This window comes from Oncorhynchus nerka, linkage group LG12 (genome assembly GCF_034236695.1).
Source record: "Oncorhynchus nerka isolate Pitt River linkage group LG12, Oner_Uvic_2.0, whole genome shotgun sequence".
In the NCBI taxonomy this organism is placed as follows: Eukaryota; Metazoa; Chordata; class Actinopteri; order Salmoniformes; family Salmonidae; genus Oncorhynchus; species Oncorhynchus nerka.
In genome coordinates, this window is record NC_088407.1 from 5,057,295 (window position 1) to 5,201,473 (window position 144,179).

Genomic DNA, 144,179 nt, shown 5'->3' on the forward strand with positions numbered 1-144,179 from the left:
TCAGTAGGTTGGACTGTTGAACTGTGTTGACTGATCAGTCTGTTAGCTCTAGGTTGGACAGTGTGTTGACTGACACAACAGTCTGTTAGCTCTAGGACAGTGGACAGTGATGTTTCTCTGAAGGTTGGACAGTCTACTGATCAGTCTGTTAGCTCTAGGTTGGGTGTTACATTGTGTGGTTGACATGTCTCTGCATGTCTGTTAGCTCTAGGTTGGACAGTGTGTTGACTGATCAGTCTGTTACTCTAGGTTGGACAGTTTTACAGGCTTGTTTACAGGTGTGTTGACTGTTAGCTCTAGGTTGGACAGTGTTGACTGATCAGTCTGTTAGCTCTAGGTTGGACAGTGTGTTGACTGATCAGTCTGTTAGCTCTAGGTTGGACAGTGTGTTGACTGACCAGTCTGTTAGCTCTAGGTTGGACAGTGTTGACTGATCAGTCTGTTAGCTCTAAGGTTGGACAGTGTGTTGACGGATCAGTCTGTTAGCTCTAGGTTGGACAGTGTGTAGACTGATCAGTCTGTTAGCTCTAGGTTGGACAGTGTGTTGACTGATCAGTCTGTTAGCTCTAGGCTGGACAGTGTGTTGACGGATCAGTCTGTTAGCTCTAGGTTGGACAGTGTGTTGACTGATCAGTCTGTTAGCTCTAGGTTGGACAGTGTATTGACTGATCAGTCTGTTAGCTCTAGGTTGGACAGTGTGTAGACTGATCAGTCTGTTAGCTCTAGGTTGGACAGTGTGTAGACTGATCAGTCTGTTAGCTCTAGGTTGGACAGTGTGTTGACTGATCAGTCTGTTAGCTCTAGGTTGGACAGTGTGTTGACTGACCAGTCTGTTAGCTCTAGGTTGGACAGTGTGTTGACTGACCAGTCTGTTAGCTCTAAGGTTGGACAGTGTTGACTGATCAGTCTGTTAGCTCTAGGTTGGACAGTGTTGACTGATCAGTCTGTTAGCTCTAGGTTGGACAGTGGTGTGTTGACTGATCAGTCTGTTAGCTCTAGGTTGGACAGTGTATTGACTGATCAGTCTGTTAGCTCTAGGTTGGACAGTGTGTTGACTGATCAGTCTGTTAGCTCTAGGCTGGACAGTGTGTAGACTGATCAGTCTGTTAGCTCTAGGTTGGACAGTGGTGTGTTGACTGATCAGTCTGTTAGCTCTAGGTTGGACAGTGTTGACTGATCAGTCTGTTAGTTCCAGGTTGGACAGTGTGTTGACTGATCAGTATGTTAGCTCTAGGTTGGACAGTGTGTAGACTGATCAGTCTGTTAGCTCTAGGTTGGACAGTGTGTTGACGAATCAGTCTGTTAGCTCTAGGTTGGACAGTGTGTTGACTGATCAGTCTGTTAGCTCTAGGTTGGACAGTGTGTTGACTGATCAGTCTGTTAGCTCTAGGCTGGACAGTGTGTTGACGGATCAGTCTGTTAGCTCTAGGTTGGACAGTGTGTTGACTGATCAGTCTGTTAGCTCTAGGTTGGACAGTGTGTTGACTGATCAGTCTGTTCTGTAGGCTGGACAAAGGGAAATAAACTGGCTGGACAGACTCAGTTTAAAGGTTTGTTGACTGTCTGTTAGTTCCATGGACAGGAAACCTCAGTCTGTTAGCTCTGGGTGTTCTGTAATGGAAGGACAACCTGCTCTGGGTGTTCTGTTGGAATGGAAGGAACCCTGCTCTGGGTGTTTTGTAATGGAAGGAACCTGCTCTGGGTGTTCTGTAATGGAAGGAAACCTGCTCTGGGTGTTTTGTAATGGAAGGAACCTGCTCTGGGTGTTCTGTAATGGAAGGAAACCTGCTCTGGGTGTTCTGTAATGGAAGGAAACCTGCTCTGGGTGTTCTGTAATGGAAGGAAATCTGCTCTGGGTGTTCTGTAATGGAAGGAAACCTGCTCTGGGTGTTCTGTAATGGAAGGAAACCTGCTCTGGGTGTTATGTAATGGAAGGAAACCTGCTCTGGGTGTTCTGTAATGGAAGGAAACCTGCTCTGTTGTTCTGTAATGGAAGGAACCTGCTCTGGGTGTTCTGTAATGGAAGGAAACCTGCTCTGGGTGTTCTGTAATGGAAGGAAACCTGCTCTGGGTGTTCTGTAATGGAAGGAAACTGCTCTGGGTGTTCTGTAATGGAAGAAACCTGCTCTGGGTGTTCTGTAATGGAAGGAAACCTGCTCTGGGTGTTCTGTAATGGAAGGAAACCTGCTCTGGGTGTTCTGTAATGGAAGGAAACCTGCTCTGGGTGTTCTGTAATGGAAGGAAACCTGCTCTGGGTGTTCTGTAATGGAAGGAAACCCGCTCTGGTTGTTCTGTAATGGAAGGAAACCTGCTCTGGGTGTTCTGTAATGGAAGGAAACCTGCTCTGGGTGTTCTGTAATGGAAGGAAACCTGCTCTGGGTGTTCTGTAATGGAAGGAAACCTGCTCTGGGTGTTCTGTAATGGAAGGAAACCCGCTCTGGGTGTTCTGTAATGGAAGGAAACCTGCTCTGGGTGTTCTGTAATGGAAGGAACCTGCTCTGGGTGTTCTGTAATGGAAGGAAACCTGCTCTGGGTGTTCTGTAATGGAAGGAAACCTGCTCTGGGTGTTCTGTAATGGAAGGAAACCTGCTCTGGGTGTTCTGTAATGGAAGGAAACCTGCTCTGGGTGTTCTGTAATGGAAGGAAACCTGCTCTGGGTGTTCTGTAATGGAAGGAAACCTGCTCTGGGTGTTCTGTAATGGAAGGAAACCCGCTCTGGGTGTTCTGTAATGGAAGGAACCTGCTCTGGGTGTTCTGTAATGGAAAGAAACCTGCTCTGGGTGTTCTGTAATGGAAGGAAACCCGCTCTGGGTGTTCTGTAATGGAAGGAAACCCGCTCTGGGTGTTCTGTAATGGAAGGAAACCCGCTCTGGGTGTTCTGTAATGGAAGGAAACCTGCTCTGGGTGTTCTGTAATGGAAGGAAAGAGAAGGTGAATGAACCAATATAATGACTGACTTGTTTCTTTTCTTTTCTTCCAGCCAAGGACCTCTCTCCTCTATCAGGGCCGCCATTAAGAGGAGTGAGTCTGCAAAAAACCTCATTCTTTATTTACAGAACAAGTGATGACTGGGCAGTTCTCTGATGTTTCTCTCTGTGCTATAAATAGTATATAGCGATGTCATCTCCCCTGTTGTTAGTAACAGTCTGTTGTTACCTGTATATAGGACCTGTTGTTACCTGTATATAGGACCTGTTGTTACCTGTATATAGGACCTGTTGTTACCTGTATATAGGACCTGTTGTTACCTGTATATAGGACCTGTTGTTACCTGTATATAGGACCTGTATATAGGACCTGTTGTTCCTGTATATAGGACCTGTTGGGTTACCTGTATATAGGACCTGTTGTTACCTGTATATAGGACCTGTCTGTTGTTACCTGTATATAGGACCTGTTGTTACCTGTATATAGGACCTGTTGTTACCTGTATATAGGAACCTGTTGTTACCTGTATATAAACCTGTTGTTACCTGTATATAGGACCTGTTGTTACCCTGTTGTTACCTGTATATAGGACCTGTATATAGGACCTGTTGTTACCTGTATATAGGACCTGTTGTTACCTGTATATAGGACCTGTTGTACCTACCTGTTGTTATATATAGGACCTGTTGTTACCTGTATATAGGACCTGTTGTTACCTGTATATAGGTGACCTGTTGTTACCTGTATATAACCTGTTAGTGTGTTATAGAACCTTTGTTACCTGTATATAGGACCTGTTGTTACCTGTATATAGAACCTGTTGTTACCTGTATATAGGACCTGTTGTTACCTGTATATAGGACCTGTTGTTACCTGTATATAGGACCTGTTGTTACCTGTATATAGGACCTGTTGTTACCTGTATATAGGACCTGTTGTTACCTGTATATAGGACCTGTTGTTACCTGTATATAGACCTGTTGTTACCTGTATATAGGACCTGTTGTTACCTGTATATAGAACCTGTTGTTACCTGTATATAGAACCTGTTGTTACCTGTATATGTTGTTACCTGGACCTGTTGTTACCTGTATATAGGACCTGTTGTTACCTGTATATAGGACCTGTTGTTACCTGTATATAGGACCTGTTGTTACCTGTATATAGGACCTGTTGTTACCTGTATATAGAACCTGTTATTAACAGTCTGTTGTTACCTGTATATAGGACCTGTTGTTACCTGTATATAGGACCTGTTGTTACCTGTATATAGGACCTGTTGTTACCTGTATATAGGACCTGTTGTTACCTGTATATAGGACCTGTTGTTACCTGTATATAGGACCTGTTGTTACCTGTATATAGGACCTGTTAGTAACAGTCTGTTGTTACCTGTATATAGGACCTGTTGTTACCTGTATATAGGACCTGTTGTTACCTGTGTATATAGAACCTGTTGTTACCTGTATATAGGACCTGTTGTTACAGTATGTAGAACCTGTTGTTACCTGTATGAACCTGTGTTACCTGTATATAGGACCTGTTGTTCCTGTTGTTACCTGTATATAGGACCTGTCAGTTACCTGTATATAGAACCTGTTGTTACCTGTATATAGGACCTGTTGTTACCTGTGTCAGTGTGTTGTTACATGTGTATAGAGTCTGTGTTACCTTGTCAGTGGTTTGTTGTTACCTGTTTAAATAGTGTATAGGACCTGTTGTTACCTGTATATAGTGTCTGTTGTTACCTGTATGTAGGACCTGTTGTGTACCTGTGTGTAGGTCCTGTTGTTACCTGTGTGTGTGTGTTGTTAGTGTGTGTCAGTGTGTTACCTGTGTGTACCTGTATGTGTGTGTGTTGTGTGTGTGTATGTGTGACCTGTGTGTGTGTATCTGGACCTGTTGTCACCTGTGTGTGGACCTGTTGTGTGTGTGTCTGTGTGTGTGTGTCCTGTTGTTACCTGTGTGTAGTGACCTGTGTGTGTGTGTGTGTATAGGACCTGTTGTTACCTGTATATGTGGACCTGTTGTTACCTGTGTGTGTGTGTGTTGTTGTGTGTATATGAACCTGTTGTTACCTGTGTGTCTGTGTGTGTGTGTCTCTGTGTGTGTGTGTGTGTGTTACCTGTGTGTGTGTCTCTGTGTGTTGTGTGTGTGTGTGTCCTGTGTGTACTGTGTGTGTGGACCTGTGTGTGTGTGTGGACCTGTGTGTTACCTGTGTGTGTGTTAGTAACAGTCTGTGTGTGTCTGTGTGTGTGTCTGACCTGTGTTGTTACCTGTGTGTGTAGTGTCTGTTGTGTACCTGTATGTGGACCTGTGTGTGTATGTAGGTCCTGTTGTTACCTGTGTGTGTCCTGTGTGTGTACCTGTGTGTGTGTGTGTTGTTGTGTGTGTGTATAGGACCTGTGTGTGTACCTGTATATGTGTCCTGTGTGTGTGTGTGTATATAGAACCTGTTATTAACAGTCTGTGTGTCTGTGTGTATATGTCTCTGTGTGTCTGTGTGTTGTTACCTGTGTGTGTCTGTGTGTATAGGACCTGTGTGTGTACCTGTATATGGACCTGTTGTTACCTGTGTATGAACCTGTTGTTACCTGTATATGTCTGTTGTTACCTGTGTATGGACCTGTGTGTTACTGTGTATAGTGTCTGTTATGTAACTGTCTGTTGTGTACCTGTATATGTGTTGTTACTGTATATAGGACCTGTTGTTACTGTGTGTGGACCTGTTGTTACCTGTATATGGACCTGTTGTTGTGTATATAGAACCTGTGTGTGTCTGTCTGTGTGTTACCTGTGTATAGGACCTGTTGTTACCTGTGTATGTCTGACCTGTTGTTACCTGTGTATGGACCTGTGTGTTACCTGTGTATGGTCCTGTTGTGTACTGTGTGTAGAACCTGTTGTTGTGTCTGTGTGTGTAACATGTGTGTGTCCTCTGTGTGCTGTGTGTGTCTGTTTGTCTGTGTGTGTGTGTGTCTGTGTGCGTGTGTACTCCCAGTGTGTGTGTGTGTCTGTCTGTGTGTGTCCTGTGTGTCTCTATGTGTGTTGTGTGTTGTGTCTGTCTGTTGTGTGTGTCTGTCTGTTAGTGTCTGTGTCTGTGTGTCTGTGTGTGTCTGTGTGTGTGTGTGTGCTGTCTGTTTGTTTGTCTGTGTGTGTGTTCTGTGTTGTGTGTGTCTGTGACATCCCATCATGTCTGTAGTGTGTGTGTGTGTGTGTCCAGTGTTTTGTGTGTGTGAAGAGATCTCTGTGACTTTGTGTGTGGTGTCTGTGGTGTCATGTGTGTTTAAAGTGTGTGTGTGTGTCTGTGTGTGTGTGTGTGTCTGTGTGTGTCTGTGTGTGTCTGTGTGTGTGTGTCTGTCTGTGTCTGTGTGTGTCTGTGTGTGTGTCTGTGTGTGTCTGTGTGTCTGTCTGTGTGTGTCTGTCTGTGTGTGTCTGTGTCTGTGTGTGTGTGTGTGTGTGTCTGTGTGTGTCTGTCTGTGTCTGTCTGTGTGTGTCTGTCTGTGTGTGTCTGTGTGTGTGTCTGTGTGTGTCTGTGTGTCTGTGTGTGTGTCTGTCTGTGTGTGTGTGTCTGTGTGTGTGTGTCTGTGTGTGTGTGTCTGTGTGTGTGTCTGTGTGTGTGTGTGTCTGTGTGTGTGTGTCTGTGTGTGTGTGTCTGTGTGTGTGTGTCTGTGTGTGTGTGTCTGTGTGTGTCTGTGTGTGTGTGTCTGTGTGTGTGTGTCTGTGTGTGTGTGTGTGTATGTGTCTGTGTGTGTGTGTCTGTGTGTGTCTGTGTGTGTCTGTGTGTGTGTCTGTGTGTGTCTGTGTGTGTGTCTGTGTGTCTGTCTGTCTGTCTGTCTGTCTGTCCGTCCGTGTGTGTCAGTCACCAAATCTCAACCCAGTTGAACACCTATGGAACGTTGCCGGCGTTTTCCACCACCATAAATAAAGGAATGTATCTTGGAAGAACAGTTTCATCCCTCCACTTGAGTTCCAGACTCTTGGAGAACCGATGCCAAGGCACATTGAAGCTGTCCTGGTCGGCTCACGGTGGCCCAATTAAAGGGTAGGTTTAAAGGGAGGCCCTATTAAAGGGTAGGTTTAAAGGGTGGCCCAATTAAAGGGAATGTTTAAAGGGTGGCCCTATTAAAGGGAAGGTTTAAAGGGGTTTACCACATGTAAATACGGGAAAATGTCCCAAAGTTAACCACATGTATTATTCTTCTTGGTTTCGCCATCAAATGTCCCAAAAATTAGGACCCACCTCACTATTCTATTATTCTTCTTGAGAAATAAACGAAACCATGTCGAAGTCATGTCCGGTAAAAATGGAGGACCCAGCAAGGCCAGCCTATTCCCTATCTAACTGTAAACACCAACAGAAGGTAAAAATGGAGGACCCAGCGAGGCCAGCCTATTCCCTATCTAACTGTAAACACCAACAGAAGGTAAAAATGGAGGACCCAGCGAGGCCAGCCTATTCCCTATAACTGTAAACACCAACAGAAGTTTGACTTCAAATGTAACACTTGAAAATTAAAACCGAAAGTGTTTGCACTCGTGACTACTGGTTTCCATTTCCTGCCAAACCTACAGTTCGGTGGATAGATTCCAGATGTCAGCGAAGTACTAAGCCAAGGTGGAAAAAGTTGCAAAACTCCCGTAGCCTACTTCAGAGAAAATGCTGAGAAGGCCCCCCCCCCCCCAAATAAACATAGAACACAGATGAGGAACTACACAATTAGAACAAGCAGGTATCCTTTTCAAAAGTGCATTGTGGGTCGTTTAAAAAAATATATATATATCCGGAAATAAATATGTTAATAACCCCAATACATAACTATGTTTGTAGTTACAGGTAATCAGACGGTGACCTGAGTCTTTAACCACACTGTGTTGTTATATAGGTGAGTAAAAACTCATGTTTCCTACTCGCAGTTGGAACTGGTTCAGGGAACAAAAAAAACGGGAAATGACTAAATTATTCGAGGAACCGAATCAGAACCAGAAACTAAAGGGATCTATATCTGTTCCGTGAAAGAACCGTTATTGTTTTAAATCACGGGAACCCGTAAATAACTCTCTTACTTTCCAGGCATTTTATTTTCAGTCCCACTGAAATCGTAACAGCGTGCCTCTCTGCTCTCACTCTGTCAGGCAGAAACGTATTCCAGCTTCTGTCTGCCAGCTGGAAATCCTTGCTTGTACGTGTGTAGGCGACCTGCCCCTCCCCCTCTGAAGCCTAGTGTACTGTAGCCCCTCCCCCTCTGAAGCCTAGTGTACTGAAGCTCCTCCACCTCTGAAGCCTAGTGTACTGTAGCCCCTCCCCCTCTGAAGCCTAGTGTACTGTAGCCCCTCCCCCTCTGAAGCCTAGTGTACTGTAGCCCCTCCCCTGAAGCTCTGAAGCCTAGTGTACTGTAGCCCCTCCCCTCTGAAGCCTAGTGTACTGTAGCCCCTCCCCTCTGAAGCCTAGTGTACTGTAGCCCCCCCCCTCTGAAGCCTAGTCTACTGTAGCCTCTTCCCTCTGAAGCCTAGTGTACTGTAGCCCCTCCCCTCTGAAGCCTACTGTAGTCTACTGTAGCCCCTCCCCTCTGAAGCCTAGTCTAAGCCTAGCCCCCCCTCTGAAGCCTAGTCGACTGTAGCCCCTCCCCTCTGAAGCCTAGTGTACTGTAAGCCCCTCCCCCTCTGAAGCCCCTCCCCCTCTGAAGCCTAGTCTACTGTAGCCCCTCCTCCTCTGAAGCCTAGTCTACTGTAGCCCCTCCCCTCTGAAGCCTATTCGACTGTAGCCCCTCCCCTCGGAAGCCTAGTGTACTGTAGCCCCTCCCCTCTGAAGCCTAGTGTACTCGTAGCCCCTCCTCCTCTGAAGCCCCTCCTCCCCTTCTGAAGCCAAGTCTACTGTAGCCCCTCCTCTGAGCCTAGTCTACTGTAGCCCCTCCTTCTCTGAAGCCTAGTCTACTGTAGCCCCTCCTTCTCTGAAGCCTAGTCTACTGTAGCCCTCCTTCTCTGAAGCCTAGTCTACTGTAGCCCCTCCCCTCTGAAGCCTAGTCTACTGTAGCCCCTCCCCTCTGAAGCCTAGTCTACTGTAAGCCCCCCCCTCTGAAGCCTAGTCTACTGTAGCCCCTCCCCCTCTGAAGCCTAGTCTACTGTAAGCCCCTCCCCTCTGAAGCCTAGTCGACTGTAGCCCCTCCCCTCTGAAGCCTAGTCTACTGTAGCCTCTTCCCCTCTGAAGCCTAGTGTACTGTAGCCCCTCCCCTCTGAAGCCTAGTCTACTGTAGCCCCTCCCCTGAAGCCTAGTCGACTGTAGCCCCTCCCCTCTGAAGCCTAGTGTACTGTAAGCCCCTCCCCTCTGAAGCCCCTCCCCCTCTGAAGCCCCTCCCCTCTGAAGCCTAGTCTACTGTAGCCCCTCTGAAGCCTAGTCTACTGTAGCCCCTCCCCTCTGAAGCCTATTCGACTGTAGCCCCTCCCCTCTGAAGCCTAGTGTACTGTAGCCCCTCCCCCTCTGTAGCCCCTCCTCCTCTGAAGCCCCTCCTCCCCTTCTGAAGCCAAGTCTACTGTAGCCCCTCTGAAGCCTAGTCTACTGTAGCCCCTCCTTCTCTGAAGCCTAGTCTACTGTAGCCCCTCCTTCTCTGAAGCCTAGTCTACTGTAGCCCCTCCTTCTCTGAAGCCTAGTCTACTGTAGCCTCTTCCCCTCTGAAGCCTAGTCTACTGTAGCCCCTCCCCCTCTGAAGCCTAGTCTACTGTAGCCCCTCCCCCTCTGAAGCCTAGTCTACTGTAGCCCCTCCCCCTCTGAAGCCTAGTCTACTGTAGCCCCTCCCCCTCTGAAGCCTAGTCTACTGTAGCCCCTCCCCTCTGAAGCCTAGTCTACTGTAAGCCCCTCCCCTCTGAAGCCTAGTCTACTGTAGCCCCTCCTCCTCTGAAGCCTAGTGTACTGTAGCCCCTCCCCTCTGTAGCCCCTCCTCCTCTGAAGCCTAGTGTACTGTAGCCCCTCCCCTCTGAAGCCTCTGAAGCCTCCCCCTCTGAAGCCTAGTCTGTAGCCCCTCCTCCTCTGAGCCTAGTCGACTGTAGCCCCTCCCCTCTGAAGCCTAGTGTACTGTAGCCCCTCCCCTCTGAAGCCCCTCCCCTCTGAAGCCTAGTCTACTGTAGCCCCTCCCCTCTGAAGCCTAGTGTACTGTAAGCCCCTCCCCTCTGAAGCCCCTCCCCCTCTGAAGCCTCGTCTACTGTAGCCCCTCCTCTGAAGCCTAGTCTACTGTAGCCCCTCCTTCTCTGAAGCCTAGTCTACTGTAGCCCCACCCCCTCTGAAGCCCCTCCTCCTCTGAAGCCCCTCCTACACTGGTCTGTCCATAGTGACTGGCTGTACAGTGAGTATGTTTGATATCCTCTCTAGGTTGTCCCAGCTCTATGATGATATCCTCTCTATGTTGTCCCAGCTCTATGATGACATCCTCTCTATGTTGTCCTAGCTCTATGATGATATCCTCTCTATGTTGTCCTAGCTCTATGATGATACCCTCTCTATGTTTTCCTAGCTCTATGCTGATATCCTCTCTATGTTGTCCTAGTTCTATGATGATATCCTCTCTATGTTGTCCTAGCTCTATGCTGATATCCTCTCTGTTGTCCTAGCTCTATGCTGATATCCTCTCTGTTGTCCTAGCTCTATGATGATATCCTCTCTGTTGTCCTAGTTCTATGATGATATCCTCTCTGTTTTCCCAGCTCTATGATGATATCCTCTCTATGTTGTCCTTGCTCTATGATGTTATCCTCTCTATGTTGTCCTAGCTCTATGATGATATCCTCTCTATGGTGTCCTAGCTCTATGATGATATCCTCTCTATGTTGTCCTAGCTCTATGATGATATCCTCTCTATGTTGTCTTAGTTCTATGATTATATCCTCTCTATGTTGTCCTAGCTCTATGATGATATCCTCTCTATGTTGTCCTAGCTCTGTTGTCCTAGTTCTATGATGATATCCTTTCTATGTTGTCCTAGCTCTATGATGATATCCTCTCTATGTTGTCCTAGTTCTATGATGATATCCTCTCTATGTTGTCCTAGTTCTATGATGATATCCTCTCTATGTTGTCTTAGTTCTATGATGATATCCTCTCTATGTTGTCCTAGCTCTATGATGATATCCTCTCTATGTTGTCCTAGCTCTGTTGTCCTAGTTCTATGATGATATCCTTTCTATGTTGTCCTAGCTCTATGATGATATCCTCTCTATGTTGTCCTAGCTCTATGATGATATCCTCTCTATGTTGTCCTAGTTCTATGATGATATCCTCTCAAGGTTGTCACAGCTCTATGATGATATCCTCTCTATGTTGTCCTTGCTCTATGATGATATCCTCTCTGTTTTCCCAGCTCTATGATGATATCCTCTCTGTTTTCCTAGCTCTATGATGATATCCTCTCTGTTGTCCTAGCTCTATGATGATATCCTCTCTATGTTGTCCTAGCTCTATGATGATATCCTCTCTATGTTGTCCTAGCTCTATGATGATATCCTCTCAAGGTTGTCCCAGCTCTATGATGATATCCTCTCTATGTTGTCCTAGCTCTATGATGACATCCTCTCTATGTTGTCCTAGCTCTATGATGATATCCTCTCTATGTTGTCCTAGCTCTATGATGATATCCTCTCTATGTTGTCCCAGCTCTATGTTGTCCTACCTCTATGATGATATCCTTTCTATGTTGTCCTTGCTCTACGATGATATCCTCTCTATGTTGTCCTAGCTCTATGCTCATGTCCTCTCTATGTGTTGTATCTCTACGCCAGGCGTCCAGAGATCACCATCCTTTCAGCAGAGCCACTGGTGTCTAATACTTGGTTCCCCGGGGCTTCTGGGGGATTCCCTCCTCCTCCTCCTCCTGCCGCTCAGATCTGGGGCAGTACTATACCTCCTACTATACAGGTAACTAACCCTCCTCTTCCTCCTCCTCCCACCACTGATCTGGGGCAGTACTATACCTCCTACTATACAGGTAACTAACCCTCCTCTTCCTCCTCCTCCTCTTCCTCCCACCACTGATCTGGGGCAGTACTATACCTCCTACTATACAGGTAACTAACCCTCCTCCTCCTCTTCCTCCCACCACTGATCTGGGGCAGTACTATACAGGTAACTAACCCTCCTCTTCCTCCTCCTCCCACCACTGATCTGGGGCAGTACTATACCTCCTACTATACAGGTAACTAACCCTCCTCTTCCTCCCACCACTGATCTGGGGCAGTACTATACCTTCTACTATACAGGTAACTAACCCTCCTCTTCCCCTTCCTCCTCTTCCTCCCACCACTATGATCTGGGGCAGTACTATACAGGTAACTAACCCTCCTCTTCCTCCTCCTCCTCCCACCACTGATCTGGGGCAGTACTATACAGGTAACTAACCCTCCTCTTCCTACTCTTCCTCCCACCACTACGATCTGGGGCAGTACTATACCTCCTACTATACAGGTAACTAACCCTCCTCTTCCTCCTCCTCTTCCTCCCACCACTGATCTGGGGCAGTACTATACATCCTACTATACAGGTAACTAACCCTCCTCTTCCTCTTCCTCCCACCACTGATCTGGGGCAGTACTATACAGGTAACTAACCCTCCTCTTCCTCCTCCTCCCACCACTGATCTGGGGCAGTACTATACCTCCTACTATACAGGTAACTAACCCTCCTCTTCCTCCCACCACTGATATGGGGCAGTACTATACAGGTAACTAACCCTCCTCTTCCTACTCTTCCTCCCACCACTACGATCTGGGGCAGTACTATACCTCCTACTATACAGGTAACTAACCCTCCTCTTCCTCCTCCTCTTCCTCCCACCACTGATCTGGGGCAGTACTATACCTCCTACTATACAGGTAACTAACCCTCCTCTTCCTCCTCCTCCTCCCACCACTATGATATGGGGCAGTACTATTTAAAAAAATATATATATATTTTACCTTTATTTAACCAGGCAAGTCAGTTAAGAACACATTCTTATTTTCAATGACGGCCTAGGAACAGTGGGTTAACTGCCTGTTCAGGGGCAGAACGACAGATTTGTACCTTGTCAGCTCGGGGGTTTGAACTCGCAACCTTCCGCTTACTAGTCCAACGCTCTAACTACTAGGCTACCCTGCCTCCTCTACACTCTAACCACTAGGCTACCATACCACCTCTACACTCTAACTACTAGGCTACCCTGCCGCCCCAACAGGTAACTAACCCTGAATGTTGGTTTCTTATATTATAATGTGAGTAGCGACAGGGACTATTATAATCACATCACATTGTGATGTCATGATGTGGGACAAAAGTATCTTTATCCGAGGGAGGAAAAACCCATGGTATATCAGTGTTTTATGGTAATCACGATAGACAAAGGTTGACATCGCCCCAACCCTAGTAAAAACCTGTCATGGTTTTCAACCCCTCTTTAAATTTATCCCTGACACACTTTGGGGTCGATCGGATGACTTGCAGTAATCTTGTGTTCTTTCGGATGTGAGTCATGAATAGTTTTGTTGACAATTTTGTTTTGCTCCCGGGCTCTTCCTCCCTGGCTCTTCCAGCCTCCCCCCTCCTATGATGAGGTGATTAGAGAGAAGAGACAGGAACAGGATCAAGTGTTGCCTTCCTCCTCCTCACCCCTACACTCCGTCTCCACGACTACCATCGCCACGCAGACTGACACCGGACCAGAATCCTCAGTTCCAACCCACAGTCACGCCCCAGTCCAGAGAGGCTCAGTGGGTAAGAGAGGGGGAGGAGTGGGCGGAGAGGTTGACAGCACATAGCCTATTAATCAGTTCTTAGAATTCTGTTTTGGTCTGTGGAGTTCTAGATTAGTTCAATGTTGAGAGGCTGTTTTTGGAGTCCAAAATCTGACATTAGGTCAAATTGATCCTACTTGTACTGGTGCTTGTTGCTTCAATGTGTGAATTGGTGTTTGTTTGTAGCCACCAGAGCTCCAAAACCTTCCAGACCTTCTTTCCCCTTTATATCCAAACCTGATGACACGCCGTCGCACGTTGATGACACGCCGGGAGCTGCTACTGCTACTGTCGACCCTCCCCTCTTCCTAGAAAACAGTCCGGCACTACACACGCACACTCCGACCAGCAGACACACCGAGGACACCAGACCAGCAGCGTTTCACAGTGACCTCTTGACCTCTGATCCTTTCTCACCTCTGACCTTTGCCTCTGGCAGCCAAACCGACCAATGGGTGCAGTCCTCCTCGGTCCCACCCCCTCATTCTACTGTTGCCTTGACAACTCCCTCCTCCCCTCCTCTGCTTCATAACCGGCCCAGGCCACACCCTCGCACGAAGAATAGCCTTCGACCAATCAGGCGAGAGGTCAAGGTTCAGACCCTGGTGAGGCTGGGACAGACAGAAAGTGAGGTCACAGAGAACCAGGAAGTGAGGAATCAGGAGGGGAAGTACCTTCAGGAGCTCCTGGACGCCTTCAGCTCAGACGATTGGGGCTTCCCTGATCACTATAGCAACGACAACAGAGAGAGCGACTCGGAAGAAGAAGAAGAAGAAGAAGAAGAAGAGGAGGAAGATATGAGTACTCTGAGAGCCAGGATACAAGCCTTCGAGCAGCAGCAACAGGCAGAGGACCACGGTAGCCATGGAGACAACGGCGCGTCGCTAGGGCGGGGGAGACCTGAACCCCGTCACCGAGTCCAGCCCCCGTCCAAACCGGCCCCTCCCATCGCCCCTAAACCCTCCCTCGCAACCAAGACCTCCTGCAAAGGAGTCTGGCAAGGAGGAAGCTCGGTGGCAATCGACGTTAACTTCACTGTTGATACAACCACCACACAGCCCAAACCCAGTGACCCCTCTCCCAAACCCAGTGACCCCTCTCCCAAACCTATTAAGACCACCTCAAGTACCCCTGTCCCTGCCCTTAACCCTATTGTCCCAATACCTGCACCCCGACCCCTGCTCCCTAGAAAGCCCCCCTCTGAACCCCAAAGACCAGACCGCCAGGCGAGGCAGACAGAAGGGACCCCCCCAATTCCCTGTCCTCCTCCCAGACCTCCAGTAGCACCCAGGACTAAACCCTCCGTAGACCTCCACAGCACCAACACTAAACCCTCCGTAGACCTCCACAGCACCAACACTAAACCCTCCGTAGACCTCCACAGCACCAACACTAAACCCTCCATAGACCTCCACAGCACCAACACTAAACCCTCCGTAGACCTCCACAGCACCAACACTAAACCCTCCGTAGACCTCCACAGCACCAACACTAAACCAAGTGTTGCTCAGAAGCCCACTGCCATGACATCATCCGGTCGAGCGAGTGGTAAGTGTGTGTAAAGCAGCACTAAGCTACCTATGACGTGTTTTGATAAGTGCGATAGCCCGCTAGCCGAGAGGTGCGATAGCCCGCTAGCCGAGAGGTGCGATAGCCCGCTAGCCGAGAGGTGCGATAGCCCGCTAGCCGAGAGGTGCGATAGCCCGCTAGCCGAGAGGTGCGATAGCCCGCTAGCCGAGAGGTGCGATAGCCCGCTAGCCGAGAGGTGCGATAGCCCGCTAGCCGAGAGGTGCGATAGCCCGCTAGCCGAGAGGTGCGATAGCCCGCTAGCCGCGATAGCCCGCTAGCCGCGATAGCCCGCTAGCCGCGATAGCCCGCTAGCCGAGAGGTGCGATAGCCCGCTAGCCGAGAGGTGCGATAGCCCGCTAGCCGCGATAGCCCGCTAGCCGAGAGGTGCGATAGCCCGCTAGCCGCGATAGCCCGCTAGCCGAGAGGTGCGATAGCCCGCTAGCCGAGCGGTGCGATAGCCCGCTAGCCGAGCGGTTTTCATCAAACATGGTGGGTGGGGGGGGGGGGGGGGGGGGGGGCGGGGTTTATAGGATGTGTGTCAGAGAAGGTGCGAGAGTCATAATTTGTTACGCAACCCACCATGTGAAACCAACATAATTGCCATGATTGTGTGTGAACAGCCCCCGGTGTGGGTGTGTGTCATTCAGCTTCAGTTTGAAAACCTCAGTTATGCCACAGGCGGTTGGTGGCACCCTAATTGGGGAGGATAGGCTAAAGGTAATGACTGGAATGGAATGAGAGGAAATGGTATCATATACAGAGCAGAAATATTCACACCTTCTTCCACATGTTGTTCTTGTCACTGGCCTACACACACACACACACACACACACACACACACACACACATGTCGAAGTGGAATTGTTGTTTAGAAAATATTTACAAATCAATAAAAAATGAAAAGCTGAACTGTTTTTGAGTCAATAAGTATTCAACCCTTTTATGGCTTATTTTTTATATTTATATATTTATTTTATTATATTTTTTTATTTATTTATTTAACCTTTATTTAACGAGGCATGTCAGTTAAGAACAAATTATTATTTACAATGACGGCCTACCGTCCGGATGTTAAATAAGTTCTAAAAATGTGCATAGTACTGCCCCAAATGTACTTTATGATATACTAAAAGCTTCATGGTTAGATTGTTTAGAAATGGTAGTCTGTCAGGTAGTCAGCAGGAAGGTCTGATTTCTCTATTATTAAAACAAGACCCAGATGGCAAATATAAAGACCCAGTCTATCTAAAGAAACTGGAGGCCCCTTACACTTCAATGTTGTGATGCAAAAATACTAGCAGAATGCATAGCGCTCAGAATTAAAAGGGTTTTACCAGGTATTGTTCATCCTGATCAGACAGGTTTTTTTACAGGGACGATTGGAGATAATATACGACAACTACTAGAAATAATAGAACACCATGAAACATGTAAGAAGCCAGGCCTGGTATTTATAGCGGGTTTTGAAAAGGTATTTTTATTTATAAATTATTTTATTTCTAAATGCCTGGATTTTTTTCTATTTCGGTGATTATCTTTATATAATGGGTAAAAATAATGTATAGCAACCCCATGTGTAAAATAGTAAATAAGAGCTACTTCTCAGAGTTTTGAATTGTCAAGAGGAGTTTAACAAGGGTGTCCGCTGTCACCATATTTATTCGTTATGGCTATTCATTATGACCATCGAAATGCTAGCTATTAAAATCAGATCCAAAAACAACATTAGAGGATTTGAAATCCAAGGCTTAAAAACAATGGTGTCCATGTATGCCGATGACTCAAGTTTTATATTAAGTCTGCGAGCTAGATCCCTGCAATGTCTCATTAAAGATCCCTGCAATGTCTCATTAAAGATCCCTGCAATGTCTCATTAAAGATCCCTGCAATGTCTCATTAAAGATCCCTGCAATGTCTCATTAAAGATCCCTGCAATGTCTCATTAAAGATCCCTGCAATGTCTCATTGAAGATCCCTGCAATGTCTCATTAAAGATCCCTGCAATGTCTCATTAAAGATCCCTGCAATGTCTCATTAAAGATCCCTGCAATGTCTCATTAAAGATCCCTGCAATGTCTCATTAAAGATCCCTGCAATGTCTCATTAAAGATCCCTGCAATGTCTCATTAAAGATCCCTGCAATGTCTCATTAAAGATCCCTGCAATGTCTCATTGAAGATCCCTGCAATGTCTCATTGAAGATCCCTGCAATGTCTCATTAAAGATCCCTGCAATGTCTCATTAAAGATCCCTGCAATGTCTCATTGAAGATCCCTGCAATGTCTCATTAAAGATCCCTGCAATGTCTCATTAAAGATCCCTGCAATGTCTCATTAAAGATCCCTGCAATGTCTCATTAAAGATCCCTGCAATGTCTCATTGAAGATCCCTGCAATGTCTCATTAAAGATCCCTGCAATGTCTCATTAAAGATCCCTGCAATGTCTCATTAAAGATCCCTGCAATGTCTCATTAAAGATTCCCTGCAATGTCTCATTAAAGATCCCTGCAATGTCTCATTAAGATCCCTGCAATGTCTCATTAAAGATCCCTGCAATGTCTCATTGAAGATCCCTGCAATGTCTCATTGAAGATCCCTGCAATGTCTCATTGAAGATCCCTGCAATGTCTCATTAAAGATCCCTGCAATGTCTCATTAAAGATCCCTGCAATGTCTCATTGAAGATCCCTGCAATGTCTCATTGAAGATCCCTGCAATGTCTCATTAAAGATCCCTGCAATGTCTCATTAAAGATCCCTGCAATGTCTCATTAAAGATCCCTGCAATGTCTCATTGAAGATCCCTGCAATGTCTCATTAAAGATCCCTGCAATGTCTCATTAAAGATCCCTGCAATGTCTCATTAAAGATCCCTGCAATGTCTCATTAAAGATCCCTGCAATGTCTCATTAAAGATCCCTGCAATGTCTCATTAAAGATCCCTGCAATGTCTCATTAAAGATCCCTGCAATGTCTCATTAAAGATCCCTGCAATGTCTCATTGAAGATCCCTGCAATGTCTCATTGAAGATCCCTGCAATGTCTCATTAAAGATCCCTGCAATGTCTCATTAAAGATCCCTGCAATGTCTCATTAAAGATCCTGCAATGTCTCATTGAAGATCCCTGCAATGTCTCATTAAAGATCCCTGCAATGTCTCATTAAAGATCCCTGCAATGTCTCATTAAAGATCCCTGCAATGTCTCATTAAAGATCCCTGCAATGTCTCATTAAAGATCCCTGCAATGTCTCATTAAAGATCCCTGCAATGTCTCATTGAAGATCCCTGCAATGTCTCATTAAAGATCCCTGCAATGTCTCATTAAAGATCCCTGCAATGTCTCATTAAAGATCCCTGCAATGTCTCATTGAAGATCCCTGCAATGTCTCATTAAAGATCCCTGCAATGTCTCATTGAAGATCCCTGCAATGTCTCATTGAAGATCCCTGCAATGTCTCATTAAAGATCCCTGCAATGTCTCATTGAAGATCCCTGCAATGTCTCATTGAAGATCCCTGCAATGTCTCATTGAAGATCCCTGCAATGTCTCATTGAAGATCCCTGCAATGTCTCATTGAAGATCCCTGCAATGTCTCATTGAAGATCCCTGCAATGTCTCATTGAAGATCCCTGCAATGTCTCATTAAAGATCCCTGCAATGTCTCATTAAAGATCCCTGCAATGACTCATTGAAGATCCCTGCAATGTCTCATTGAAGATCTAGATAACTTTTCTGGACTCTCTGGACTAAAACCTAATTATGATAAGTGTACAATATTACATATTGGATCTTTAAAAAATACAACTTGTACATTACCCTGTAGTTTACAGTGGGGTAAAAAAAGTATTTAGTCAGCCACCAATTGTGCAGGTTCTCCCACTTATTTATCCCAGCCCCTATCCCCGCAGGTGGTCTTTAACCTTTTGGTAGGCCGTCATTGTAAATAAGAAATGTGTTCTTAAACTGACTTGCCTGGTTAAATAAAATAATTTAAATAATTTTGAATTCAGGCTGTAACAAAACGTCGTGGAATAAGTCAAGGGTTGTGAATATTTTCGGACGACACTGGATATAATTTCTGTATGTTTGATACCATTCCATTTGCTTTGTTCTTTTATGTGTCGTCCTCCCCTCAACAGCCTCCTGTGTTTATGCACATAACTTTACCTCTCTCCTTCTCTTCCCCTCTCCCTTTGCTGTGTCTGGGACAGCCGTACCAGAGAACAGGAGACCTTCTCTGCCATCCAAACCCTCCATTCAGACCTTAATCCCAGCTCCAGTCCAGGCTACTCCCCCAACCTTAGCCCCAGCTCCAGTCCAGGCTACTCCCCCAACCTTAGCCCCATCTCCAAACCCAGCGGGTTCTACCCCCCCAGTCTTAACCCCAGCCCCAGTGGGTTCTACTCCCCAGTCTTAACCCCAGCCCCAGTGGGATCTACCCCCAGTCTTACCCCCAGCCCCAGTGGGTTCTACCCCCTGGTTCCCCCCCAGTCTTAACCCCAGTGGGATCTACCCCCAGTCTTAACCCCAGCCCCATTGGGATCTACCCCCCAGTCTTAACCCCATTGGGATCTACCCCCAGTCTTAACCCCAGTGGGATCTACCCCCCAGTCTTAACCCCATTGGGATCTACCCCCCCAGTCTTAACCCCAGCCCCAGTCTTACCCCCAGCCCCAGTGGGATCTACCCCCAGTCTTACCCCCAGCCCCAGTGCGGTCTACTCCCCCAGCCTTACCCCCAGCCCCAGTCCAAAGGAAAACACCACCAGTCTCCACAGAGTCTGAACCTCCTCTTCCTCCTCGGTAAGTGTGTGTATCTATGTCCTGGACTCCTGATAGACTGTATAGTGACTCCTTGGTTAGTGACTCCTGACAGACTGGTTAGTGACTCCTGATAGACTGTACAGTCCTCCTGGTTAGTGACTCCTAATAGACTGGTTAGTGACTCCTGATAGACTGGTTAGTGACTCCTGATAGACTGTACAGTCCTCCTTGGTTAGTGACTCCTTGGTTAGTGACTCCTAATAGACTGGTTAGTGACTCCTTGGTTAGTGACTCCTTGGTTAGTGACTCCTGATAGACTGGTTAGTGACTCCTGACAGACTGGTTAGTGACTCCTGATAGACTGGTTAGTGACTCCTGACAGACTGGTTAGTGACTCCTTGGTTAGTGACTCCTGATAGACTGGTTAGTGACTCCTGACAGACTGGTTAGTGACTCCTTGGTTAGTGACTCCTGATTGACTGGTTAGTGACTCCTGATAGACTGGTTAGTGACTCCTTGGTTAGTGACTCCTGATAGACTGGTTAGTGACTCCTGATAGACTGGTTAGTGACTACTGATAGACTGGTTAGTGACTCCTTGGTTAGTGACTCCTGATAGACTGGTTAGTGACTCCTGATAGACTGGTTAGTGACTACTGATAGACTGGTTAGTGACTCCTGATAGACTGTACAGTCCTCCTTGGTTAGTGACTCCTAATAGACTGGTTAGTGACTCCTGATAGACTGGTTAGTGACTCCTGATAGACTGTACAGTCCTCCTTGGTTAGTGACTCCTTGGTTAGTGACTCCTAATAGACTGGTTAGTGACTCCTTGGTTAGTGACTCCTGATAGACTGGTTAGTGACTCCTTGGTTAGTGACTCCTGATAGACTGGTTAGTGACTCCTGACAGACTGGTTAGTGACTCCTGATAGACTGGTTAGTGACTCCTGACAGACTGGTTAGTGACTCCTTGGTTAGTGACTCCTGATAGACTGGTTAGTGACTCCTGACAGACTGGTTAGTGACTCCTTGGTTAGTGACTCCTGATTGACTGGTTAGTGACTCCTGATAGACTGGTTAGTGACTCCTGATAGACTGGTTAGTGACTCCTTGGTTAGTGACTCCTGATAGACTGGTTAGTGACTCCTGATAGACTGGTTAGTGACTCCTGATAGACTGGTTAGTGACTGGTTAGTGACTGATAGACTGGTTAGACTGGTTAGTGACTCCTGATAGACTGGTTAGTGACTCCTGATAGACTGGTTAGTGACTCCTTGGTTAGTGACTCCTGATAGACTGGTTAGTGACTACTGATAGACTGGTTAGTGACTCCTTGGTTAGTGACTCCTGATAGACTGGTTAGTGACTCCTGATAGACTGGTTAGTGACTCCTTGGTTAGTGACTCCTGACAGACTGGTTAGTGACTCCTTGGTTAGTGACTCCTGACAGACTGGTTAGTGACTCCTTGGTTAGAGACTCCTGACAGACTGGTTAGTGACTCCTTGGTTAGTGACTCCTGATAGACTGGTTAGTGACTCCTTGGTTAGTGACTCCTGACAGACTGGTTAGTGACTCCTTGGTTAGTGACTCCTTGGTTAGTGATTCCTGATAGACTGGTTAGTGATTCCTGAAAGACTGGTTAGTGACTCCTTGTTGTCATGTTGCTGCTCTTAAAGTAGTAGAAATGTACAATACTAATATAATAGTATAACTCTGAATGTCTCTCTTTGTATATTCCAGAACACACACACTCTTAACTTGTCTCTGTCTGTGTGTCTCAGACCCCAGGGAGGGGTTAAGATGCTCCCCCTCCGCCCCCCTCCCATAAAGACTGTTCCTGGTCGACCCCCACCTCCCCAGACTATCTCTGCCCCTTCTACTATATCATCCAATCAGCCATCCCCTCCCCAGGATGTCTCTGCCCCCTCTACCACATCAGCCGATCAACAGGCTGTCCCCGCCCCCTCCAATCAGCTGCAGGGTCAGAGGGCACCAAAGAGAGGCCCCCCTCTACCCCCTCGACCCAAGCCTGGACATCCCCTCTACAAGAACTACATGGTAAACAAACATCTACTGGCTGTACCCCGCACTATACTGTATTTACAAAAGTATGTGGACACCCCTTCAAATTAGTGGATTCGGCTATTTCAGCCACATCCGTTGCTGACAGGTGTATAAAATCCAACACACGGCAATGCAATCTCCATAGACAAACGTTGGCTGTAGAATGGCTCGTACTGAAGAGCTCACTTTTAACATAGAGCTGACCCGGTCAACTGTAAGTGCTGTTATTGTGAAGTGGAAACGTCTAGGAGCAACAACGGCTCAGCCGTGAAGTGGTAGGCCACACAAGCTCACAGAACAGGACCGCAGAGTGCCTGGAGCGTATAAATATCCTCTGTCCCCGGTTGCAACACTCACTACTGAGTTCCAAACTGCCTCTGGAAGCAACGTCAGCACAAGAACTGTTCGTCGGGAGCTTCATGAAATGGGTTTCCGTGGCCGAGCAGCCGCACACAAGCCTAAGATCACCATGTGCAATGCCAAGCGTCGGCTGGAGTGGTGTAAAGCTGGCCGCCATTGGACTCTGGAGCAGTTCTCTGGAGTGATCGATCACACTTCACAACCCGAAAGTCCGGCGGACTAATCTACGCTACCTGCCCCAAATGCATAGTGGCAACTGTAAAGTTTGGTGGAGGAGGAAACTTTATAGTTGGCACTTTTCATTGGGGCAGGTAGCGTTCTCCTGGCATCCGCTGGTGTAAAGCTGGCCGCCATTGGGCTCTGGAGCAGTGGAAACTCCATATTAATGCCCATGATTTTGGAATTACATGTTCGATGAGCAGGTGTCCACATACTTTGTGTGTGTGTGTGTTAGCATGCTAACATGCTAACACTGATTATACCTACCAGACCCTTCAGACATGCTAACACTGATTATACCTACCAGACCCTTCAGACATGCTAAACATTGCTCATTTACCTTTATTCCATTTAATGAACTCCTTATATGGGTGTGTCTCAGAAACAGGACGTCCTGGTTCTGTTGGAGAAGATAGACTCCGCCCACGATGACTGTCTCCTCGGGGAGGAGTCAAGTCGGGTTCAAGGGTCACACTTGACTGTCATCAACCCTCTGTCTGACCAATCACGGCCTCCCAACGACCAACACAACCAATCGGATCCCGCCTCGGATGACAAGAGCCAATTGAAGCCTCCCTCTGAATACAAGAGCCAATCAGAACCTCCGGTAAAATACGCCACATATAACCTTGCAAAATATTTGTTTTATTTCATCTTTCTAGTTTGCATTGTCTCTCCATTTCCTCCTTTAGTCCATCCTCCCATCTCAGACCAGTGTAGAGAAGACCCAGGTTACAGCACCTGTCAGGTGAGACACAGACACACACACACACAGACACACACACAGACACACACAGACACAGACACAGACACACACATACACACACAGACACAGACACACACAGACACACACAGACACACACAGACACATACACAGACACACACAGACACACACAGACACAGACAGACACATTCACAGACAGACAGACAGACAGACAGACAGACAGACACATTCACAGACAGACAGACAGACACACACACACACACACACACACACAGACACACACATACACAGACAGACAGACAGACACAGTGGTGAATTGTTTTCCCGTGTGTGTGTGTGTGTAGCGGTCCGAGGTGTGTGGCGCGGTTCGACTACGAGGGTGAGGAGGAAGACGAGCTGACCTTCTCCGAGGGTGACGTCATCGCTCTGACGGAGGTGATTGATCAGGAGTGGGGGCGGGGTCAGATCCACGGGCGAATAGGAATCTTCCCCCTGGCCTTCACCGAGATCCTGGAGGAACCACCCCCGTCGCCAGGGTTACAGACCATTGTCGAGACAACTGAATCCTCAGGTGAGCGAAACCCACAGTCCTTCAATTACTTAACCATAAGACCTTGATTAGACATTTCCTTTCGATTTTAGTTGTTTCCTTCTTGACCAAAGCCAAACATATAGACCCAGATAGATTTAGCCAACTGGATTCTAGTGGAGAGCTGTATGTGGTGATCCTATAGCCTTGGCTTTCTGTCCTCTGAGGCTGGTTATCCTATAACCTCGTCTTTCTGTCCTGTGAGGCTGGTTATCCTATAGCCTTGTCTTTCTGTCCTGTGAGGCTGGTTATCCTATAACCTCGTCTTTCTGTCCTGTGAGGCTGGTTATCCTATAGCCTTGTCTTTATGTCCTGTGAGGCTGGTTATCCTATAACCTTGTCTTTCTGTCCTGTGAGGCTGGTTATCCTATAACCTTGTCTTTCTGTCCTGTGAGGCTGGTTATCCTACAACCTTGTCTTTCTGTCCTGTGAGGCTGGTTATCCTACAACATCGTCTTTCTGTCCTGTGGGTCTTTGAGAGTAGATAGTTGACCACATAGACGGGTTCATTAGGAGCAGAGTTGATGGTTAAATGTGAAATGGATCCTCTCTCCCTGGCAACGGAACCTCTCTCCCTGGCAACGGATCCTCTCTCCCTGGCAACGGATCCTCTCTCCCTGGCAACGGATCCTCTCTCCCTGGCAACGGATCCTCTCTCCCTGGCAACGGATCCTCTCTCCCTGGCAACGGATCCTCTCTCCCTGGCAACGGATCCTCTCTCCCTGACAACGGATGCTCTCTCCCTGGAAACGGATCCTCTCTCCCTGGCAACGGTGTGTGTTAATATTTATAAATGTGTGTGTGTGCGTACGCTCTGTGTGTTCTCTCTCAGACGTTCCAGACCAGTGGGTTGTGGCTCTCCACGACTTCCCAGGTCAGACTGCAGAGGATCTGTGTTTCCAGCAGGGGGCGCTGATCAGAGTAACGCAGCGTGTCGACGCAGACTGGACCAGAGGAACACTGGACGGACGGGAGGGACTGTTCCCCACTACCTTCACACACACCTGTAACACAGGTAACACACAGAGTAGGGTGGAGTTGCCCTAGACACTGATCTGGGGTCAGTTTCGCTTTCCCCCACCCACACTAATGGTTAAGGTTTGGTAAGCTGATCCTAGATCAGTCCCTAAGGGAGGCTTCATCTCGGGGTAACATGCACAGGACGCACACATTTTGGCCTAACCATATTTTCTGCTCCTCTCTGCAGCTCAGCCAATGACGGGCCAGCCTGTGGCCAGGGGCGTGGCCAAGGTCCTGTTTGATTTCAGTGGAGAGAGAGAAGATGAGCTCTCACTGAAGGTATGTTGGAGGTAGATGAAGGTATGGTGGAGGTAGAGGAAGGTATGGTGAAGGTATGGCGAAGGTAGATGAAGGTATGGTGGAGGTAGAGGAAGGTATGGTGAAGGTAGATGAAGGTATGGTGGAGGTAGATGAAGGTATGGTGAAGGTAGATGAAGGTATGGTGAAAGTAGATGAAGGTATGGTGGAGGTAGATGAAGGTATGGTGGAGGTAGATGAAGGTATGGTGAAGTTAGATGGAGGTATGGTGGGGGTAGAGGAAGGTATGGTGAAGGTAGATGGAGGTATGGTGAAGGTATGGTGGGGGTAGAGGAAGGTAGATGAAGGTATGGTGGAGGTAGATGAAGGTATGGTGAAGGTAGATGGAGGTATGGCGAAGGTAGATGAAGATATGGTGGAGGTAGAGGAAGGTATGGTGAAGGTAGATGAAGGTATGGTGAAGGTAGAGGAAGGTATGGTGGAGGTAGATGAAGGTATGGTGGAGGTAGATGAAGGTATGGTGGAGGTAGATGAAGGTATGGTGAAGGTATGGTGAAGGTAGATGAAGGTATGGTGAAGGTAGATGGAGGTATGGTGAAGGTAGATGGAGGTATGGTGAAGGTAGATGGAGGTATGGTGAAGGTAGATGGAGGTATGGTGAAGGTATGGTGAAGATAGATGGAGGTATGGTGGGGGTAGAGGAAGGTAGATGAAGGTATGGTGGAGGTAGATGAAGGTATGGTGGAGGTAGATGACGGAGGTAGATGAAGGTATGGTGGAGGTAGAGGAAGGTATGGTGAAGGTAGAGGAAGGTATGGTGGAGGTAGATGAAGGTATGGTGGAGGTAGATGAAGGTATGGTGAAGGTAGAGGAAGGTATGGTGAAGGTAGATGAGGGTATGGTGAAGGTAGATGAAGGTATGGTGGAGGTAGATGGAGGTATGGTGGAGGTAGATGAAGGTATGGTGAAGATAGATGGAGGTATGGCGAAGGTAGATGGAGGTATGGTGAAGGTAGATGGAGGTATGGTGAAGGTAGATGGAGGTATGGCGGAGGTAGAGGAAGGTATGGCGGAGGTAGATGAAGGTATGGCGGAGGTAGATGAAGGTATGGCGGAGGTAGAGGAAGGTATGGTGAAGGTAGAGGAAGGTATGGTGGAGGTAGAGGAAGGTATGGTGGAGGTAGATGAAGGTATGGTGGAGGTAGATGAAGGTATGGTGAAGGTAGAGGAAGGTATGGTGAAGGTATGGTGGAGGTAGATGAAGGTATGGTGGAGGTAGATGAAGGTATGGTGGAGGTATGGTGGAGGTAGGTGAAGGTATGGTGAAGGTAGAGGAAGGTATGGTGAAGGTAGATGAGGGTATGGTGAAGGTAGATGAAGGTATGGTGGAGGTAGATGGAGGTATGGTGGAGGTAGATGAAGGTATGGTGAAGGTAGATGGAGGTATGGCGAAGGTAGATGGAGGTATGGCGAAGGTAGATGGAGGTATGGCGAAGGTAGATGGAGGTATGGCGGAGGTAGAGGAAGGTATGGCGGAGGTAGATGAAGGTATGGCGGAGGTAGATGAAGGTATGGTGGAGGTAGAGGAATGTATGGTGAAGGTAGAGGAAGGTATGGTGGAGGTAGAGGAAGGTATGGTGGAGGTAGATGAAGGTATGGTGGAGGTAGATGAAGGTATGGTGAAGGTAGAGGAAGGTATGGTGAAGGTAGAGGAAGGTATGGTGAAGGTATGGTGGAGGTAGATGAAGGTATGGTGGAGGTATGGTGGAGGTAGGTGAAGGTATGGTGAAGGTAGATGGAGGTATGGTGAAGGTAGATGGAGGTATGGTGAAGGTAGATGAAGATTGGTGAAGGTAGTATGGTGAAGGTAGATGAAGGTAGATGGAGGTATGGTGAAGGTAGATGAAGGTATGGTGAAGGTATGGTGAAGGTAGAAGAAGGCATGGTGGAGGTAAGATGAAGGTATGGTGGAGGTAAGATGAAGGTATGGTGAAGGTAGATGAAGGTATGGTGAAGGTAGATGAAGGTATGGTGAAGATAGATGAAGGTATGGTGGAGGTAAGATGAAGGTATGGTGAAGGTAGGCTTGCTCAGCACTTTGTGAGTGTGTGTTATTTTGTCACAGATGAAGTAGAAAGTCTAATGATCTCTCCCTGTCTCTCTCTTTCCCTGTCTCTCTTTCCCTGTCTCTCCCGCTGTCCCCTCCCCCCCTGTCTCTCCCCCTCTCTCTCTTTTCCTGTCTCTCCCGCTGTCCCCCCCCCTCTCTCTCTTTCCCCTGTCTCTCCCGCTGTCCCCTCCCCCCGCTCTCTCTCTTTCCCTGTCTCTCCCCTGTCCCCTCCCCCTGTCTCTCCCCCTCTCTCTTTCCCTGTCTCTCCCGCTGTCCCCTCCCCCTGTCTCTCCCCCTCTCTCTCTTTCCCTGTCTCTCCCGCTGTCCCCTCCCCCTGTCTCTCCCCTTTCTCTCTTTCCCTGTCTCTCCCGCTGTCCCTCTCCCCCTCTCTCCCCTCTTTCCCTGTCTCTCCCGCTGTCCCCTCCCCCCGTCTCTCCCCCTCTCTCTCTTTCCCTGTCTCTCCCGCTGTCCCCTCCCCCCCTGTCTCTCCCCCTGTATCTCTCCCAGGCAGGGGAGGTAGTAACAGAGGTGGTGACAGTAGATGAGGAGTGGTATCTGGCGGATGCAGGAAGGAGACGAGGCCTGGTCCCCAAAAACTACCTGACACTGCTTCCTGACAGCTGCAAATAGGACTATGTGATATATATCAACTACATTGCCATAAGTATGTGGACACCCCTTCAAATGAGTGGATTCAGCTATTTCAGCCACACCCGTCGAGCGCGTCGCTTTGCGATCTCCATAGACAAACATTGGCAGTAGAATGGCCCGTACTGAAGAGCTCGGTGACTTTCAACGTGGGCACCGTCATAGGATGCCACCTGTTTGACAAGTCAGTTGGTCAAGTTTCGTCCGGTCACCTGTAAGTGTTGATATTGTGAAGCTCACCTCTTATTGGACTCTGAAGCTCACCTCTTATTGGACTCTGGAGCTCACCTCTTATTGGACTCTGGAGCTCACCTCTTATTGGACTCTGGAGCTCACCTCTTATTGGACTCTGAAGCTCACCTCTTATTGGACTCTGGAGCTCACCTCTTATTGGACTCTGGAGCTCACCTCTTATTGGACTCTGGAGCTCACCTCTTATTGGACTCTGGAGCTCACCTCTTATTGGACTCTGGAGCAGAGGAAAACGCGTTCTCCGGAGTGATGAATCGCGCTTCACCATCTGGCATTCCGACGGACGAATCTGGGTTTGGTGGATGCCAGGAAAACGCTACCTGCCCCAATGCATAGTGCCAACTGTAAAGTTTGGTGGAGGAGGAATAATGGTTTGGGCCCCTTAGTTCCAGTGAAGGGAAATCTTAATGCTACAGCACAATGACATTCTAGATGATTCTGTGCTTCCAACTTTATGGCAACAGTTTGGGAAAGGACCTTTTCCTGTTTCAGCATGAATATGCCCCCGTGCACAAAGCGAGGTCCATACAGAAATGGTTTGTTGAAATCAGTGTGGAAGAACTTGACTGGCCTTCACAGAGCCCTGACTTCAACCCATCGAACACCTTTGGTATGAATTTTAAGTCCCTGCAGCAATGTTCCAACATCTAGTGGAAAGCCTTCCCAGAAGAGTGGAGGCTGTTATAACAGCAAATTGGGGACCAACTCCATATTAATTCCCATGATTTTGGAATGAGATGTTCGACGAGCAGGTGTCCACATACTTTTGGTAATGTAGTGTATCTTTGAATATGTGCCTTCAGAAAATATTCATACCTCTTGACTTATTCCATATTTTGTTTTACAGCCTGAATTCAAAATTGATTAAATAGTTTTTTTTTCTCACAGATCTACACACAATACCCCATAATGACAAAGTGAAAACATGTTCTTAGAAATGTTTGCAAATTTATTGAAAAAATATGCAGAAATATCATTTACAATAAGTATTTACATCCCTGAGTCAATACTTTGTAGAAGCACCTTTTACAGTAAGTCTTTCTGGGTAAATCTCTAAGAGCTGTGAGTCTTTCTGGGTAAGTCTCTAAGAGCTGTGAGTCTTTCAGAGCTGTGAGTCTTTCTGGGTAAGTCTCTAAGAGCAGTGAGTCTTTCTGGGTCTCTAAGAGCAGTGAGTCTTTCTGGGTAAATCTCTAAGAGCTGTGAGTCTTTCTGGGTAAGTCTCTAAGAGCAGTGAGTCTTTCTGGGAAAGTCTCTAAGAGCTGTGGGTCTTTCTGGGAAAGTCTCTAAGAGCTGTGAGTCTTTCTGGGTAAATCTCTAAGAGCTTTCCACACGTGGATTGTGTAACATTTGCCCATTTATAATTTTCAAAATTCTTCAAGCTCTGTCACATTGATTGTTGATCATTGCTAGACAAATTTATTTGAAAATCTATATCAAGAACAGGATTCAAACTGTAACAATCCAAACTGTAACTCGGCCACTCAGGAACATTCCATGTCGTCTTGGTAAGCAACTCCAGTGTAGATGTGGCTTTGTGTTTTAGGTTATTGTCCTGCTGAAAGGTGAATTAATCTCCCAGTGTAGATGTGGCCTTGTGTTTTAGATTATTGTCCTGCTGAAAGGTGAATTAATCTCCCAGTGTAGATGTGGCCTTGTGTTTTAGATTATTGACCTGCTGAAAGGTAAATTCATCTCCCAGTGTCTGTTGGGAAGCAGACTGAACCAGGTTTTCCTCTAGGATTTTGCCTGTGCTTAGCTCAATTCCATTTATTTTTTATCCTGAAAAACTAGTCCTAAAGGATTTCAAGCATACCCATAACATGATGCAGCCACCACCATGCTTCAAAATATGAAGCGTGTTACTCAGTGATGTGTTGTGTTGGATTTCCCCAAACATAATGCTTTGTATTCAGAACAAAAAGTTAATTTCTTTGACACATTTTTTGCCGTTTTTAACTAAGTCCCTTGGTTTGGAATATTTGTATTCTGTACAGGCGTCCTTTTCCCTCTGTCCTGGTCATTGAGGTTGAATCTGTGTTTGAAATTCCCTGCTCGACTGAGGGACCTTACAGATAATTGTATGTGTGGGGTACAGAGATGAGGGACCTTACAGATAATTGTATGTGTGGGGTACAGAGATGAGGGACCTTACAGATAATTGTATGTGTGGGGTACAGAGATGAGGGACCTGACAGTATGTGTGGGGTACAGAGATGAGGGACCTTACAGATAATTGTATGTGTTGGGGTACAGAGATGAGGGACCTGACAGATAATTGTATGTGTGGGGTACAGAGATGAGGGACCTTACAGATAATTGTATGTGTAGGGTACAGAGATGAGGGACCTTACAGTATGTGTGGGGTACAGAGATGAGGGACCTTACAGATAATTGTATGTGTGGGGTACAGAGATGAGGGACCTTACAGATAATTGTATGTGTGGGGTACAGAGATGAGGATGTCAAACACTATTATTGAACACAGAGTGAGTCCATGCAACTTATTATGTGACTTGTTAAGCACATTTTTACTCCAGAACTTATTTTAGGTTTGCCATAACAAAAGGGGTTGAGTACTTATTGACTCAAGACATTTCATATTTTCATATTTTATTCATTTGTAAACATTTCTAAAAAACAAACATATTTCCACTTTGACATTATGGGGTATTGTGTGTAGTCCAGTGACGAAATCTCAATTGAATCAATTTTAAATTCCGTCTGTAACAGAACAGCATGTGGAAGAAGTCAAGGGGTGTGAATATACACTGAGTATAAAAAGCATAGCTGAATCCAGGTAAAAACCTATGATGCTTTTTATCGATTTAAAATCCACTTTAATCAAGTGTAGATGAAGAGAAGGATTCAGATTAAAGAAGGAGCCTCGGCCTATTGGTGCCATTCAGAAGGTGAACGGGCAAGACAACGAAATATTTGAATTGCCTTTGAACCGGGGTACGGTGTTAGGTGCCAGGCGCACCGGTTTGTGTCAAGAACTTCCAACGCTGCTGGATTTTTCACACTCAACCGTTTCCTGTTTGTATCTAGAATGGTCCACCATCCAAAGGAGGTCCAACCAACTTGACACAACTGTGGGAAGCATTGGAGTCAACATGGGCCAGCATCACTGGTGGAACGCTTTCCACACTTTTTGTAGAGTCCATGTCCTGACGAATTGAGGCCGTTCTGAGGGCAAGAGGGGGGTGCAATTGAATGTTAGGAAGGTGTTCCTAATGTTTTGTCTACTGTGTATATAGCAGGTCTGTGTGGGTGTGTGAGGTACAGGGACTGAGAGAGAGTGTTTGTTAAGCGAATTAATGAGTGTGTGTTGTAGTACTGATGTGGTTGATGAGCATTCTGTTTACATCTCAGTATGATAAGGAATAGATCGAAAACAGTTTGACATCAAACCACCCTCCACATTGACACCAAACTATCCTCCATAGACACCAAACCACCCTCCATATTGACACCAAACCACCCAACTATCCTCCATAGACACCAAACCACCCTCCATAAGGACACCAAACCACCCTCCACATTGACACCAAACTATCCTCCATAGACACCCAACTATCCTCCATAGACACCAAACCACCCTCCACATTGACACCAAACCACCCTCCACATTGACACCAAACTATCCTCCATAAGGACACCAAACCACCCTCCACATTGACACCAAACTATCCTCCATAGACACCAAACTACCCTCCACATTGACACCAAACCACCCTCCACATTGACACCAAACTATCCTCCATAGACACCAAACCACCCTCCATATTGACACCAAACTATCCTCCATAGACACCAAACCACCCTCCACAAGGACACCAAACCACCCTCCACATTGACACCAAACCACCCTCCACATTGACACCAAACTATCCTCCATAGACACCAAACTACCCTCCACATTGACACCAAACCACCCTCCACATTGACACCAAACTATCCTCCATAGACACCAAACCACCCTCCATATTGACACCAAACCACCCTCCATATTGACACCAAACCACCCTCCACATTGACACCAAACCACCCTCCATATTGACACCAAACCACCCTCCATATTGACACCAAACTACCCTCCATAGACACCAAACTACCCTCCATAGACACCAAACCACCCTCCAGACACCAAACTACCCTCCATAGACACCAAACTACCCTCCATAGACACCAAACTACCCTCCATAGACACCAAACTACCCTCCAGACACCAAACTACCATCCATAGACACCAAACTACCCTCCAGACACCAAACTACCCTCCATAGACACCAAACTACCCAAACTACCCTCCATAGACACCAAACTACCCTCCATAGACACCAAACTACCCTCCATAGACACCAAACTACCCTCCAGACACCAAACTACCCTCCATAGACACCAAACTACCCTCCAGATACCAAACTACCCTCCATAGACACCAAACTACCCTCCATAGACACCAAACTACCCTCCATAGACACCAAACTACCCTCCATAGACACCAAACTACCCTCCATATTACATCTCAGTACTTTACTTTGGTGCCAAAATGGCAGCCGTCGTAATTCCACATGTGAAACCGTTTGCTGAATCCTGTTGAATCTATCCCAGTATCAGAATGTCACCAGCAAGCCAGCCTTACAGCACAGTGCTTTTCAACCGTAGAAATAGAATTACTAGAATGGTCATCCACATTCGAGTCTATGGGTATGTGACGGGTGGTGCCGTGCCTTGAGTGTACCTAATGGGGCTGCAGTTCAATTGCCATTTTCTGAAGGTCTGTTAAACCATTCCAGTGATGTTGTATTTCTTTTGTTTTTAACCTGGTACTTTACCTGATCCTGTATTTCATAAGGTAACCTAGTGGTCACTTTCTAAATGGGGGGGGGGGGAATCCTAACTTCAGTCTAATTTTCATTCAGTCTGTGAAAATGTGACTTAAGTGGAGGTTGGTTAGGATTTTCTTTCTGTGTTAAACTGCTTTGTGTCGTTACATACTGTATAACTGGATGTTCCATACAGGCTTTTTTATCCAAATAAACATTTTTTAATACTAGCGGTTCTACGACTCATTGTGGAAGCTTCTCTGGTGGTTGGCAAAGGCAGGAAGTCGTCTACAAGTAACCAATCAACGACCGGTAGGCAGGAAGTCGTCTACAAGTAACCAATCAACGACCGGTAGTCAAGATGGCGTCTACATGTAACCAATCAACGACCGGTAGTCAAGATGGAGTCTACATGTAACCAATCAACGACCGGTAGTCAAGATGGAGTCTACAAGTAACCAATCAACGACCGGTAGTCAAGATGTCATCTTTTATTCTCACTGTTTGATGTAATTGTTGCAGATACAAAACCATAACACTCCCAGATGTCTTCATCATCATCAAACCTGGTTGTTTTAACATATACCCCTCCCAGACACTCAATACATCTCATCATCATCAAACCTGGTCGTTTTAACATATACCCCTCCCAGACACACAATACATCTCTTCATCATGCTTTCTAAATACACTAACAATCAAATTAAACTACTTACGATAATATTTCACCTTTTATTTATAACTGTAAAAGAAATATAATCCTACTTAGTGACGGTACATAATTGGCCCCATTTCATATAACTGATGACAGATGACATTTTCTGGCCAGCGTCTCAGCGACACCATTCACAACGTCTACTGACTCATTACAACTTCAGCTTTACGCAGCAAGGTGAATTCGTCCCTCTGTGACCAAGAAGAAAGTGATCTTATTTAAATTCTACGAGATAATTTAGTATTGTTTCATATCGAGAGCTCTACATTCGGCATGATAATATTAGTGAGATGAGCCTGTCTGCTAGAGTCGCATTTTCATATGGCGTAATGTCAGCAGAGCTGGAAGGTTCACAACCAGGGTGGCCGTGGTCTGGACAGGCCAGAAAATGTGATGTGTTGCTCCCCTATGCAAATGGAAGTGTCAGATTTGACATACTGCATTTCAGACGCGAGCGGAGAATGGTGTGCGAAGCGGGACAACCGGAGCTGTCACCGAGTGTACAGCAATTGATGTTGCGCCGTTCACAGAGCGCTCTGTACACGACAGAGTATGGAGCGTAGTCCTTCCGGTAGCGCTCACATCAAGTCATCTATTTGTGTGCCCTTTGCTTTAGCTCCTGTTCACTAAATAGTTTCACACAGAAACTGATCAAACACACAGGTGCCAAATCAAAAGGTGACTTACAAAGATGAGGACCAAGAGAGGGAGTGTGGTGATGTGACGTCCACAACTAAAGAATCTGAAAAGACACGTAAATCCTGGAAGCATGACGGAGTACTTACCACGTCCACGTGCTAACAGAAGGGAACGAGGTGGGTAGAAAACGATAGCAACGAAGTGTGTCATTGTAGCAAAGTATTTATAAACTAAAAAGCTGATCTATTCAAAGTTACCTTCATTAATAATGTTCTATTATCTATACAAAAATGTTGGCCCAATAGGCCTGACATATTCCCACGTTCAAGGAGCTTTCTGTTTTGATTGGGTTATTTTAAAACAACTCTGCATCTCTGGCCAGTCTGCCAAGAGTGGCCAAACGGGTGTTGAGCGTCCCCAGTGGCTCTGCCAGCACAGAGAGGACATTTTCCGGTGTTGTACGGTTCTCCAGGCACCGTCCCATGAACCCGAAGCCCAGACTGGCCAGACTCGTGTTTCTTAAAAATGAATTCAAAAGGCACTGTAGACTGAGCCTAACGAGGCATTTTTTCCGTTTAATTTATCTTTCATTCTAAATATGCGTTGTTGACTATAATGAGTTAATACAACGAAATGTTTCAATGCCGCACGCTTTTATGTCCCTACCAGCATATTGTGTCACACTCGCAAATTCTTCACAATGTATTTCTATAGCCTTCAAACAACACAGCCGAAATAATTCACTTTTGCTCCTTCTTAGACTTCCTGTTTGGCACCTGACCTATTTATAGTGTTAATACGCTGTTTAATATGACATGTAGCCGATGACCAGGATTTCCGACCGACTGCTCAATCGATCTCAAGGACACAAATCATCTTGATTGAACCAGTCCAGAACCGTTTAAAGTAAAACCTTAAAATAAACATCTAATAACTACTCATTCCTATATAATTCCTATGTTAAATAACACTGTGAGAACAATATTTATTTGTGAACAAATGTTACATTTTGTCACTATAATAAGGTTGGTTTGCAACTTGAAAATCGTTGTGGATGTCTGTTGCCGACCAAGTCGACTACAAAACCCACAATGCAATGCGCTCGATGGGCTGGCAAGCAAGCGTAGCTTCACCCAATAATACCAAAGTCAATATCAGCGTGTCAAGTAGCTAGCTAGCTGTAAAAATCACCTTATTAACAAACTGCACGATCAATTTAGGAGTCTACAATCAAACTGCAGATTGATGTTCCTCAGAGTGGAGTCTGACATTCAACAACGGCACCTGCAACTCACCCCTAGACTGAAGAGGCAAACAGGAGAGATGTGTTGGACCCTCCTGTTAAATTACACATTTGTAGAAGTAGGAATATCGCTAAAATATGATCAATGAATAAATAACACTAGTATGTGAGAACAATATTTTTTGTGAATAATTATTCTTTCGTTATAATAACGTTGTGGAAACTGGTTGCAGCTCAAGTCGACTACAAAACCCACAATGCAACGCTCTATCTATGGGTTTGCTGGCTAGATAGCTACAGCAAACATTTGTAGAAGTAGGAATATCGCTAAAATGTGATCAATGAGAAGACAACATCCCGCGTTGACGTCGACCAGTATTGAAATCAGACATACACGATAGAAGTTTTTCGCGATTTAAAACTCGTGTTCCCATTAACTTCCAGTCTAGTGACAGGTGCTTTTATAGCAATGCTACGTCAAACCGGATGGATTTCTGCCTGCTTTTATGGCAATAGTTTAAGAGATTAAACATGAAATGACCCCCCCCCCCAGGGAACGAACATCGCTCAAAGATGCACAAAAACAATATAACATTAAAAATGGGTGAATCTTTAATTTAACATTTAAGAGGGAAGGGATCACATAATTCCATCCATGTCATCGGAAGGATCAGCCAATTAATTATACTCGTGAGTAAACATTCCATCACTGCGCAGGGGGCAGGAAATCATCAACCTTAGCGTTATACCTGTTCAGACAACACCCTCTAGGGGGCAGGAAATCATCAACCTTGGCGTTATACCTGTTCCCGACAACACCCTCCAGGGGGCAGTAAGCACCCATTCAGTTTGTTTACCAACTCATAGAAGTAGTAGAAGAAGAAAAATGGGACTACTTCAAAATTGAGATGGCCTCAATGCCACTGCCCATGCGCTCACTGATGCCACAATGGGACCGATACAATGAGGCGACGTCTACGGTGGACCTTACTGAATCCTTTCTCGTCTATGGTGGACCTCACTGAATCCTTTATCGTCTACGGTGGACCTCACTGAATCCTTTATCGTCTACGGTGGACCTCACTGAATCCTTTCTCGTTAATGGTGGACCTTACTGAATCCTTTATCGTCTACGGTGGACCTTACTGAATCCTTTCTCGTTAATGGTGGACCTTACTGAATCCTTTCTCGTCTACGGTGGACCTCACTGAATCCTTTCTCGTCTATGGTGGACCTTACTGAATCCTTTCTCGTTAATGGTGGACCTTACTGAATCCTTTATCGTCTACGGTGGACCTTACTGAATCCTTTATCGTCTACGGTGGACCTCACTGAATCCTTTATCGTCTATGGTGGACCTCACTGAATCCTTTCTCGTCTATGGTGGACCTCACTGAATCCTTTCTCGTCTATGGTGGACCTTACTGAATCCTTTCTCGTCTACGGTGGACCTTACTGAATCCTTTATCGTCTAAGGTGGACCTCACTGAATCCTTTATCGTTAATGGATGTGAAGGAAGGAGGCAAGGAAATTAGTCTGTCCAAGACTATTAGGATGTGGCCAAGTTTCAAAATGGCACCCGCCCCTCCCCCAAACTACCCCCCTTACCCTTCCCCCAAACTATCCCCCACCCCAAAAATCCCCCACCACTCCCCCAAACTATCCCTCACCCCTCCCCCAAACCACTCCCCACCCCTCCCCAAACTATCCCTCACCACTCCCCCACACTGCTACATTCTCTAAAGCACAACTCACACATATATACACAATATACGGTAGAAACTCCATTCTCCACAGTATACTCTATTCTCCATAGTATACTCTATTCTCCACAGTATACTCCATTCTCCACAGTATACTCTATTCTCCATAGTATACTATATTATCCACAGTATACTCCATTCTCCACAGTATACTCTATTCTCCACAGTATACTCTATTCTCCATAGTATACTATATTCTCCATAGTATACTCTATTCTCCACAGTATACTCTATTCTCCACAGTATACTCCATTCTCCACAGTATACTCTATTCTCCACAGTATACTATATTCTCCATAGTATACTCTATTCTCCACAGTATACTCCATTCTCCACAGTATACTCCATTCTCCACAGTATACTCTATTCTCCACAGTATACTCTATTCTCCACAGTATACTCCATTCTCCACAGTATACTATATTCTCCACAGTATACTATATTCTCCACAGTATACTATATTCTCCATAGTATACTCTATTCTCCACAGTATACTCCATTCTCCACAGTATACTCCATTCTCCACAGTATACTCCATTCTCCACAGTATACTCCATTCTCCACAGTATACTCCATTCTCCACAGTATACTCTATTCTCCACAGTATACTCTATTCTCCACAGTATACTCTATTCTCCACAGTATACTATATTCTCCATAGTATACTATATTCTATATACTCTCCATAGTATACTCTATTCTCCACAGTATACTCTATTCTCCACAGTATACTATATTCTCCACAGTATACTATATTCTCCACAGTATACTATATTCTCCATAGTATACTCTATTATCCACAGTATACTCTATTCTCCACAGTATACTCTATTCTCCACAGTATACTCCATTCTCCACATCTCCAAAGGGGAGGGAAAGATGAGCTACATATGAGTTAGAGAGGACTGAGACCAGAAAGAGAAAGAAAGTTAGGAGAGAGAGCGGGAGAGAGAAAGAAAGAGAGATAGATATATGTTTTGGAGGGGTACTGTGCAGTATTTTATCTGAGGTTGTTGGTATAATACAGTCCACACTTCTGTCCTATCAACCCCTTCTCCAGCTCTCGTCTCCTCAGCTAGGAGAAGGAGCTAGGGACTGAAATGGAAAATGGCCCACATCCTAAATGGACTCACAACGCACTTGTGGAGATCTGGATTTGATAGGCGTTAGCAATATGCTAATAGCTTACACCTTGCCCTCTGATAGGCGAGGTGGAAGTTTCACCATATTGCTAACGCCAATCAAATCCTCTCAGATCTCCACACCCAATAGGGCAGGGCGCAGGGTCGAGGGCTCTGTTTGGTCCTCTCTCTTCTCGCCTATAAGAGAAGAGCCCAGGGAAGGGAACTCTTTTCTAAGCCCGCGTATCCATTTAATTTTTTGGAACTCAGTCGGGCTCACAACTTACTGTTGCTAGGTAGAATAGTAGAATACACAAGGTGAAGTCAGGTTGTGCATCAGCAGTTTTTTCTCTTGTTATGTCAGTCACTGACAGTCACCCGATTGGCCCATGTCAGCTACATGTTTTTAGATTGGTTACTTGGTCTAATTATGTTAATTAGTTTAGCCAGCTATCTGAACTGGTAGGGATCATGGTGTAATTATGTTAATTAGTCTAGCCAGCTATCTAAACTGGTAGGAATCATGGTCTAATTATGTTAATTAGTCTAGCCAGCTATCTGAACTGGCAGGAATCATGGTCTAATTATGTTAATTAGTCTAGCCAGCTATCTGAACTGGTAGGAATCATGGTCTAATTATGTTAATTAGTCTAGCCAGCTATCTGAACTGGTAGGAATCATGGTCTAATTATGTTAATTAGTCTAGCCAGCTATCTGAACTGGTAGGAATCATGGTCTAATTATGTTCATTAGTCTAGCCAGCTATCTGAACTGGTAGGAATCATGGTGTAATCATGGGCTCCCATTGATTTTGTTTGTCACTCTCATTCAGATATCATATTAAAAACGGCAAACATTTCTCTCCACCCACATGGCAAAATGTGTAGAATTGCAGGAAATGAGTTATAAAATTACTAAATCTTCACTCCGCCCACGAGCCACCGCTGCCCCTCATGATGAGTTCAGATTGTTGGTGGCTCCCACCCCCATCAAAGTTGCCCATCCCAGGGCCTAGGTGCTGAAATGGGATGTGTCCTCAGCAGAGGTAACAGATTTAGTGTTGGGATTAGTAGTGTTGTTGTGGACGGGGCTACTCTGTGCTGCCGGGGTCATAGGGGCAAAGGTCGGGGTTGTAGGGGTCACTGGAAGGTCAGGGGTCACCGTAGCTGACGATAACGTCTCTGTGTTCACGTTTCTGCCCTCCAGAGTGGCCTCGTCCTGCAAAACACACACACACACACGTTTATTCAGATGAGGGTAGAGGACGTTGTGGAGTTTGTCGGTCAGTGTATAGGTGACGTGTGTGTGTGTGTGTGTGTGTGTGTATGTGTGGTGGGAGGCCTACCGTAACCCAGGGGTGTGAGAGAACCTCCTCTGCTGAATAACGAATGTCCGCGTTCACCTGCAGCATCTGACCAATCAGCATCTAGGAAAGACGTCATGTGACAGTCAGTATGCAACGCAGAAGCTATGTTTAAGGGCAATTACTGAACTGCGAATATTTGTATTCCAATACACTACGTGGTGCAGTGTACCATCTACTGTTATACCATCTATCTACTGTTATACCATCTATCTACTGTTATACCATCTATCTACTGTTATACCATCTACTGTTATACCATCTATCTACTGTTATACCATCTATCTACTGTTATACCATCTATCTACTGTTATACCATCTACTGTTATACCATCTATCTAATGTTATACCATCTATCTACTGTTATACCATCTATCTACTGTTATACCATCTACTGTTATACCATCTATCTACTGTTATACCATCTATCTACTGTTATACCATCTAATGTTATACCATCTATCTACTGTTATACCATCTATCTAATGTTATACCATCTATCTACTGTTATACCATCTATCTACTGTTATACCATCTACTGTTATACCATCTACTGTTATACCATCTACTGTTATACCATCTACTGTTATACCATCTACTGTTATACCATCTATCTACTGTTATACCATCTATCTAATGTTATACCATCTATCTACTGTTATACCATCTACTGTTATACCATCTATCTACTGTTATACCATCTATCTAATGTTATACCATCTACTGTTATACCATCTATCTAATGTTATACCATCTACTGTTATACCATCTATCTAATGTTATACCATCTACTGTTATACCATCTATCTAATGTTATACCATCTACTGTTATACCATCTATCTACTGTTATACCATCTACTGTTATACCATCTATCTAATGTTCTACCATCTATCTACTGTTATACCATCTACTGTTATACCATCTATCTACTGTTATACCATCTACTGTTATACCATCTATCTACTGTTATACCATCTACTGTTATACCATCTATCTAATGTTATACCATCTATCTACTGTTATACCATCTACTGTTATACCATCTATCTACTGTTATACCATCTACTGTTATACCATCTACTGTTATACCATCTACTGTTATACCATCTATCTAATGTTATACCATCTATCTACTGTTATACTATCTACTGTTATACCATCTACTGTTATACCATCTATCTACTGTTATACCATCTATCTACTGTTATACCATCTACTGTTATACCATCTACTGTTATACCATCTATCTAATGTTATACCATCTATCTAATGTTATACCATCTATCTACTGTTATACCATCTATCTACTGTTATACCATCTATCTACTGTTATACCATCTATCTACTGTTATACCATCTATCTACTGTTATACCATCTATCTAATGTTATACCATCTACTGTTATACCATCTATCTAATGTTATACCATCTACTGTTATACCATCTATCTAATGTTATACCATCTACTGTTATACCATCTATCTAATGTTATACCATCTACTGTTATACCATCTACTGTTATACCATCTATCTAATGTTATACCATCTACTGTTATACCATCTATCTACTGTTATACCATCTACTGTTATACCATCTATCTAATGTTATACCATCTATCTACTGTTATACCATCTACTGTTATACCATCTATCTACTGTTATACCATCTACTGTTATACCATCTATCTACTGTTATACCATCTACTGTTATACCATCTATCTACTGTTATACCATCTACTGTTATACCATCTATCTAATGTTATACCATCTATCTACTGTTATACCATCTACTGTTATACCATCTATCTACTGTTATACCATCTACTGTTATACCATCTACTGTTATACCATCTATCTAATGTTATACCATCTATCTACTGTTATACCATCTATCTACTGTTATACCATCTACTGTTATACCATCTATCTACTGTTATACCATCTACTGTTATACCATCTATCTACTGTTATACCATCTACTGTTATACCATCTATCTACTGTTATACCATCTATCTAATGTTATACCATCTACTGTTATACCATCTATCTAATGTTATACCATCTACTGTTATACCATCTATCTACTGTTATACCATCTATCTACTGTTATACCATCTATCTACTGTTATACCATCTATCTACTGTTATACCATCTATCTACTGTTATACCATCTATCTACTGTTATACCATCTATCTAATGTTATACCATCTACTGTTATACCATCTACTGTTATACCATCTATCTACTGTTATACCATCTATCTACTGTTATACCATCTATCTAATGTTATACCATCTACTGTTATACCATCTATCTACTGTTATACCATCTATCTACTGTTATACCATCTATCTACTGTTATACCATCTATCTACTGTTATACCATCTACTGTTATACCATCTATCTAATGTTATACCATCTATCTACTGTTATACCATCTATCTACTGTTATACCATCTATCTACTGTTATACCATCTATCTAATGTTATACCATCTACTGTTATACCATCTATCTACTGTTATACCATCTACTGTTATACCATCTATCTAATGTTATACCATCTATCTACTGTTATACCATCTATCTACTGTTATACCATCTATCTACTGTTATACCATCTACTGTTATACCATCTACTGTTATACCATCTATCTAATGTTATACCATCTATCTACTGTTATACCATCTATCTACTGTTATACCATCTATCTACTGTTATACCATCTATCTACTGTTATACCATCTACTGTTATACCATCTATCTACTGTTATACCATCTACTGTTATACCATCTATCTACTGTTATACCATCTATCTAATGTTATACCATCTAATGTTATACCATCTATCTAATGTTATACCATCTATCTACTGTTATACCATCTATCTAATGTTATACCATCTATCTACTGTTATACCATCTATCTACTGTTATACCATCTATCTACTGTTATACCATCTAATGTTATACCATCTATCTACTGTTATACCATCTACTGTTATACCATCTATCTACTGTTATACCATCTATCTACTGTTATACCATCTATCTACTGTTATACCATCTATCTACTGTTATACCATCTATCTACTGTTATACCATCTACTGTTATACCATCTATCTACTGTTATACCATCTATCTACTGTTATACCATCTAATGTTATACCATCTATCTACTGTTATACCATCTATCTACTGTTATACCATCTATCTACTGTTATACCATCTAATGTTATACCATCTATCTAATGTTATACCATCTATCTACTGTTATACCATCTATCTAATGTTATACCATCTATCTACTGTTATACCATCTAATGTTATACCATCTAATGTTATACCATCTATCTAATGTTATACCATCTACTGTTATACCATCTATCTACTGTTATACCATCTATCTACTGTTATACCATCTACTGTTATACCATCTATCTACTGTTATACCATCTACTGTTATACCATCTATCTACTGTTATACCATCTACTGTTATACCATCTATCTACTGTTATACCATCCATCTACTGTTATACCATCTATCTACTGTTATACCATCTATCTACTGTTATACCATCTTCTGTTATACCATCTATCTACTGTTATACCATCTATCTAATGTTATACCATCTATCTACTGTTATACCATCTATCTACTGTTATACCATCTATCTAATCTACTGTTATACCATCTATCTACTGTTACCATCTACCTGTTATCTAATGTTATACCATCTAATGTTATACCATCTATCTAATGTTATACCATCTACTGTTATACCATCTATCTGCTGTTATACCATCTATCTACTGTTATACCATCTACTGTTATACCATCTATCTACTGTTATACCATCTATCTGCTGTTATACCATCTATCTACTGTTATACCATCTGGATGTCTATACCATCTATCTGCTGTTATACCCATCTACTGTTATCGGGCTACTGTGGTTATATCTATCTGCTGTTATACCATCTATCTACTGTTATACCATCTATCTACTGCTGATCTATCTACTGTTATACCCCCATCTATCTCTGGGGAAGGAATTCTGTTATACCATCTATCTACTGTTAAACCAGTATACCATCTACTGTGATACCATCTATCTACTGTTATACAGGTCGTATCTACTGTTATACCATCTACTGTTATACCATCTATCTGCTGTTATACCATCTATCTACTGTTATACCATCTACTGTTATACCAGAACGATCTACTGTTATCACCATCAACTGAGGGAACCCACACAATATAGGTGATAACACCTGCAAGATATCCACCTTCAGACCGTTAACACCATCTGCTGGTAAGTACATCATCTACTGTTCTACCATTTTGGTGCATAGAAGATGGTTTTATCTGAATCAGTACCTGTTAAACAATTGCAGATCTATCCCAGTTAAACCATTTTTCTGAAAATAAAACTCACCCCCACAATATGGAGCTCAGACAACTATCTTCAGTGGTGGAAAAGTTGCACACACACAAACACACACCTGTGGGTCTCCAGACACACACACAAACACACACATTCCTCTTATCAGGTCTCTGACACACAACAACTCCTTATCAGGTCTGGATGGTCTCTACATTCACACTGTTATCAGGTCTCCGAGATGGTCTACTGGGTCTACTGTTTATCAGGTCCCGAGATGGTCTCTTCCTCTTATCAGGTCTCCGAGACACACACTCTCTTATCAGGTCTCCGAGACACACACACAAACACACACACTCCTCTTATCAGGTCTCCGAGATGGTCTCTACACACACACACCTCTTATCAGGTCTCCGAGATGGTCTCTACACACACACTCCTCTTATCAGGTCTCCGAGATGGTCTCTACACACACACTCCTCTTATCAGGTCTCCGAGACACACACACACAAACACTCCTCTTATCAGGTCTCCGAGACACACACACAAACACACACACTCCTCTTATCAGGTCTCCGAGATGGTCTCTACACACACACACACCTCTTATCAGGTCTCCGAGATGGTCTCTACACACACACTCCTCTTATCAGGTCTCCGAGATGGTCTCTACACACACACACACCTCTTATCAGGTCTCCGAGACACACACACAAACACACACACTCCTCTTATCAGGTCTCCGAGATGGTCTCTACACACACACACACCTCTTATCAGGTCTCCGAGACACACACACAAACACACACACACCTGTTATCAGGTCTCCGAGATGGTCTCTACACACACACACTCTTATCAGGTCTCCGAGATGGTCTCTACACACACACACCTCTTATCAGGTCTCCACACACAGAATGTCTCTACACACACACACTCCTCTTATCAGGTCTCCGACACACACACACACTCTTATCAGGTCTCCGAGACACACAAGATGGTCTTATCAGGTCTCCGAGAATCACACACAGCTCTTACCCAGTCTCAGCGATGGTCTCTGACACACACACTCCTCTTAAGGTCTGAGACACACATCTTACCCAGTCTCAGCGATGGTCTCTACAATTCAAACTCCTCTTATCAGGTCTCCGAACACACACACACACGTTATCTCAATGGTCTCTACACACACACACACCTCTTACCCAGTCTCGAGACACACACACACACACCTCTTACCCAGTCTCAGCGATGGTCTCTACACACACACCTCTTACCCAGTCTCCGAGACACACACACACACACACACCTCTTACCCAGTCTCAGCGATGGTCTCTACACACACACCTCTTACCCAGTCTCAGCGATGATCTCTGGAGCTACATATGTGGGGGTTCCAGACTGTATACAGGGGTCCCTCTACGATGGTCTCTACACACACACACTCCTCTTACCCAGTCTCAGCGATGGTCTCTACACACACACACACCTCTTACCCAGTCTCAGCGATGGTCTCTACACACACACACCTCTTACCCAGTCTCAGCGATGGTCTCTACACACACACACCTCTTATCAGGTCTCCGAGATGGTCTCTACACACACACTCCTCTTATCAGGTCTCCGAGATGGTCTCTACACACACACTCCTCTTATCAGGTCTCCGAGACACACACACACAAACACTCCTCTTATCAGGTCTCCGAGACACACACACAAACACACACACTCCTCTTATCAGGTCTCCGAGATGGTCTCTACACACACACTCCTCTTATCAGGTCTCCGAGACACACACACACAAACACTCCTCTTATCAGGTCTCCGAGACACACACACAAACACACACACTCCTCTTATCAGGTCTCCGAGATGGATCAGGTCTCTACACACACACACACACACCACTCTTATCAGGTCTCCGAGATGGTCTCTACACACACACACACTCTCTTATCAGGTCTCAGGTCTTATCAGGTCTCCGAGATGGTCTCTACACACACACACTCCTCTTATCAGGTCTCCGAGATGGTCTCTACACACACACACTCCTCTTATCAGGTCTCCGAGATGGTCTCTACACACACACACTCCTCTTATCAGGTCTCCGAGACACACACACACACCTCTTATCAGGTCTCCGAGACACACACACACTCCTCTTATCAGGTCTCCGAGACACACACACACAGCTCTTACCCAGTCTCAGCGATGGTCTCTACACACACACACTCCTCTTATCAGGTCTCCGAGACACACACACACACACCTCTTACCCAGTCTCAGCGATGGTCTCTATACACACACACTCTCTTATCAGGTCTCCGACACACACACACCTCTTACCCAGTCTCAGCGATGGTCTCTACACACACACACACCTCTTATCAGGTCTCCGAGATGGTCTCTACACACACACTCCTCTTATCAGGTCTCCGAGATGGTCTCTACACACACACACACCTCTTATCAGGTCTCCGAGACACAAACACACACACTCCTCTTATCAGGTCTCCGAGATGGTCTCTACACACACACACACACCTCTTATCAGGTCTCCGAGACACACACACAAACACACACACACCTCTTATCAGGTCTCCGAGATGGTCTCTACACACACACACTCCTCTTATCAGGTCTCCGAGATGGTCTCTACACACACACACTCCTCTTATCAGGTCTCCGAGATGGTCTCTACACACACACACTCCTCTTATCAGGTCTCCGAGACACACACACACACCTCTTATCAGGTCTCCGAGACACACACACACTCCTCTTATCAGGTCTCCGAGACACACACACACAGCTCTTACCCAGTCTCAGCGATGGTCTCTACACACACACACTCCTCTTATCAGGTCTCCGAGACACACACACACACACCTCTTACCCAGTCTCAGCGATGGTCTCTACACACACACACTCCTCTTATCAGGTCTCCGAGACACACACACACACCTCTTACCCAGTCTCAGCGATGGTCTCTACACACACACACACCTCTTACCCAGTCTCCGAGACACACACACACACACACACCTCTTACCCAGTCTCAGCGATGGTCTCTACACACACACCTCTTACCCAGTCTCCGAGACACACACACACACACACACCTCTTACCCAGTCTCAGCGATGGTCTCTACACACACACCTCTTACCCAGTCTCAGCGATGGTCTCTACACACACACACACCTCTTACCCAGTCTCAGCGATGGTCTCTACACACACACACACACCTCTTACCCAGTCTCAGCGATGATCTCTACACACACACACACACCTCTTACCCAGTCTCAGCGATGATCTCTACACACACACACACACCTCTTACCCAGTCTCAGCGATGATCTCTACACACACATACACCTCTTACCCAGTCTCAGCGATGATCTCTACACACACATACACCTCTTACCCAGTCTCAGCGATGGTCTCTACACACACATACACCTCTTACCCAGTCTCAGCGATGGTCTCTACACACACACACACACCTCTTACCCAGTCTCAGCGATGATCTCTACACACACACACAGCTCTTACCCAGTCTCAGCGATGGTCTCTACACACACACACTCCTCTTATCAGGTCTCCGAGACACACACACACACACCTCTTACCCAGTCTCAGCGATGGTCTCTACACACACACACTCCTCTTATCAGGTCTCCGAGACACACACACACACCTCTTACCCAGTCTCAGCGATGGTCTCTACACACACACACACCTCTTATCAGGTCTCCGAGATGGTCTCTACACACACACTCCTCTTATCAGGTCTCCGAGATGGTCTCTACACACACACACACCTCTTATCAGGTCTCCGAGACACACACACAAACACACACACTCCTCTTATCAGGTCTCCGAGATGGTCTCTACACACACACACACACCTCTTATCAGGTCTCCGAGACACACACACAAACACACACACACCTCTTATCAGGTCTCCGAGATGGTCTCTACACACACACACTCCTCTTATCAGGTCTCCGAGATGGTCTCTACACACACACACTCCTCTTATCAGGTCTCCGAGATGGTCTCTACACACACACACTCCTCTTATCAGGTCTCCGAGACACACACACACACCTCTTATCAGGTCTCCGAACACACAACCCCTCTTATCAGGTCTCGAGACACACACACACAGCTCTTACCCAGTCTCAGGATGGTCTCTACACACACACTCCTCTTATCAGGTCTCCGAGACACACACACACACACCTCTTACCCAGTCTCAGCGATGGTCTCTACACACACACACTCCTCTTATCAGGTCTCCGAGACACACACACACACCTCTTACCCAGTCTCAGCGATGGTCTCTACACACACACACACCTCTTACCCAGTCTCCGAGACACACACACACACACACACCTCTTACCCAGTCTCAGCGATGGTCTCTACACACACACCTCTTACCCAGTCTCCGAGACACACACACACACACACACCTCTTACCCAGTCTCAGCGATGGTCTCTACACACACACACCTCTTACCCAGTCTCAGCGATGGTCTCTACACACACACACACCTCTTACCCAGTCTCCGAGACACACACACACACACACACCTCTTACCCAGTCTCAGCGATGGTCTCTACACACACACCTCTTACCCAGTCTCCGAGACACACACACACACACACCTCTTACCCAGTCTCAGCGATGGTCTCTACACACACACACCTCTTACCCAGTCTCAGCGATGGTCTCTACACACACACACACCTCTTACCCAGTCTCAGCGATGGTCTCTACACACACACACACACCTCTTACCCAGTCTCAGCGATGATCTCTACACACACACACACACCTCTTACCCAGTCTCAGCGATGATCTCTACACACACACACACACCTCTTACCCAGTCTCAGCGATGATCTCTACACACACATACACCTCTTACCCAGTCTCAGCGATGATCTCTACACACACATACACCTCTTACCCAGTCTCAGCGATGGTCTCTACACACACATACACCTCTTACCCAGTCTCAGCGATGGTCTCTACACACACACACACACCTCTTACCCAGTCTCAGCGATGATCTCTACACACACATACACCTCTTACCCAGTCTCAGCGATGGTCTCTACACACACATACACCTCTTACCCAGTCTCAGCGATGATCTCTGGAGCCACATATGTGGGTGTCCCGCAGACTGTATACAGGGGTCCCTCTACGATGGTCTCTACACACACACACTCCTCTTACCCAGTCTCAGCGATGGTCTCTACACACACACACACCTCTTACCCAGTCTCAGCGATGATCTCTACACACACACACACCTCTTACCCAGTCTCAGCGATGGTCTCTACACACACATACACCTCTTACCCAGTCTCAGCGATGATCTCTGGAGCCACATATGTGGGTGTCCCGCAGACTGTATACAGGGGTCCCTCTACGATGGTCTCTACACACACACTCCTCTTACCCAGTCTCAGCGATGGTCTCTACACACACACACCCTCTTGGGTCTCAGCGATGATCTCTGGAGCCACATATGTGGGTGTCCCGCAGACTGTATACAGAGGTCCCTCTACGACTGTAGCCAGGCCAAAATCCCCCAGCTTCAACGACTTGGTCCCATCCAGGTACTCACACACCTGGAGGTCACGGGGCAAGAAAGGAGACCGGTGATGGGTTGATATACATGACTAAAGTGTAATGTAAAAGAAACCCTCCTGTAGGATTTAACTCCAACTATGTTCCTAGAGAGAGACCCTCCTGTAGGTTTTTAACTATAACCCTGTTCCTGGAGAGATACCCTCCTGTAGGTTTTAACTCCAACCCTGTTCCTAGAGAGATACCCTCCTGTAGGTTTTTAACTATAACCCTGTTCCTGGAGAGATACCCTCCTGTAGGTTTTAACTCCAACCCTGTTCCTGGAGAGCGACCCTCCTGGAGGTTTTAACTATAACCCTGTTCCTGGAGAGAAACCCTCCTGTAGGTTTTAACTCCAACCCTCCTGGAGGGTTTTAACTCCAACCCTCCTGGAGGGTTTTAACTCCAACCCTCCTGGAGGGTTTTAACTCCAACCCTCCTGGAGGGTTTTAACTCCAACCCTCCTGGAGGGTTTTAACTCCAACCCTCCTGGAGGGGTTTAACTCCAACCCTCCTGGAGGGGTTTAACTCCAACCCTCCTGGAGGGGTTTAACTCCAACCCTCCTGGAGGGGTTTAACTCCAACCCTCCTGGAGGGGGTTTAACTCCAACCCTCCTGGAGGGTTTTAACTCCAACCCTCCTGGGGGGGTTTAACTCCAACCCTCCTAACTCCAACCCTCCCGGGGGGGTTTAACTCCAACCCTCCTGGAGGGGTTTAACTCCAACCCTCCTGGAGGGGTTTAACTCCAACCCTCCTGGAGGGGTTTAACTCCAACCCTCCTGGAGGGGTTTAACTCCAACCCTCCTGGAGGGGTTTAACTCCAACTCTCCTGGAGGGGTTTTAACTCCAACCCTCCTGGAGGGGTTTTAACTCCAACCCTCCTGGAGGGGTTTTAACTCCAACCCTCCTGGAGGGGTTTTAACTCCAACCCTCCTGGAGGGGTTTTAACTCCAACCCTCCTGGAGGGGTTTTAACTCCAACCCTCCTGGAGGGGTTTTAACTCCAACCCTCCTGGAGGGTTTTAACTCCAACCCTCCTGTAGGTTTTAACTCCAACCCTCCTGTAGGGTTTAACTCCAACCCTCCTGTAGGGTTTAACTCCAACCCTCCTGTAGGTTTTAACTCCAACCCTCCTGTAGGTTTTAACTCCAACCCTCCTGTAGGTTTTAACTCCAACCCTCCTGGATGTTTTTAACTCCAACCCTCCTGGATGTTTTTAACTCCAACCCTCCTGGATGTTTTTAACTCCAACCCTCCTGGATGTTTTTAACTCCAACCCTCCTGTAGGGGTTTAACTTCAACCCTCCTGTAGGGGTTTAACTTCAACCCTCCTGGAGGGTTTTAACTCCAACCCTCCTGTAGGGGTTTAACTTCAACCCTCCTGGAGGGTTTTAACTCCAACCCTCCTGGAGGGGTTTTAACTCCAACCCTCCTGGAGGGTTTTAACTCCAACCCTGTTCCTGTTCTAGGTGTGTATGTAAGAGTTTTATACCAGCAGGTTTTCAGGCTTGATGTCTCTGTGGACTATGTCCATACGGTGTAGGTATTGAATAGCCCCGGCCAGGTTGAAGACCATGGCGCTGGCATCTCTCTCTGTGTACTTAGTAGAACATGTGATGGCGTCAAACAGATCTCCACCCTGCAGAGAGAGAACGTCCACAGACACAGGTCAGCATACTGTACACACACATACATACGAACACACACAGGTCAGTATACTGTACACACACATACATACGAACACACACACATACATACGAACAGACAGACACACATACATACGAACACACACAGGTCAGTATACTGTACACACACATACATACGAACACACACACATACATACAAACAGACAGACACACATACATACGAACACACACAGGTCAGTATACTGTACACACACATACATACGAACACACACAGGTCAGTATACTGTACACACACATACATACGAACACACACAGGTCAGTATACTGTACACACACATACATACGAACACACACAGGTCAGTATACTGTACACACACATACATACGAACACACACAGGTCAGTATACTGTACACACACATACATACGAACACACACAGGTCAGTATACTGTACACACACATACATACGAACACACCCACATACATACGAACACACACACATGCATACGAACAGACACACACACATACGAACAGAAACACACATACATACGAACAGACACACACACATACGAACACACACATACGAACAGACACACATGAACAGACACACACACATACGAACACACACACACACATACGAACAGACACATACGAACAGACACACATGAACAGACACACACACATACGAACAGACACACACACATACGAACAGACACACACATACATACGAACAGACACACACACATACGAACACACACACACACATACGAACAGACACACACATACATACGAACAGACACACACACATACGAACACACACACATACATACGAACACACACACACACATACGAACACACACACACACATACGAACAGACACATACGAACAGACACACATGAACAGACAGACACACATACGAACAGAAACACACACATACGAACAGAAACACACACACACATACGAACAGACACACACATACATACGAACACACACACACACATACGAACACACACACACACACACATACGAACACACACACACACATACGAACACACACACACACACACATACGAACAGACACACACACATACGAACACATACGAACAGACACACACACATACGAACAGACACACACACATACGAACAGACACACACATACATACGAACACACACACACACATACGAACAGACACACACACATACGAACACACACACACACATACGAACAGACAGACACACATACAGAGACACACATACGAACAGACACACACACACACATACGAACAGACACACACACACACATACGAACAGACACACACACACACATAAGAACAGACACACATACGAACACACACACATACGAACACACACACATACGAACACACACACACACATACGAACACACATACGAACACACACACGAACACACACACACACATACGAACACACACACACACATACGAACACACACACATACGAACACACACACATACGAACACACACACAGACACGTCAAATTACTAAAATATTTGGTACAATTCATGACTTGACAGTACCTTGATTTTTGTGGGTTAAACAACAGTTTTGACGATTTGAAAAACAACAAATGGAGTCCGGGCTCCAGACGCTGAAGGACGAGGCGCTCTCAGATTCATACACCAGTGTTTTAGATGCAACAAATGGAGTCCGGGCTCCAGACGCTGAAGGACGAGGCGCTCTCAGATTCATACACCAGTGTTTTAGATGCAACAAATGGAGTCCGGGCTCCAGACGCTGAAGGACGAGGCGCTCTCAGATTCATACACCAGTGTTTTAGATGCAACAAATGGAGTCCGGGCTCCAGACGCTGAAGGACGAGGCGCTCTCAGATTCATACACCAGTGTTTTAGATGCAACAAATGGAGTCCGGGCTCCAGACGCTGAAGGACGAGGCGCTCTCAGATTCATACACCAGTGTTTTAGATGCAACAAATGGAGTCCGGGCTCCAGACGCTGAAGGACGAGGCGCTCTCAGATTCATACACCAGTGTTTTAGATGCAACAAATGGAGTCCGGGCTCCAGACGCTGAAGGGCGAGGCGCTCTCAGATTCATACACCAGTGTTTTAGATGCAACAAATGGAGTCCGGGCTCCAGACGCTTGCTGAAGGACGAGGCGCTCTCAGATTCATACACCAGTGTTTTAGATGCAACAAATGGAGTCCGGGCTCCAGACGCTTGCTGAAGGACGAGGCGCTCTCAGATTCATACACCAGTGTTTTAGATGCAACAAATGGAGTCCGGGCTCCAGACGCTTGCTGAAGGACGAGGCGCTCTCAGATTCATACACCAGTGTTTTAGATGCAACAAATGGAGTCCGGGCTCCAGACGCTTGCTGAAGGACGAGGCGCTCTCAGATTCATACACCAGTGTTTTAGATGCAACAAATGGAGTCCGGGCTCCAGACGCTGAAGGACGAGGCGCTCTCAGATTCATACACCAGTGTTTTAGATGCAACAAATGGAGTCCGGGCTCCAGACGCTTGCTGAAGGACGAGGCGCTCTCAGATTCATACACCAGTGTTTTAGATGCAACAAATGACCAGCCATGACACCATGTACTGTAGCTTTAAAAGGGCCAGTCAGCAGTTGTTAAAACCCTTTCTGGATGTATAAATTAATGATATGTTACTGACTTGATTCTATGAATGATATGTTACTGACTTGATTCTATGAATGATATGTACTGACTTGATTCTATGAATGATATGTACTGACTTGATTAGATTCTATGAATGATATGTACTGACTTGATTCTATGAATGATATGTTACCGATTAGATTCTATGAATGATATGTACTGACTTGATTCTATGAATGATATGTACTGACTTGATTAGATTCTATGAATGATATGTACTGACTTGATTCTATGAATGATATGTACTGACTTGATTCTATGAATGATATGTACTGACTTGATTCTATGAATGATATGTACTGACTTGATTCTATGAATGATATGTTACTGACTTGATTCTATGAATGATATGTACTGACTTGATTCTATGAATGATATGTACTGACTTGATTCTATGAATGATATGTTACTGACTTGATTAGATTCTATGAATGATATGTACCGACTTGATTCTTGAAGAATATAATATATTATTATACCATGGCATTTTTGAATATTTGATCTTGATTGGCTAGATGGGTGTTCTAGAGCGCGCCTTAATTACCCTATAATAGAATTATGTGGTATATGGCGAATAGACCAAGGCTAAGGGCCGTGTCCAGGCACTCCGCATTGTGTCGTGCTTTTGGCCGTGGTGTATTGGCCATATACACCACACCTTCTCAAGCCTTATTGCTTAATTATAGCCTTGGTATAAGCAGGTTAATGAACTTGGGGCTTTTGGTATAAGCAGGTTAATCAACTTGGGGCTCTTTGCGTTCTCTGGAAAACAATGCAACTGTGTGGAAAGGTCAGTGCCAATCCGCCAGCGTGTTGGAAACACACCTTCCGCGCCGTTCATTATTTTACATAGAACACATAGCCTCTCATCGATTATCCCTTAATGCCTCACGAGAATGGTCCAACGGTCACACCCCAATCAGAACCTGGTTTTACTCTGACGTTTGTTCACAAAATAAATGTAAACCAACACTGTACAGCCCCAAAACAGGATTAACAACATACTGTTGATGTCATGGATGGGCTCCTTGCATCCATTACTCTGTTAAACTTGAAAGGGTTACATTTTCTCCACAGCCCCGCCCCTTTTTAACCCCAAACAAGGGGGCGGAGAGACGCTTCGTACCTTGACCAATTCCATGACCAGGTAGAGTTCTGTGGGCGTGTCGTCGACCTCAATCAGCTGTATAATGCTGGGGTGCCTGACCCTCTTCAAGACCGCAACCTCGTTCTCTATCAGGTGCTCCTGATCAATACACACAGGACCAGGCAAAAGTTGGAGACAGATACTCATTCAAGGGTTTTTCTTTATTTTTTACTATTTTTCTACATCGTAGAATAATAGTGAAGACATCAAAAACTATGAAATAGCACATATGGAATCATGTAGTAACCAACAAAAGTGTTAAACAAATTGTTCAAAGTAGCCACACTGAAGGAAAGAAATTCCACAAATGTACTTTTAACAAGGCACATTGAAATGTATTCCAGGTGACTACCTCATGAAGCTGGTTGAGAGAATGCCAAGAGTGTGCAAAGCTGTCATCAAGGCAAAGGGTGGCTACTTTGAAGAATCTAAAATATATTTCGATTTGTTTAACACTTTTTTGGTTACTACATGACTCCATATGTGTTATTTCATAGTGTTGATGTCTTCACTACTAATCTACAGAGTAGAAAATAGTAAAAATAAAGAAAAACCCTTGAATGAGTTGATGTCCACACCTTTAACTGGTACTGTATACCTATACATAAATCAGTCAGTCAGTCAGTCAGTCTGAACAATACATAAATCAGTCAGTCTGAACAATACATAAATCAGTCAGTCAGTCAGTCTGAACAATACATAAATCAGTCAGTCTGAACAATACATAAATCAGTCAGTCAGTCAGTCTGAACAATACATAAATCAGTCAGTCAGTCAGTCTGAACAATACATAAATCAGTCAGTCAGTCTGAACAGTACATAAATCAGTCAGTCAGTCAATCAGTCTGAACAGTACATACATCAGTCTGAACAGTACATAAATCAGTCAGTCAATCAATCTGAACAGTACATAAATCAGTCAGTCAATCAATCAGTCTGAACAGTACATAAATCAGTCAGTCAATCAATCAGTCTGAACAGTACATCAGTCAGTCAGTCTGAACAGTACATAAATCAGTCAGTCAGTCAGTCAACCAGTCTGAACAGTACATAAATCAGTCAGTCAATCAATCTGAACAGTACATAAATCAGTCAGTCAGTCAACCAGTCTGAACAGTACATAAATCAGTCAGTCTGAACAGTACATAAATCAGTCAGTCAGTCTGAACAGTACAGAAATCAGTCAGTCAATCAATCAATCAGTCTGAACAGTACATAAATCAGTCAGTCAATCAGTCTGAACAGTACATAAATCAGTCAGTCAGTCAGTCTGAACAATACATAAATCAGTCAGTCAGTCAGTCTGAACAATACATAAATCAGTCAGTCAGTCAGTCAGTCTGAACAGTACATCAATCAATCAGTCTGAACAGTACATAAATCAGTCAGTCAATCAATCTGAACAGTACATAAATCAGTCAGTCAGTCAGTCAATCAGTCTGAACAGTACATCAATCAATCAGTCAATCAGTCTGAACAGTACATAAATCAGTCAGTCAATCAGTCTGAACAGTACATAAATCAGTCAGTCAATCAATCAATCTGAACAGTACATAAATCAGTCAGTCAATCAATCTGAACAGTACATAAATCAGTCAGTCAATCAGTCTGAACAGTACATAAATCAGTCAGTCAATCAATCAATCTGAACAGTACATAAATCAGTCAGTCAGTCAACCAGTCTGAACAGTACATAAATCAGTCAGTCAATCAGTCTGAACAGTACATAAATCAGTCAGTCAATCAATGTCTGAACAGTACATAAATCAGTCAGTCAATCAATCAGTCTGAACAGTACATAAATCAGTCAGTCAGTCAATCAGTCTGAACAGTACAGAAATCAGTCAGTCAATCAATCAATCAGTCTGAACAGTACATAAATCAGTCAGTCAATCAGTCTGAACAGTACATAAATCAGTCAATCAATCAGTCAGTCAGTCAATCAATCAGTCTGAACAGTACATAAATCAGTCAGTCAATCAGTCTGAACAGTACATAAATCAGTCAGTCAATCAGTCTGAACAGTACATAAATCAGTCAGTCAGTCAATCAGTCTGAACAGTACATAAATCAGTCAGTCAGTCAGTCAATCAATCTGAACAGTACATAAATCAGTCAGTCAGTCAATCAGTCTGAACAGTACATAAATCAGTCAGTCAGTCAGTCAATCAGTCTGAACAGTACATAAATCAGTCAGTCAGTCAGTCAATCAGTCTGAACAGTACATAAATCAGTCAGTCAGTCAATCAGTCTGAACAGTACATAAATCAGTCAATCAATCAATCTGAACAGTACATAAATTGAGTCAGTACCTTCCCACAGCAACGAGCTTTGTCGATAATCTTCAGAGCAAACTCCTGTCCAGTCGACCTGTCGATGAATCAATCAATCAATCAATCAAGTACAGTGGATGTTTCTCAATGATCCATAACACTGTGCTCCACACACTCTGAGGACGTTCTCTCGTGAGGACAACACAGAACATGTTTCATTTGAGAAGCACTCTCTGTTGTTACCGCATTAATGACCAATACAGACAAAACAAGACAAAAGAAATAAAGCAAATACGCATTACTTCATAATTATCAACAGGTGAAGTCAGAAGTTTACATACACCTTTAGCCAAATACATTTAAACTCAGTTTTTACACAATCCCTGACATTTAATCCTAGTAAAAAAAATCCCTGTTTTAGGTCAGTTAGGATCACCCCTTTATTTTAAGAATGTGAAATATCAGAATAATAGTAGAGAGAATGATTTATTTCAGCTTTTATTTCTTTCATCACATTCCCAGTGGGTCAGAAGTTTACATACACTCAATTAGTATTTGGTAGCATTGCCTTTAAATTGTTTAACTTGGGTCAAACGTTTTGGGTAGCCTTCCAAAAATGTCCCACAATAAATTGTGTGAATTTTGGCCCATTCCTCCTGACAGAGCTGGTGTAACTGAGTCAGGTTTGTAGGCCTCCTTGCTCGCACACGCTTTTTCAGTTCTGCCCACAAATGTTTTATAGGATTAAGGTCAGGGCTTTGTGATGGTCACTCCAATACCTTGACTTTGTTGTCCTTAAGCCATTATGCCACAACTTTGGAAGTATGCTTGGGGTCATTGTCCATTTGGAAGACCCATTTGCGACCAAGCTTTAACTTCCTGACTGATGTCTTGAGATGATGCTTCAATATATCCACATAATTTTCCTCCTCATGATGGCATCTATTTTGTGAAGGGCACCAGTCCCTCCTGCAGCAAAGCACCCCCACAACATGATGCTGCCACCCCCATGCTTCACGGTTGGGATGGTGTTCTTCGGTTTGTTAGCCTCCCCCTTTTTTCTCCAAACATAACGATGGTCATTATGGCCAAACAGTTCTATTTTTGTTTAATTTTGTTTCATTCCCACTGGAATTGTGATACAGTGAATTATAAGTGAAATAATCTGTCTGTAAACAATTGTTGGAAAAATGACTTGTGTCGTGCACAAAGTAGATGTCCTAACCGACTTGCCTAAACTATAGTTTGTTTTAACAAGATATTTGTGGAGTGGTTGAAAAATGAGTTTTAATGAATCCAACCTAAGTTTATGTAAACTTCAGACTTCAACTGTATACGTGTTAATCGGGGAGGCAGGGTAGCCTAGTGGTTAGACCGTTGGACTAGTAACCGAAAGGTTGCAAGATCGAACCCCCGAGCTGACAAGGTTAAACTCTGTGGTTCTGTCCCTGAACAAGGCAGTTAACCCACTGTTCCCCGTCATTGAAAATAAGAATTTGTTCTTAACTGACTTGTCTAGTTAAATAAATGTACAAAATTTAAAAAAAAAAGATGAATCTAGCTAGCCAGTTAGTTTTACATGTAAAAAAGGCTGTTGTTATGTAAGGGAGATGGCCAACATTAGCTACACATTCTTTGTGTGTAGCTAGCTATCTACCAGTTATTTTCATCAGTTAGCCTGTGATATTTTTTTATTTTACCTTTATTTAACTAGGCAAGTCAGTTAAGAACAAATTCTTATTTTCAATGACGGCCTAGGAACGGTGGGTTAACTGCCTGTTCAGGGGCAGAACGACAGATTTGTACCTTGTCAGCTCGGGGATATGAACTTGCAACCTTTCGGTTACTAGTCCAACTCTCTAACCACTAGGCTACCATACCACCTCTACACTCTAACCACTAGGCTACCATGCAGCCCCTACACTCTAACCACTAGGCTACCCTGCAGCCCCTACACTCTAACCACTAGGCTACCCTGCCTCCTCTACACTCTAACCACTAGGCTACCTGCCACCTCTACACTCTAACCACTAGGCTACCCTGCCCCCTCTACACTCTAACCACTAGGCTACCCTGCCGCCTCTACACTCTAACCACTAGGCTACCTGCCACCTCTACACTCTAACCACTAGGCCACCCTGCAGCCTCTACACTCTAACCACTAGGCTACCTGCCTCCTCTACACTCTAACCACTAGGCTACCATACCACCTCTACACTCTAACCACTAGGCTACCCTGCAGCCCCTACACTCTAACCACTAGGCTACCCTGCAGCCCCTACACTCTAACCACTAGGTTACCATACCGCCTCTACACTCTAACCACTAGGCTACCCTGCAGCCCCTACACTCTAACCACTAGGCTACCCTGCAGCCCCTACACTCTAACCACTAGGCTACCCTGCCGCCCCTACACTCTAACCACTAGGCTACCCTGCCGCCCCAAATCTACGACACGACAGTGGGTATTCCAGGCAGTTAAACATTGTAACATTAGCAAGGTATGTATATATTAACATTTTAAAGATACAATATTGTATTCAGGCAACATGTGAGATGTGACTGGGCAACTTTTAATTTCGAAGTCGGAGTTAATTTTCTCTCTCTTCAGCTCAAAACCAGCTGCCGTTGTTTGCATGGGTGCGTCACACTACGTCAACAAGTCTGGGAGTATTTCCGTAGAAGCATCGATATATGCTTCGAAATGCGTACAAACAAAGTATGCATCTGAGAACTGCCCTCAGTGTTCCATTTCATCTGAGAACTGCCCTCGGTGTTCCATTTCATCTGAGAACTGCCCTCGGTGTTCCATTTCATCTGAGAACTGCCCTCTGTGTTCCATTTCATCTGAGAACTGCCCTCGGTGTTCCATTTCATCTGAGAACTGCCCTCGGTGTTCCATTTAATCTGAGAACTGCCCTCGGTGTTCCATTTCATCTGAGAACTGCCCTCGGTGTTCCATTTCATCTGAGAACTGCCCTCGGTGTTCCATTTCATCTGAGAACTGCCCTCGGTGTTCCATTTCATCTGAGAACTGCCCTCAGTGTTCCATTTCATCTGAGAAACGCATATTGAGAAACACCCAGTGTGTGTGTGTGCGTGCGCACTGGGGACGTATGGGGATGTGTGTGATCTAATACCTACCTCTCCACACAATCCTTAACAACTGCAAAGTTCCCGTCTCCTATGATCTTCCCCACCTTGTACTTGTCACTGATGATGGAGGAGGAGACTGACCTGTTCCCATTCACTATACAGGAGAGAGACAGGGGGTAACAGAGGACACACAACCACGCTGTGAAACGTCCTGGGGATTGTGGGAGTAGCGTGATATGACCATATGTGCCAACCTGTACACGCACACATACACACACACACACCCACCCTAACACACACACACACACACACACCCCCAACACACACACACACACACACACACACACACACACACACACACACACACACACACACACACACACACACACACACACACCCTAACAAACACACACACCCTAACACACACACACACACTACACACACCCTAACAAACACACCCCTAACACACACACACACACACACACCCTAACAAACACACACACCCTAACACACACCCTAACACACACACACACACTAACAAACACACACCCTAACACACACACACCCTAACACACACACACCCTAACACACACACCCTAACACACACACCCTAACACACACACACACCCTAACACACACACACCCTAACACACACACCATAACACACACACACCCTAACACACACACCCTAACACACACACACCCCTAACACACACACACCCTAACACACACACACCCTAACACACACACCTAACACACACACACCCCTAACACACACACACACACCTAACACACACCATAACACACACACACCTAACACACACACCTAACACACACACACCCTAACACACACACACCCTAACACACACACACCCCTAACACACACACACACCTAACACACACACACACTAACACACACACCATAACACACACACACCCTAACACACACACCCTAACACACACACACCCTAACACACACACCCTAACACACATACCCTAACACACACACACCTAACACACACACACACCTAACACACACACACACACACCCTAACACACACACACACCCTAACACACACACACACCCCTAACACACACACACCCTAACACACACACACCCTAACACACACACACCCTAACACACACACACACCCTAACACACACACACACCCTAACACACACACCATAACACACACACCCTAACACACACACACCCTAACACACACACACACACACCCTAACACACACACCCTAACACACACACACACACACACACACCCTAACACACACACGGACGTCTACCTTCAGGGCTCAGATCATCTGTCTGGTTCGCTGCTCCGTTCACATTTGACGAGGCAGGATGAGGAGAAATCTGGAGAGAGGGGGAGAGGGAGAGGGAGAGGGGGATGAGAGAGAGGGAGAGGGGGAAGAGGAGAGAGGGAGAGGGGAGAGAGAGAAGGAGAGGGGAGAGGGAAGAGGAGAGAGAGAGAGAGAGAGAGAGAGGGGGAAGAGGAGAGAGGAGAGGGGGAAGAGGAGAGAGGGAGAGGGGAGAGAGAGAAGGAGAGGGAGAGGGAGGGGAGAGAGGGAGAGGGGGATGAGAGAGAGAGGAGAGGGGGAAGAGGAGAGAGGAGAGGGGGATGAGAGAGAGAAGGAGAGGTGGAAAGAGGAGAGGGGAGAGGGGAAAGAGGAGAGAGAAGGAATGAGAGGGGAAGAGGAGAGGGAGAGGGGAGAGGGGAAAGAGGAGAGAGAGAGATGAGAGGGGGAAGAGGAGAGAGGGATGACAGGAGAGAGAGAGAGAGAGAGAGAGAGGGGGAAGAGGAGAGAGGAGAGGGGGATGAGAGAGAGAGGAGGGGGGAAGAGGGGAGAGGGGGATGAGAGAGAGAGGAGAGGGGGAAGAGGAGAGAGGAGAGGGGGATGAGAGAGAGGAGAGAGGGATGACAGGAGAGAGAGAGAGAGGGAAGAGGAGAGAGGAGAGGGGGGGATGAGAGGAGAGGGGGGGAAGAGGAGAGAGGAGAGGGGGAAGAGAGGAGAGGGGGATGAGAGAGAGAGGAGAGGGGGAAGAGGAGAGAGGAGAGGGGGAAGAGGAGGAGAGGGGATGACAGGAGAGAGGAGAGGGGGAAGAGGAGAGAGGAGGGGGGGGTGACAGGAGAGAGAGAGAGGGAGGGAGAGAGGAGAGAGGAGAGGGGGATGACAGGAGAGAGAGGGAGATGACAGGAGAGGGGGAAGAGGAGAGAGGAGAGGAGGGATGACAGGAGAGAGAGAGAGGGGGGGATGACAGGAGAGAGGGGGATGACAGGAGAGAGAGAGGAGAGGGGGATGACAGGAGAGAGAGAGAGAGAGAGGGGATGACAGGAGAGAGGGGGATGACAGGAGAGAGAGAGAGAGGGGGGGATGACAGGAGAGAGAGAGGAGGAGAGGGGGGATGACAGGAGAGGGGGATGACAGGAGAGAGAGGAGAGGATGATGACAGGAGAGAGAGAGGAGAGGGGGAAGGGGAAGAGGAGAGGGGGATGACAGGACAGAGAGAGGAGGAGAGAGAGGAGAGGGGGGGGAAAGAGGAGAGAGGAGAGGGGGAAAAGGAGAGGGGAAGAAGAGAGAGAGAGAGGGGGAAAGAGGAGAGGGGGAAGAGGAGAGGAGAGGGGGGATGACAGGAGAGGAATGACAGGACAGAGAGAGAGGGGGAAGAGGGGAGGGGAGAGGGGGAGAGAGGAGAGGGGGAAAGAGGAGAGAGGAGAGAGGGGGAAAGAGGAGAGGGAAAGAGGAGAGAGGAGAAAGGAGAGGGGGAAGAGGGGAGAGGGAGAGAGAGAGGAGAGGGGAGAGAGGAGAGGGGAGAGAGGAGAGGGGAAAGAGGGAAGAGGAGAGGGAAGAGGGAAAGAGGAGAAAGGAGAGGGGGAAGAGGGGAGAGGAGAGAGAGAGAGAGGGGAGAGGGGGAGAGAGGAGAGGGGGAAAGAGGAGAGAGGAGAGGGGGAAGGATGGATGGAGGGTTAAGGTCGACATGGAAAAAGCAAAGCGAGAAAAGGATGGAGATATTAAAGGGCCAGTCTCCTTTAACCTCGTTTAACTCCTGATTTACTTAACAAAAATGAATATTGTTTTTCATCTGGAAAAGTGCACAAAAATAACTGTAATGGGGCTTTAAGATGGAAGCTTTTCAGTACTACTTATTTTACTTTCTTATGTTTCTAATTTGTTCCTCCTCCATTTTCTCCTCTACCAGTTCTCCCTCCTCCCCCTTCTCTCCTCTCCCTCCTCCCCCTTCTCTCCTCTCCCTCCTCCCCTCTCCCTCCTCCCCCTTCTCTCCTCCCTCCTCCCCTCTCCCTCCTCCCCCTTCTCTCCTCTCCTCCTCCCCTCTCCTCCTCCCTCTCCTCTCCCTCCTCCCCTTCTCTCCTCTCCCTCCTCCTCTCCCTCCTCCTTCTCTCCTCTCCCTCCTCCCTCTCCCTCCTCCCCTTCTCTCCTCTCCCTCCTCCCCTCTCCCTCCTCCCCCTTCTCTCCTCTCCCTCCTCCCCTCTCCCTCCTCCCCCTTCTCTCCTCTCCTCCTCCCTCTCCCTCCTCCCCTTCTCTCCTCTCCTCCTCCCCCTTCTCTCCCATCCTCCCCCTTCTCTCGTCTCCCATCCTCCCCCTCCCCTTCTCTCCTCTCCCCCTCCACCTTCTCTCCTCTCCCCATCCTCCCCCTCCCCTTCTCTCCTCTCCCCCTCCACCTTCTCTCCTCTCCCATCCTCCCCCTCCACCTTCTCTCCTCTCCCATCCTCCCTCCTCCACCTTCTCTCCTCTCCCATCCTCCCCCCTCCACCTTCTCTCCTTTCCCATCCTCCACCCTCCACCTTCTCTCCCATCCTCCCCCCTCCACCTTCTCTCCTCTCCCATCCTCCCCCTCCACCTTCTCTCCTCTCCCATCCTCCACCCTCCACCTTCTCTCCCATCCTCCCCCTCCCACCTTCTCTCCTCCCCATCCTCCCCCTCCACCTTCTCTCCTCTCCCATCCTCCACCCTCCACCTTCTCTCCCATCCTCCCCCTCCACCTTCTCTCCTCTCCCATCCTCCCTCCTCCACCTTCTCTCCTCTCCCATCCTCCCCCTCCACCTTCTCTCCTCTCCCATCCTCCCCCTCCACCTTCTCTCCTCTCCCATCCTCCCTCCTCCACCTTCTCTCCTCTCCCATCCTCCCTCCTCCACCTTCTCTCCTCTCCCATCCTCCCCCTCCACCTTCTCTCCTCTCCCATCCTCCCCCCTCTCCTCTCCCATCCTCCCCCTCCACCTTCTCTCCTCTCCCATCCTCCCTCCTCCACCTTCTCTCCTCTCCCCATCCTCCCCCTCCACCTTCTCTCCTCTCCCATCCTCCCCCTCCACCTTCTCTCCTCTCCCATCCTCCCCTCCACCTTCTCTCCTCTCCCCATCCTCCCCCTCCACCTTCTCTCCTCTCCCATCCTCCCCCTCTCTCCTCTCCCATCCTCCCCCTCCACCTTCTCTCCTCTCCCCATCCTCCCCCTCCACCTTCTCTCTCTCCCATCCTCCCCCTCCACCTTCTCTCCTCTCCCATCCTCCCACCTCCACCTTCTCTCCTCTCCCATCCTCCCCCTCCACCTTCTCTCTCTCCCATCCTCCCCCTCCACCTTCTCTCCTCCCCATCCTCCCCCTCCACCTTCTCTCCTCTCCCATCCTCCCCTCCACCTTCTCTCCTCTCCCATCCTCCCCCTCCACCTTCTCTCCTCTCCCATCCTCCCCCCTCCCCTTTCTCTCCTCTCCCATCCTCCCCCTCCACCTTCTCTCCTCTCCCATCCTCCCCCTCCACCTTCTCTCCTCTTCCATCCTCCCTCCTCCACCTTCTCTCCTCTCCCATCCTCCCCCTCCACCTTCTCTCCTTTCCCATCCTCCACCCTCCACCTTCTCTCCCATCCTCCCCCTCCACCTTCTCTCCTCTCCCATCCTCCCCCTCCACCTTCTCTCCTCTCCCATCCTCCCCCTCCACCTTCTCTCCTCTCCCATCCTCCCTCCTCCACCTTCTCTCCTCTCCCTCCTCCCTCTCCCTCCTCCCCCTTCTCTCCTCTCCCTCCTCCCCTCTCCCTCCTCCCCCTTCTCTCCTCTCCTCCTCCCCTTCTCTCCCATCCTCCCCTTCTCTCGTCTCCCATCCCCCCCTCCCCCTTCTCTCTCTCCCCTCCACCTTCTCTCCTCTCCCATCCTCCCCCTCCCCTTCTCTCCTCTCCCCCTCCACCTTCTCTCCTCTCCCATCCTCCCCCTCCACCTTCTCACCTCTCCCATCCTCCCTCCTCCACCTTCTCTCCTCTCCCATCCTCCCCCTCCACCTTCTCTCCTTTCCCATCCTCCACCCTCCACCTTCTCTCCCTCATCCTCCCCCTCCACCTTCTCTCCTCTCCCATCCTCCCCCTCCACCTTCTCTCCTCTCCCATCCTCCACCCTCCACCTTCTCTCCCATCCTCCCCCTCCACCTTCTCTCCTCTCCCATCCTCCCTCCTCCACCTTCTCTCCTCTCCCATCCTCCCCCTCCACCTTCTCTCCTCTCCCATCCTCCACCCTCCACCTTCTCTCCCATCCTCCCCCTCCACCTTCTCTCCTCTCCCATCCTCCCTCCTCCACCTTCTCTCCTCTCCCATCCTCCCCCTCCACCTTCTCTCCTCTCCCCATCCTCCCTCCCACCTTCTCTCCTCTCCCATCCTCCCTCCTCCACCTTCTCTCCTCTCCCATCCTCCCTCCTCCACCTTCTCTCCTCTCCCATCCTCCCCCTCCACCTTCTCTCCTCTCCCATCCTCCCCCTCTCTCCTCTCCCATCCTCCCCTCCACCTTCTCTCCTCTCCCATCCTCCCTCCTCCACCTTCTCTCCCTCTCCCATCCTCCCCCTCCACCTTCTCTCCTCTCCCCATCCTCCCCCTCCACCTTCTCTCCTCTCCCATCCTCCCTCCTCCACCTTCTCTCCTCTCCCATCCTCCCCCTCCACCTTCTCTCCTCTCCCATCCTCCCCCCTCCACCTTCTCTCCTCTCCCATCCTCCCCCTCCACCTTCTCTCCTCTCCCATCCTCCCCTTCTCTCCTCTCCCATCCTCCCCCTCCACCTTCTCTCCTCTCCCATCCTCCCCCTCCACCTTCTCTCCTCTCCCATCCTCCCCCTCCACCTTCTCTCCTCTCCCCATCCTCCCCCTCCCACCTTCTCTCCTCTCCCATCCTCCCCCTCCACCTTCTCTCCTCTCCCATCCTCCCCCTCCACCTTCTCTCCCTCTCCCATCCTCCCTCCACCTTCTCTCCTCTCCCATCCTCCCCCTCCACCTTCTCTCCTCTCCCATCCTCCACCCTCCACCTCTCTCCCATCCTCCCCCTCCACCTTCTCTCCTCTCCCATCCTCCCTCCTCCACCTTCTCTCCTCTCCCATCCTCCCCTCCACCTTCTCTCCTCTCCCATCCTCCCCCCTCCACCTTCTCCTCTCTCCCATCCTCCCTCCTCCACCTTCTCTCCTCTCCCATCCTCCCTCCTCCACCTTCTCTCCTCTCCCATCCTCCCCCTCCACCTTCTCTCCTCTCCCATCCTCCCCCTCCACCTTCTCTCCTCTCCCATCCTCCCCCTCTCCCTCCCATCCTCCCCTCTCTCTCCCCATCCTCCCTCCTCCACCTTCTCTCCTCTCCCATCCTCCCCCTCCACCCTTCTCTCCTCTCCCCATCCTCCCCCCCTCCCCTTCTCTCCTCCCATCCTCCCCCTCCACCTTCTCTCTCCCATCCTCCCCCTCCACCTTCTCTCCTCTCCCATCCTCCCCCTCTCTCCTCTCCCATCCTCCCCTCCACCTTCTCTCCTCTCCCATCCTCCCCCTCCACCTTCTCCCATCCTCCCCCCCCACCTTCTCTCCTCTCCCATCCTCCCTCCTCCACCTTCTCTCCTCTCCCATCCTCCCCCTCCACCTTCTCTCCTCTCCCATCCTCCCTCCTCCACCTTCTCTCACTCCCATCCTCCCCTCCACCTTCTCTCCTCTCCCATCCTCCCCCTCCACCTTCTCTCCTCTCCCATCCTCCCCCTCCACCTTCTCTCTCTCCCATCCTCCCTCCTCCACCTTCTCTCCTCTCCCATCCTCCCTCCTCCACCTTCTCTCCTCTCCCATCCTCCCTCCTCCACCTTCTCTCCCTCCCCATCCTCCCCCTCCACCTTCTCTCCTCTCCCATCCTCCCCCTCCACCTTCTCTCCTCTCCCATCCTCCCCCTCCACCTTCTCTCCTCTCCCATCCTCCCCCCCTCCTCCTCTCCCATCCTCCCCCTCCTTCTCCCTCCCATCCTCCCCCTCCACCTTCTCTCCTCTCCCATCCTCCCCCTCCTCCACTCCCATCCTCCCCCTCCACCTTCTCTCCTCTCCCATCCTCCCTCCTCCACCTTCTCTCCTCTCCCATCCTCCCCCTCCACCTTCTCTCCTCTCCCATCCTCCCCCTCCACCTTCTCTCCTCTCCCATCCTCCCCCCTCCACCTTCTCTCCCTCTCCCATCCTCCCCCTCCACCTTCTCTCCTCTCCCATCCTCCCTCCTCCACCTTCTCTCCCTCTCCCCCTCCACCTTCCCCCTCCATCCTCCCCCCTCTCTCCCTCTCCCATCCTCCCCCTCCACCTTCTCTCCTCTCCCATCCTCCCCCTCCACCTTCTCTCCTCTCCCATCCTCCCCTCCACCTTCTCTCCTCTCCCATCCTCCCCCTCTCTCCTCCCATCCTCCCCCCTCCACCTTCTCTCCTCTCCCATCCTCCCCCCTCCACCTTCTCTCCTCTCCCATCCTCCCCCTCTCTCCTCTCCCATCCTCCCCCTCCACCTTCTCTCCTCTCCCATCCTCCCCCTCCACCTTCTCTCCTCTCCCATCCTCCCCCTCCACCTTCTCTCCTCTCCCATCCTCCCCCTCCACCTTCTCTCCTCTCCCATCCTCCCCTCTCCTCTCCCCATCCTCCCCCTCCACCTTCTCTCCTCTCCCATCCTCCCCCTCCACCTTCTCTCCTCTCCCATCCTCCCCCTCCACCTTCTCTCCTCTCCCATCCTTCCCCTCTCTCTCCCCATCCTCCCCCTCCCCCTCTCTCCTCTCCCATCCTCCCCCTCCACCTTCTCTCCTCTCCCATCCTCCCCCTCCACCTTCTCTCCTCTCCCATCCTCCCCCTCCACCTTCTCTCCTCTCCCCATCCTCCACCTTCTCTCCTCTCCCATCCTCCCCCCTCCACCTTCTCTCCTCTCCCATCCTCCCCCTCCACCTTCTCTCCTCTCCCATCCTCCCCCTCCACCTTCTCTCCTCTCCCATCCTCCCCCTCCACCTTCTTCCTCTCCCATCCTCCCCCCTCCTTCCCTCCTCTCCCCTTCTCTCTCTCCTCTCCCATCCTCCCCCTCCACCTTCTCTCCTCTCCCATCCTCCCCCTCCACCTTCTCTCCTTTCCCATCCTCCCCCTCCACCTTCTCTCCCCCATCCTCCCCTCCACCTTCTCTCCTCTCTCCATCCTCCCCCTCCACCTTCTCTCCTCTCCCATCCTCCCCCTCCACCTTCTCTCCCATCCTCCCCCTCCACCTTCTCTCCTCTCCCATCCTCCCCCCTCCACCTTCTCTCCTCCCCATCTCCCCCTCTCTCCTCTCCCATCCTCCACCTTCCACCTTCTCTCCCATCCTCCCCCTCCACCTTCTCTCCTCTCCATCCTCCCTCCTCCACCTTCTCTCCTCTCCCCCTCCCACCTTCCTCCTCTCCCATCCTCCCTCCACCTTCTCTCCTCTCCCATCCTCCCTCCTCCACCTTCTCTCCTCTCCCATCCTCCCCACCTCCACCTTCTCTCCTCTCCCATCCTCCCCCTCCACCTTCTCTCCTCCCCATCCTCCCCCTCTTCTCCTCTCCCATCCTCCCCCTCCACCTTCTCTCCTCTCCCATCCTCCTCTCCTCCACCTTCTCTCCTCTCCATCCTCCCCCTCCACCTTCTCTCCTCTCCCATCCTCCCCCTCCACCTTCTCTCCTCCCATCCTCCCTCCTCCACCTTCTCTCCTCTCCCATCCTCCCCCTCCACCTTCTCTCCTCTCCCATCCTCCCCCTCTCTCCTCTCCCATCCTCCCCCTCTCTCCTCTCCCATCCTCCCCCTCCACCTTCTCTCCTCTCCCATCCTCCCCCTCCACCTTCTCTCCTCTCCCATCCTCCCCCTCCACCTTCTCTCCTCTCCCACCCCCTCCACCTTCTCTCCTCTCCCATCCTCCCTCCTCCACCTTCTCTCCTCTCCCATCCTCCCCTCCACCTTCTCTCCTCTCCCTTCCACCTTCTCTCCTCTCTCTCCTCTCCCATCCTCCCTCCTCCACCTTCTCTCCTCTCCCATCCTCCCCCTCCACCTTCTCTCCTCTCCCATCCTCCCCCTCTCTCCTCCCCCTCCCCCACCTTCTCTCCTCTCCCATCCTCCCCCTCCACCTTCTCTCCTCTCCCATCCTCCCCTCCACCTTCTCTCCTCTCCCATCCCCTCCACCTTCTCTCCTCTCCCATCCTCCCCCTCCACCTTCTCTCCTCTCCCATCCTCCCCCTCCACCTTCTCTCCTCTCCCATCCTCCCCCTCCACCTTCTCTCCTCTCCCATCCTCCCCCTCCACCTTCTCTCCTCTCCCATCCTCCCCCTCCACCTTCTCTCCTCTCCCATCCTCCCCCTCCACCTTCTCTCCCATCCTCCCATCCACCTTCTCCCCTCCACCTCCCCTCTCTCCTCTCCCATCCTCCCCCCTCCACCTTCTCTCCTCCTCCCATCCTCCCTCCTCCACCTTCTCTCCTCTCCCATCCTCCCCCTCCACCTTCTCTCTCTCTCCTCTCCCATCCTCCCTCCTCCACCTTCTCTCCTCCTCCCATCCCCTCCACCTTCTCTCCTCCCCCATCCTCCCCTCCATCCTCCCCCTCCACCTTCTCTCCTCTCCCATCCTCCCCCTCCACCTTCTCTCCTCTCCCATCCTCCCCTCCCACCTTCTCTCCTCCCATCCTCCCCCTCCACCTTCTCTCCTCTCCCCATCCTCCCTCCTCCACCTTCTCTCCTCTCCCATCCTCCCCCTCCACCTTCTCTCCTCTCCCATCCTCCCCCTCCACCTTCTCTCCTCTCCCATCCTCCCCCTCCACCTTCTCTCATCTCCTCCCCCCTCCACCTTCTCTCCTCTCCCATCCTCCCCCTCCACCTTCTCTCCCATCCTCCCCCTCCACCTTCTCTCCTCTCCCATCCTCCCTCCTCCACCTTCTCTCCTCTCCCATCCTCCCTCCTCCACCTTCTCTCCTCCCATCCTCCCCCTCTCATCCTCATCCTCCCCCCTCCACCTTCTCTCCTCTCCCATCCTCCCTCCTCCACCTTCTCTCCTCTCCCATCCTCCCTCCACCTTCTCTCCTCTCCCATCCTCCCCCTCCACTTCTCTCCTCCCCATCCTCCCTCCTCCACCTTCTCTCCTCTCCCATCCTCCCCCTCCACCTTCTCTCCTCTCCCATCCTCCCCCCTCTCTCCTCTCCCATCCTCCCCCTCTCTCCTCTCCCATCCTCCCCCTCCACCTTCTCTCCTCTCCCATCCTCCCCCTCCACCTTCTCTCCTCTCCCATCCTCCCCTCCACCTTCTCTCCTCTCCCATCCCCCCCTCCACCTTCTCTCCTCTCCCATCCTCCCTCCTCCACCTTCTCTCCTCTCCCATCCTCCCCCTCCACCTTCTCTCCTCTCCCATCCTCCCCCTCCACCTTCTCTCCTCTCCCATCCTCCCCCACCACCTTCTCTCCTCTCCCATCCTCCCCCTCCACCTTCTCTCTCTCCCATCCTCCCCTCCACCTTCTCTCCCATCCTCCCCCTCCACCTTCTCTCCTCTCCCATCCTCCCTCCTCCACCTTCTCTCCTCTCCCATCCTCCCCCTCCACCTTCTCTCCTCTCCCATCCTCCACCCTCCACCTTCTCTCCCATCCTCCCCCTCCACCTTCTCTCCTCTCCCATCCTCCCTCCTCCACCTTCTCTCCTCTCCCCCTCCACCTTCTCTCCTCTCCCATCCTCCCCCTCCACCTTCTCTCCTCTCCCATCCTCCCTCCTCCACCTTCTCTCCTCTCCCATCCTCCCTCCTCCACCTTCTCTCCTCTCCCCCCTCCATCCTTCCTCCCTCCATCCTCCCCTCCACCTTCTCTCCCATCCTCCCCCTCCACCTTCTCTCCTCTCCCATCCTCCCTCCTCCACCTTCTCTCCTCTCCCTCCCTCCTCCACCCTCCTCCCCCCTTCCCCTCTCTCCTCTCCCATCCTCCCCCCTCCACCTTCTCTCCTCTCCCATCCTCCCTCCTCCACCTTCTCTCCTCTCCCCATCCTCCCCTCCACCTTCTCTCCTCTCCCATCCTCCCCCTCCACCTTCTCTCCTCTCCCATCCTCCCTCCTCCACCTTCTCTCCTCCCATCCTCCCCCTCCACCTTCTCTCCTCTCCCATCCTCCCCCTCCTCCTCTCCCATCCTCCCCCTCTCTCCTCTCCCATCCTCCCCCTCCACCTTCTCTCCTCTCCCATCCTCCCCCTCCACCTTCTCTCCTCTCCCATCCTCCCCCTCCACCTTCTCTCCTCTCCCACCCCCTCCACCTTCTCTCCTCTCCCATCCTCCCTCCTCCACCTTCTCTCCTCTCCCATCCTCCCCTCCACCTTCTCTCCTCTCCCATCCCCCCCTCCACCTTCTCTCCTCTCCCATCCTCCCCCTCCACCTTCTCTCCTCTCCCATCCTCCCCCTCCACCTTCTCTCCTCTCCCATCCCCCCCTCCACCTTCCTCCCATCCTCCCCCTCCACCTTCTCTCCTCTCCCATCCTCCCTCCTCCACCTTCTCTCCTCTCCCATCCTCCCCCTCCACCTTCTCTCTCTCCCATCCTCCACCCTCCACCTTCTCTCCCATCCTCCCCTCCACCTTCTCTCCTCTCCCATCCTCCCTCCTCCACCTTCTCTCCTCTCCCCCTCCACCTTCTCTCCTCTCCCATCCTCCCCCTCCACCTTTCTCTCCTCTCCCATCCTCCCTCCTCCACCTTCTCTCCTCTCCCATCCTCCCTCCTCCACCTTCTCTCCTGTCCCATCCTCCCTCCTCCACCTTCTCTCCTCTCCCATCTCCCCATCTCTCCCTCCCATCCTCCCCCTCTCCCTCTCCCATCCTCCCCCTCCACCTTCTCTCCTCTCCCATCCTCCCTCCTCCACCTTCTCTCCTCTCCCATCCTCCCCCTCCACCTTCTCTCCTCTCCCATCCTCCCCCTCCACCTTCTCTCCTCTCCCATCCTCCCCCTCCACCTTCTCTCCTCTCCCATCCTCCCCCTCCACCTTCTCTCCTCTCCCATCCTCCCCCTCCACCTTCTCTCCTCTCCCATCCTCCCCCTCTCTCCTCTCCCATCCTCCCCCTCTCCCTCTCCCCATCCTCCCCCTCCACCTTCTCTCCTCTCCCATCCTCCACCTTCTCTCCACCCCTCCACCTTCTCTCCTCTCCCATCCTCCCTCCTCCACCTTCTCTCCTCTCCCATCCTCCCCCTCCACCTTCTCTCCTCTCCCATCCTCCCCCTCCACCTTCTCTCCTCTCCCATCCTCCCCTCTCCACCTTCTCTCCTCTCCCATCCTCCCCCTCCACCTTCTCTCCTCTCCCATCCTCCCCCTCCACCTTCTCTCCCATCCTCCCTCCACCTTCTCTCTCTCTCCCATCCTCCCTCCTCCACCTTCTCTCCTCTCCCATCCTCCCCCTCCACCTTCTCTCCTCTCTCCCATCCTCCACCCTCCACCTTCTCTCTCCCCATCCTCCCCCTCCACCTTCTCTCCTCTCCCATCCTCCCTCCTCCACCTTCTCTCCTCTCCCCCTCCACCTTCTCTCCTCTCCCATCCTCCCCCTCCACATTCTCTCCTCTCCCATCCTCCCCCTCTCCCTCTCCCATCCTCCCTCCTCCACCTTCTCTCCTCTCCCATCCTCCCTCCTCCACCTTCTCTCCTCCCATCCTCCCCCTCCACCTTCTCTCCTCTCCCATCCTCCCCCTCTCTCCTCTCCCATCCTCCCCCTCCACCTTCTCTCCTCTCCCATCCTCCCCCTCCACCTTCTCTCCCATCCTCCCCCTCCACCTTCTCTCCTCTCCCATCCTCCCCCTCCACCTTCTCTCCTCTCCCATCCTCCACCCTCCACCTTCTCTCCCATCTCCCCCTCCACCTTCTCCCTCCCCTCCTCTCTCCTTCTCCCATCCTCCCCCTCCACCTTCTCTCCTCTCCCATCCTCCCCCTCCACCTTCTCTCCTCTCCCCATCCTCCCTCCTCCACCTTCTCTCTCTCCCATCCTCCCTCCTCCACCTTCTCTCCTCTCCCATCCTCCCCCTCCACCTTCTCTCCTCCCCCTCTCTCCTCCCATCCTCCCCCTCCACCTTCTCTCCTCTCCCATCCTCCCTCCTCCACCTTCTCTCCTCTCCCATCCTCCCCCTCCACCTTCTCTCCTCTCCCATCCTCCCCCTCCACCTTCCACCTTCTCTCCTCTCCCATCCTCCCCCTCCACCTTCTCTCCTCTCCCATCCTCCCCCTCCACCTTCTCTCCTCTCCCATCCTCCCCCTCCACCTTCTCTCTCTCTCCCATCCTCCCCCTCCACCTTCTCTCCTCTCCCATCCCCCCTCCACCTTCTCTCCTCTCCCATCCTCCCCCTCCACCTTCTCTCCTCTCCCATCCTCCCCCTCCACCTTCTCTCCTCTCCCATCCTCCCCCTCCACCTTCTCTCCTCTCCCATCCTCCCTCCTCCACCTTCTCTCCTCTCCCATCCTCCCCCTCCACCTTCTCTCCTCTCCCATCCTCCCCCTCCACCTTCTCTCCTCTCCCATCCTCCCCCCACTCTCTCTCCCATCCTCCCTCCTCCACCTTCTCTCCTCTCCCATCCTCCCCCTCCACCTTCTCTCCTCTCCCATCCTCCCCCCTCTCTCCTCTCCCATCCTCCCCCTCCACCTTCTCTCCTCTCCCATCCTCCCCCTCCACCTTCTCTCCTCTCCCATCCTCCCCCTCCACCTTCTCTCCTCTCCCATCCTCCCCCTCCACCTTCTCTCCTCTCCCATCCTCCCCCTCCACCTTCTCTCCTCTCCCATCCTCCCTCCTCCACCTTCTCTCCTCTCCCATCCTCCCCCTCCACCTTCTCTCCTCTCCCATCCTCCCCTCCACCTTCTCTCCCATCCTCCCCCTCCACCTTCTCTCCTCTCCCATCCTCCCCCTCTCTCCTCTCCCATCCTCCCCTCCACCTTCTCTCCTCTCCCATCCTCCCTCCTCCACCTTCTCTCCTCTCCCATCCTCCCCCTCCACCTTCTCTCCTCTCCCATCCTCCCCCTCCACCTTCTCTCCTCTCCCATCCTCCCTCCTCCACCTTCTCTCTCCCATCCTCCCCCTCACCTTCTCTCCTCTCCCATCCTCCCCTCTCTCTCTCCATCCTCCCCCTCCACCTTCTCTCCTCTCCCATCCTCCCCCTCCACCTTCTCTCCTCTCCCATCCTCCCCCTCCACCTTCTCTCTCTCTCCCCCTCCACCTTCTCTCCTCCCTCCCATCCTCCTCCACCTTCTCTCCTCTCCCATCCTCCCCCTCCACCTTCTCTCCTCTCCCATCCTCCCCCTCCACCTTCTCTCCTCTCCCATCCTCCCTCCTCCACCTTCTCTCCTCTCCCATCCTCCCCCTCCACCTTCTCTCCTCTCCCATCCTCCCCCTCCACCTTCTCTCCTCTCCCATCCTCCCCCTCCACCTTCTCACCTTCTCTCCCCTTCTCTCCCATCCTCCCCCTCCACCTTCTCTCCTCTCCCATCCTCCCTCCTCCACCTTCTCTCCTCTCCCATCCTCCCCCTCCACCTTCTCTCCTCTCCCATCCTCCACCCTCCACCTTCTCTCCCATCCTCCCCCTCCACCTTCTCTCCTCTCCCATCCTCCCTCCTCCACCTTCTCTCCTCTCCCCCTCCACCTTCTCTCCTCTCCCATCCTCCCCCTCCACCTTCTCTCCTCTCCCATCCTCCCTCCTCCACCTTCTCTCCTCTCCCATCCTCCCTCCTCCACCTTCTTTCCTCCCCATCCTCCCCCTCCACCTCTCTCCTCCCATCCTCCCCTTCTCTCCTCTCCCATCCTCCCTCCTCCACCTTCTCTCCTCTCCCATCCTCCCCCTCCACCTTCTCTCCTCTCCCATCCTCCCCCTCCACCTTCTCTCCTCTCCCATCCTCCCTCCTCCACCTTCTCTCCTCTCCCATCCTCCCCCTCCACCTTCTCTCCTCTCCCATCCTCCCCCTCCACCTTCTCTCCTCTCCCATCCTCCCCCTCTCTCTCCTCTCCCATCCTCCCCCTCCACCTTCTCTCCTCTCCCATCCTCCCCCTCCACCTTCTCTCCTCTCCCATCCTCCCCCTCCACCTTCTCTCCTCTCCCATCCTCCCCCCCCCCACCTTCTCTCCTCTCCCATCCTCCCCCTCCACCTTCTCTCCTCTCCCATCCTCCCCCCTCCACCTTCTCTCCTCTCCCATCCTCCCTCCTTCTCTCATCCTCCCCCTCCACCTTCTCTCCTCTCCCATCCTCCCCCTCCACCTTCTCTCCTCTCCCATCCTCCCCCTCCACCTTCTCTCCTCTCCCATCCTCCCTCCTCCACCTTCTCTCCTCTCCCATCCTCCCCCTCCACCTTCTCTCCTCTCCCATCCTCCCCCTCCACCTTCTCTCCTCTCCCATCCTCCCCCTCCACCTTCTCTCCTCTCCCATCCTCCCCCTCCACCTTCTCTCCTCTCCCATCCTCCCCTCCACCTTCTCTCCTCTCCCATCCTCCCCCTCCACCTTCTCTCCTCTCCCATCCTCCCCCTCCACCTTCTCTCCTCTCCCATCCTCCCCCTCCACCTTCTCTCCTCTCCCATCCTCCCCCTCCACCTTCTCTCCTCTCCCATCCTCCCCCTCCACCTTCTCTCCTCTCCCATCCTCCCCCTCCACCTTCTCTCCTCTCCCCCTCCTCCCTCCTCTCCACCTTCTCTCCTCTCCCATCCTCCCCCTCCACCTTCTCTCCTCTCCCATCCTCCCTCCTCCACCTTCTCTCCTCTCCCATCCTCCCCCTCCACCTTCTCTCCTCTCCCATCCTCCCCCTCCACCTTCTCTCCTCTCCCATCCTCCCTCCTCCACCTTCTCTCCTCTCCCATCCTCCCCCTCCACCTTCTCTCCTCTCCCATCCTCCCCCTCCACCTTCTCTCCTCTCCCATCCTCCCCCTCCACCTTCTCTCCTCTCCCATCCTCCCCCTCCACCTTCTCTCCTCTCCCATCCTCCCCCTCCACCTTCTCTCCTCTCCCATCCTCCCCCTCCACCTTCTCTCCTCTCCCATCCTCCCCCTCCACCTTCTCTCCTCTCCCATCCTCCCCCTCCACCTTCTCTCCTCTCCCATCCTCCCCCTCCACCTTCTCTCCTCTCCCATCCTCCCCCTCCACCTTCTCTCCTCTCCCATCCTCCCCCTCCACCTTCTCTCCTCTCCCATCCTCCCCCCTCCACCTTCTCTCCTCTCCCCCATCCTCCCTCCTCCACCTTCTCTCCTCTCCCATCCTCCCCCTCCACCTTCTCTCCTCTCCCATCCTCCACCCTCCACCTTCTCTCCCCATCCTCCCCCTCCACCTTCTCTCCTCTCCCATCCTCCCTCCTCCACCTTCTCTCCTCTCCCCCTCCACCTTCTCTCCTCTCCCATCCTCCCCCCCTCCACCTTCTCTCCTCTCCCATCCTCCCTCCTCCACCTTCTCTCCTCTCCCATCCTCCCTCCTCCACCTTCTTTCCTCTCACATCCTCCCCCTCCACCTTCTCTCCTCTCCCATCCTCCCCCTTCTCTCCTCTCCCATCCTCCCTCCTCCACCTTCTCTCCTCTCCCATCCTCCCCCTCCACCTTCTCTCCTCTCCCATCCTCCCCCTCCACCTTCTCTCCTCTCCCATCCTCCCTCCTCCACCTTCTCTCCTCTCCCATCCTCCCCCTCCACCTTCTCTCCTCTCCCATCCTCCCCCTCCACCTTCTCTCCTCTCCCATCCTCCCCCTCTCTCCTCTCCCATCCTCCCCCTCCACCTTCTCTCCTCTCCCATCCTCCCCCTCCACCTTCTCTCCTCTCCCATCCTCCCCCTCCACCTTCTCTCCTCTCCCCCTCCACCTTCTCTCCTCTCCCCCTCCACCTTCTCTCCTCTCCCCCTCCACCTTCTCTCCTCTCCCATCCTCCCCCTCCACCTTCTCTCCTCTCCCATCCTCCCCCTCCACCTTCTCTCCTCTCCCATCCTCCCTCCTCCACCTTCTCTCCTCTCCCATCCTCCCCCTCCACCTTCTCTCCTCTCCCATCCTCCCCCCTCCACCTTCTCTCCTCTCCCATCCTCCCCCTCCACCTTCTCTCCTCTCCCATCCTCCCCCTCCACCTTCTCTCCTCTCCCATCCTCCCCCTCCACCTTCTCTCCTCTCCCATCCTCCCCCTCCACCTTCTCTCCTCTCCCATCCTCCCCCTCCACCTTCTCTCCTCTCCCATCCTCCCCCTCCCCCTTCTCTCCTCTCCCATCCTCCCCCTCCACCTTCTCTCCTCTCCCATCCTCCCCCTCCCCCTTCTCTCCTCTCCCATCCTCCCCCTCCACCTTCTCTCCTCTCCCCCTCCACCTTCTCTCCTCTCCCATCCTCCCCCTCCACCTTCTCTCCTCTCCCCCCCCTCCACCTTCTCTCCTCTCCCATCCTCCCCCTCCACCTTCTCTCCTCTCCCATCCTCCCCTCCACCTTCTCTCCTCTCCCATCCTCCCCCTCCACCTTCTCTCCTCTCCCATCCCCCCCTCCACCTTCTCTCCTCTCCCATCCTCCCCCTCCACCTTCTCTCCTCTCCCATCCTCCCCCTCCACCTTCTCTCCTCTCCCATCCTCCCCCTCCACCTTCTCTCCTCTCCCATCCTCCCCCTCCACCTTCTCTCCTCTCCCATCCTCCCCTCCACCTTCTCTCCTCTCCCATCCTCCTCCTCCCACCTTCTCTCCTCTCCCATCCTCCCCCTCCACCTTCTCTCCTCTCCCATCCTCCCCCCTTCACCTTCTCTCCTCTCCCATCCTCCCCTCCACCTTCTCTCCCCCTCCACCTTCTCTCCTCTCCCATCCTCCCCCTCCACCTTCTCTCCTCTCCCCCTCCACCTTCTCTCCTCTCCCATCCTCCCCCTCCACCTTCTCTCCTCTCCCCCTCCACCTTCTCTCCTCTCCCATCCTCCCCCTTCTCTCCTCTCCCATCCTCCCCCTCCACCTTCTCTCCTCTCCCCCTCCACCTTCTCTCCTCTCCCATCCTCCCCCTTCTCTCCTCTCCCATCCTCCCCCTCCACCTTCTCTCCTCTCCCATCCTCCCCCTCCACCTTCTCTCCTCTCCCATCCTCCCCCTCCACCTTCTCTCCTCTCCCATCCTCCCCCTCCACCTTCTCACCTCTCCCATCCTCCCCCTCCACCTTCTCACCTCTCCCATCCTCCCCCTCCACCTTCTCTCCTCTCCCATCCTCCCCCTCCACCTTCTCTCCTCTCCCATCCTCCCCCCTCCACCTTCTCTCCTCTCCCCCCTCCACCTTCTCTCCTCTCCCATCCTCCCCCTCCACCTTCTCACCTCTCCCCATCCTCCCCCTCCACCTTTCCACCTTCTCTCCTCTCCCATCCTCCCCCTCCACCTTCTCTCCTCTCCCATCCTCCCCCTCCACCTTCTCTCCTCTCCCATCCTCCCTCCTCCACCTTCTCTCCTCTCCCATCCTCCCCCTCCACCTTCTCTCCTCTCCCATCCTCCCCCTCCACCTTCTCTCCTCTCCCATCCTCCCCCTCCACCTTCTCTCCTCTCCCATCCTCCCCCTCCACCTTCTCTCCTCTCCCATCCTCCCTCCTCCACCTTCTCTCCTCTCCCATCCTCCCCCTCCACCTTCTCTCCTCTCCCATCCTCCCCCTCCACCTTCTCTCCTCTCCCATCCTCCCCCTCCACCTTCTCTCCTCTCCCATCCTCCCCCTCCACCTTCTCTCCTCTCCCATCCTCCCCCTCCACCTTCTCTCCTCTCCCCCTCCACCTTCTCTCCTCTCCCATCCTCCCCCTCCACCTTCTCTCCTCTCCCCCTCCACCTTCTCTCCTCTCCCCCTCCACCTTCTCTCCTCTCCCCCTCCACCTTCTCTCCTCTCCCATCCCCCTCCACCTTCTCTCCTCTCCCATCCTCCCCCCTCCACCTTCTCTCCTCTCCCATCCTCCACCTTCTCTCCTCTCCCATCCTCCCTCCTCCACCTTCTCTCCTCTCCCATCCTCCACCTTCTCTCCTCTCCCATCCTCTCCTCACCTTGAGGTTGCGTCGGGTCCCCGGGCTGGTAGGAGAGGGGCATGACCTCGCCGACTTAGCCACACCTACCTGAATTCCTGTCCCCTCAGTGGCTAGTGGGGAAAATCAGGAAAGACTTTCACTTCAGGCAGCCTATGAAATATTGTAGAGACCAAAAATTTGATTTTGATTGGTTTAAACTAAAAATCAGTTCTCTCATTACCTGGGCCAGGTGATTTGGTTCTGGGCGGGGTTTTGGGCGGGGTTTTGGGCGTGGTCACGCTGGAAGGTTTGGGAGACGACGGCTTCAGAGGAGTGGAGGAACGAGACATTTTCAACCTAGAGTCTGGAGAGAAACACGTCCAAATGATTAAGAACGACGTCTCAGTTTATTTAAATGAACACTTTTACATGGTTCCTCACCGGAATCAACCAACCAGTTTAACAAACCGGTTAGTTTTACCGGTTACTGGTAAACGTACCGTTGACGAACGCGGAGGCAGCCTTCCCGCTGTGTGTGATGGCGTAGTCGTCCTGAGCGTAACGGAACTTCTCCAGACCACACGCCATGAACACGTCATCATCACCGAAGAAGTCCTGCAGGCTGGTCACCTGTGGGGGGTTAGAGGTCAGAGGTCAGAGAGAAGTCCTGTAGGCTGGTCACCTGTGGGGGTTAGAGGTCAGAGGTCAGAGAGAAGTCCTGTAGGCTGGTCACCTGTGGGGGGTTAGAGGTCAGAGGTCAGAGAGAAGTCCTGTAGGCTGATCACCTGTGGGGGGTTAGAGGTCAGAGAGAAGTCCTGTAGGCTGGTCACCTGTGGGGGGTTAGAGGTCAGAGAGAAGTCCTGTAGGCTGGTCACCTGGGGAGGTTAGAGGTTAGAGGTCAGAGGTCAGAGAGAAGTGCTGCATGCTGGTCACCTGTGGGGGGTTAGAGGTCAGAGAGAAGTCCTGCAGACTGGTCACCTGGGGGGGTTAGAGATCATCTCTCTCTCCCCATCTCCCTCTCTCTCCCTCCCACCCCCCTCTCTCTCTCTCTCTCCCACCCACCCTCTCTCTCTCTCTCCCCATCTCTCTCTCAGCTCGAGTACTATTCCATTGATGCTGAGAAACTGTGTCAGCCGTGAGTGTATGTGTGTGTGTGTGTGTGTGTGTGTGTGTGTGTGTGTGTGTGTGTGTGTGTGTGTGTGTGTGTGTCAGTACTCAGCACTGCCGGCGGCAAACTTGATCAGAATTCTAGGACATGCTTAGTCAGACACTCTCTCTCACACACACACACACACACACACACAAACATACACAGTACATCAGACCTCAAACACAGAGAAATGTCTAGTGGATTAAATACAAATTGTAGATCAAAATGACAGCGATTTGCTACACTGTAGACAGAGAGAGAGAGAGAGAGAGAGGTTCTGCAGACAAGCATGCTAATTACTTTCAGTTGCTAGGGAGAGACTGGCAGGATTTCTGTTTTGTTGGCTCGCCAGCCTGCACACTCACCAGACCTCTCTCACACACACACAGGACAGTGTCTTTTGTGTGACTGGGTGATTTCTCTCGGCTGTGTTCCAAGTGGCAGCCAGTTGGTTTGACCAGTAGGACACTACAGTATGGAATAGACACAGACAATGACTCATCGCTTATAAACCTTTCTCTGTCTCTGTCTCTGTCTCTCTCTCTGTCTCTCTCTCTGTCTCTCTGTCTCTGTCTCTCTGTCTCTCTGTCTCTCTCTCTGTCTCTCTCTCTGTTTCTCTCTCTGTCTCTCTGTCTCTGTCTCTCTGTCACTCTCTCTCTGTCACTCTCTCTCTGTCTCTGTCACTCTCTCTCTCTGTCTCTCTCTCTCTCTCTCTGTCACTCTCTCTCTCTCTGTCACTCTCTCTCTCTGTCACTCTCTCTCTCTGTCACTCTCTCTCTGTCACTCTCTCTCTGTCTCTCTCTCTCTCTCTGTCACTCTCTCTCTCTGTCACTCTCTCTCTCTGTCACTCTCTCTGTCTCTGTCACTCTCTCTCTCTGTCTCTCTCTCTCTCTCTCTGTCACTCTCTCTCTGTCTCTGTCACTCTCTCTCTCTGTCACTCTCTCTGTCACTCTCTCTCTCTGTCACTCTCTCTCTGTCACTCTCTCTCTGTCACTCTCTCTCTCTGTCTCTCTCTCTCTCTGTTTCTCTCTCTCTCTCTGTCTCTCTCTCTCTCTCTGTCTCTCTCTCTCTCTGTCACTCTCTCTCTCTGTCACTCTCTCTCTCTGTCACTCTCTGTCACTCTCTCTGTCTCATTTTGCTATGGGGCGGAGAGAAAGATTTGCAGTTTTACAGCAAATTGTCTTGCTGAAGGTCAGGTTCCCTGGGCAAGTACCATGAGACCATGATTCCTACCAGTTTAGATAGCTGGCTAGACTAATTAACATAATTAGACCATGATTCCTACCAGTTCAGATAGCTGGATAGACTAATTAACATAATTAGACCATGATTCCTACCAGTTTAGATAGCTGGCTAGACTAATTAACATAATTAGACCATGATTCCTACCAGTTCAGATAGCTGGCTAGACTAATTAACATAATTAGACCATGATAGCTGGCTAGACTAATTAACATAATTAGACCATGATTCCTACCAGTTCAGATAGCTGGCTAGACTAATTAACATAATTAGACCATGATAGCTGGCTAGACTAATTAACATAATTAGACCATGATTCCTACCAGTTCAGATAGCTGGCTAGACTAATTAACATAATTAGACCATGATTCATACCAGTTCAGATAGCTGGCTAGACTAATTAACATAATTACACCATGATCCCTACCAGTTCAGATAGCTGGCTAGACTAATTAACATAATTAGACCATGATTCCTACCAGTTCAGATAGCTAGCTAGACTAATTAACATAATTAGACCATGATTCCTACCAGTTCAGATAGCTGGCTAAACTAATTAACATAATTAGACCAAGTAACCAATCTAAAAACATGTAGCTGACATGGGCCAATCGGGTGACTGTCAGTGACTGACATAACAAGAGAAAAAACTGCTGATGCACAACATGACTTCACCTTGTGTATTCTACTATTCTACCTAGCAACAGTAAGTTGTGAGCCCGACTCGGGGGCCCCTAGCGGCTGTGGCTTATGCCTAGGGCCGGCCCTGCTGCCTCTCCTCTCCTCTCGTCCCCCTGAGGAGTCTTTCAGGATTTTCCCTCCTTTTCTGCAGCAGGAGCCCTGCAGCATACAAATTAATCTCCCCCTTCTCTTTCCCCCCTCCCTCTCTCCCCTCCTCTTTCCCCCCTCCCTCACTCTTCTACCCCTTCCTCCCTCTCCCCTTATCTTTCCCCCTCCCTCTCTCCTCTACCCCCCCTCCGTCTCTCCTCACCCCTTTCTCCCTCTCTCCCCTCATCCCCCCTCTCCTCTTCTCTTCCCCCCTCCCTCCTTTTCTGCCCTCTCTCCTCCCTCTCCTCCCTCTCTCTTCTGTATGACTGCTAGACTGCTTTAAGGTGGATGAACAAACTGAAAGGAGAGTAGGGCCCAGAACAAACTGAAAGGAGAGCAGGGCCCAGAACAAACTGAAAAGAGAGCAGGGCCCAGAACAAACTGAAAGGAGAGTAGGGCCCAGAACAAACTGAAAGGAGAGCAGGGCCCAGAACAAACTGAAAGGAGAGAGGGGCCCAGAACAAACTGAAAGGAGAGAGGGGCCCAGAACAAACTGAAAGGAGAGCGGGGCCCAGAACAAACTGAAAGGAGAGAGGGGCCCAGAACAAACTGAAAGGAGAGCGGGGCCCAGAACAAACTGAAAGGAGAGCGGGGCCCAGAACAAACTGAAAGGAGAGTGGGGCCCAGAACAAACTGAAAGGAGAGAGGGGCCCAGAACAAACTGAAAGGAGAGAGGGGCCCAGAACAAACTGAAAGGAGAGTAGGGCGCAGAACAAACTGAAAGGAGAGAGGGGCCCAGAACAAACTGAAAGGAGAGCAGGGCCCAGAACAAACTGAAAGGAGAGCAGGGCCCAGAACAAACTGAAAAGAGGGAGGGGCCCAGAACAAACTGAAAGGAGAGCGGGGCCCAGAACAAACTGAAAGGAGAGCGGGGCCCAGAACAAACTGAAAGGAGAGCGGGGCCCAGAACAAACTGAAAGGAGAGAGGGGCCCAGAACAAACTGAAAGGAGAGAGGGGCCCAGAACAAACTGAAAGGAGAGTGGGGCCCAGAACAAACTGAAAGGAGAGAGGGGCCCAGAACAAACTGAAAGGAGAGAGGGGCCCAGAACAAACTGAAAGGAGAGCGGGGCCCAGAACAAACTGAAAGGAGAGTGGGGCCCAGAACAAACTGAAAGGACAGAGGGGCCCAGAACAAACTGAAAGGAGAGTAGGGCCCAGAACAAACTGAAAGGAGAGAGGGGCCCAGAACAAACTGAAAGGAGAGTGGGGCCCAGAACAAACTGAAAGGAGAGTGGGGCCCAGAACAAACTGAAAGGACAGAGGGGCCCAGAACAAACTGAAAGGAGAGAGGGGCCCAGAACACTTATTCGTCTTCTTCAGCAAGAACTACTATTAAATCAGCTCTCAGCCCATTCTAATGTTAGTATTCGGGGTAGGGACTCAGGGAACAGAACAGAAAACTGGAAACTTGACGAACAGAACCAGAACCAAGAATAAAAGTGATCCATTCTGTTCCAGAACAGAACCGTTATTTTAAAAGCATGGGAACCGGTTAATAATGTTATTTTGTGTTACGGCCATTTGTTTCGGGTCCCACAACAAAACTCCTCAATGTCACCCAGGAACCGATTCCACTGTCTGTCTGCCCCTCCCTGGAACATTGCTGCTATAACAGCCTCCACTCTTCTGGGAAGGCTTTCCACTAGATGTTGGAACATTGCTGCTATAACAGCCTCCACTCTTCTGGGAAGGCTTTCCACTAGATGTTGGAACATTGCTGTTATAACAGCCTCCACTCTTCTGGGAAGGCTTTCCACTAGATGTTGGAACATTGCTGCTATAACAGCCTCCACTCTTCTGGGAAGGCTTTCCACTAGATGTTGGAACATTGCTGCTATAACAGCCTCCTCTCTTCTGGGAAGGCTTTCCACTAGATGTTGGAACATTGCTGCTATAACAGCCTCCACTCTTCTGGGAAGGCTTTCCACTTGATGTTGGAACATTGCTGCTATAAAAGCCTCCACTCTTCTGGGAAGGCTTTCCACTAGATGTTGGAACATTGCTGCTATAAAAGCCTCCACTCTTCTGGGAAGGCTTTCCACTAGATGTTGGAACATTGCTGCTATAAAAGCCTCCACTCTTCTGGGAAGGCTTTCCACTAGATGTTGGAACATTGCTGCTATAACAGCCTCCACTCTTCTGGGAAGGCTTTCCACTAGATGTTGGAACATTGCTGCTATAACAACCTCCACTCTTCTGGGAAGGCTTTCCACTAGATGTTGGAACATTGCTGCAGGGACTTGCTTCCTTACAGCCACAAGAGCATTAGTGAGGTCGGTCACTGATGTTGGGCGATTAAGGCCTGGCTCACAGTCTGCGTTCCAATTCATCCCAAAGGTGTTCGATGGGGTTGAGGTCAGGGCTCTGTGCAGGCCAGTCAAGTTCTTCCACACCGATCTCAACAAACCATTACTGTATGGACCCCACTTTGTGCACGGGGCATTGTCATACCGAAACAGGAAAGGACCTTTCCCAAACTGTTGTCACAAAGTTGGAAGCACAGAATCTTCTAGAATGTCATTGTTATGCTGTAGCGGTAAGATTTCCCTTCACTGGTTCCAGAGGCAGTTTGGAACTCGGCAGTGAGTGCTGCTACCGAGGACAGACGATTGTCATGAGATTTTTACGGCTTGTGTGGCCTACCACTTCACACCTGACCTGTTGATGCTCCTAGACGTTTCCACTTCACAATAACATCACTTACTAGTTGACCTGAGCAGCTCTAGCAGGGCAGAAATTTGACGATCTGACTTGTTGGAAAGGTGGCATCCTACGACGGTGCCACGTTGAAAGTCATTGAGCTCTTCAGTAAGGCCATTCTACTGACAATGTTTGTCTATGGAGATTGCATGGCGGTGTGCTCGATTTTATACACCTGTCAGCAACGGGTGTGGCTGAAATAGGCAAATCCACTAATTTGAAGAGTTGTCCATATACTTTTGTATATACAGTGTAGTTTACCCGTTCCACAGCAAGCTCCTCTATCCATTGGTGAACTCATTTAACATTGAGCAAAATGTTTGTTTTTTAAAATAAATAAAAAATAAGTTCAGAGTTCCAACAAGCAACTCTTTGGGTTGAACCGGTTCAGAACTTTATTTTTGCTGGTCGGAACAACAACAAAATAATGGTTCTGATCAAAACGGAACCGTTAGAAAATCATTTTGGTTCTAACAACTTGAATAGTAGTAAAGTTAAGGGGTGATGAAGGTTCTGATTCTAATGCGTTGTCACAGAGACGAGACGTTCTAGAACAACAACTTGAATAGTAGTAAAGTTAAGGGGTGATGAAGGTTCTGATTCTAATGCGTTGTCACAGAGATGAGACGTTCTAGAATAACAACTTGAATAGTAGTAAAGTTAAGGGGTGATGAAGGTTCTGATTCTAATGCGTTGTCACAGAGACGAGACGTTCTAGAATAACAACTTGAATAGTAGTAAAGTTAAGGGGTGATGAAGATTCTGATTCTAATGCGTTGTCACAGAGATGAGACGTTCTAGAATAACAACTTGAATAGTAGTAAAGTTAAGGGGTGATGAAGGTTCTGATTCTAATGCGTTGTCACAGAGATGAGACGTTCTAGAATAACAACTTGAATAGTAGTAAAGTTAAGGGGTGTTGAAGGTTCTGATTCTAATGCGTTGTCACAGAGATGAGACGTTCTAGAATAACAACTTGAATAGTAGTAAAGTTAAGAGGTGATGAAGGGTCTGATTCTAATGCGTTGTCACAGAGATGAGATGTTCTAGAATAACAACTTGAATAGTAGTAAAGTTAAGGGGTGATGAAGGTTCTGATTCTAATGCGTTGTCACAGAGATGAGATGTTCGAGAGTAACAACTTGAATAGTAGTAAAGTTAAGGGGTGATGAAGGTTCTGATTCTAATGCGTTGTCACAGAGATGAGACGTTCTAGAATAACAACTTGAATAGTAGTAAAGTTAAGGGGTGATGAAGGTTCTGATTCTAATGCGTTGTCACAGAGATGAGACATTCTAGAATAACAACTTGAATAGTAGTAAAGTTAAGGGGTGATGAAGGTTCTGATTCTAATGCGTTGTCACAGAGATGAGATGTTCTAGAATAACAACTTGAATAGTAGTAAAGTTAAGGGGTGATGAAGGTTCTGATTCTAATGCGTTGTCACAGAGATGAGACGTTCTAGAATAACAACTTGAATAGTAGTAAAGTTAAGGGGTGATGAAGGTTCTGATTCTAATGCGTTGTCACAGAGATGAGATGTTCGAGAGTAACAACTTGAATAGTAGTAAAGTTAAGGGGTGATGAAGGTTCTGATTCTAATGCGTTGTCACAGAGACGAGACGTTCTAGAATAACAACTTGAATAGTAGTAAAGTTAAGGGGTGATGAAGGTTCTGATTCTAATGCGTTGTCACAGAGACCAGACGTTCTAGAATAACAACTTGAATAGTAGTAAAGTTAAGGGGTGATGAAGGTTCTGATTCTAATGCGTTGTCACAGAGATGAGACGTTCTAGAATAACAACTTGAATAGTAGTAAAGTTAAGGGGTGATGAAGGTTCTGATTCTAATGCGTTGTCACAGAGATGAGACGTTCTAGAGTAACAACTTGAATAGTAGTAAAGTTAAGGGGTGATGAAGGTTCTGATTCTAATGCGTTGTCACAGAGATGAGACGTTCTTGAATAGTAGTAAAGTTAAGGGGTGATGAAGGTTCTGATTCTAATGCGTTGTCACAGAGATGAGACGTTCTAGAATAACAACTTGAATAGTAGTAAAGTTAAGGGGTGTTGAAGGTTCTGATTCTAATGCGTTGTCACAGAGATGAGATGTTCTAGAATAGCAGCATTCTTCCATTAGTCCCCATTCTAGAACATACAGAACACAGGAGCGCTGTCTCTCTAATGCTTATTGACACAGATAAATACATCTCTCTGTCTCTCTCTCTGATGCTTATTGACACAGATACATACATCTCTCTGTCTCTCTCTGATGCTTATTGACACAGATAAATACATCTCTCTCTCTCTGATGCTTATTGACATAGATAAATACATCTCTCTGTCTCTCTCTCTGATGCTTATTGACACAGATACATACATCTCTCTGTCTCTCTCTGATGCTTATTGACACAGATAAATACATCTCTCTGTCTCTCTAATGCTTATTGACGCAGATAAATACATCTCTCTGTCTCTCTCTGATGCTTATTGACACAGATAAATACATCTCTCTGTCTCTCTCTCTGATGCTTATTGACACAGATAAATACATCTCTCTCTCTCTCTGATGCTTATTGACACAGATAAATACATCTCTCTCTCTCTAATGCTTATTGACACAGATAAATACATCTCTCTCTCTCTCTCTCTGATGCTTATTTACACAGATAAATACATCTCTCTCTCTCTGATGCTTATTGACACAGATAAATACATCTCTCTGTCTCTCTGATGCTTATTGACACAGATAAATACATCTCTCTGTCTCTCTCTCTGATGCTTATTGACACAGATAAATACATCTCTCTGTCTCTCTCTCTAATGCTTATTGACACAGATAAATACATCTCTCTGTCTCTCTGATGCTTATTGACACAGATAAATACATCTCTCTGTCTCTCTGATGCTTATTGACACAGATAAATACATCTCTCTGTCTCTCTGATGCTTATTGACACAGATAAATACATCTCTCTCTCTGATGCTTATTGACACAGATAAATACATCTCTCTGTCTCTCTCTGATGCTTATTGACACAGATAAATACATCTCTCTGTTTTTCTGATGCTTATTGACACAGATAAATACATCTCTCTGTCTCTCTCTCTAATGCTTATTGACACAGATAAATACATCTCTCTGTCTCTCTGATGCTTATTGACACAGATAAATACATCTCTCTGTCTCTCTCTCTGATGCTTATTGACACAGATAAATACATCTCTCTGTCTCTCTCTGATGCTTATTGACACAGATAAATACATCTCTCTCTCTCTGATGCTTATTGACACAGATAAATACATCTCTCTGTCTCTCTCTCTGATGCTTATTGACACAGATACATACATCTCTCTGTCTCTCTCTGATGCTTATTGACACAGATAAATACATCTCTCTCTCTCTGATGCTTATTGACACAGATAAATACATCTCTCTGTCTCTCTCTCTGATGCTTATTGACACAGATACATACATCTCTCTGTCTCTCTCTGATGCTTATTGACACAGATAAATACATCTCTCTGTCTCTCTAATGCTTATTGACGCAGATAAATACATCTCTCTGTCTCTCTCTGATGCTTATTGACACAGATAAATACATCTCTCTGTCTCTCTCTCTGATGCTTATTGACACAGATAAATACATCTCTCTCTCTCTCTGATGCTTATTGACACAGATAAATACATCTCTCTCTCTCTAATGCTTATTGACACAGATAAATACATCTCTCTCTCTCTCTCTCTGATGCTTATTGACACAGATAAATACATCTCTCTGTCTCTCTGATGCTTATTGACACAGATAAATACATCTCTCTGTCTCTCTAATGCTTATTGATACAGATAAATACATCTCTCTGTCTCTCTCTCTGATGCTTATTGACACAGATACATACATCTCTCTGTCTCTCTCTCTAATGCTTATTGACACAGATAAATACATCTCTCTGTCTCTCTGATGCTTATTGACACAGATAAATACATCTCTCTGTCTCTCTGATGCTTATTGACACAGATAAATACATCTCTCTGTCTCTCTGATGCTTATTGACACAGATAAATACATCTCTCTCTCTGATGCTTATTGACACAGATAAATACATCTCTGTCTCTCTGATGCTTATTGACACAGATAAATACATCTCTCTGTCTCTCTCTGATGCTTATTGACACAGATAAATACATCTCTCTGTCTCTCTAATGCTTATTGATACAGATAAATACATCTCTCTGTCTCTCTGATGCTTATTGACACAGATAAATACATCTCTCTGTCTCTCTCTCTGATGCTTATTGACACAGATAAATACATCTCTCTGTCTCTCTCTGATGCTTATTGACACAGATAAATACATCTCTCTGTCTCTCTCTGATGCTTATTGACACAGATAAATACATCTCTCTGTCTCTCTAATGCTTATTGATACAGATAAATACATCTCTCTGTCTCTCTCTGATGCTTATTGACAGATACATACATCTCTCTGTCTCTCTCTCTGATGCTTATTGACACAGATACATACATCTCTCTGTCTCTCTCTCTAATGCTTATTGACACAGATAAATACATCTCTCTGTCTCTCTGATGCTTATTGACACAGATACATACATCTCTCTGTCTCTCTGATGCTTATTGACACAGATACATACATCTCTCTGTCTCTCTGTCTCTCTGATGCTTATTGACACAGATAAATACATCTCTCTGTCTCTCTGATGCTTATTGACACAGATAAATACATCTCTCTGTCTCTCTAATGCTTATTGATACAGATAAATACATCTCTCTGTCTCTCTGATGCTTATTGACACAGATAAATACATCTCTCTGTCTCTCTAATGCTTATTGATACAGATAAATACATCTCTCTGTCTCTCTCTCTGATGCTTATTGACACAGATACATACATCTCTCTGTCTCTCTCTCTAATGCTTATTGACACAGATAAATACATCTCTCTGTCTCTCTGATGCTTATTGACACAGATACATACATCTCTCTGTCTCTCTGATGCTTATTGACACAGATAAATACATCTCTCTGTCTCTCTCTCTAATGCTTATTGACACAGATAAATACATCTCTCTGTCTCTCTGATGCTTATTGACACAGATAAATACATCTCTCTGTCTCTCTGATGCTTATTGACACAGATAAATACATCTCTCTGTCTCTCTGATGCTTATTGACACAGATAAATACATCTCTGTCTCTCTGATGCTTATTGACACAGATAAATACATCTCTCTGTCTCTCTCTGATGCTTATTGACACAGATAAATACATCTCTCTGTCTCTCTAATGCTTATTGATACAGATAAATACATCTCTCTGTCTCTCTGATGCTTATTGACACAGATAAATACATCTCTCTGTCTCTCTCTCTGATGCTTATTGACACAGATAAATACATCTCTCTGTCTCTCTCTGATGCTTATTGACACAGATAAATACATCTCTCTGTCTCTCTCTGATGCTTATTGACACAGATAAATACATCTCTCTGTCTCTCTAATGCTTATTGATACAGATAAATACATCTCTCTGTCTCTCTCTGATGCTTATTGACAGATACATACATCTCTCTGTCTCTCTCTCTGATGCTTATTGACACAGATACATACATCTCTCTGTCTCTCTCTCTAATGCTTATTGACACAGATAAATACATATCTCTGTCTCTCTGATGCTTATTGACACAGATACATACATCTCTCTGTCTCTCTGATGCTTATTGACACAGATACATACATCTCTCTGTCTCTCTGATGCTTATTGACACAGATAAATACATCTCTCTGTCTCTCTGATGCTTATTGACACAGATAAATACATCTCTCTGTCTCTCTAATGCTTATTGATACAGATAAATACATCTCTCTGTCTCTCTGATGCTTATTGACACAGATAAATACATCTCTCTGTCTCTCTAATGCTTATTGATACAGATAAATACATCTCTCTGTCTCTCTCTCTGATGCTTATTGACACAGATACATACATCTCTCTGTCTCTCTCTCTAATGCTTATTGACACAGATAAATACATCTCTCTGTCTCTCTGATGCTTATTGACACAGATACATACATCTCTCTGTCTCTCTGATGCTTATTGACACAGATACATACATCTCTCTGTCTCTCTCTGATGCTTATTGATACAGATAAATACATCTCTCTCTCTCTCTCTCTGATGCTTATTGACACAGATAAATACATCTCTCTGTCTCTCTGATGCTTATTGACACAGATAAATACATCTCTCTGTCTCTCTCTCTGATGCTTATTGACACAGATAAATACATATCTCTGTCTCTCTCTAATGCTTATTGACACAGATAAATACATCTCTCTGTCTCTCTGATGCTTATTGACACAGATAAATACATATCTCTGTCTCTCTGTCTCTCTGATGCTTATTGACACAGATAAATACATCTCTCTGTCTCTCTGATGCTTATTGACACAGATAAATACATCTCTCTGTCTCTCTCTCTGATGCTTATTGACACAGATAAATACATCTCTCTCTCTGATGCTTATTGACACAGATAAATACATCTCTCTGTCTCTCTGATGCTTATTGACACAGATAAATACATCTCTCTGTCTCTCTCTCTGATGCTTATTGACACAGATAAATACATCTCTCTGTCTCTCTAATGCTTATTGGCACAGATAAATACATCTCTCTGTCTCTCTCTCTGATGCTTATTGACACAGATAAATACATCTCTCTCTCTCTGATGCTTATTGACACAGATAAATACATCTCTCTGTCTCTCTCTCTGATGCTTATTGACACAGATAAATACATCTCTCTGTCTCTCTGACGCTTATTGACACAGATAAATACATCTCTCTGTCTCTCTAATGCTTATTGACACAGATACATACATCTCTCTGTCTCTCTGATGCTTATTGACACAGATAAATACATCTCTCTGTCTCTCTGATGCTTATTGACACAGATAAATACATCTCTCTGTCTCTCTCTCTGATGCTTATTGACACAGATAAATACATCTCTCTGTCTCTCTCTCTGATGCTTATTGACACAGATAAATACATCTCTCTGTCTCTCTGATGCTTATTGACACAGAACAAGGCAGTTAACCCCACTGTTCCCCTGAACAAGGCAGTTAACCCCACTGTTCCCCTGAACAAGGTAGTTAACCCACTGTTCCCCTGAACAAGGCAGTTAACCCCACTGTTCCCCTGAACAAGGCAGTTAACCCCACTCTTCCCCTGAACACGGCAGTTAACCCCACTGTTCCCCTGAACACGGTTAGTTAACCCCACTGTTCCCCTGAACAAGGCAGTTAACCCACTGTTCCCCCGAACAGGGCAGTTAACCCACTGTTCCCCCGAACAAGGCAGTTAAACCACTGTTCCCCCGAACAAGGCAGTTAACCCACTGTTCCCCCGAACAAGGCAGTTAACCCACTGTTCCCCTGAACAAGGCAGTTAACCCACTGTTCCCCTGAACAAGGCAGTTAACCCACTGTTCCCCTGAACAAGGCAGTTAACCCACTGTTCCCCGAACAAGGCAGTTAACCCACTGTTCCTCTGAACAAGGCAGTTAACCCCTGTTCCCTGAACAAGGCAGTTAACCCCACTGTTCCCTGAACACGGCAGTTAACCCCACTCTTCCCTGAACACGGCAGTTAACCCACTCTTCCCTGAACACGGCAGTTAACCCCACTGTTCCCTGAACAAGGCAGTTAACCCACTGTTCCCTGAACAGAAAATACAGTTAACCCACTGTTCCCCTGAACAGGGCAGTTAACCCACTGTTCCCCTGAACAAGGCAGTTAACCCACTGTTCCCCCGAACAGGGCAGTTAACCCACTGTTCCCCTGAACAAGGCAGTTAACCCCACTGTTCCCCTGAACAAGGCAGTTAACCCCACTGTTCCCCTGAACACGGCAGTTAACCCCACTGTTCCCCTGAACAAGGCAGTAAACCCACTGTTCCCCCGAACAGGGCAGTTAACCCACTGTTCCCCCGAACAAGGCAGTTAAAACACTGTTCCCCTGAACAAGGCAGTTAACCCCACTGTTCCCCTGAACAAGGCAGTTAACCCACTGTTCCCCTGAACAAGGCAGTTAACCCACTGTTCCCCCGAACAAGGCAGTTAACCCCACTGTTCCCCTGAACAAGGCAGTTAACCCCACTTTTCCCCTGAACAAGGCAGTTAACCCACTGTTCCCCTGAACAAGGCAGTTAACCCCACTGTTCCCCTGAACAAGGCAGTTAACCCACTGTTCCCCTGAACAAGGCAGTTAACCCCACTGTTCCCCTGAACAAGGCAGTTAACCCCACTGTTCCCCTGAACAAGGCAGTTAACCCACTGTTCCCCTGAACAAGGCAGTTAACCCCACTGTTCCCCTGAACACGGCAGTTAACCCCACTCTTCCCCTGAACACGGCAGTTAACCCCACTCTTCCCCTGAACACGGCAGTTAACCCCACTGTTCCCCTGAACAAGGCAGTTAACCCACTGTTCCCCTGAACAGGGCAGTTAACCCACTGTTCCCCTGAACAGGGCAGTTAACCCACTGTTCCCCTGAACAAGGCAGTTAACCCACTGTTCCCCCGAACAGGGCAGTTAACCCACTGTTCCCCTGAACAAGGCAGTTAACCCCACTGTTCCCCTGAACAAGGCAGTTAACCCCACTGTTCCCCTGAACACGGCAGTTAACCCCACTGTTCCCCTGAACAAGGCAGTAAACCCACTGTTCCCCCGAACAGGGCAGTTAACCCACTGTTCCCCCGAACAAGGCAGTTAAAACACTGTTCCCCTGAACAAGGCAGTTAACCCCACTGTTCCCCTGAACAAGGCAGTTAACCCACTGTTCCCCTGAACAAGGCAGTTAACCCACTGTTCCCCCGAACAAGGCAGTTAACCCCACTGTTCCCCTGAACAAGGCAGTTAACCCCACTGTTCCCCTGAACAAGGCAGTTAACCCACTGTTCCCCTGAACAAGGCAGTTAACCCCACTGTTCCCCTGAACAAGGCAGTTAACCCACTGTTCCCCTGAACAAGGCAGTTAACCCCACTGTTCCCCTGAACAAATAAGAATTAAGAATGTGTTCTTAACTGACTTGTCTAGTTTTTAAAAAAGGCTAAATATTTTTTTTTTTTAAACACACACTCCCTTTCTCGTCCCACCTGTTTCTCATCCTACCTGTTTCTCATCCTACCTGTTTCCCATCCTACCTGTTTCCCATCCTACCTGTTTCCCATCCTACCTGTTTCCAGTCCTACCTGTTTCCTGTCCTACCTGTTTCCCATCCTACCTGTTTCTCATCCCACCTGTTTCCCATCCCACCTGTTTCCAGTCCTACCTGTTTCTCATACTACCTGTTTCCTGTTTCCAGTCCTACCTGTTTCCCATCCTACCTGTTTCTCATCCTACCTGTTTCCTGTTTCCAGTCCTACCTGTTTCCCATCCTACCTGTTTCCCATCCTACCTGTTTCTCATCCTACCTGTTTCCTGTTTCCAGTCCTACCTGTTTCCTGTCCTACCTGTTTCCTGTCCTACCTGTTTCCCATCCTACCTGTTTCCCATCCTACCTGTTTCTCATCCTACCTGTTTCCTGTTTCCAGTCCTACCTGTTTCCTGTCCTACCTGTTTCCTGTCCTACCTGTTTCCCATCCCATCCTACCTGTTTCCTGTCCTACCTGTTTCCCATCCCATCCTACCTGTTTCCCATCCTACCTGTTTCCCGTCCAGTGTATAAAGCCTCTTGACGGCACCAGAGTCCAGTTTGATGGCTTCGGTGATATCCTCCAGAACCTGGTCGAAGGAATGCGCCGTCTTCTTGTTCAATAAAATCCTGACTGCTTTCCTAGGCTTCACTCCACTACGAATCACCGTGACCAGCTTAGGTTTTATAAAGTCATTACTCTCTCTGACCAGCTGTTGACCTGCCGGACCCGGGCCCGGGCCCGACCCAGACCGCGTCCCAGGGGCAGTAGGGGAACCGCTAGAGGTGCCAGCGGTAACACCGGGCTTCCAGTTTGGGTTGTTGATCTTGGTGTAGTCCAGTTTACGATAGGGCTCGTTGGACGCACACACGTAACAGTCACCTGGGAGGAGAGACATTATGAATACATCACACACACACACACACACACACACACACACACACACACACAACACAACACTCACACACACACACTCACATAACACTCACACACACACACACATAACACAACACTCACACACACACACTCACATAACACTCACACACACACACACACACACACACACACATAACACTCACACACACACACTCACATAACACTCACACACACACACACACACACACACATACATAACAGTCACATAACACTCACACGTAAAAGTCACCTGGGAGGAGAGACATTATGAATACATCACACACACACACACACACACACACACACATAACACACACACATAACACACACACATAACACACACACACTCACACATAACACTCACCTGGGATGAGAGACATTATGAATACATCACACACACACACACAACACTCACCTGGGAGGAGAGACATTATGAATACATCACACACACACACACACACACACACACATATAACACTCACACACACACACACACGTAACAGTCACCTGGAGGAGAGACACTCGTCCCAGTTCAATACTCTGGGATCCATTACAACCTCCATCTCTTCAAAACATGACTAGATGTCTTTCATGTGATATGGCGAGGCAGTATTGCATATCAAACTCAGAGGTCACACCGCAGACTGTGTGTGTGTGTGTGTGTGTGTGTGTGTGTGTGTGTGTGTGTGTGTGTGTGTGTGTGAGCGATCTCCCTCCTCAGGAGCAGAGTGAACAGAGTAGAAGAGGCTGTAGTGGGGGCATCCTAAAATAGCACCCTATTCCCTACAGACTGGGGGCCCATAGTGCACTACAGACTGGGGGCCCATAGTGCACTACAGACTGGGGGCCCATAGTGCACTACAGACTGGGGGCCCATAGTGCACTACAGACTGGGGGCCCATAGTGCACTACAGACTGGGGGCCCATAGTGCACTACACACTACAGACTGGGGGCCCATAGTGCACTACAGACTGGGGGCCCATAGTGCACTACACACTACAGACTGGGGGCCCATAGTGCACTACAGACTGGGGGCCCATAAGTCTCTGGTCAACAGTAGTGCACTACAGACTGGGGGCCATAGTGCACTACAGACTGGGGGCCCATAGTGCACTACAGACTGGGGGCCCATAGTGCACTACAGACTGGGGGCCCATAGTGCACTACAGACTGGGGGCCCATAGTGCACTACAGACTGGGGGCCCATAAGTCTCTGGTCAACAGTAGTGCACTACAGACTGGGGGCCCATAGTACACTACAGACTGGGGGCCCATAAGTCTCTGGTCAACAGTAGTGCACTACAGACTGGGGGCCCATAGTGCACTACAGACTGGGGGCCCATAGTGCACTACAGACTGGGGAACCATAAGTGTCTGGTCAACAGTAGTGCACTACAGACTGGGGGCCCATAGTGCACTACAGACTGGGGAGGGTGCTATTTCTGATGCAGCCTTGGTGTCAGGCTTCATCACATCTATCATACCAACCTCTGTTTTAGGACTGCATCTCCTTGGAGTGCTCGCTGTTGCTACCTTAAAAGGAATTTCTGCACACCTCTCCTCCTCCCCTCTCCCCATCTCCTCCCCTCTCCCCATCTCCTCCCCATCTCCTCCCTTCTCCTCTCCCCTCCTCCTCTACCCCCTCTCCCCATCTCCTCCTTATTCTCTCCCCTCCTCCTCCCCTTTCCTCTCCCCTCCTCCTTTCCTCTCCCCTCCTCCTTTCCTCTCCCCTCCTCTACCCCCTCCTCTGCTCTACCCCCTCTCCCCCTCCTCTCCCCACCTCTCCCCTCCTCTCCCTACTCTACCCCACTCTCCCCTACTCTACCCCACTCTCCCCTTCTCTACCCCACTCTCCCCTCCTCTACCCCCCTCCTCTCCTCTACCTCCCCTCGACCCCCCTCTCCTCTCTCCTCTCCCCGCTCTCCTCTACTGTATTCTCCTGTATTCTTTGATAACACTGTTTGACCTTGGTACTTGGTGACATTGGTAGCTATTCAAATACCTGGAGGATAGATAGTGAATGCAATTCTGCCAGTGTGGAGTGTGTGTGTGTGTGTGTGTGTGTGTGTGTGTGTGTGTGTGTGTTACAGTCCTATTTGCATAAGGTAATGACAGTGCTAGTCAAGCACGTTGGGCCATTTTTGCATAATCCTCTCACCTGTCACCGTTCCCACGGGAACCTGCGCTTAGTTTAATCAGGCATAATGTTCTCTTCTTATTTTGGGTCATTTTAGAATAATTGCTTTGTGGACAACAAAAAAATGACCCCACCCCTTTAATTCCAGTAAATTAACTTTTGGGTGTTTCTACTGAGCAAGTTACTGACCAGGTTGAGTTACACTCTTCATCACCAGGTGAACTTTTGGGTGTTTCTACTGAGCAAGTTACTGACCAGGTTGAGTTACACTCTTCATCACCAGGTGAACTTTTGGGTGTTTCTACTGAGCAAGTTACTGACCAGGTTGAGTTACACTCTTCATCACCAGGTGAACTTTTGGGGGAGAAGCGAAATAAGACTATTGAGATGAAGGAGAGGAAGAGGAGGGTTCTATAGTCTATTGAGATGAAGGAGAGGAGGAGGAGGGTTCTATAGTCTATTGAGATGAAGAGGAGGAGGAGGAGGGTTCTATAGTGTATTGAGATGAGAGGAGGAGGGTTCTATAGTGTATTGAGATGAGAGGAGGATGAGGGTTCTATAGTCTATTGAGATGAAGAGGAGGAGGAGGAGGGTTCTATAGTCTATTGAGATGAAGAGGAGGAGGAGGAGAAGGGTTCTATAGTCTATTGAGATGAAGGAGAGGAGGAGGAGGAGGATGGATGAGGGTTCTATAGTCTATTGAGATGGAGGAGGGTTCTATAGTCTATTGAGATGAAGGAGAGGAGGAGGAGGGTTCTATAGTCTATTGAGATGAAGGAGAGGAGGAGGAGGGTTCTATAGTCTATTGAGATGAAGAGGAGGAAGAGGGTTCTATAGTCTATTGAGATGAAGAGGAGGAGGGTTCTATAGTCTATTGAGATGAAGGAGAGGAGGAGGGTTCTATAGTCTATTGAGATGAAGAGGAGGAGGAGGGTTCTATAGTCTATTGAGATGAAGGAGAGGAGGAGGAGGAGGGTTCTATAGTCTATTGAGATGAAGGAGAGGAGGAGGAGGATGGATGAGGGTTCTATAGTCTATTGAGATGAAGGAGAGGAGGAGGAGGGTTCTATAGTCTATTGAGATGAAGGAGAGGAGGAGGAGGGTTCTATAGTCTATTGAGATGAAGAGGAGGAGGAGGGTTCTATAGTCTATTGAGATGAAGAGGAGGAGGGTTCTATAGTCTATTGAGATGAAGGAGAGGAGGAGGAGGGTTCTATAGTCTATTGAGATGAAGAGGAGGAGGAGGGTTCTATAGTCTATTGAGATGAAGGAGAGGAGGAGGAGGGTTCTATAGTCTATTGAGATGAAGGAGAGGAGGAGGAGGGTTCTATAGTCTATTGAGATGAAGGAGAGGAGGAGGGTTCTATAGTCTATTGAGATGAGAGGAGGAGGAGGAGGGTTCTATAGTCTATTGAGATGAAGGAGAGGAGGAGGAGGATGGATGAGGGTTCTATAGTCTATTGAGATGAAGGAGAGGAGGAGGAGGGTTCTATAGTCTATTGAGATGAAGGAGAGGAGGAGGAGGGTTCTATAGTCTATTGAGATGAAGAGGAGGAGGAGGGTTCTATAGTCTATTGAGATGAAGAGGAGGAGGGTTCTATAGTCTATTGAGATGAAGGAGAGGAGGAGGAGGGTTCTATAGTCTATTGAGATGAAGAGGAGGAGGAGGGTTCTATAGTCTATTGAGATGAAGGAGAGGAGGAGGAGGGTTCTATAGTCTATTGAGATGAAGGAGAGGAGGAGGAGGGTTCTATAGTCTATTGAGATGAAGGAGAGGAGGAGGGTTCTATAGTCTATTGAGATGAGAGGAGGAGGAGGAGGGTTCTATAGTCTATTGAGATGAAGGAGAGGAGGAGGAGGGTTCTATAGTCTATTGAGATGAAGGAGAGGAGGAGGAGGGTTCTATAGTGTATTGAGATAAGAGGAGGAGGAGGGTTCTATAGTCTATTGAGATGGAGGAGGAGGGTTCTATAGTCTATTGAGATGAAGGAGAGGAGGAGGAGGATGGATGAGGGTTCTATAGTCTATTGAGATGGAGGAGGAGGAGGAGGGTTCTATAGTCTATTGAGATGGAGGAGGAGGAGGAGGGTTCTATAGTCTATTGAGATATAGGAGGAGGAGGGTTCTATAGTCTATTGAGATGGAGGAGGAGGAGGGTTCTATAGTCTATTGAGATGAAGGAGGAGGAGGGGGAGGAGGAGGGTTGTGTAGTCTATTCAGATGAAGAGGAGGAGGAGGAGGAGGATGGATGAGGGTTCTATAGTCTATTGAGATGAAGAGGGTTGTGTAGTCTATTCAGATGAAGAGGAGGAGGAGGAGGAGGGTTATGTAGTCTATTCAGACGAAGAGGAGGAGGGTTGTGTAGTCTATTCAGATGAAGAGGGTTGTGTAGTCTATTCAGATGAAGAGGAGGAGGAGGAGGGGGTTGTGTAGTCTATTGAGATGAAGGAGAGGAGGAGGAGGAGGGTTCTATAGTCTATTGAGATGAAGGAGAGGAGGAGGGTTCTATAGTCTATTGAGATGAAGGAGAGGAGGAGGAGGGTTCTATAGTCTATTGAGATGGAGGAGGAGGAGGGTTCTATAGTCTATTGAGATGGAGGAGGAGGAGGGTTCTATAGTCTATTGAGATGGAGGAGGAGGAGGGTTCTATAGTCTATTGAGATGGAGGAGGAGGAGGGTTCTATAGTCTATTGAGATGAAGGAGAGGAGGAGGAGGGTTCTATAGTCTATTGAGATGAAGGAGAGGAGGAGGAGGGTTCTATAGTCTATTGAGATGAAGGAGGAGGAGGAGGAGGGTTCTATAGTCTATTGAGATGAAGGAGAGGAGGAGGAGGGTTCTATAGTCTATTGAGATGAAGGAGAGGAGGATGGATGAGGGTTCTATAGTCTATTGAGATGAAGAGGGTTGTGTAGTCTATTCAGATGAAGAGGAGGAGGAGGAGGAGGGTTATGTAGTCTATTTAGACGAAGAGGAGGAGGAGGAGGAGGGTTGTGTAGTCTATTCAGATGAAGAGGGTTGTGTAGTCTATTCAGATGAAGAGGAGGAGGAGGAGGGTTGTGTAGTCTATTGAGATGAAGGAGAGGAGGAGGAGGGTTGTGTAGTCTATTGAGATGAAGGAGAGGAGGAGGAGGGTTCTATAGTCTATTGAGATGAAGGAGAGGAGGAGGAGGGTTCTATAGTCTATTGAGATGAAGGAGAGGAGGAGGAGGGTTCTATAGTCTATTGAGATGAAGGAGAGGAGGAGGAGGGTTCTATAGTCTATTGAGATGAAGGAGAGGAGGAGGAGGGTTCTGAGATGAAGAGGAGGAGGAGGGTTCTATAGTCTATTGAGATGAAGAGGAGGAGGAGGAGGGTTGTGTAGTCTATTCAGATGAAGAGGAGGAGGAGGAGGAGGAGGGTTTGTATAGTCTATTCAGATGAAGAGGGTTGTGAGTCTATTCAGATGAAGAGGAGGATGAGGGTTGTGTAGTCTATTCAGATGAAGAGGAGGAGGAGGAGGGGGTTGTGTAGTCTATTCAGATGAAGAGGAGGAGGGTTGTGGTCTATTCAGATGAAGAGGAGGAGGAGGAGGGTTGTGTAGTCTATTCAGATGAAGAGGAGGAGGAGGAGGGTTGTGTAGTCTATTCAGATGAAGAGGAGGAGGAGGAGGAGGAGGAGGGTTGTGTAGTCTATTCAGATGAAGAGGGTTGTGTAGTCTATTCAGATGAAGAGGAGGAGGAGGGTTGTGTAGTCTATTCAGATGAAGAGGAGGAGGAGGAGGGTTGTGTAGTCTATTCAGATGAAGAGGAGGAGGGTTGTGTAGTCTATTCAGATGAAGAGGAGGAGGAGGAGGAGGGTTGTGTAGTCTATTCAGATGAAGAGGAGGAGGAGGAGGGTTGTGTAGTCTATTCAGATGAAGAGGAGGAGGAGGTTTGTGTAGTCTATTCAGATGAAGAGGAGGGTTGTGTAGTCTATTCAGATGAAGAGGAGGAGGAGGAGGAGGGTTGTATAGTCTATGCAGCCAGAGTGGCCTCAACACTGAGACACAGACAGGGCATGTCAGTCTATCTGACCTGTACTGCCAGTCTCTCTCTAAACCCTGCCCACTCATTGACCCGGTAACAGCAGCACTTACCGCTACTCTACATTCTGGCTGGCTCCATAACGTTTACCGGCTAGAGCTACCGTTAATGGAACAAGAGACTGTTTTTCCATTTCCAGGGAACTTTCCATGATTACACATGGTGTGTGTGTGTGTGTTGTGTGTTGTGTGTGTGTGTGTGTGTGTGTGTGTGTGTGTGTGTGTGTGTGTGTGTGTGTGTGTGTGTGTGTCAGTGTGTGAGTGAGTGAAGGTCAGGTCATTCAGGATCCAAGGCGAAATTTGATGTCTGTCCAGGTACCAAGGATGTCCACTAGGAGCGAACGCTCTAACCATCAGGTAGGCTTGCGGTTAACCACGACTCCGAGGGTTGTGTGTTCAATCCCAGTCCTCGCCATTAGCTTTTTTAACCCCTATCGCAAACCTTAACCATTCATAACCCTATCCCAAACCTTAACCCAGACCTTAACCATTCATAACCCTATCCCAGACCTTAACCATTCATAACCCTATCCCAGACCTTAACCATTCATAACCCCTATCCCAGACCTTAACCATTCATAACCCTATCCCAGACCTTAACCATTCATAACCCCTATCCCAGACCTTAACCATTCATAACCCTATCCCAGACCTATCCCAACCATTCATAACCCTATCCCAGACCTTAACCATTCATAACCCTATCCCACCTTAAATTCCATTCATAACCCCTATCCCAGACCTTAACCATTCATCCCAGACCTTAACCCATAACCCTATCCCAGACCTTAACCATTCATAACCCTATCCCAGACCTTAACCATTCATTACCTTAACCATTCATAACCCCTATCCCAGACCTTAACCATTCATAACCCTATCCCAGACCTTAACCAATCATAACCCCTATCCCAGACCTTAACCATTCATAACCCCTATCCCAGACCTTAACCATTCATAACCCTATCCCAGACCTTAACCCTTACCTTAACCATTCATAACCCTATCCCAGACCTTAACCATTACCTTAACCATTCATAACCCTATCCCAGACCTTAACCATTACCTTAACCATTCATAACCCTATCCCAGACCTTAACCATTCATAACCCTATCCCAGACCTTAACCATTCATAACCCCCCATCCCCAGACCTTAACCATTCATAACCCTATCCCAGACCTTAACCATTCATAACCCCATATCCCAGACCTTAACCATTCATAACCCTATCCCAGACCTTAACCATTCATAACCCTATCCCAGACCATTCAACCATTCCCTATCCCAGACCTTAACCCCCTAGACCTCCATTCAGACCTATCCCAACCATTCCCTAACCCCATTCATCCCTATCCAGACCTTAACCATTCATAACCCTATCCCAGACCTTAACCCTATCCCAGACCTTAACCATTCATAACCCCTATCCCAGACCTTAACCATTCATAACCCTATCCCAGACCTTAACCATTCATAACCCATAACCCTATCCCAGACCTTAACCATTCATAACCCCTATCCCAGACCTTAACCATTCATAACCCTATCCCAGACCTTAACCCAGACCTTAACCATTCATAACCCTATCCCAGACCTTAACCATTCATAACCCTATCCCAGACCTTAACCATTCATATTCATAACCCTATCCCAGACCTTAACCATTAACCATTCATAACCCCTATCCCAGACCTTAACCATTCATTAACCTTATTCATAACCCTATAACCCCATATCCCAGACCTTAACCCTTAACCATTCATAACCCTATCCCAGACCTTAACCATTCATAACCCTATCCCAGACCTTAACCATTCATAACCCTATCCCAGACCTTAACCATTCATAACCCTATCCCAGACCTTAACCTTAACCATTCATAACCCTATCCCAGACCTTAACCATTCATAACCATTCATATCCCAGACCTTAACCATTACCTTAACCATTCACCCTATCCCCTTAACCTTAACCATTCATAACCCTATCCCAGACCTTAACCAACCCTTCCCATAACCATTCATAACCCTATCCCAGACCTTAACCATTCATAACCCTATCCCAGACCTTAACCATTCATAACCCTATCCCAGACCTTAACCATTCATTCAACCCTATCCCAGACCTCCCAGACCTTAACCATTCATAACCCTATCCCAGACCTTAACCATTCATAACCCTATCCCAGACCTTAACCATTCATAACCCCAGACCTTAACCATTCCCCTAGACCTTAACCATTCATAACCCTATCCCAGACCTTAACCATTACCTTAACCATTCATAACCCTATCCCAGACCTTAACCATTCATAACCCTATCCCAGACCTTAACCATTCATTACCTTAACCATTCATAATCCCAGACCTACCTTAACCATTCATAACCCTATCCCAGACCTTAACCATTCATAACCCTTAACCCAGAGACCTTAACCATTCATAACCCTATCCCAGACCTTAACCATTCATAACCCCTATCCCAGACCTTAACCATTCATAACCCTATCCCAGACCTTAACCATTCATAACCCTATCCCACCTTAACCATTCATAACCCTATCCCAGACCTTAACCATTCATAACCCTATCCCAGACCTTAACCATTCATTCAGACCTTAACCATTCATAACCCCATTAACCCTATCCCAGACCTTAACCATTCATAACCCTATCCCAGACCTTAACCCTTCATAACCCTATCCCAGACCTTAACCATTCATAACCCTATCCCAGACCTTAACCATTCATAACCCTATCCCAACCATTCATAACCCTATCCCAGACCTTAACCATTCATAACCCTATCCCAGACCATTCAACCATTCCATTCAACCCTATCCCAGACCTTAACCATTCCTTAACCATAACCCTATCCCAGACCTTAACCATTCATAACCCTATCCCAGACCTTAACCATTCATAACCCTATCCCAGACCTTAACCATTCATAACCCTATCCCAGACCCCATTCCTTAACCATTCATGACCCTATCCCAGACCTTAACCATTCATAACCCTATCCCAGACCTTAACCATTCATAACCCCATATCCCAGACCTTAACCATTCATTACCTTAACCATTCATAACCCTATCCCAGACCTTAACCATTCATAACCCTAACCATGCATAACCCTATCCCAGACCTTAACCATTCATAACCCCCTATCCCCTTAACCATTACCTTAACCATTCATAACCCTATCCCAGACCTTAACCATTCACCTATCCCAGACCAACCATTCATAACCCTATCCCAGACCCATTCATAACCATTCAGACCTAACCCCTAACCATTCATAACCCTATCCCAGACCTTAACCATTCATAACCTTAACCATTCATAACCCCATCCCAGACCTTAACCATTCATAACCCTATCCCAGACCTTAACCATTCATAACCCCTATCCCAGACCTTAACCATTCATAACCCTATCCCAGACCTTAACCATTCATAACCCTATCCCAGACCTTAACCATTCATTCATCCCAGACCTTAACCATTCATATCCCAGACCTTAACCATTCATAACCCTATCCCAGACCTTAACCATTCATAACCCTATCCCAGACCTTAACCATTCACCTTAACCATTCATAACCCTATCCCAGACCTTAACCCTATCCCAGACCCTTAACCATTCATAACCCTATCCCAGACCTTAACCATTCATGACCCTAACCATTCCCCTATCCCAGACCTTAACCATTCATAACCCTATCCCAGACCTTAACCATTCATAACCCTATCCCAGACCTTAACCATTCATAACCCTATCCCAGACCTTAACCATTCATAACCCTATCCCAGACCTTAACCATTCATAACCCTATCCCAGACCTTAACCATTCATAACCCTATCCCAGACCTTAACCATTCATAATCCCTAACCATTCCCAGACCTTAACCATTCATAACCCCTATCCCAGACCTTAACCATTCATAACCCTATCCCAGACCTTAACCATTCATAACCCTATCCCAGACCTTAACCATTCATAACCCTATCCCAGACCTTAACCATTCATAACCCTATCCCAGACCTTAACCCTATCCCAGACCTTCATAACCATTCATAACCCTATCCCAGACCTTAACCATTCACCCTATCCCAGACCAACCATTCATAACCCTATCCCAGACCTTAACCCCCTAACCCATTCATAACCCTATAACCATTCATAACCCTATCCCAGACCTTAACCATTCATAACCCTATCCCAGACCTTAACCATTCAAGACCAACCATTCATAACCCTATCCCAGACCTTAACCATTCATAACCCTATCCCAGACCTTAACCATTCATAACCCCTAACCAACCATTCATAACCCTATCCCAGACCTTAACCATTACCTTACCCTATCCCAGACCATTCATAACCCTATCCCAGACCTTAACCATTCATAACCCTTCATCCCATCCCAGACCTTAACCATTCATAACCCCCAGACCTAACCATCCCAGACCTTAACCATTCATAACCCTATCCCAGACCTTAACCATTCATAACCCTATCCCAGACCTTAACCATTCATAACCCTATCCCAGACCTTAACCATTCAGAATGAAATGTGATGTTTATGGACAAACGTGAGACTGTGAGAGCTTGTTGGTGTTCTTCCTCATTACCTAATTTTATTTTTTTTTTTTTTTTTTTTTTTTTACCAGGCAAGTCAGTTAAGAACAAATTCTTATTTTCAATGACGGCCTAGGAACAGCGGGTTAACTGCCTGTTCAGGGGCAGAACGACAGATTTGTACCTTGTCAGCTCGGGGATTCGAACTTGCAACCTTTCGGTTACTAGTCCAACGCCTAGGCTACCCTGCCGCCCCTAATCCAGGCGAGAGATTGGTTGATTGATCATTCGAATGACTGGTTGATTAATATATTTGTCTCATTCTGGGGACATTAAATGATAAATGCGAATTCAGGTGAGCCTTTTAGATGTGATGGACACAGACACACACGCACACACACGCGCATACACACACACACACACATACCCACACACCCCCACACACACACATGCACGCACGCACACACACACACACATACCCACACACACACATACCCCCACACACACATACACACACACACACACACGCACGCACGCAGACACACACAGACACGCACACACGCACATACCCACACACACACACTCTCTCTTACCCTCTGCCAGTTCATCCATAGAAGTGATCTTCTTGATCCCGTCCACCGTATAGATGGCGCGCACGCCCTGAGGCAGGTGCAGGTTGTCCGCCAGGGACCGGGTCAGCTCCATCAGCAGCGCATCATATGACCGGAACCTGTCGTTAGAGACCGCATACACGAGTCCCTTGAAATACCTGTCCCCATTCCGGTAGAACCTGACCTTCTTGGCACGTTTCTCTGAGGTGAGAGTCTGCAGAGTGCGCGTGCGGTAGTAGCTGCAGTTGGCGCTGTGCGCGGGGCTTGGCACCAGGCTGCTGCCTCTCGAACCGGATCCCCCGCCGGTAGAAGCACCAGTGGAGCGAGTGGACCGGCTACGGCGAGCCTTGTCCCGTTCATCGAAATGTTCCAGCTCGATAGTCTTGTTGAGAGACATCGCGGTTACCGTTAACTATGGATTCACACAGATTCACAGTTATTTTCTCCCGGTTACCGAATCTTTTATTCCATTGTCGTCATCAGCATGTGGTAGAATGAAAAGGGATCCTGGTAGCAGCCTAACCGTCTTATCTATTCACGATAATCACAACTCGTCAGTCAGTCAACATCCCCTTATAATAGGTTACACCGGGCATGGTCTGTAGCCTAGCGATTACCGGTTCCTTGTTAACCCACTGATGCTGCTCCTGCTGCTGCTACGTGAGCATGTTCGGTTGGCGGTTTTACTGTAGCCAATAGCGGTCCAGCCCTCTTCCGAAGGTCTGTCTGTCCGTCTGTCTGTCCGCCGCTGGGGCTGGGCGGTGATGATGAGGTGCGTATAGAGAGAGAAACGGGATCCAGCAACGTCACACCGGCATTTTACTGTAGCATCATCATCATCATCATCATCATCTGACCGGTCTATTGTAGCGTGATGCTGAAGAAACGGTGTAGGCTATTTTCTAACCTATCAATACACTACTCTAGAGTGCATCCCACGTCCACATGACAGGCAACTTCCTTGTAGACTAAATGGAGAAATTGTAGGTTAATTCTATAATCAACCGTTGTAGCCTAGGACATTGTTCTCCGTCAGACAGTATATGTTTAAGTAGAATAGATGAATACTAGGACATTGATTTGTCTTGGACTGTGGATTAACAGCGGATGTGTCTTCACGGTGGGAATCGGTTGCTATGGGCTCGCTCTGCCACGTCTGGTTCGATATTCCTGGGATTCGCGAGTGTTATAAAAAAAAGGAATCCAGGAATCCCGAATAATCCAAATTTAGGAAGCAGAAACGTCACCAACCAACCATCGATGTTTTAATTTCATTCCGGGCGTGCGACAATTTCTACGTTCTGCACACGCGCGATCGGTGCCCAACCGCAGGGTTGCGACAGGCGCGAGACAGCGTAGCTGCGGAGAGAGCGAGACAAAGAGCGTCCTGCGTGATTATCACAACCCAGTCCTATTCTCTCCCCGGTGCTGTGCTAGTATGAGGGGATAGCGAGTTCCTCTAGCAGGTGAGCAGAGGACCCAAACGTCTAGCGCGTGCTCCCGGGGAGAAGGAGGAGAGGAGGAGCCAGGTTATTTCCGGGTCCTAGCGCCGGTATTTCAATCATTAACCGGTCTACTACCTCATCGGAAGCATAATTATAACAGACTTCACATCGTTTTTCCTCCATTGAATGTTTGACAACGTTGGGCTAATAGTAACCGTTCTAAAAACGGGTAGGAAATGACTTCTGATTGGATTCTTCTCCTCATGTTCAAACCAGACCTATAACAATAGCCTCCTGCAGTCACTTAACGTTATGAATTATTAACACCTGTATGTGATGACTGGCCTGTTGTATTCTGACTGACTGGGTGTGGCACAGCAGTCAGAGAGTACATTTATCAGGAGAAGGCCCTGGTCCCACCCACGCTCAAAGACCCCAGCTGTCCGCCCGGCACCGAGGGTTCAGAACCACGGGCCGTGCACGGCTCTACAACCTTAACCTATAATGGTTCAGAACCACAGGCCTCTACAACCTTAACCTATAAGGGTCCAGAACCACAGGCCTCTACAACCTTAACCTATAAGGGTCCAGAACCACAGGCCGTGCAGGGCTCTACAACCTTAACCTATAAGGGTCCAGAACCACAGGCCGTGTACTGCTCTACAACCTTAACTTATAAGGGTCCAGAACCACAGGCCGTGCACAGCTCTACAACCTTAACTTATAAGGGTCCAGAACCACAGGCCTCTACAACCTTAACTTATAAGAGTCCAGAACCACAGGCCTCTACAACCTTAACCTATAAGGGTCTAGAACCACAGGCCTCTACAACTTTAACCTATAAGGGTCCAGAACCACAGGCCTCTACAACCTTAACCTATAAGGGTCCAGAACCACGGGCCTCTACAACCTTAACCTATAAGGGTCTAGAACCACAGGCCTCTACAACCTTAACCTATAAGGGTCCAGAACCACAGGCCTCTACAACCTTAACCTATAAGGGTCCAGAACCACGGGCCTCTACAACCTTAACCTATAAGGGTCCAGAACCACAGGCCTCTACAACCTTAACCTATAAGGGTCCAGAACCACAGGCCGTGCACTGCTCTACAACCTTAACCTATAAGGGTTCAGAACCACAGGCCTCTACAACCTTAACCTATAAGGGTCTAGAACCACAGGCCGTGCACAGCTCTACAACCTTAACCTATAAGGGTTCAGAACCATGGAGAACGCTGGATTTAGGATACATCCCAACAATCTCTCCTTCCTCCTGAAGTGTCCACTCGTTCACTACTCCCTACAAATGTAAAACCATTAGATTGGTGTAGTCATGGGCTAGAAGGAGTGTCCGTTAACCAATCATTTCTAATGTCTCCTAGAGTGTGCACTTGTTCACTTCCCTTCATGGATTTAAGAGGAAATGATTGGTTAACATAAAACTCATTCTAGCCCATGACTACACCAATCTAATGATTTTACATGTGTAGGGAGTAGTGACCGAGTGGATACTTCAGGAGGAAGGACAGATTGTTGGGATGCAACATTACAGACTTCTGTGTTTTAGTCCCCTTTACATTATATATTGAAAGTTTATTTTTTATTTTTTTTATTGTTGCTTCAATAGAGTGATCAGGGATGTGCAACTATAATTACCCTTCACGGAAAATACATTAGTGCATCACATTAGACCTACAAATGGCTTCGTTTTTTTCATCCGATGATAACAGAAGTGCAACGCTGTTTGGCTGTTTGGCAGCCACACAACTTACTGATAAGGCAAACATTTTTTTTGCAAAAATAAACTATACATGGTCGTCATATTTCAAGTGTGTTCGGCCTATCATAGAAATCATGTAGCTATATTCTCTCTGATGTTTTGCTTAAAGTTAATCTTTGCATTTTATGGGAGAAAAAAATAGGCTTGGCTACAACGAGAAAAGTACCGGAGAACAGTAGCTCCACATCAGTCAGAGTGCTGATAGAATGATGGAGAACAGTAGCTCCACATCAGTCAGAGTGCTGATAGAATGATGGAGAACAGTAGCTCCACATCAGAGTGCTGTCTGCTGATAGAATGATGGAGAACAGTAGCTCCACATCAGTCAGAGTGCTGTCTGCTGATAGAATGATGGAGAACAGTGCTCCATCAGTCTGTCTGCTGGTAGAATGGTGGAGAACAGTAGCTCCACATCAGAGTGCTGTCTGCTGATAGAATGATGGAGAACAGTAGCTCCACATCAGAGTGCTGTCTGCTGATAGAATGATGGAGAACAGTAGCTCCACATCAGTCAGAGTGCTGTCTGCTGATAGAATGATGGAGAACAGTAGCTCCACATCAGTCTGTCTGCTGGTAGAATGGTGGAGAACAGTAGCTCCACATCAGAGTGCTGTCTGCTGATAGAATGATGGAGAACAGTAGCTCCACATCAGTCTGTCTGCTGATAGAATGATGGAGAACAGTAGCTCCACATCAGAGTGCTGTCTGCTGATAGAATGATGGAGAACAGTAGCTCCACATCAGAGTGCTGTCTGCTGATAGAATGATGGAGAACAGTAGCTCCACATCAGTCAGAGTGCTGTCTGCTGATAGAATGATGGAGAACAGTAGCTCCACATCAGTCAGAGTGCTGTCTGCTGATAGAATGATGGAGAACAGTAGCTCCACATCAGAGTGCTGTCTGCTGATAGAATGATGGAGAACAGTAGCTCCACATCAGAGTGCTGTCTGCTGATAGAATGATGGAGAACAGTAGCTCCACATCAGAGTGCTGTCTGCTGATAGAATGATGGAGAACAGTAGCTCCACATCAGAGTGCTGTCTGCTGATAGAATGATGGAGAACAGTAGCTCCACATCAGTCAGAGTGCTGTCTGCTGATAGAATGATGGAGAACAGTAGCTCCACATCAGAGTGCTGTCTGCTGATAGAATGATGGAGAACAGTAGCTCCACATCAGAGTGCTGTCTGCTGATAGAATGATGGAGAACAGTAGCTCCACATCAGAGTGCTGTCTGCTGATAGAATGATGGAGAACAGTAGCTCCACATCAGAGTGCTGTCTGCTGATAGAATGATGGAGAACAGTAGCTCCACATCAGAGTGCTGTCTGCTGATAGAATGATGGAGAACAGTAGCTCCACATCAGAGTGATGTCTGCTGATAGAATGATGGAGAACAGTAGCTCCACATCAGAGTGCTGTCTGCTGATAGAATGATGGAGAACAGTAGCTCCACATCAGTCTGTCTGCTGATAGAATGATGGAGAACAGTAGCTCCACATCAGAGTGCTGTCTGCTGATAGAATGATGGAGAACAGTAGCTCCACATCAGTCTGTCTGCTAGAATGATGGAGAACAGTAGCTCCATGTCTGTCTGCTGATAGAATGATGGAGAACAGTAGCTCCACGTCAGTCTGTCTGCTGATAGAATGATGGAGAACAGTAGCTCCACATCAGTCTGTCTGCTGATAGAATGATGGAGAACAGTAGCTCCACATCAGAGTGCTGTCTGCTGATAGAATGATGGAGAACAGTAGCTCCACATCAGAGTGCTGTCTGCTGATAGAATGATGGAGAACAGTAGCTCCACAGCAGTCTGTCTGCTGATAGAATGATGGAGAACAGTAGCTACACATCAGTCAGAGTGCTGTCTGCTGATAGAATGATGGAGAACAGTAGCTCCACATCAGTCTGTCTGCTGATAGAATGATGGAGAACAGTAGCTCCACATCAGAGTGCTGTCTGCTGATAGAATGATGGAGAACAGTAGCTCCACATCAGTCAGAGTGCTGTCTGCTGATAGAATGATGGAGAACAGTAGCTCCACATCAGAGTGCTGTCTGCTGATAGAATGATGGAGAACAGTAGCTCCACATCAGAGTGCTGTCTGCTGATAGAATGATGGAGAACAGTAGCTCCACATCAGAGTGCTGTCTGCTGATAGAATGATGGAGAACAGTAGCTCCACATCAGAGTGCTGTCTGCTGATAGAATGATGGAGAACAGTAGCTCCACATCAGTCTGTCTGCTGATAGAATGATGGAGAACAGTAGCTCCACATCAGAGTGCTGTCTGCTGATAGAATGATGGAGAACAGTAGCTCCACATCAGTCAGAGTGCTGTCTGCTGATAGAATGATGGAGAACAGTAGCTCCACATCAGAGTGCTGTCTGCTGATAGAATGATGGAGCACAGTAGCTCCACATCAGAGTGCTGTCTGCTGATAGAATGATGGAGAACAGTAGCTCCACATCAGAGTGCTGTCTGCTGATAGAATGATGGAGAACAGTAGCTCCACATCAGTCTGTCTGCTGATAGAATGATGGAGAACAGTAGCTCCACGTCAGTCTGTCTGCTGATAGAATGATGGAGAACAGTGGCTCCACATCAGTCTGTCTGCTGATAGAATGATGGAGAACAGTAGCTCCACGTCAGTCTGTCTGCTGATAGAATGATGGAGAACAGTAGCTCCACATCAGTCTGTCTGCTGATAGAATGATGGAGAACAGTAGCTCCACATCAGAGTGCTGTCTGCTGATAGAATGATGGAGAACAGTAGCTCCACATCAGTCAGAGTGCTGTCTGCTGATAGAATGATGGAGGACAGTAGCTCCACATCAGTCTGTCTGCTGATAGAATGATGGAGAACAGTAGCTCCACATCAGTCAGAGTGCTGTCTGCTGATAGAATGATGGAGAACAGTAGCTCCACATCAGAGTGCTGTCTGCTGATAGAATGATGGAGAACAGTAGCTCCACATCAGAGTGCTGTCTGCTGATAGAATGATGGAGAACAGTAGCTCCACATCAGAGTGCTGTCTGCTGATAGAATGATGGAGAACAGTAGCTCCACATCAGAGTGCTGTCTGCTGATAGAATGATGGAGAACAGTAGCTCCACATCAGAGTGCTGTCTGCTGATAGAATGATGGAGAACAGTAGCTCCACATCAGTCAGTGCTGTCTGCTGATAGAATGATGGAGAACAGTAGCTCCACATCAGAGTGCTGTCTGCTGATAGAATGATGGAGAACAGTAGCTCCACGTCAGTCTGTCTGCTGATAGAGTGATGGAGAACAGTAGCTCCACGTCAGTCTGTCTGCTGATAGAATGATGGAGAACAGTAGCTCCACATCAGTCTGTCTGCTGATAGAATGATGGAGAACAGTAGCTCCACATCAGTCTGTCTGCTGATAGAATGATGGAGAACAGTAGCTCCACATCAGTCTGTCTGCTGATAGAATGATGGAGAACAGTAGCTCCACATCAGTCAGAGTGCTGTCTGCTGATAGAATGATGGAGAACAGTAGCTCCACATCAGAGTGCTGTCTGCTGATAGAATGATGGAGAACAGTAGCTCCACATCAGAGTGCTGTCTGCTGATAGAATGATGGAGAACAGTAGCTCCACATCAGAGTGCTGTCTGCTGATAGAATGATGGAGAACAGTAACTCCACATCAGTCAGAGTGCTGTCTGCTGATAGAATGATGGAGAACAGTAGCTCCACATCAGTCTGTCTGCTGATAGAATGATGGAGAACAGTAGCTCCACATCAGAGTGCTGTCTGCTGATAGAATGATGGAGAACAGTAGCTCCACATCAGTCAGAGGCTGTCTGCTGATAGAATGATGGAGAACAGTAGCTCCACATCAGTCAGAGTGCTGTCTGCTGATAGAATGATGGAGAACAGTAGCTCCACATCAGAGTGCTGTCTGCTGATAGAATGATGGAGAACAGTAGCTCCACATCAGAGTGCTGTCTGCTGATAGAATGATGGAGAACAGTAGCTCCACATCAGAGTGCTGTCTGCTGATAGAATGATGGAGAACAGTAGCTCCACATCAGAGTGATGTCTGCTGATAGAATGATGGAGAACAGTAGCTCCACATCAGAGTGCTGTCTGCTGATAGAATGATGGAGAACAGTAGCTCCACATCAGTCTGTCTGCTGATAGAATGATGGAGAACAGTAGCTCCACATCAGAGTGCTGTCTGCTGATAGAATGATGGAGAACAGTAGCTCCACATCAGTCTGTCTGCTGATAGAATGATGGAGAACAGTAGCTCCACGTCAGTCTGTCTGCTGATAGAATGATGGAGAACAGTAGCTCCACATCAGTCTGTCTGCTGATTGAATGATGGAGAACAGTAGCTCCACATCAGTCTGTCTGCTGATAGAATGATGGAGAACAGTAGCTCCACATCAGAGTGCTGTCTGCTGATAGAATGATGGAGAACAGTAGCTCCACATCAGTCAGAGTGCTGTCTGCTGATAGAATGATGGAGGACAGTAGCTCCACAGCAGTCTGTCTGCTGATAGAATGATGGAGAACAGTAGCTACACATCAGTCAGAGTGCTGTCTGCTGATAGAATGATGGAGAACAGTAGCTCCACATCAGAGTGCTGTCTGCTGATAGAATGATGGAGAACAGTAGCTCCACATCAGAGTGCTGTCTGCTGATAGAATGATGGAGAACAGTAGCTCCACATCAGAGTGCTGTCTGCTGATAGAATGATGGAGAACAGTAGCTCCACATCAGAGTGCTGTCTGCTGATAGAATGATGGAGAACAGTAGCTCCACATCAGAGTGCTGTCTGCTGATAGAATGATGGAGAACAGTAGCTCCACATCAGAGTGCTGTCTGTTGATAGAATGATGGAGAACAGTAGCTCCACATCAGTCTGTCTGCTGATAGAATGATGGAGAACAGTAGCTCCACATCAGAGTGCTGTCTGCTGATAGAATGATGGAGAACAGTAGCTCCACGTCAGTCTGTCTGCTGATAGAATGATGGAGAACAGTAGCTCCACATCAGAGTGCTGTCTGCTGATAGAATGATGGAGCACAGTAGCTCCACATCAGAGTGCTGTCTGCTGATAGAATGATGGAGAACAGTAGCTCCACATCAGAGTGCTGTCTGCTGATAGAATGATGGAGAACAGTAGCTCCACATCAGTCTGTCTGCTGATAGAATGATGGAGAACAGTAGCTCCACGTCAGTCTGTCTGCTGATAGAATGATGGAGAACAGTGGCTCCACATCAGTCTGTCTGCTGATTGAATGATGGAGAACAGTAGCTCCACATCAGTCTGTCTGCTGATAGAATGATGGAGAACAGTAGCTCCACATCAGAGTGCTGTCTGCTGATAGAATGATGGAGAACAGTAGCTCCACATCAGTCAGAGTGCTGTCTGCTGATAGAATGATGGAGGACAGTAGCTCCACATCAGTCTGTCTGCTGATAGAATGATGGAGAACAGTAGCTCCACATCAGTCAGAGTGCTGTCTGCTGATAGAATGATGGAGAACAGTAGCTCCACATCAGAGTGCTGTCTGCTGATAGAATGATGGAGAACAGTAGCTCCACATCAGAGTGCTGTCTGCTGATAGAATGATGGAGAACAGTAGCTCCACATCAGAGTGCTGTCTGCTGATAGAATGATGGAGAACAGTAGCTCCACATCAGAGTGCTGTCTGCTGATAGAATGATGGAGAACAGTAGCTCCACATCAGAGTGCTGTCTGCTGATAGAATGATGGAGAACAGTAGCTCCACATCAGTCAGAGTGCTGTCTGCTGATAGAATGATGGAGAACAGTAGCTCCACATCAGAGTGCTGTCTGCTGATAGAATGATGGAGAACAGTAGCTCCACATCAGTCAGAGTGCTGTCTGCTGATAGAATGATGGAGAACAGTAGCTCCACGTCAGTCTGTCTGCTGATAGAGTGATGGAGAACAGTAGCTCCACGTCAGTCTGTCTGCTGATAGAATGATGGAGAACAGTAGCTCCACATCAGTCTGTCTGCTGATAGAATGATGGAGAACAGTAGCTCCACATCAGTCTGTCTGCTGATAGAATGATGGAGAACAGTAGCTCCACATCAGTCTGTCTGCTGATAGAATGATGGAGAACAGTAGCTCCACATCAGTCAGAGTGCTGTCTGCTGATAGAATGATGGAGAACAGTAGCTCCACATCAGAGTGCTGTCTGCTGATAGAATGATGGAGAACAGTAGCTCCACATCAGAGTGCTGTCTGCTGATAGAATGATGGAGAACAGTAGCTCCACATCAGAGTGCTGTCTGCTGATAGAATGATGGAGAACAGTAACTCCACATCAGTCAGAGTGCTGTCTGCTGATAGAATGATGGAGAACAGTAGCTCCACATCAGTCTGTCTGCTGATAGAATGATGGAGAACAGTAGCTCCACATCAGAGTGCTGTCTGCTGATAGAATGATGGAGAACAGTAGCTCCACATCAGTCAGAGGGCTGTCTGCTGATAGAATGATGGAGAACAGTAGCTCCACATCAGTCAGAGTGCTGTCTGCTGATAGAATGATGGAGAACAGTAGCTCCACATCAGAGTGCTGTCTGCTGATAGAATGATGGAGAACAGTAGCTCCACATCAGTCAGAGTGCTGTCTGCTGATAGAATGATGGAGAACAGTAGCTCCACATCAGTCTGTCTGCTGATAGAATGATGGAGAACAGTAGCTCCACATCAGAGTGCTGTCTGCTGATAGAATGATGGAGAACAGTAGCTCCACATCAGTCAGAGTGCTGTCTGCTGATAGAATGATGGAGAACAGTAGCTCCACATCAGAGTGCTGTCTGCTGATAGAATGATGGAGAACAGTAGCTCCACATCAGAGTGCTGTCTGCTGATAGAATGATGGAGAACAGTAGCTCCACATCAGAGTGCTGTCTGCTGATAGAATGATGGAGAACAGTAGCTCCACATCAGAGTGCTGTCTGCTGATAGAATGATGGAGAACAGTAGCTCCACATCAGTCTGTCTGCTGATAGAATGATGGAGAACAGTAGCTCCACATCAGTCAGAGTGCTGTCTGCTGATAGAATGATGGAGAACAGTAGCTCCACATCAGAGTGCTGTCTGCTGATAGAATGATGGAGAACAGTAGCTCCACATCAGAGTGCTGTCTGCTGATAGAATGACGGAGAACAGTAGCTCCACATCAGAGTGCTGTCTGCTGATAGAATGATGGAGAACAGTAGCTCCACATCAGAGTGCTGTCTGCTGATAGAATGATGGAGAACAGTAGCTCCACATCAGTCAGAGTGCTGTCTGCTGATAGAATGATGGAGAACAGTAGCTCCACATCAGAGTGCTGTCTGCTGATAGAATGATGGAGAACAGTAGCTCCACATCAGTCAGAGTGCTGTCTGCTGATAGAATGATGGAGAACAGTAGCTCCACATCAGAGTGCTGTCTGCTGATAGAATGATGGAGACAGTAGCTCCACATCAGTCTGTCTGCTGATAGAATGATGGAGAACAGTAGCTCCACATCAGAGTGCTGTCTGCTGATAGAATGATGGAGAACAGTAGCTCCACATCAGTCAGAGTGCTGTCTGCTGATAGAATGATGGAGAACAGTAGCTCCACATCAGAGTGCTGTCTGCTGATAGAATGATGGAGAACAGTAGCTCCACATCAGAGTGCTGTCTGCTGATAGAATGATGGAGAACAGTAGCTCCACATCAGAGTGCTGTCTGCTGATAGAATGATGGAGAACAGTAACTCCACATCAGTCAGAGTGCTGTCTGCTGATAGAATGATGGAGAACAGTAGCTCCACATCAGTCTGTCTGCTGATAGAATGATGGAGAACAGTAGCTCCACATCAGAGTGCTGTCTGCTGATAGAATGATGGAGAACAGTAGCTCCACATCAGTCAGAGGGCTGTCTGCTGATAGAATGATGGAGAACAGCAGCTCCACATCAGTCAGAGTGCTGTCTGCTGATAGAATGATGGAGAACAGTAGCTCCACATCAGAGTGCTGTCTGCTGATAGAATGATGGAGAACAGTAGCTCCACATCAGAGTGCTGTCTGCTGATAGAATGATGGAGAACAGTAGCTCCACATCAGAGTGCTGTCTGCTGATAGAATGATGGAGAACAGTAGCTCCACATCAGAGTGATGTCTGCTGATAGAATGATGGAGAACAGTAGCTCCACATCAGAGTGCTGTCTGCTGATAGAATGATGGAGAACAGTAGCTCCACATCAGTCTGTCTGCTGATAGAATGATGGAGAACAGTAGCTCCACATCAGAGTGCTGTCTGCTGATAGAATGATGGAGAACAGTAGCTCCACATCAGTCTGTCTGCTGATAGAATGATGGAGAACAGTAGCTCCACGTCAGTCTGTCTGCTGATAGAATGATGGAGAACAGTAGCTCCACATCAGTCTGTCTGCTGATTGAATGATGGAGAACAGTAGCTCCACATCAGTCTGTCTGCTGATAGAATGATGGAGAACAGTAGCTCCACATCAGAGTGCTGTCTGCTGATAGAATGATGGAGAACAGTAGCTCCACATCAGTCAGAGTGCTGTCTGCTGATAGAATGATGGAGGACAGTAGCTCCACAGCAGTCTGTCTGCTGATAGAATGATGGAGAACAGTAGCTACACATCAGTCAGAGTGCTGTCTGCTGATAGAATGATGGAGAACAGTAGCTCCACATCAGTCTGTCTGCTGATAGAATGATGGAGAACAGTAGCTCCACATCAGAGTGCTGTCTGCTGATAGAATGATGGAGAACAGTAGCTCCACATCAGTCAGAGTGCTGTCTGCTGATAGAATGATGGAGAACAGTAGCTCCACATCAGAGTGCTGTCTGCTGATAGAATGATGGAGAACAGTAGCTCCACATCAGAGTGCTGTCTGCTGATAGAATGATGGAGAACAGTAGCTCCACATCAGAGTGCTGTCTGCTGATAGAATGATGGAGAACAGTAGCTCCACATCAGAGTGCTGTCTGCTGATAGAATGATGGAGAACAGTAGCTCCACATCAGAGTGATGTCTGCTGATAGAATGATGGAGAACAGTAGCTCCACATCAGAGTGCTGTCTGCTGATAGAATGATGGAGAACAGTAGCTCCACATCAGTCTGTCTGCTGATAGAATGATGGAGAACAGTAGCTCCACATCAGAGTGCTGTCTGCTGATAGAATGATGGAGAACAGTAGCTCCACATCAGTCAGAGTGCTGTCTGCTGATAGAATGATGGAGAACAGTAGCTCCACATCAGAGTGCTGTCTGCTGATAGAATGATGGAGCACAGTAGCTCCACATCAGAGTGCTGTCTGCTGATAGAATGATGGAGAACAGTAGCTCCACATCAGAGTGCTGTCTGCTGATAGAATGATGGAGAACAGTAGCTCCACATCAGTCTGTCTGCTGATTGAATGATGGAGAACAGTAGCTCCACATCAGTCTGTCTGCTGATAGAATGATGGAGAACAGTAGCTCCACATCAGAGTGCTGTCTGCTGATAGAATGATGGAGAACAGTAGCTCCACATCAGTCAGAGTGCTGTCTGCTGATAGAATGATGGAGGACAGTAGCTCCACATCAGTCTGTCTGCTGATAGAATGATGGAGAACAGTAGCTCCACATCAGTCAGAGTGCTGTCTGCTGATAGAATGATGGAGAACAGTAGCTCCACATCAGAGTGCTGTCTGCTGATAGAATGATGGAGAACAGTAGCTCCACATCAGAGTGCTGTCTGCTGATAGAATGATGGAGAACAGTAGCTCCACATCAGAGTGCTGTCTGCTGATAGAATGATGGAGAACAGTAGCTCCACATCAGAGTGCTGTCTGCTGATAGAATGATGGAGAACAGTAGCTCCACATCAGAGTGCTGTCTGCTGATAGAATGATGGAGAACAGTAGCTCCACATCAGTCAGAGTGCTGTCTGCTGATAGAATGATGGAGAACAGTAGCTCCACATCAGAGTGCTGTCTGCTGATAGAATGATGGAGAACAGTAGCTCCACATCAGTCAGAGTGCTGTCTGCTGATAGAATGATGGAGAACAGTAGCTCCACGTCAGTCTGTCTGCTGATAGAATGATGGAGAACAGTAGCTCCACATCAGTCTGTCTGCTGATAGAGTGATGGAGAACAGTAGCTCCACGTCAGTCTGTCTGCTGATAGAATGATGGAGAACAGTAGCTCCACATCAGTCTGTCTGCTGATAGAATGATGGAGAACAGTAGCTGTCTGTCTGATAGAATGATGGAGAACAGTAGCTCCACATCAGTCAGAGTGCTGTCTGCTGATAGAATGATGGAGAACAGTAGCTCCACATCAGAGTGCTGTCTGCTGATAGAATGATGGAGAACAGTAGCTCCACATCAGAGTGCTGTCTGCTGATAGAATGATGGAGAACAGTAGCTCCACATCAGAGTGCTGTCTGCTGATAGAATGATGGAGAACAGTAGCTCCACATCAGAGTGCTGTCTGCTGATAGAATGATGGAGAACAGTAGCTCCACATCAGAGTGATGTCTGCTGATAGAATGATGGAGAACAGTAGCTCCACATCAGAGTGCTGTCTGCTGATAGAATGATGGAGAACAGTAGCTCCACATCAGTCTGTCTGCTGATAGAATGATGGAGAACAGTAGCTCCACATCAGAGTGCTGTCTGCTGATAGAATGATGGAGAACAGTAGCTCCACATCAGTCAGAGTGCTGTCTGCTGATAGAATGATGGAGAACAGTAGCTCCACATCAGAGTGCTGTCTGCTGATAGAATGATGGAGAACAGTAGCTCCACATCAGAGTGCTGTCTGCTGATAGAATGATGGAGAACAGTAGCTCCACATCAGAGTGCTGTCTGCTGATAGAATGATGGAGAACAGTAGCTCCACATCAGTCTGTCTGCTGATAGAATGATGGAGAACAGTAGCTCCACGTCAGTCTGTCTGCTGATAGAATGATGGAGAACAGTAGCTCCACATCAGTCTGTCTGCTGATTGAATGATGGAGAACAGTAGTCTGTCTGTCTGCTGATAGAATGATGGAGAACAGTAGCTCCACATCAGTCTGTCTGCTGATAGAATGATGGAGAACAGTAGCTCCACATCAGAGTGCTGTCTGCTGATAGAATGATGGAGAACAGTAGCTCCACATCAGTCAGAGTGCTGTCTGCTGATAGAATGATGGAGGACAGTAGCTCCACGTCAGTCTGTCTGCTGATAGAATGATGGAGAACAGTAGCTACACATCAGTCAGAGTGCTGTCTGCTGATAGAATGATGGAGAACAGTAGCTCCACATCAGAGTGCTGTCTGCTGATAGAATGATGGAGAACAGTAGCTCCACATCAGAGTGCTGTCTGCTGATAGAATGATGGAGAACAGTAGCTCCACATCAGAGTGCTGTCTGCTGATAGAATGATGGAGAACAGTAGCTCCACATCAGAGTGCTGTCTGCTGATAGAATGATGGAGAACAGTAGCTCCACATCAGAGTGCTGTCTGCTGATAGAATGATGGAGAACAGTAGCTCCACATCAGTCAGAGTGCTGTCTGCTGATAGAATGATGGAGAACAGTAGCTCCACATCAGAGTGCTGTCTGCTGATAGAATGATGGAGAACAGTAGCTCCACATCAGTCATAGAGTGATGGAGAACTGTCTGTCTGATAGAATGATGGAGAACAGTAGCTCATCACTGTCTGCTGATAGAATGATGGAGAACAGTAGCTCCACATCAGTCTGTCTGCTGATAGAATGATGGAGAACAGTAGCTCCACATCAGTCTGTCTGCTGATAGAATGATGGAGAACAGTAGCTCCACATCAGTCAGAGTGCTGTCTGCTGATAGAATGATGGAGAACAGTAGCTCCACATCAGAGTGCTGTCTGCTGATAGAATGATGGAGAACAGTAGCTCCACATCAGAGTGCTGTCTGCTGATAGAATGATGGAGAACAGTAGCTCCACATCAGAGTGCTGTCTGCTGATAGAATGATGGAGAACAGTAACTCCACATCAGTCAGAGTGCTGTCTGCTGATAGAATGATGGAGAACAGTAGCTCCACATCAGTCTGTCTGCTGATAGAATGATGGAGAACAGTAGCTCCACATCAGAGTGCTGTCTGCTGATAGAATGATGGAGAACAGTAGCTCCACATCAGTCAGAGGGCTGTCTGCTGATAGAATGATGGAGAACAGTAGCTCCACATCAGTCAGAGTGCTGTCTGCTGATAGAATGATGGAGAACAGTAGCTCCACATCAGAGTGCTGTCTGCTGATAGAATGATGGAGAACAGTAGCTCCACATCAGAGTGCTGTCTGCTGATAGAATGATGGAGAACAGTAGCTCCACATCAGAGTGCTGTCTGCTGATAGAATGATGGAGAACAGTAGCTCCACATCAGAGTGATGTCTGCTGATAGAATGATGGAGAACAGTAGCTCCACATCAGAGTGCTGTCTGCTGATAGAATGATGGAGAACTGCTCCACATCAGTCTGTCTAGAATGATGGAGAACAGTAGCTCCATCAGTCAGTGCTGTCTGCTGATAGAATGATGGAGAACAGTAGCTCCACATCAGTCTGTCTGCTGATTGAATGATGGAGAACAGTAGCTCCACATCAGTCTGTCTGCTGATAGAATGATGGAGAACAGTAGCTCCACATCAGAGTGCTGTCTGCTGATAGAATGATGGAGAACAGTAGCTCCACATCAGTCAGAGTGCTGTCTGCTGATAGAATGATGGAGACAGTAGCTCCACAGCAGTCTGTCTGCTGATAGAATGATGGAGAACAGTAGCTCACATCAGTCAGAGTGCTGTCTGCTGATAGAATGATGGAGAACAGTAGCTCCACATCAGAGTGCTGTCTGCTGATAGAATGATGGAGAACAGTAGCTCCACATCAGAGTGCTGTCTGCTGATAGAATGATGGAGAACAGTAGCTCCACATCAGAGTGCTGTCTGCTGATAGAATGATGGAGAACAGTAGCTCCACATCAGAGTGCTGTCTGCTGATAGAATGATGGAGAACAGTAGCTCCACATCAGAGTGATGTCTGCTGATAGAATGATGGAGAACAGTAGCTCCACATCAGAGTGCTGTCTGCTGATAGAATGATGGAGAACAGTAGCTCCACATCAGTCTGTCTGCTGATAGAATGATGGAGAACAGTAGCTCCACATCAGAGTGCTGTCTGCTGATAGAATGATGGAGAACAGTAGCTCCACATCAGTCAGAGTGCTGTCTGCTGATAGAATGATGGAGAACAGTAGCTCCACATCAGAGTGCTGTCTGCTGATAGAATGATGGAGAACAGTAGCTCCACATCAGAGTGCTGTCTGCTGATAGAATGATGGAGAACAGTAGCTCCACATCAGAGTGCTGTCTGCTGATAGAATGATGGAGAACAGTAGCTCCACATCAGAGTGCTGTCTGCTGATAGAATGATGGAGAACAGTAGCTCCACGTCAGTCTGTCTGCTGATAGAATGATGGAGAACAGTGGCTCCACATCAGTCTGTCTGCTGATTGAATGATGGAGAACAGTAGCTCCACATCAGTCTGTCTGCTGATAGAATGATGGAGAACAGTAGCTCCACATCAGAGTGCTGTCTGCTGATAGAATGATGGAGAACAGTAGCTCCACATCAGTCAGAGTGCTGTCTGCTGATAGAATGATGGAGGACAGTAGCTCCACATCAGTCTGTCTGCTGATAGAATGATGGAGAACAGTAGCTCCACATCAGTCAGAGTGCTGTCTGCTGATAGAATGATGGAGAACAGTAGCTCCACATCAGAGTGCTGTCTGCTGATAGAATGATGGAGAACAGTAGCTCCACATCAGAGTGCTGTCTGCTGATAGAATGATGGAGAACAGTAGCTCCACATCAGAGTGCTGTCTGCTGATAGAATGATGGAGAACAGTAGCTCCACATCAGAGTGCTGTCTGCTGATAGAATGATGGAGAACAGTAGCTCCACATCAGAGTGCTGTCTGCTGATAGAATGATGGAGAACAGTAGCTCCACATCAGTCAGAGTGCTGTCTGCTGATAGAATGATGGAGAACAGTAGCTCCACATCAGAGTGCTGTCTGCTGATAGAATGATGGAGAACAGTAGCTCCACATCAGTCAGAGTGCTGTCTGCTGATAGAATGATGGAGAACAGTAGCTCCACATCAGTCTGTCTGCATAGAGTGATGGAGAACAGTAGCTCCACGTCAGTCTGTCTGCTGATAGAATGATGGAGAACAGTAGCTCCACATCAGTCTGTCTGCTGATAGAATGATGGAGAACAGTAGCTCCACATCAGTCTGTCTGCTGATAGAATGATGGAGAACAGTAGCTCCACATCAGTCTGTCTGCTGATAGAATGATGGAGAACAGTAGCTCCACATCAGTCAGAGTGCTGTCTGCTGATAGAATGATGGAGAACAGTAGCTCCACATCAGAGTGCTGTCTGCTGATAGAATGATGGAGAACAGTAGCTCCACATCAGAGTGCTGTCTGCTGATAGAATGATGGAGAACAGTAGCTCCACATCAGAGTGCTGTCTGCTGATAGAATGATGGAGAACAGTAGCTCCACATCAGTCAGAGTGCTGTCTGCTGATAGAATGATGGAGAACAGTAGCTCCACATCAGTCTGTGTCTGCTGATAGAATGATGGAGAACAGTAGCTCCACATCAGAGTGCTGTCTGCTGATAGAATGATGGAGAACAGTAGCTCCACATCAGTCAGAGGGCTGTCTGCTGATAGAATGATGGAGAACAGTAGCTCCACATCAGTCAGAGTGCTGTCTGCTGATAGAATGATGGAGAACAGTAGCTCCACATCAGAGTGCTGTCTGCTGATAGAATGATGGAGAACAGTAGCTCCACATCAGTCAGAGTGCTGTCTGCTGATAGAATGATGGAGAACAGTAGCTCCACATCAGTCTGTCTGCTGATAGAATGATGGAGAACAGTAGCTCCACATCAGAGTGCTGTCTGCTGATAGAATGATGGAGAACAGTAGCTCCACATCAGTCAGAGTGCTGTCTGCTGATAGAATGATGGAGAACAGTAGCTCCACATCAGAGTGCTGTCTGCTGATAGAATGATGGAGAACAGTAGCTCCACATCAGAGTGCTGTCTGCTGATAGAATGATGGAGAACAGTAGCTCCACATCAGAGTGCTGTCTGCTGATAGAATGATGGAGAACAGTAGCTCCACATCAGAGTGCTGTCTGCTGATAGAATGATGGAGAACAGTAGCTCCACATCAGTCTGTCTGCTGATAGAATGATGGAGAACAGTAGCTCCACATCAGTCAGAGTGCTGTCTGCTGATAGAATGATGGAGAACAGTAGCTCCACATCAGAGTGCTGTCTGCTGATAGAATGATGGAGAACAGTAGCTCCACATCAGAGTGCTGTCTGCTGATAGAATGATGGAGAACAGTAGCTCCACATCAGTCTGTCTGCTGATAGAATGATGGAGAACAGTAGCTCCACATCAGAGTGCTGTCTGCTGATAGAATGATGGAGAACAGTAGCTCCACATCAGTCAGAGGGCTGTCTGCTGATAGAATGATGGAGAACAGTAGCTCCACATCAGTCAGAGTGCTGTCTGCTGATAGAATGATGGAGAACAGTAGCTCCACATCAGAGTGCTGTCTGCTGATAGAATGATGGAGAACAGTAGCTCCACATCAGTCAGAGTGCTGTCTGCTGATAGAATGATGGAGAACAGTAGCTCCACATCAGTCTGTCTGCTGATAGAATGATGGAGAACAGTAGCTCCACATCAGAGTGCTGTCTGCTGATAGAATGATGGAGAACAGTAGCTCCACATCAGTCAGAGTGCTGTCTGCTGATAGAATGATGGAGAACAGTAGCTCCACATCAGAGTGCTGTCTGCTGATAGAATGATGGAGAACAGTAGCTCCACATCAGAGTGCTGTCTGCTGATAGAATGATGGAGAACAGTAGCTCCACATCAGAGTGCTGTCTGCTGATAGAATGATGGAGAACAGTAGCTCCACATCAGAGTGCTGTCTGCTGATAGAATGATGGAGAACAGTAGCTCCACATCAGTCTGTCTGCTGATAGAATGATGGAGAACAGTAGCTCCACATCAGTCAGAGTGCTGTCTGCTGATAGAATGATGGAGAACAGTAGCTCCACATCAGAGTGCTGTCTGCTGATAGAATGATGGAGAACAGTAGCTCCACATCAGAGTGCTGTCTGCTGATAGAATGATGGAGAACAGTAGCTCCACATCAGAGTGCTGTCTGCTGATAGAATGATGGAGAACAGTAGCTCCACATCAGAGTGCTGTCTGCTGATAGAATGATGGAGAACAGTAGCTCCACATCAGTCAGAGTGCTGTCTGCTGATAGAATGATGGAGAACAGTAGCTCCACATCAGAGTGCTGTCTGCTGATAGAATGATGGAGAACAGTAGCTCCACATCAGTCTGTCTGCTGATAGAATGATGGAGAACAGTAGCTCCACATCAGAGTGCTGTCTGCTGATAGAATGATGGAGAACAGTAGCTCCACATCAGAGTGATGTCTGCTGATAGAATGATGGAGAACAGTAGCTCCACATCAGTCAGAGTGCTGTCTGCTGATAGAATGATGGAGAACAGTAGCTCCACATCAGAGTGCTGTCTGCTGATAGAATGATGGAGAACAGTAGCTCCACATCAGAGTGCTGTCTGCTGATAGAATGATGGAGAACAGTAGCTCCACATCAGAGTGCTGTCTGCTGATAGAATGATGGAGAACAGTAGCTCCACATCAGTCAGAGTGCTGTCTGCTGATAGAATGATGGAGAACAGTAGCTCCACATCAGAGTGATGTCTGCTGATAGAATGATGGAGAACAGTAGCTCCACATCAGAGTGCTGTCTGCTGATAGAATGATGGAGACAGTAGCTCCACATCAGTCTGTCTGCTGATAGAATGATGGAGAACAGTAGCTCCACATCAGAGTGCTGTCTGCTGATAGAATGATGGAGAACAGTAGCTCCACATCAGTCAGAGTGCTGTCTGCTGATAGAATGATGGAGAACAGTAGCTCCACATCAGAGTGCTGTCTGCTGATAGAATGATGGAGAACAGTAGCTCCACATCAGTCAGAGTGCTGTCTGCTGATAGAATGATGGAGAACAGTAGCTCCACATCAGAGTGCTGTCTGCTGATAGAATGATGGAGACAGTAGCTCCACATCAGTCTGTCTGCTGATAGAATGATGGAGAACAGTAGCTCCACATCAGAGTGCTGTCTGCTGATAGAATGATGGAGAACAGTAGCTCCACATCAGTCAGAGTGCTGTCTGCTGATAGAATGATGGAGAACAGTAGCTCCACATCAGAGTGCTGTCTGCTGATAGAATGATGGAGAACAGTAGCTCCACATCAGAGTGCTGTCTGCTGATAGAATGATGGAGAACAGTAGCTCCACATCAGAGTGCTGTCTGCTGATAGAATGATGGAGAACAGTAACTCCACATCAGTCAGAGTGCTGTCTGCTGATAGAATGATGGAGAACAGTAGCTCCACATCAGTCTGTCTGCTGATAGAATGATGGAGAACAGTAGCTCCACATCAGAGTGCTGTCTGCTGATAGAATGATGGAGAACAGTAGCTCCACATCAGTCAGAGGGCTGTCTGCTGATAGAATGATGGAGAACAGCAGCTCCACATCAGTCAGAGTGCTGTCTGCTGATAGAATGATGGAGAACAGTAGCTCCACATCAGAGTGCTGTCTGCTGATAGAATGATGGAGAACAGTAGCTCCACATCAGAGTGCTGTCTGCTGATAGAATGATGGAGAACAGTAGCTCCACATCAGAGTGCTGTCTGCTGATAGAATGATGGAGAACAGTAGCTCCACATCAGAGTGATGTCTGCTGATAGAATGATGGAGAACAGTAGCTCCACATCAGAGTGCTGTCTGCTGATAGAATGATGGAGAACAGTAGCTCCACATCAGTCTGTCTGCTGATAGAATGATGGAGAACAGTAGCTCCACATCAGAGTGCTGTCTGCTGATAGAATGATGGAGAACAGTAGCTCCACATCAGTCTGTCTGCTGATAGAATGATGGAGAACAGTGTCTGTCTGTCTGCTGATAGAATGATGGAGAACAGTAGCTCCACATCAGTCTGTCTGCTGATTGAATGATGGAGAACAGTAGCTCCACATCAGTCTGTCTGCTGATAGAATGATGGAGAACAGTAGCTCCACATCAGTCTGTCTGCTGATAGAATGATGGAGAACAGTAGCTCCACATCAGTCTGTCTGCTGATAGAATGATGGAGAACAGTAGCTCCACATCAGAGTGCTGTCTGCTGATAGAATGATGGAGAACAGTAGCTCCACATCAGTCAGAGTGCTGTCTGCTGATAGAATGATGGAGGACAGTAGCTCCACAGCAGTCTGTCTGCTGATAGAATGATGGAGAACAGTAGCTACACATCAGTCAGAGTGCTGTCTGCTGATAGAATGATGGAGAACAGTAGCTCCACATCAGTCTGTCTGCTGATAGAATGATGGAGAACAGTAGCTCCACATCAGAGTGCTGTCTGCTGATAGAATGATGGAGAACAGTAGCTCCACATCAGTCAGAGTGCTGTCTGCTGATAGAATGATGGAGAACAGTAGCTCCACATCAGAGTGCTGTCTGCTGATAGAATGATGGAGAACAGTAGCTCCACATCAGAGTGCTGTCTGCTGATAGAATGATGGAGAACAGTAGCTCCACATCAGAGTGCTGTCTGCTGATAGAATGATGGAGAACAGTAGCTCCACATCAGAGTGCTGTCTGCTGATAGAATGATGGAGAACAGTAGCTCCACATCAGAGTGATGTCTGCTGATAGAATGATGGAGAACAGTAGCTCCACATCAGAGTGCAGAATGATGGAGAACAGTAGCTGTCTGTCTGCTGATAGAATGATGGAGAACAGTAGCTCCACATCAGAGTGCTGTCTGCTGATAGAATGATGGAGAACAGTAGCTCCACATCAGTCAGAGTGCTGTCTGCTGATAGAATGATGGAGAACAGTAGCTCCACATCAGAGTGCTGTCTGCTGATAGAATGATGGAGAACAGTAGCTCCACATCAGAGTGCTGTCTGCTGATAGAATGATGGAGAACAGTAGCTCCACATCAGAGTGCTGTCTGCTGATAGAATGATGGAGAACAGTAGCTCCACATCAGTCATTGAATGATGGAGAACAGTGCTCCACATCAGTCTGTCTGCTGATAGAATGATGGAGAACAGTAGCTCCACATCAGAGTGCTGTCTGCTGATAGAATGATGGAGAACAGTAGCTCCACATCAGTCAGAGTGCTGTCTGCTGATAGAATGATGGAGAACAGTAGCTCCACATCAGTCTGTCTGCTGATAGAATGATGGAGAACAGTAGCTCCACATCAGTCAGAGTGCTGTCTGCTGATAGAATGATGGAGAACAGTAGCTCCACATCAGAGTGCTGTCTGCTGATAGAATGATGGAGAACAGTAGCTCCACATCAGAGTGCTGTCTGCTGATAGAATGATGGAGAACAGTAGCTCCACATCAGAGTGCTGTCTGCTGATAGAATGATGGAGAACAGTAGCTCCACATCAGAGTGCTGTCTGCTGATAGAATGATGGAGAACAGTAGCTCCACATCAGAGTGCTGTCTGCTGATAGAATGATGGAGAACAGTAGCTCCACATCAGTCAGAGTGCTGTCTGCTGATAGAATGATGGAGAACAGTAGCTCCACATCAGAGTGCTGTCTGCTGATAGAATGATGGAGAACAGTAGCTCCACATCAGTCAGAGTGCTGTCTGCTGATAGAATGATGGAGAACAGTAGCTCCACGTCAGTCTGTCTGCTGATAGAATGATGGAGAACAGTAGCTCCACGTCAGTCTGTCTGCTGATAGAATGATGGAGAACAGTAGCTCCACATCAGTCTGTGTCTGCTGATAGAATGATGGAGAACAGTAGCTCCACATCAGTCTGTCTGCTGATAGATGGAGAACAGTGCTCCACATCAGTCTGTCTGATAGAATGATGGAGAACAGTAGCTCCACATCAGTCAGAGTGCTGTCTGCTGATAGAATGATGGAGAACAGTAGCTCCACATCAGAGTGCTGTCTGCTGATAGAATGATGGAGAACAGTAGCTCCACATCAGAGTGCTGTCTGCTGATAGAATGATGGAGAACAGTAGCTCCACATCAGAGTGCTGTCTGCTGATAGAATGATGGAGAACAGTAGCTCCACATCAGTCAGAGTGCTGTCTGCTGATAGAATGATGGAGAACAGTAGCTCCACATCAGTCTGTCTGCTGATAGAATGATGGAGAACAGTAGCTCCACATCAGAGTGCTGTCTGCTGATAGAATGATGGAGAACAGTAGCTCCACATCAGTCAGAGTGCTGTCTGCTGATAGAATGATGGAGAACAGTAGCTCCACATCAGTCAGAGTGCTGTCTGCTGATAGAATGATGGAGAACAGTAGCTCCACATCAGAGTGCTGTCTGCTGATAGAATGATGGAGAACAGTAGCTCCACATCAGTCAGAGTGCTGTCTGCTGATAGAATGATGGAGAACAGTAGCTCCACATCAGTCTGTCTGCTGATAGAATGATGGAGAACAGTAGCTCCACATCAGAGTGCTGTCTGCTGATAGAATGATGGAGAACAGTAGCTCCACATCAGTCAGAGTGCTGTCTGCTGATAGAATGATGGAGAACAGTAGCTCCACATCAGAGTGCTGTCTGCTGATAGAATGATGGAGAACAGTAGCTCCACATCAGAGTGCTGTCTGCTGATAGAATGATGGAGAACAGTAGCTCCACATCAGAGTGCTGTCTGCTGATAGAATGATGGAGAACAGTAGCTCCACATCAGAGTGCTGTCTGCTGATAGAATGATGGAGAACAGTAGCTCCACATCAGAGTGCTGTCTGCTGATAGAATGATGGAGAACAGTAGCTCCACATCAGTCAGAGTGCTGTCTGCTGATAGAATGATGGAGAACAGTAGCTCCACATCAGAGTGCTGTCTGCTGATAGAATGATGGAGAACAGTAGCTCCACATCAGAGTGCTGTCTGCTGATAGAATGATGGAGAACAGTAGCTCCACATCAGAGTGCTGTCTGCTGATAGAATGATGGAGAACAGTAGCTCCACATCAGTCAGAGTGCTGTCTGCTGATAGAATGATGGAGAACAGTAGCTCCACATCAGAGTGCTGTCTGCTGATAGAATGATGGAGAACAGTAGCTCCACATCAGTCTGTCTGCTGATAGAATGATGGAGAACTGCTGTCTGCTGATAGAATGATGGAGAACAGTAGCTCCACATCAGAGTGATGTCTGCTGATAGAATGATGGAGAACAGTAGCTCCACATCAGTCAGAGTGCTGTCTGCTGATAGAATGATGGAGAACAGTAGCTCCACATCAGTCTGTCTGCTGATAGAATGATGGAGAACAGTAGCTCCACATCAGAGTGCTGTCTGCTGATAGAATGATGGAGAACAGTAGCTCCACATCAGTCAGAGGGCTGTCTGCTGATAGAATGATGGAGAACAGTAGCTCCACATCAGTCAGAGTGCTGTCTGCTGATAGAATGATGGAGAACAGTAGCTCCACATCAGAGTGCTGTCTGCTGATAGAATGATGGAGAACAGTAGCTCCACATCAGTCAGAGTGCTGTCTGCTGATAGAATGATGGAGAACAGTAGCTCCACATCAGTCTGTCTGCTGATAGAATGATGGAGAACAGTAGCTCCACATCAGAGTGCTGTCTGCTGATAGAATGATGGAGAACAGTAGCTCCACATCAGTCAGAGTGCTGTCTGCTGATAGAATGATGGAGAACAGTAGCTCCACATCAGAGTGCTGTCTGCTGATAGAATGATGGAGAACAGTAGCTCCACATCAGAGTGCTGTCTGCTGATAGAATGATGGAGAACAGTAGCTCCACATCAGAGTGCTGTCTGCTGATAGAATGATGGAGAACAGTAGCTCCACATCAGAGTGCTGTCTGCTGATAGAATGATGGAGAACAGTAGCTCCACATCAGTCTGTCTGCTGATAGAATGATGGAGAACAGTAGCTCCACATCAGTCAGAGTGCTGTCTGCTGATAGAATGATGGAGAACAGTAGCTCCACATCAGAGTGCTGTCTGCTGATAGAATGATGGAGAACAGTAGCTCCACATCAGAGTGCTGTCTGCTGATAGAATGATGGAGAACAGTAGCTCCACATCAGAGTGCTGTCTGCTGATAGAATGATGGAGAACAGTAGCTCCACATCAGTCAGAGTGCTGTCTGCTGATAGAATGATGGAGAACAGTAGCTCCACATCAGAGTGCTGTCTGCTGATAGAATGATGGAGAACAGTAGCTCCACATCAGTCTGTCTGCTGATAGAATGATGGAGAACAGTAGCTCCACATCAGAGTGCTGTCTGCTGATAGAATGATGGAGAACAGTAGCTCCACATCAGAGTGATGTCTGCTGATAGAATGATGGAGAACAGTAGCTCCACATCAGTCAGAGTGCTGTCTGCTGATAGAATGATGGAGAACAGTAGCTCCACATCAGAGTGCTGTCTGCTGATAGAATGATGGAGAACAGTAGCTCCACATCAGAGTGCTGTCTGCTGATAGAATGATGGAGAACAGTAGCTCCACATCAGTCTGTCTGCTGATAGAATGATGGAGAACAGTAGCTCCACATCAGAGTGCTGTCTGCTGATAGAATGATGGAGAACAGTAGCTCCACATCAGTCTGTCTGCTGATAGAATGATGGAGAACAGTAGCTCCACGTCTGTCTGTTGATAGAATGATGGAGAACAGTAGCTCCACATCAGTCTGTCTGCTGATTGAATGATGGAGAACAGTAGCTCCACATCAGTCTGTCTGCTGATAGAATGATGGAGAACAGTAGCTCCACATCAGAGTGCTGTCTGCTGATAGAATGATGGAGAACAGTAGCTCCACATCAGTCAGAGTGCTGTCTGCTGATAGAATGATGGAGGACAGTAGCTCCACAGCAGTCTGTCTGCTGATAGAATGATGGAGAACAGTAGCTCCACATCAGTCAGAGTGCTGTCTGCTGATAGAATGATGGAGAACAGTAGCTCCACATCAGTCTGTCTGCTGATAGAATGATGGAGAACAGTAGCTACACATCAGAGTGCTGTCTGCTGATAGAATGATGGAGAACAGTAGCTCCACATCAGTCAGAGTGCTGTCTGCTGATAGAATGATGGAGAACAGTAGCTCCACATCAGAGTGCTGTCTGCTGATAGAATGATGGAGAACAGTAGCTCCACATCAGAGTGCTGTCTGCTGATAGAATGATGGAGAACAGTAGCTCCACATCAGAGTGCTGTCTGCTGATAGAATGATGGAGAACAGTAGCTCCACATCAGAGTGCTGTCTGCTGATAGAATGATGGAGAACAGTAGCTCCACATCAGAGTGATGTCTGCTGATAGAATGATGGAGAACAGTAGCTCCACATCAGAGTGCTGTCTGCTGATAGAATGATGGAGAACAGTAGCTCCACATCAGTCTGTCTGCTGATAGAATGATGGAGAACAGTAGCTCCACATCAGAGTGCTGTCTGCTGATAGAATGATGGAGAACAGTAGCTCCACATCAGTCAGAGTGCTGTCTGCTGATAGAATGATGGAGAACAGTAGCTCCACATCAGAGTGCTGTCTGCTGATAGAATGATGGAGCACAGTAGCTCCACATCAGAGTGCTGTCTGCTGATAGAATGATGGAGAACAGTAGCTCCACATCAGAGTGCTGTCTGCTGATAGAATGATGGAGAACAGTAGCTCCACATCAGTCTGTCTGCTGATAGAATGATGGAGAACAGTAGCTCCACGTCAGTCTGTCTGCTGATAGAATGATGGAGAACAGTGGCTCCACATCAGTCTGTCTGCTGATTGAATGATGGAGAACAGTAGCTCCACATCAGTCAGAGTGCTGTCTGCTGATAGAATGATGGAGAACAGTAGCTCCACATCAGAGTGCTGTCTGCTGATAGAATGATGGAGAACAGTAGCTCCACATCAGAGTGCTGTCTGCTGATAGAATGATGGAGAACAGTAGCTCCACATCAGTCAGAGTGCTGTCTGCTGATAGAATGATGGAGGACAGTAGCTCCACATCAGTCTGTCTGCTGATAGAATGATGGAGAACAGTAGCTCCACATCAGTCAGAGTGCTGTCTGCTGATAGAATGATGGAGAACAGTAGCTCCACATCAGAGTGCTGTCTGCTGATAGAATGATGGAGAACAGTAGCTCCACATCAGAGTGCTGTCTGCTGATAGAATGATGGAGAACAGTAGCTCCACATCAGAGTGCTGTCTGCTGATAGAATGATGGAGAACAGTAGCTCCACATCAGAGTGCTGTCTGCTGATAGAATGATGGAGAACAGTAGCTCCACATCAGAGTGCTGTCTGCTGATAGAATGATGGAGAACAGTAGCTCCACATCAGTCAGAGTGCTGTCTGCTGATAGAATGATGGAGAACAGTAGCTCCACATCAGAGTGCTGTCTGCTGATAGAATGATGGAGAACAGTAGCTCCACATCAGTCAGAGTGCTGTCTGCTGATAGAATGATGGAGAACAGTAGCTCCAGTCTGTCTGCTGATCAGTAGCTCCACGATGTCTGCTGATAGAATGATGGAGAACAGTAGCTCCACATCAGTCTGTCTGCTGATAGAATGATGGAGAACAGTAGCTCCACATCAGTCTGTCTGCTGATAGAATGATGGAGAACAGTAGCTCCACATCAGTCTGTCTGCTGATAGAATGATGGAGAACAGTAGCTCCACATCAGTCAGAGTGCTGTCTGCTGATAGAATGATGGAGAACAGTAGCTCCACATCAGAGTGCTGTCTGCTGATAGAATGATGGAGAACAGTAGCTCCACATCAGAGTGCTGTCTGCTGATAGAATGATGGAGAACAGTAGCTCCACATCAGAGTGCTGTCTGCTGATAGAATGATGGAGAACAGTAGCTCCACATCAGTCTGTCTGCTGATAGAATGATGGAGAACAGTAGCTCCACATCAGAGTGCTGTCTGCTGATAGAATGATGGAGAACAGTAGCTCCACATCAGTCAGAGGGCTGTCTGCTGATAGAATGATGGAGAACAGCAGCTCCACATCAGTCAGAGTGCTGTCTGCTGATAGAATGATGGAGAACAGTAGCTCCACATCAGAGTGCTGTCTGCTGATAGAATGATGGAGAACAGTAGCTCCACATCAGTCAGAGTGCTGTCTGCTGATAGAATGATGGAGAACAGTAGCTCCACATCAGTCTGTCTGCTGATAGAATGATGGAGAACAGTAGCTCCACATCAGAGTGCTGTCTGCTGATAGAATGATGGAGAACAGTAGCTCCACATCAGTCAGAGTGCTGTCTGCTGATAGAATGATGGAGAACAGTAGCTCCACATCAGAGTGCTGTCTGCTGATAGAATGATGGAGAACAGTAGCTCCACATCAGAGTGCTGTCTGCTGATAGAATGATGGAGAACAGTAGCTCCACATCAGAGTGCTGTCTGCTGATAGAATGATGGAGAACAGTAGCTCCACATCAGAGTGCTGTCTGCTGATAGAATGATGGAGAACAGTAGCTCCACATCAGTCTGTCTGCTGATAGAATGATGGAGAACAGTAGCTCCACATCAGTCAGAGTGCTGTCTGCTGATAGAATGATGGAGAACAGTAGCTCCACATCAGAGTGCTGTCTGCTGATAGAATGATGGAGAACAGTAGCTCCACATCAGAGTGCTGTCTGCTGATAGAATGATGGAGAACAGTAGCTCCACATCAGAGTGCTGTCTGCTGATAGAATGATGGAGAACAGTAGCTCCACATCAGTCAGAGTGCTGTCTGCTGATAGAATGATGGAGAACAGTAGCTCCACATCAGAGTGCTGTCTGCTGATAGAATGATGGAGAACAGTAGCTCCACATCAGTCTGTCTGCTGATAGAATGATGGAGAACAGTAGCTCCACATCAGAGTGCTGTCTGCTGATAGAATGATGGAGAACAGTAGCTCCACATCAGAGTGATGTCTGCTGATAGAATGATGGAGAACAGTAGCTCCACATCAGTCAGAGTGCTGTCTGCTGATAGAATGATGGAGAACAGTAGCTCCACATCAGAGTGCTGTCTGCTGATAGAATGATGGAGAACAGTAGCTCCACATCAGAGTGCTGTCTGCTGATAGAATGATGGAGAACAGTAGCTCCACATCAGAGTGCTGTCTGCTGATAGAATGATGGAGAACAGTAGCTCCACATCAGTCAGAGTGCTGTCTGCTGATAGAATGATGGAGAACAGTAGCTCCACATCAGAGTGCTGTCTGCTGATAGAATGATGGAGACAGTAGCTCCACATCAGTCTGTCTGCTGATAGAATGATGGAGACAGTAGCTCCACATCAGTCTGTCTGCTGATAGAATGATGGAGAACAGTAGCTCCACATCAGAGTGCTGTCTGCTGATAGAATGATGGAGACAGTAGCTCCACATCAGTCTGTCTGCTGATAGAATGATGGAGAACAGTAGCTCAGTGTCAGTCTGTCTGCTGATAGAATGATGGAGAACAGTAGCTCCACATCAGAGTGCTGTCTGCTGATAGAATGATGGAGACAGTAGCTCCACATCAGTCTGTCTGCTGATAGAATGATGGAGAACAGTAGCTCCACATCAGTCTGTCTGCTGATAGAATGATGGAGAACAGTAGCTCCACATCAGAGTGCTGTCTGCTGATAGAATGATGGAGAACAGTAGCTCCACATCAGAGTGCTGTCTGCTGATAGAATGATGGAGAACAGTAGCTCCACATCAGAGTGCTGTCTGCTGACAGAATGATGGAGAACAGTAGCTCCACATCAGTCTGTCTGCTGATAGAATGATGGAGACCAGTAGCTCCATATCAGAGTGCTGTCTGCTGTCTCCATAATGAATTCTCATCCGAGTGAAGAAGTGCAACTGAAGCACAAAATTAGTCTGATGTCGAGAATAAATTACAATAAGAAGTATTTTAGCGTTTACAAAACACAGCAAGATATTTATTATTTTCCTGTGTGAAAAAAAGCAGAATTATGCGTTTTACACGACCCATAAGTTTAACTAGTTATCTCAGTAAGTGGCTTAATGAATAAGGTGACAGGGGGCATCAAAACGTGTTAAATGTCTGCCTGTTTCAGAGATCTGGACAGCTGCCACTGCTATCTTGATTCCCTTGAGTTTTTTAATTCTCTTTTCTCGGCCAGTCTGCTCCTCCCCCCTCTTCTCTTCTCAGAGCAGGCAGGCCCGTTGCCCTAGTGACTCCAGGGCCGGCAGGCCCGTTGCCCTAGCAACTCCAGGGCAGGCCCGTTGCCTTAGCAACTCCAGGGCAGGCAGGCCCGTTGCCCTAGCGACTCCATACAGATACAGCTGTAGACCTCTAGAGCCAGTACTGCATGTGTCAAAACTTTGTTCCTTTGCACAACGTCTCTGGTTCACGTTCTCTATGTCTCTGGTTCACGTTCTCTATGTCTCTGGTTCACGTTCTCTATGTCTCTGGTTCACGTTCTCTATGTTTCTGGTTCACGTTCTCTATGTCTCTGGTTCACGTTCTCTATGTCTCTGGTTCACGTTCTCTATGCCTCTGGTTCACGTTCTCTATGTCTCTGGTTCACGTTCTCTATGTCTCTGGTTCACGCTCTCTATGTCTCTGGTTCACGTTCTCTATGTCTCTGGTTCACGTTCTCTATGTCTCTGGTTCACGTTCTCTATGTCTCTGGTTCACGTTCTCTATGTCTCTGGTTCACGTTCTCTATGTCTCTGGTTCACGTTCTCTATGTCTCTGGTTCACGTTCTCTATGTCTCTGGTTCACGTCCTCTATGTCTCTGGTTCACGTTCTCTATGTCTCTGGTTCACGTTCTCTATGTCTCTGGTTCACATCCTCTATGTCTCTGGTTCACGTTCTCTATGTCTCTGGTTCACGTTCTCTATGTCTCTGGTTCACGTTCTCTATGTCTCTGGTTCACGTTCTCTATGTTTCTGATTCACGTTCTCTATGTCTCTGGTTCACGTTCTCTATGTCTCTGGTTCACGTTCTCTATGTCTCTGGTTCACGTTCTCTATGTCTCTGGTTCACGTTCTCTATGTCTCTGGTTCACGTTCTCTATGTCTCTGGTTCACGTTCTCTATGTCTCTGGTTCACGTTCTCTATGTCTCTGGTTCACGTCCTCTATGTCTCTGGTTCACGTCCTCTTGTAAATGTCCAAAACTCACCAAAAATGACCTACCTATATATATATATATATATGTGTGTGTAACTTTATGAGCTGGATTGCCTGTCTTTGCAATGCATTCACACACACACACACACACACACACACACACACACACACACACACACACACACACACACACACACACACACAAAAACAAAAACCAGTGGCGGTCGGTGCCGTTTAAGATTAGGGAGGACATGTTCGATAGGTTTAAATCAAATTGTATTTGTCACATGCGCCGGTGTAGATCTTACAGTGAAATTCTTACTTACCAGCCCTTAACCAACCTATAACCAGCCTTACCAGCCATTAACCAACCCATAACTAGCCTTACCAGCCCTTAACCAACCCATAACCAGCCTTACCAGCCCTTAACCAACCCATTACCAGCCCTTAACCAACCCATAGCCAGCCTTACCAGCCCTTAACCAACCCATAACCAGCCTTACCAGCCCTTAACCAACCCATAACCAGCCTTTCCAGCCCTTAACCAACCCATAACCAACCCATAACTAGCCTTACCAGCCCTTAACCAACCCATTACCAGCCCTTAACCAACCCATAACCAGCCTTTCCAGCCCTTAACCAACCCATAACCATCCTTACCAGCCCTTAACCAACCCATAACCCGCCTTACCAGCCCTTAACCAACCCATAACCAGCCTTACCAGCCCTTAACCAACCAATAACCCGCCTTACCAGCCCTTAACCAACCCATAACCAGCCTTACCAGCCCTTAACCAACCCCTTACCAGCCTTACCAGCCCTTAACCAACCCCTTACCAGCCTTACCAGCCCTTAACCAACCCTGGAGGCTATATACAGGGGGTACCGGTACAGAGTCAATGTGGAGGCTATATACAGGGGGTACTGGTACAGAGTCAATGTGGAGGCTATATACAGGGTATTACTGTACAGAGTCAATGTGGAGGCTATATACAGGGGGTACCGGTACAGAGTCAATGTGGAGGCTATATACAGGGGGTACCGGTACAGAGTCAATGTGGAGGCTATATACAGGAGGTACCGGTACAGAGTCAATGTGGAGGCTATATACAGGGGGTACCGGTACAGAGTTAATGTGGAGGCTATATACAGGGGGTACCGGTACAGAGTCAATGTGGAGACTATATACAGGGGGTACCGGTACAGAGTCAATGTGGAGGCTATATACAGGGGGTACTGGTACAGAGTCAATGTGGAGGCTATATACAGGGTATTACTGTACAGAGTCAATGTGGAGGCTATATACAGGGTATTACTGTACAGAGTCAATGTGGAGGCTATATACAGGGGGTACCGGTACAGAGTCAATGTGGAGACTATATACAGGGTATTACTGTACAGAGTCAATGTGGAGGCTATATACAGGGGGTACCGGTACAGAGTCAATGTGGAGACTATATACAGGGTATTACGGTACAGAGTCAATGTGGAGACTATATACAGGGTATTACTGTACAGAGTCAATGTGGAGACTATATACAGGGGGTACTGGTACAGAGTCAATGTGGAGACTATATACAGGGGGTACCGGTACAGAGTCAATGTACTGGTACAGAGTCAATGTGGAGGCTATATACAGGGGATACTGGTACAGAGTCAATGTGGAGACTATATACAGGGGGTACCGGTACAGAGTCAATGTGGAGGCTATATACAGGGGGTACCGGTACAGAGTCAATGTGGAGACTATATACAGGGTATTACTGTACAGAGTCAATGTGGAGGCTATATACAGGGGGTACTGGTACAGAGTCAATGTGGAGGCTATATACAGGGGGTACTGGTACAGAGTCAATGTGGAGGCTATATACAGGGGGTACCGGTAGAGAGTCAATGTGGAGGCTATATACAGGGTATTACGGGTAGTGGAGACTATATACAGGGTAGTCAGAGTCAATGGAGGCTATATACAGGGGGTACTGGTACAGAGTCAATGTGGAGGCTATATACAGGGGTACCGTACAGAGTCAATGTGGAGGCTATATACTGGTACAGAGTCAATGTGGAGGCTATATACAGGGGTACTGGTACAGAGTCAATGTGGAGGCTATATACAGGGGGTACCGGTACAGAGTCAATGTGGAGGCTATATACAGGGGGTACTGGTACAGAGTCAATGTGGAGGCTATATACAGGGGGTACCGGTACAGAGTCAATGTGGAGGCTATATACAGGGGGTACCGGTACAGAGTCAATGTGGAGGCTATATACAGGGGGTACCGGTACAGAGTCAATGTGGAGGCTATATACAGGGGTACTGGTACAGAGTCAATGTGGAGGCTATATACAGGGGGTACTGGTACAGAGTCAATGTGGAGGCTATATACAGGGGGTACTGGTACAGAGTCAATGTGGAGGCTATATACAGGGGGTACCGGTACAGAGTCAATGTCAATGCATGGCATCATCATACAATTGCATGCAAAATAGTTCAAAACAACACCAAATTATTAACGTCAACTTTCAATTGAGTAGATCCTTTCAAATTTGGAGCCCTCTTGCTAAAACGTAGTAGGACACCATGGAGAAAACCCTGTCCTACCCTTCACTCTGGAGAAAACCCTGGCCTACCCTTCACTCTGGAGAAAACCCTGGTCTACCTTGTGCTACCCTTCACTCTGGAGAAAACCCTGTCCTACCCTTCACTCTGGAGAAAACCCTGGTCTACCCTTCACTCTGGAGATAACCCTGTCCTACCCTTCACTCTGGAGTAAACCCTGTCCTACCCTTCACTCTGGAGAAAACCCTGTCCTACCCTTCACTCTGGAGATAACCTTGTCCTACCCTTCACTCTGGAGAAAACCCTGTCCTACCCTTCACTCTGGAGAAAACCCTGTCCTACCCTTCACTCTGGAGATAACCCTGTCCTACCCTTCACTCTGGAGTAAACCCTGTCCTACCCTTCACTCTGGAGAAAACCCTGTCCTACCCTTCACTCTGGAGATAACCCTGTCCTACCCTTCACTCTGGAGATAACCCTGTCCTACCCTTCACTCTGGAGAAAACCCTGTCCTACCCTTCACTCTGGAGAAAACCCTGGCCTACCCTTCACTCTGGAGAAAACCCTGTCCTACCCTTCACTCTGGAGAAAACCCTGGCCTACCCTGTGCTACCCTTCACTCTGGAGAAAACCCTGTCCTACCCTTCACTCTGGAGAAAACCCTGTCCTACCCTTCACTCTGGAGAAAACCCTGGCCTACCCTTCACTCTGGAGTAAACCCTGGCCTACCCTTCACTCTGGAGAAAACCCTGTCCTACCCTTCACTCTGGAGAAAACCCTGTCCTACCCTTCACTCTGGAGATTCACTCTGGAGAAAACCCTGTCCTACCCTTCACTCTGGAGATAACCCTGTCCTACCCGTCACTCTGGAGAAAACCCTGTCCTACCCTTCACTCTGGAGAAAACCCTGGTCTACCTTGTGCTACCCTTCACTCTGGAGATAACCCTGTCCTACCCTTCACTCTGGAGAAAACCCTGTCTTACCCTTCACTCTGGAGAAAACCCTGTCCTACCTTTCACTCTGGAGATAATCCTGTCCTACCCTTCACGCTGAAGATAACCCTGTCCTACCCTTCACTCTGGAGTAAACCCTGTCCTACCCTTCACTCTGGAGAAAACCCTGTCCTACCCTTCACTCTGGAGAAAACCCTGTCCTACCCTTCACTCTGGAGATAACCCTGTCCTACCCGTCACTCTGGAGAAAACCCTGTCCTACCCTTCACTCTGGAGAAAACCCTGGTCTACCTTGTGCTACCCTTCACTCTGGAGAAAACCCTGTCTTACCCTTCACTCTGGAGAAAACCCTGTCCTACCTTTCACTCTGGAGATAATCCTGTCCTACCCTTCATGCTGAAGATAACCCTGTCCTACCCTTCACGCTGGAGATAACCCTGTCCTACCCTTCACCCTGGAGAAAACCCTGTCCTACCCTTCACCCTGGAGAAGACCCCATACTACCCTTCACTCTGGAGAAAACCATGTCCTACCCTTCACTCTGGAGATAACCCTGTCCTACCCTTCACTCTGGAGAAAACCCTGTCCTACCTTTCACTCTGGAGATAATCCTGTCCTACCCTTCACGCTGAAGATAACCCTGTCCTACCCTTCACTCTGGAGTAAACCCTGTCCTACCCTTCACTCTGGAGAAAACCCTGTCCTACCCTTCACTCTGGAGAAAACCCTGTCCTACCCTTCACTCTGGAGATAACCCTGTCCTACCCGTCACTCTGGAGAAAACCCTGTCCTACCCTTCACTCTGGAGAAAACCCTGGTCTACCTTGTGCTACCCTTCACTCTGGAGAAAACCCTGTCTTACCCTTCACTCTGGAGAAAACCCTGTCCTACCTTTCACTCTGGAGATAATCCTGTCCTACCCTTCACGCTGAAGATAACCCTGTCCTACCCTTCACGCTGGAGATAACCCTGTCCTACCCTTCACCCTGGAGAAAACCCTGTCCTACCCTTCACCCTGGAGAAGACCCCATACTACCCTTCACTCTGGAGAAAACCATGTCCTACCCTTCACTCTGGAGATAACCCTGTCCTACCCTTCACTCTGGAGAAAACCCTGTCCTACCCAAATAACTGCCAAACACCTCATACAGTGCCTTGCGAAAGTATTCGGCCCCCTTGAACTTTGCGACCTTTTGCCACATTTCAGGCTTCAAACATAAAGATATAAAACTGTATTTTTTTGTGAAGAATCAACAACAAGTGGGACACAATCATGAAGTGGAACGACATTTATTGGATATTTCAAACTTTTTTAACAAATCAAAAACTGAAAAATTGGGCGTGCAAAATTATTGTATATAATGTATAATGTATATATATCATGTATATATAATGTATACTAATGTACAGTATAACCTATGGGGCTAACCATAATGTATAATAATGTACAGTATAACCTATGGGGCTAACCATAATGTATAATAATGTATATAACCTAATAACCATAATGTACAGTATAACCTATGGGACTAACCATAATGTATAATAATGTACAGTATAACCTATGGGAGTATAACCTAACTAACATAATGTATAATAATGTACAGTATAACCTATGGGACTAACCATAATGTATAATAATGTACAGTATAACCTATGGGACTAACCATAATGTATAACCTATACCTATAATGTACAGTATAACCTATGGGGCTAACCATA

General features: G+C 47.7%; 1 protein-coding gene and 1 pseudogene across 1 annotated transcript; one reads left to right on the forward strand and one right to left on the reverse strand.

The window, feature by feature from the left end:
• Positions 1–11,629: 11,629 nt before the first annotated feature.
• Positions 11,630–29,212, forward strand: LOC115124311 (SH3 domain-containing protein 19-like; annotated as a pseudogene).
• An 8,921-nt stretch (positions 29,213–38,133) lies between these two features.
• Positions 38,134–108,970, reverse strand: LOC115124309 (serine/threonine-protein kinase DCLK2-like). Its single transcript, XM_065025994.1, has 13 exons — positions 107,436–108,970; positions 95,654–96,024; positions 80,506–80,635; positions 80,247–80,369; positions 80,045–80,136; positions 62,118–62,187; positions 60,864–60,969; positions 57,759–57,816; positions 55,426–55,545; positions 51,468–51,614; positions 49,837–49,977; positions 39,913–39,993; positions 38,134–39,785 (listed from the first exon to the last, which is right to left on the reverse strand). The coding sequence occupies exons 1-13, from the start codon at positions 107,848–107,850 to the stop codon at positions 39,579–39,581; spliced, it is 2,061 nt and encodes a 686-aa protein (XP_064882066.1). The 5' UTR covers positions 107,851–108,970; the 3' UTR covers positions 38,134–39,578.
• Between the last annotated feature and the right edge of the window lie 35,209 nt (positions 108,971–144,179).

Coding starts and splice junctions, on each gene's coding strand:
- LOC115124309 (XM_065025994.1), bottom strand. CDS start 107,850: ATGTCTCTCAACAAGACTATCGAGCTGGAACATTTCGATGAACGGGAC. Junction 80,137..80,246: donor AACCAAATCACCTGGCCCAG/GTAATGAGAGAA, acceptor TTTCCCCACTAG/CCACTGAGGGGACAGGAATT. Junction 62,188..80,044: donor GGACCCGACGCAACCTCAAG/GTGAGGAGAGGA, acceptor CCCTCTCTCCAG/ATTTCTCCTCATCCTGCCTC.